The 144179-nt window shown below is 42.5% G+C and overlaps 1 protein-coding gene across 3 annotated transcripts; it reads right to left on the reverse strand.

Annotated features, from left to right (window-relative positions):
- Window positions 1-9413: 9413 nt before the first annotated feature.
- PRKCD (protein kinase C delta) lies at window positions 9414-97556 on the reverse strand. 3 transcript variants are annotated; one of them, XM_048491364.1, is made up of 19 exons: window positions 97263-97343; window positions 58007-58212; window positions 54958-55094; window positions 49105-49304; window positions 47647-47707; window positions 35171-35327; window positions 32961-32992; window positions 32439-32524; window positions 31356-31485; window positions 30883-30983; window positions 28144-28240; window positions 27307-27428; window positions 24243-24416; window positions 22422-22513; window positions 20104-20166; window positions 16507-16645; window positions 13933-14121; window positions 13229-13357; window positions 9414-11104 (listed from the first exon to the last, which is right to left on the reverse strand). In XM_048491364.1, the coding sequence occupies exons 3-19, from the start codon at window positions 55070-55072 to the stop codon at window positions 10946-10948; spliced, it is 2046 nt and encodes a 681-aa protein (XP_048347321.1). In that variant the 5' UTR covers window positions 55073-55094; window positions 58007-58212; window positions 97263-97343; the 3' UTR covers window positions 9414-10945. The 3 variants fall into 3 exon arrangements, with proteins under 3 accessions (XP_048347321.1, XP_048347322.1, XP_048347320.1); XM_048491365.1 differs by lacking the exons at window positions 58007-58212; window positions 97263-97343 and adding an exon at window positions 97452-97556; XM_048491363.1 differs by lacking the exon at window positions 58007-58212 and having other exon boundaries at window positions 97263-97407.
- Between the last annotated feature and the right edge of the window lie 46623 nt (window positions 97557-144179).

The following is a 144179-nucleotide window of genomic DNA, read 5'->3' on the forward strand; positions in this document are numbered from 1 at the left end:
CCCCCCCCCCCCCCCACCCCCCCCCCCCCCCACCCCCCCCCCCCCCCACCCCCCCCCCCCCCCACCCCCCCCCCCCCCCACCCCCCCCCCCCCCCACCCCCCCCCCCCCCCACCCCCCCCCCCCCCCACCCCCCCCCCCCCCCACCCCCCCCCCCCCCCACCCCCCCCCCCCCCCACCCCCCCCCCCCCCCACCCCCCCCCCCCCCCACCCCCCCCCCCCCCCACCCCCCCCCCCCCCCACCCCCCCCCCCCCCCACCCCCCCCCCCCCCCACCCCCCCCCCCCCCCACCCCCCCCCCCCCCCACCCCCCCCCCCCCCCACCCCCCCCCCCCCCCACCCCCCCCCCCCCCCACCCCCCCCCCCCCCCACCCCCCCCCCCCCCCACCCCCCCCCCCCCCCACCCCCCCCCCCCCCCACCCCCCCCCCCCCCCACCCCCCCCCCCCCCCACCCCCCCCCCCCCCCACCCCCCCCCCCCCCCACCCCCCCCCCCCCCCACCCCCCCCCCCCCCCACCCCCCCCCCCCCCCACCCCCCCCCCCCCCCACCCCCCCCCCCCCCCACCCCCCCCCCCCCCCACCCCCCCCCCCCCCCACCCCCCCCCCCCCCCACCCCCCCCCCCCCCCACCCCCCCCCCCCCCCACCCCCCCCCCCCCCCACCCCCCCCCCCCCCCACCCCCCCCCCCCCCCACCCCCCCCCCCCCCCACCCCCCCCCCCCCCCACCCCCCCCCCCCCCCACCCCCCCCCCCCCCCACCCCCCCCCCCCCCCACCCCCCCCCCCCCCCACCCCCCCCCCCCCCCACCCCCCCCCCCCCCCACCCCCCCCCCCCCCCACCCCCCCCCCCCCCCACCCCCCCCCCCCCCCACCCCCCCCCCCCCCCACCCCCCCCCCCCCCCACCCCCCCCCCCCCCCACCCCCCCCCCCCCCCACCCCCCCCCCCCCCCACCCCCCCCCCCCCCCACCCCCCCCCCCCCCCACCCCCCCCCCCCCCCACCCCCCCCCCCCCCCACCCCCCCCCCCCCCCACCCCCCCCCCCCCCCACCCCCCCCCCCCCCCACCCCCCCCCCCCCCCACCCCCCCCCCCCCCCACCCCCCCCCCCCCCCACCCCCCCCCCCCCCCACCCCCCCCCCCCCCCACCCCCCCCCCCCCCCACCCCCCCCCCCCCCCACCCCCCCCCCCCCCCACCCCCCCCCCCCCCCACCCCCCCCCCCCCCCACCCCCCCCCCCCCCCACCCCCCCCCCCCCCCACCCCCCCCCCCCCCCACCCCCCCCCCCCCCCACCCCCCCCCCCCCCCACCCCCCCCCCCCCCCACCCCCCCCCCCCCCCACCCCCCCCCCCCCCCACCCCCCCCCCCCCCCACCCCCCCCCCCCCCCACCCCCCCCCCCCCCCACCCCCCCCCCCCCCCACCCCCCCCCCCCCCCACCCCCCCCCCCCCCCACCCCCCCCCCCCCCCACCCCCCCCCCCCCCCACCCCCCCCCCCCCCCACCCCCCCCCCCCCCCACCCCCCCCCCCCCCCACCCCCCCCCCCCCCCACCCCCCCCCCCCCCCACCCCCCCCCCCCCCCACCCCCCCCCCCCCCCACCCCCCCCCCCCCCCACCCCCCCCCCCCCCCACCCCCCCCCCCCCCCACCCCCCCCCCCCCCCACCCCCCCCCCCCCCCACCCCCCCCCCCCCCCACCCCCCCCCCCCCCCACCCCCCCCCCCCCCCACCCCCCCCCCCCCCCACCCCCCCCCCCCCCCACCCCCCCCCCCCCCCACCCCCCCCCCCCCCCACCCCCCCCCCCCCCCACCCCCCCCCCCCCCCACCCCCCCCCCCCCCCACCCCCCCCCCCCCCCACCCCCCCCCCCCCCCACCCCCCCCCCCCCCCACCCCCCCCCCCCCCCACCCCCCCCCCCCCCCACCCCCCCCCCCCCCCACCCCCCCCCCCCCCCACCCCCCCCCCCCCCCACCCCCCCCCCCCCCCACCCCCCCCCCCCCCCACCCCCCCCCCCCCCCACCCCCCCCCCCCCCCACCCCCCCCCCCCCCCACCCCCCCCCCCCCCCACCCCCCCCCCCCCCCACCCCCCCCCCCCCCCACCCCCCCCCCCCCCCACCCCCCCCCCCCCCCACCCCCCCCCCCCCCCACCCCCCCCCCCCCCCACCCCCCCCCCCCCCCACCCCCCCCCCCCCCCACCCCCCCCCCCCCCCACCCCCCCCCCCCCCCACCCCCCCCCCCCCCCACCCCCCCCCCCCCCCACCCCCCCCCCCCCCCACCCCCCCCCCCCCCCACCCCCCCCCCCCCCCACCCCCCCCCCCCCCCACCCCCCCCCCCCCCCACCCCCCCCCCCCCCCACCCCCCCCCCCCCCCACCCCCCCCCCCCCCCACCCCCCCCCCCCCCCACCCCCCCCCCCCCCCACCCCCCCCCCCCCCCACCCCCCCCCCCCCCCACCCCCCCCCCCCCCCACCCCCCCCCCCCCCCACCCCCCCCCCCCCCCACCCCCCCCCCCCCCCACCCCCCCCCCCCCCCACCCCCCCCCCCCCCCACCCCCCCCCCCCCCCACCCCCCCCCCCCCCCACCCCCCCCCCCCCCCACCCCCCCCCCCCCCCACCCCCCCCCCCCCCCACCCCCCCCCCCCCCCACCCCCCCCCCCCCCCACCCCCCCCCCCCCCCACCCCCCCCCCCCCCCACCCCCCCCCCCCCCCACCCCCCCCCCCCCCCACCCCCCCCCCCCCCCACCCCCCCCCCCCCCCACCCCCCCCCCCCCCCACCCCCCCCCCCCCCCACCCCCCCCCCCCCCCACCCCCCCCCCCCCCCACCCCCCCCCCCCCCCACCCCCCCCCCCCCCCACCCCCCCCCCCCCCCACCCCCCCCCCCCCCCACCCCCCCCCCCCCCCACCCCCCCCCCCCCCCACCCCCCCCCCCCCCCACCCCCCCCCCCCCCCACCCCCCCCCCCCCCCACCCCCCCCCCCCCCCACCCCCCCCCCCCCCCACCCCCCCCCCCCCCCACCCCCCCCCCCCCCCACCCCCCCCCCCCCCCACCCCCCCCCCCCCCCACCCCCCCCCCCCCCCACCCCCCCCCCCCCCCACCCCCCCCCCCCCCCACCCCCCCCCCCCCCCACCCCCCCCCCCCCCCACCCCCCCCCCCCCCCACCCCCCCCCCCCCCCACCCCCCCCCCCCCCCACCCCCCCCCCCCCCCACCCCCCCCCCCCCCCACCCCCCCCCCCCCCCACCCCCCCCCCCCCCCACCCCCCCCCCCCCCCACCCCCCCCCCCCCCCACCCCCCCCCCCCCCCACCCCCCCCCCCCCCCACCCCCCCCCCCCCCCACCCCCCCCCCCCCCCACCCCCCCCCCCCCCCACCCCCCCCCCCCCCCACCCCCCCCCCCCCCCACCCCCCCCCCCCCCCACCCCCCCCCCCCCCCACCCCCCCCCCCCCCCACCCCCCCCCCCCCCCACCCCCCCCCCCCCCCACCCCCCCCCCCCCCCACCCCCCCCCCCCCCCACCCCCCCCCCCCCCCACCCCCCCCCCCCCCCACCCCCCCCCCCCCCCACCCCCCCCGAATGCCCCCCCCCGCCCCCCCCCCCCCCCCCCCCCCCCCCCCCCCCCCCCCCCCCCCAAAGCCCCCCCCCCCCCCCCCCCCCGCCCGCCCCCACCCCCCCCCCCCCACACCCCCCCCCCCCCCCACCAAGGCCAGGCGGCTGACCCGTTCATCAACACCATTGAATCCTTTACACAGGGAACTGATAGAGATGCTGTGTTTGTATACAGGCTGAATCCTGGCAAGGTTGCCAAGGTAAGGGAACAGAGGTAGACAGTGCCTTGCAGACAGTGAGGGTGGGGAAAAACAGAGGCAGAGAAGTATGTGCAGTGCACACTCCAAGCCAGGCAAGATGTGAAAGCAACGAGGAAGAAGTAATAAATGCCTCAGTTTGCCACACCCTTTCTCTATAAACCTGTGAGACTCTAAAGACAAGCAACCTCTCCTGTTCAAATGCAGACAAGAGGAGCAATTAAAGTGGAAGCACTTGCTCCAGAACTGCTAAACCCTATTCAAACCCCCGTGACTTTTAAAATAGTATTTGCTATAGGCTAGACTCTTAGTAAAGAAGGTTTATTGGTCTGAGGGGAAATACTTAAAGAAATAATGCTCACAAAATTGGGTACAATAGTTTCACACCCCTTGCTGATACGTTCTACTTACAGTGGGGGAGAAGCTGAGAGGAAGAACAGACATGGAATGTTTATGCTGAGTGGAGTTTCAGCATGGCCATGTGCATAGTTTAGTATTTCCTCTCCTGACGCTTCGCTTCGCCATCTGTGGCTGGCATCTTCAGGCGAAATGTCAGGAGAGAATGCTGCTAGAACACGGCCATACAGCCCGGAAACCACACAGCGCCCAAGTGATTCCGGCCGTGAAAGCCTTCGACAATACATTAGACATGGAATGGTTGAAAAAAAGCAAAAATCACTGAAAAGCCTCTGTTGGCTACAGTTTCCCTCTCACACACAGCACTCTTGTGCACTATTAAAATGAGATGCAAAAAAGCGGCCTCAAAGTTAAGTCTTGTCAGTACGGGAAGTATCTTAGCAATAAGTTAACACTGAAATGGCTTGCCACAGCACAATTCTCTGCTTTCAAGGTTAATAAGGCATAATAATTAGCTTGGTAAGATATTTAATTGGAGACTACTTGAATTTACTGAACATGCACATACTCATAATTACAATGGATAATTTTGAAATCTCACTTAAAAATGCTACAATGGATTTTCACGAAACCAATGAGTGAAAGTTTTTATCGGGCAGTGTAGGTCAGGCTAAATAAATAAAGACCTGGAGATGGAAAGGGGTGGGGGAGAAGACAGAAGGAAGAGGGAGAAAGGCGTCTTTTCTTGCTGGGAAATTCCCTTAGGCTTAAGAATGCCATGGAAAGAACATGGTAACAGCAGCCGCCACTTAGGTGAGCACCTGAGAACAGCTAGACTGACCTGCTCAGATAGATTCATTCTAGTATAGTACTAGACCAGTACAGAAATAACAGGACATAAACCCTGGAGAATACCTTATGGAAAACTTTGTAGCATCTATGCAGTCTAGCACATGATGAGGTTGAGATAAATATCCTGGTACTGAAATAAAGAAGAAAAGGTCTTATAAAACGAATTTCATAACCTTCCCCTTTTCTTTTCTTCAACAATAAATTTTAAAAGTGCTGGGACAAGCAAAATACAGGGGAAAGGAACACAAACTCACAACATCCAGAATAACAAACAAAGGCTATAAAGTCAGTCTAACGCTGCCAGTTATGACCAAACTTTCAGAAAGGAAAGAATTAGTAGTCATGGGAGATTTGTTGGGAGTCTTCCATGACAATCAGGCCCAACACATTTCTCACCAGCCTTGCAGACAGTGTCATGGTCCAGAAGGCGGAAGAAGCAACAAGGGGAACGACTGTTTTAGATCTGCTCCTAATCAATAATGATGACCTGATTAGTGGAGTGGAAGTGGTAGGATCCTTAGGTGGGAGTGATCGTGTTCTCCTAGCTTTTGTTATACAGTGGAAAGGGGATGCTGAGCATAGTCATACACGTATTCCAGATTTTAAGAAAGCAGATTTCAGTAAGCTTAGGAATCTACTGGGCACGATTCTGTGGTCAAAAATATGAAAAGAGAAGGGAGTTCATGATGGCTGGGAATTGCTTAAAAGTGAGATCTTAAGGGCACAATTTTAAACAGTTCCAATGAGGAGGAAAAATGGGAGGTGTCTAAGGAAACCAGGATAGCTGTCTAAAGAACTTTCAACTGAGCTGAGATTTAAAAAGGACATGTACAAGAAATGAAAAAAAAGGGGGGGGGAGTCACCAAAGAGGAATTCAAACAAATAACTAGGATGTGTAGGGAGAAAGTCAAAAAAGCTAAACTCATAATGAGCTGAGGCTTGCCAGAGAGGTTAAAAACAACAAAAAATGGGTTTTTGGTTATGTCCATAGCAAAAGGACGAAAAAAGTTAGGATAGAGTCACTGCATGGAGAAGATGGCAAAATGCTAACAGGGGATGAAGAAAAGGCAGAACTACTCAACATCTTCTTTGCCTCACCCTTTCCCCTCCAAAAAAGAAAATGCTGCTCATCCAGGGGAAAATGAAACAGAAGATACAGTAGGAGAAATTCAGCACAGAATAAAGAGTTAGTGTAAGAACAGTTGGCTACTTGAAACAAATTCAAATCTCCAGGCTCTGATGAGCTACATCCCAGAGTATTAAAAGAACTGGCAGAAGTAATCTCACAGCCACTTGCTATAATCTTTGAGAACAGGAGAAGTCCCAGTGGACTGGAGGAGGGCTAATGTTATCCCCATCTACAAAAAGGGGAAAAAGGAGGACCCTAATAATTACCTTCCAGTCAGCCTGACATCAATACCAGGGAAGATTCTGGAGCAGATCATTTTTCAGAAACCCATGCTGACTTTTTGTGATCACAGTATTCCCTTCTAAGTGCTGGCAGACCCTCAGTTTAATGATCTGCTCCAGTCAGAGTCATGCCAGACTAATCTCATCTCTTTTTTGAAAGAGTGACAAGTTTGGAAGATGAAGGGAATGCTGTGGACGTAGCATACCTTGATTTTAGTAAAGCTTTTGACAAGGTGCCCCATAATATTCTCGCAAGTAAGCTAGTGAAATGTGGTCTAGACAATGCTGCTATTAGATGGATTTGTAATTGGTTGACTGACCAAACTCAAATGATGCTCATCAATGGCTCATCGTCATCCTGAGAAGTGACTAGTGGGATTCCATAGGGTTCTGTCCTGGACCCAGTGCTATTCAATATTTTTATCAATGACTTCAATGATGGAATAAAAGGCATGCTAATCAAATTTGCAGAAGACACCAACATAGGAAGGGTAGCTAATACCCCAGAGGACAGAGTCAAAATTCAAAATGACCTGGACAGATTAGAAAGCTGGGCCAAAACAAACAACATGAATTTCAACAGAGATAAATGTAAAATTCTACATGTAGGCAGAAAAAATGAAATGCACAGATATAGGATGGGTGACACCTGGCTTGATAACACTACATGCGAAAGGGATTTGGGAGTTGTAGTAGACCACAAATTGAACAGGAATCCGTGTGATGCAAAGAAAGGCTGCCAAGAAAGGCACTGCGATTATAGTATAGTGTCTAGATCGAGAGATGTAATTGTACCTCTCTATTCTGCATTGATTAGACCTCATCTGGAATACTGTGTACAGTTCTGGGCACTGCAATTCAAGAAGGATAATGACAAGCTGGAACAGGTCCAGAGGAAGGCAACCAAAATGGTAAAAGGTTTGGAATCCATGCTCTATGACAGGGGTAGGGAACCTGCGGCTCGAGAGCCGTATGCGGCTCTTCTGCCCTTGCACTGCAGCTCCATGAGCCAAGCCACTGGCCCCATCCTTGCCCGCCCTGCAGGCAGCAGGGCGGGCGCACCAACTGCCCGCGGCCGGCTGGGCTGCGCTGCGGGCTTCCCCTCTCGCCTGCCCCGTTGGAGCGGGGCGGGTGCTTTCCCGGCAGCCAGCGAGGGCGAGCTGCTGGCCCCATCCTTGCCCGCCCTGCAGGCAGCAGGGCGGACACATCCATGCGCTTCTCAGAATGAGCAGAGTAAAAGGTTAAAAAAACCAATATATACAGTGTTATCTTTATTTTAAATGTCAAAAATTATTTGCGGCTCCAAGTGTTCTCTTTTCCCATGGAAAACGGGTCCAAATGGCTCTTTGAGTGTTAAAGATTCCCTACCCCTGCTCTATGAGGAGAGACTTAGGGAGCTGGATATGTTTAGTTTGGTGAAGAGAAAGTTAAGAGGTGACATGATAGCCATATTTAGATATTAGAAGGGATGTCATGTTGGTGAGGGAGCAAACTTGTTTTCTGCTGCTCCAGAGACTAGGACCAGGAGTAATGGGTTCAAGGTGAAGAAAAAGAGATTCTACCTAAACATCAGGAAAAACTTCCTGATAGTAACGGCTGTTCGACAGTGGAATGCACTACCTCAGAGTGTAACGCAGTCTCTTTCTTTGGAGCTTTTTAAAGAGAGGCTAGATGGCCATCTGTCAGGAGTGCTTTGCAGGGGGTTGGACTTGATGGCCCTTGGGGTCTTTTCCAACTCTTCTTATTCTATGATTCTACTTTATCTATACGATGGTAAATTTCTCACAGTAACAAAATGTTACATGAACCTTTAATCCTAGCCAACCTCCTGTGAACTAAAGTCTACAAAAATGACAAATGTCCAGATATTTATGGTCAAAGGAATCCAATCTTAGCCAGCCATTTCTGTAAGAATGAGTTGTTGGTTGTGCCAATCCAATGCAAAGCTCCATCTCTTTTATGTCAGAGATAAACCTTAGATTACTAAAACGATAGTCCCATCCATGAAGTTAATTGTTCATTATTCTTAATTCTTTAGCAAACATTGGGTCTCAATCCCAGCGGTTCTCCTATTGTCTAAAAAGGAATAGGTTTTTCAGGATGGCCCACTGTGGAATAGAAATGAGTTATTCTAAAGGGTTTACCCCAGGGATCTAAGATCCCCAATACTATAGATGGCACTCTTCAGCCCTGATAAGATGTTTGGGTGGGGGGCGGGGTACACAACATTAAATGCATCAAAGAAGGTCAATTCTTAAGCTTGTCCAATGTGATCATTTTGTGTCAGGCACTTTTTAAACTGGGCCAGAATATATTCTTTTTAAGTGCCAAATTTCAGATCAAGAAGACAAATTGTCTTGATTTTGAGTAGAATTTCAGACACAGTAATGCTAGAACAATGAAAACCTAATATTCCCTATTCAGCCATCCCTGTAGCTGTATAATATGCCGACTAAATAATTCCATTCCCCTATTTGCCTGACACACACAAGATGCATTCACTACCATGTTCAGATTCCTATTAAACTTCCTAATTGTATGGAATAGTTACATAGCCATTCGTTATTAATACACCTAATAATGGGTAAAATATTAAACCCTGTGTTCCACTGTTTTCCTAATAATAAAATGTAATTTGTAAACATGTATAGTAGCACTGGAAACTGTACTGTTGCCTCAAAACATAATCTGTAGTAAGTGTAAAATTTCCTCATTCCCCAGCCAAAGTGTATGATATTGATGTCGAGAGAATAAATATTTTGAGTAACCTATGAAACTTGGCACATGAAACAGATGTCTTGCAGTGAGTTGGAAGTATGGCCAGCACCGTGTGACTACTCTTTAGTTACTATAAACATAGGAAATAATTTTTTTTTGCAACAAAAGCCAGTGCTCAGATATTTTAAACAAGGCTTAAAAACGGAAATTCCCAAGTTAAACATTTTGTACATCTTCAGATTCATGACTGTTAGCAGGAAAACTTCAGACTCACCTTTGCTTTTTATAATAAATGATTACTTTTCTTTAATATGCCAGTTTATTTTTGTTTTATTTGTACCCATAACAAAATGCTCTGTTTTAAACATGTTTCAATCTAAACTCCTTTTGCAGGTCCAGGTGCATTCATCAACTTCAGTTACGCTTAGCAATGAGTTGTAAAATCAATACAAAAGCATTTCCCATTTGGGAGTGTCTAGGACCCTTGTAGTGAGAGGAAGTACCAGGCTGTACTTTAGTAAAGTGGACATAAGCCAATGCAGGCCCTTCAGAGTACCCCACCAGCCTGTGGTGAACATGATGGTTGATAAAACATTTGTCCTGAAGTCCAGCATGTCCAAAACTGCTTTTTTGTCATATTACTTTAAAAATACAGTTGGGTCCAGAATCTTGCACTATCCAGGCTGGATTTTATATGGCATCCCAAACTGGAGGAGAGAAATCAGGAAGCAAAGAAAGGCTAGGACTGCAGTAGGAAGAGAACCGGTGCATTGTTATTTTTTATGGTCTGTTCAGTTTCTACACCAAGCAGCAAATCAAATCAACACACTGCTATCACAGTGCTTTTTTCTGATTTTCCTCTCCTGAAAAGGGTTTTCTGTAAAGTATATTTAAATATCTATTCTCAAGCTACAGCATTGAAGTAAATATTCTATGAATATTTCACATTTTTCTATACAAACAAGTTCCCACCTCCCAAGTGTGTTAAAGCTGAACTTATGTTTGGCCTGAGCTGAAACAAAAATTGTAGTCAGCCCAGAATATATAAATTCCTGTTAAAAAGTGTAATGAGTGAGATGAAACTGTCCAACATTCCAGATAGATTTTCCTCAGATAAAGAAATACCTACTTTCACTTAAGACACTCAAGTAGTTCTACAGAGGTTTATTCAGAACTAAGACCTAATGAATTTGAGGGACCTTGTATTTAATATTCAGTTTAAGTTTTAGCAATGTGATAGTGGTCTACCAAGGTAAGGGCACACTACTTTTTAAGAACTGCAAGACTCATAATCTTTAATAGGTTACCCAAGAATAAGAAACACATATACTATTTAAAAAGGTTGTAAACCCTGCAAAGCACCTCATCCATCACTGGCACCTATTAAAAATAGCAATATTTGAAGCCCAGAATAAGTTGAATAAAAAAAATTCAAGTTACTTCTTTTGAAGACATAAAAGAACTGGCTAACTTTTCCACTTTATTTAAAAGACACTCTTCAATAATCTACCTTTTACCCCTTAAGCAAAATATACAGCATATACATACATTTCTTTTCCCAATAGGTAACTACAGTCAAGTAACCAAAAACATAACTTACATTCTTCCTGTTGGAAAGAAAAATCACGTATGCATGATTGATAAGGATACATAAATGCACCCATGCAAGTTGAAGCTACTGCCTACTGCCAAATGATCAGCAGTATAACAATGTCATTATTGAGCATTACTGAAAATGAAGATGTAGAGATGATGGTATATCCTTTGATCACAGTTGACATGGAGTGCTTTGATTTATAGTTGTACCGAAACGTTCTGCTATGTTTTAAGGACTATTTTTCCAGAATTTGTTCAAATTTAGGATTGATGAAAGAGAACCCAGCAAATGCAGACTGATCCATGGAGTCTATTAAGTTTTTGTCACTGTGCGATAGCCGAGGCTTCTCACTCAGAAACTCTCTGTCAAAGTTGCTGTAATCACTTGGAGATTTCTGTATGAAAAGTAACAGCAAAAACAACAGAAAATTAAGTGGCGTCAATCTAATTTATTGCCCAGAGGAGTCCCAGATACAACCAATTTCTTTTATACAAACTATCTAATTTGGGCTTGGCCATCTGTATTATCCTACCATGTGGCAAGGAAAATTTATTGCATATAAACTGTAGGTAAGCAGCACAAAATCTCATAATTTTGACTTCCTCATGAATTATATCCTTTTAAAACTATAAATCAGCACTATGAAATGAGCTGAATGAAGCTCAGTGACAGAAAATTGCTTTCTTCATTCAACTTTTGGTATCTTCCAGGCCTACACACAAAAACTTTGTTGTCAAGGGATCCATTATGAATGGCAGAAGCCTAAATACAAGAAGTCTAATGTATCAGAAAGCAGTACGATGGTGAAGCTAGAGAGTTGGTTGAGGACTGACTAGATGGGCTTCAAATCCATACTGAGCCATGAATCTTATAGTAACACCCTGTGCAAGTGGTCACTTTTGCAGTGACGAAACTAGGCAAACTGGAGCCCTGGGCAAAATCAGAGTTTGATGCCCCCCAGGCGCGTGCCCGGTGCAACGCACACACCCTGGCCCCCTTGTAGCTATGCGCAGTGGAGTATCTAGGCAAACTGGAGTTTGGCACCCCCCCCCCATGGTGCAGCTGCCCTCCCTCACTGTGACCAAGCAATGATTTTTTACACCAGGTCCTTTCAAAGTCATCATCACATAGAACATGCCCCAACTCACAAATCTGAACACAGCAATAGGCCATGCCACACAGCAGAAATATTTTTTGAAAACATTTTATTTATTTATTTTATTTATTAAATTTATAGGCTGCCTCATCCCCGAAGGGCTCGAGCATTTTCAAAATGCTTTCAAAATGTTTTATTACTGCTATGAAAACATTTTATGGTGTTGTATCCAGTCCTCCCAATTGGGGGAAACAGCATCACTTTCAATGTTATTTAAACTGGGAACCCCAGATTCTCCCTTTAAGGTGGATTTAAAAGGAGAATCTGGGCTCCCTAAGATTTAAACAAAGTGATACTAGGTCCACCCAAACAGCATCATTTTTCAATGAATTGTTTGAAACTAGAGGAGCCCAGATTCTCCTTTTAAATCCACCTTAAAGGGAGAATCTGGGGTTCTAATTTAAACTAACATTGAAAAGTGATCTTATTGAATTGATTCTCCCCCACCCTGAAACAGCATCATTTTCAATGTTTAAACTGGGGACCTCAGGTTCTCCCTTTAAATCCATGCCAAAGCGGGGGAGGGGGGGTTAAAAGGAAAATCTGGGGAAATTTGGGGGGTGCCTGCTGTCAGGGGTGCAATTGTTAAGCTAACAGCACCAAACTTTCAGGGTATCTTTAGGAGACTCTCCTAATGATACCACCCAGGTTTGGTGAAGTTTGGTTCTGGGGGTCCAAAGTTATGGACCCTCAAAGGACCCACATCTTCTGTTAGCTCCCATTGGAAACAATGGGGGATGGGGCACCCCTTTTGGGAGTCCATAGCTTTGGACCCCCTGGACCAAACTTCACCAAACCTGGGTAGTATCAGTAAGAGACTCTCCTGATGATACCTCAGGTTTGGTGAAGTTTGGTTCAGGGGGTTCAAAGTTATCGACCCTCAAAGGTGTAGCCCCATCTCCTATTAGCTCCCATTGGAAACAATGGGGGATGGGGCACCCCCTTTGGGAGTCCATAACTTTGGACTCCCTGAACCAAACCTCACCAAACCTGGGTGATAGCATCAGGAGAGTCTCTCAAAACATCCCTGAAATTTTGGTGCTGCTAGCCTAAAAACTGCGCCCTCTGCAGGCCAAAAACAGAAAAACACTAAAAATACAAAAAATCCCACAAATGAACCTGCAGTTTTTGTGCCCCCCACAAGGGGACACCCTGGGCAACTGCCCACTTTGCCCAATGGGAGGAACGTCTCTGCCCATTTGCCAAGGTGGCTGTGAAGATTAAATTGGGAGGAGATCCTCCATATGTTTGCCTAAAGAGAGTGCAATGCAACAGCTACAATGTTCTACAAATGCACGAAAAACACAATGTTTTATAGTTCTGCATTCTGCTGAGAATAAGAGGGATTCAGAAATTACTTACCACTTTTGGCTTGAAAGGTGGATCCACTTCCCTCCTTTCTAGCAAAGGCCAATTAATCGTTTTGAAGAAAGAGTGATCTCTGATGTTTCCAGTTACTCCCAATCGCTTTGTTGGGTCCCTTTCGAATAACTACAAAACATCATATATGCATCCTAATTTAGTTACTACAGCTGAAGATCACAACATTTAAGGTAGATAGTATGGCTTCAGTAGCCACTGAAAAAACAGAATGTGAGACCTTGGTGTGTTCTATAAGGTCTACAGGTCCAAGACAATTAGCATGGTTGATTGTAATAATCCCTGCTGCTTAGGTACAGTTTTGGAATTCTGTGGCAGGAAACAGCCTCCCATGCTATTTCCATACTGTCTACTTCCAGGACATCAGAAAGCTAGACTCCAAGCCTGGCAACAGCAGACACCTTTGGGAGGAAAGTGTGTATACAACATGGCTCACTCACCAAGGAGGCATTACTATCACAAATCTACATACAGACATACAACACAGATTGGTAGCAGAACCAATCCTGTAGTTAGTTTGTATTGGTTTCATTTCATAAAACTCACTGTGCCTGGGAGGTAATATTTGTATAAATGCAACAGTGGTCTTGATAGCACTTTCAGATGAATACATTCAGGCATTCTCCTTAGTATATCTTCCCATTCTGCTATACAAAAAAGATGCATTTGCTTAAGCCAGTAAATACCTTCTCTAGTATATCCTTAGATTCCTTGGTAATCCAACGTGGGTAATGAGGTGTGTCAACTCGGATTGACTCAAATAACTCGTCTTCATCATCACCATGGTAAGGAGATTGTCCAATAAGCATTTCATACAGCAAGACTCCAAAAGACCACCAGTCAACAGAAAATGTATACTTCAGCCCTTGCAGGATCTATTGCCAGTAGGAGAAAAGAGAAGACTTGTAAACTGCAATTGGAAGCTTCCATCCTCCTTAAAAGATTTACAAATCAGGAGTGTGACTCTTTCATCATTTTAAAATAATTACATAAGTTATTTAGCTGTATGTTTAATTGCTATATAAACATGATGGAGGCTTGAGTGTACTCTAATTTATAATTTCAACGCACCTGCCAAACATTTCATATTTGATATTTATAATGAATTATAATGGTGTTTTATGTGATAACATAATAAAGAGAACTAAATATTCCCAACATAATAAAACATTAAATTATTTAACGGATTAATACTATATACTTTGTTATTAGATACAGCTTCAATTCTAGATTGGTCAATTCATTCTATATTACCAATGGGGACAACCTTTGCTTCCAAAATAAGGGGTTTTCCACAGGTCACATAGCAGTGGGAAAATATTAAAAATACAAATACAAATCAGGGTACCCAGACGATAAGGTGCATTTCAGTTTTCCCTCTTCCACTCTTCCCTCTTTCCCTTCCCTGAAAGCCACCACAGTCTCTCCCTTTTTTCCTACTTTCTTCTCTCCTTCCCACTTCTCAGCAAACCTACCTTTATCTGCCCCCTTTTTAAGCTTTACCTCTTTCACTGTCCTACAATCCTCTCCCTAGGAAAACTATGGCCCAGTTGTGTAGTGTTGGCTGCAGGGCTGGGCCTAGTTATTTTGTGGGGAACTTGCAATGATTTGCAGGGAGCACTTTACTTGCCCATTGTTTCGTTCTCCACACTACTTTCTCCTTCCCTCTTCCTGGTAACCCCCATACCGTAACCATTCCCTATTCCAACCCCCCAAGAAACCGACTTTTTATCTTTTCCCACAACTTCAGCTTTATTTATTTATTTACTTTTAAAATACTGTGCCTTTTTTCACAGTGTGAACCTAAACCATCTTGTATCATTCTCATTTCCTCCATTTTATCCTCATAATAATCCTGTGAGGTAGTTTTGGGTTAGAAATGTGTAACTGGCCCAAGGTCGCCCAGTGAGCTTCAATGGCAAAGTAGTGCTTCAAACCTGGGTCTCCAAGATCCTAGCGTGAAACTCTAACCACTCACACTGTTTTTTGTGTGCTGGTTCATGTTGAACAGTCGTAAGCTGCCAGTTCAGAGTGAGTCAAGTCATGTGGTAGCAAGCCACCCAGTGGTTGCTTCCAGTCCTAGCCCTGATGTGTCCGCTCTCAAAAATCAAAACTAGCAGTGTGTATTTGGCAAAGCCAAAACAAACCTTCTCTAAAAAATACTTCTCTGTATTGGGGAAGGGATTTATCCTGAGAAAATGGTGGCAATTTAAGCTGAATTTTTGGGCATTATTTGGGCTACTTTGGTCCCATTGCTGTTTTCCCTCCTTCCCTCCTGCTCCCCTCACCTGCTGGCTGGCTTTTGGAGGTGGCAGGTGGTGCAGAACTGAACCCTGTGCTTGGCTCCAGTGGGCTCAGCAATTACCTCCAAGCTCCTCTGTGATTTGGAAGCAGCTGGAATTTTGGGGGGTTGAGTTTAACAGAACAGAAAAAAATTGAATTCCTGAAAAAAGCCAGTATGGGGCTTTGACTTTTTCAAAAATTTCTAGGACTATTAACTTGGACTCAAACAATTTAAAAAAATGGTGACACTGCGAATCAAAACAGCCCTCGGAAGGGCCCTGTCCATGAACTTTAAGAACATAAGAACTTTAAGAATATAAGAAAGAGCCTGCTGGATCAGACCAGAGTCCATCTAGTCCAGATATAGATCAGGGGTGTCCAACTTATGGCCTTCCATATGTTCATGGACTACGATTCTCATAAGCTCCACCAATTGGCCATGCTGGCAGGAGTTAGTGGGAATCATGGTACATGAACACCTGGAAGGCCACAGGTTGGATACCCATGATATAGATGCTGCTTCTATTATTTTTCGGTTTTTACCCCCCCCCCCCCCCACAATTCTACTTAAGCTGTTTTCACCAATGTAGTAGCTTTAAAGAAAAGTAAAAACAAACAAAGGAACCTTAAAGACTAACATCAACTTATGAAAAAAGCTTGTGCAGTTATATAAAAAAGTGGCCTGTAATCCACAAAATCTTATGCTGGAATACAATGTATTTAGTCTTCAAGTTATCACAACACTCCCATTTACTTTTTCTGCAACAGACTAACATGGTTACTCCTGGAATTATTTAAGGAAAGGTTCTTGACTAAAAGAAGCATACAGGATAAGGGGCAGACATGCTGTTCACTGAACAATCCCAGAGCAGCTGTTGCTAATGAACAGCTTTTACTTTTAGTTATTACATTTTTAAATTGTTGTAAATGAATTATGTACTTCCCATCCTTGTATACTACATGTGTGCATTCCTTACTTCAGGAGCTATGTAGTCAGGGGTACCACAGAAAGTTGTCGCCTTATTCTCTCCAAACACGTTCTCTTTGCACATCCCAAAATCAGCTATCTTGATGTGACCATCTTTATCAAGCATTACATTGTCTAATTTGAGGTCTCTGTAAAAAAGTTAAAAAATGTTACTGCATCATTTGATCAGAAATTAACATCAAAATAGTTCACATTTCTGAGACAACTGCATCAACGTTAAAGATGTCTTTTGGGATGGGACGCTTTCAGTAAAGAATAGGCTGACATTGGCAGAAAAACAAACCTGGTGGAATGCTCTGTCCAATGAAACCAGGGTCCTGCGGGGTCTGACGTAGTTCTGAAGGACCTGAAAGGCAGGCCTGTTCTACTAGGCATACGGTAAAGACAGCAATGGTTACCATCTCTGGCCTTCTCCCCCCGCCCTCCCTTGTCCTTTTCCCCTTCATTTTTTAGTTTACTTTAGTGGAATCCGGATGCTTTATCACCATCAAGAAACTGTAGATGTAATGTATTTTAGTCTCTGGATTTTATTGTATTTATTTGTATGGAATAATACTATGTATATGATTTGTTGGAAACCATCCCAAGCCTGACAGGCAGTATAGGAATTCAATCAATCAATCAATCAATCAATCAATCAATCAATCAATCAATCAATCAATCAATCAATCAATCAAAATGGATACTTTTCATTAATTTTCAATAAATATGAAACTGTGCAGAGTCAATCATTACAGCAGTAGATGTGAATAAACCAGGAACTCCATGGAGAAAAGAGAATAATTCAGTTGAAGCTGAACCAAAATACAGAAACCTTATAATATTCACTTTGAGCGAAGAGGGTATATTTGCAGTGTGTAAGGAATTCCATAGAAGCAGAAATAAAAGGCTCTTTGGTGAAACCCCCCCCCCAAGGTTAGGCGGCTGCCCTTCCCATCAACACCATTGAAACCTTTACACAGTGCAAGCAAGGTCTTTTAACTGCAAAGCTATGCTATACACCATGGGTTACATTCAGAGATTGGCTCATGCAAGGAGCACAGAACCTCTCCCCCTCCCCCCTGTTCTTTATGACCCCAGGAAAGTTGATTGTTTGGGTAGTGGGAAACATGGGGAGCAGTGCCCTCACAGCTAAGTATGATACCTTTTCCGAAGGAAGGCTATATGACAGAAGAGAGAGAAGGGAGAGATTTTCCATTCTTCCACTTTCTCACTGTATCTCACTGACCTGCAAGGCTTTGATTTCAGGTGGTTCTTGCAACATGAATCAACTTTCTAGGGTTGGAAAGTACTGCTGGGGAGGGGGAGTGGGGAAGAACAACAGTCATCAGGTATCTGATGAATCATGGTATGAATCATGGTATCTAGTCCTGTGCCTATATTTAATACAGAGATATTCATATATTCTGTGCCCTCCTCCAGATGTCTCAAACCTCAAGATTCCAGCCCAAACAAAACTGAATGGGCAGTTTTTGGCTCCATTTCATATCCGAAACAACTAAATTCCCACCACTATTTCAAACTCTAGTAATGATAGTTGATTGCCTTGTACAATTAACTACTGATGTAAACTGCAACAGTTCCTGCTGATGTCTGTCAAAAAAGGAAGAAAAGCTCCAGCTGTATGTAAGACTGTCACCAACATGTACATTCTGTGGATTCTAGTCTTCGGCGATTGCCATGAAAAGGGCAGTGCAATCTTGGAAAGGGCAGTGCCATCCTGAGGGTGGGGGCCGGAAACAGCACAGTCTGCACCACAAACTGCACCACGGCTGGAAACAGCACAGTCAAAGCAAAGCCAGCACTTCCAAAGTGGCTTGCTGCCCTCCCCCACAATGAAAATGGTTGATGCAACTCAATGGGTTGTACCACTGATTTTGCCAGTGAAAGTTTGAGCCAGTAAATGGGGATGTTCCTGAGCTGAAAGGGCTCAAGAAGCCCACTAAAGCTGCCCCTGCCCCTGGGAAAGGCCCCTTCAGTTCTGGTGTCCAGGCTGCATGGCTCCCCAAAACAGGTATAAGTGCCTCTGCTCTGGCATTAATGCCCCTTATAGCAGTGCAAGTGGCATTGAGACTGGCACTAGGATCATGTTGCTCCCTGAGCAATTTTGCTCCCCCACGCAACATGGTACTGCTAGTCAGTTGCCAACAAAGGTGTAGTACACTTTAAAAACTAACTGCCAAGGAAAGAAGCGAAGCAGAAAATCTGTGTGATCAAATCAACTTATGTTTATGTCATTTTTCTAAGAGGTTTCATATATTTATGAATTTGATACTGTGTAGGGGAGCATGTATAGGAAAATGATATTTCCATATCTGATTTTTTCTTCATTTTCTGTGGATCTGGTATGTTTATTAATCAGTTAAATTAAACTGATCATCTGACCAAATAAACAAGGAATGCTTTAAAAGGTTACCTGCTGTAAGAAACACATTTAAAAGCAAAGTTCATAGGTTTTCTTAAACTACTTTTATTTATATGCAAAATGGTTGTCAGTTAAATTGATTAAAACTTAGAAGATGCTTTAATGAAGTGACAGTCCTAATTTTAATCATTTACACTCAGAAGTACACCGTAACCTCAAAGGCCAACAGGTTTGCTAGCAGTGATACATTTGAAATAGTGTTTCAGAGGACATCAAGAAATTTTATTTTCTGGAAGCTGACTTCTGACAGTAGCTACCATGGCTAGGAGATGAAATTGTGGGAAATGCTATTTTTTATCCAGTGACAAGGTATCAGCTTTCCTGCTCCCTCCCCTACTGGATTAATACTTAGAGATTAAAGAAAAAGCCAGAATTCCTCCTAAATAATTGAAATGGAATTACTGAATCAAAGACTGACATTTTCAAAAAACTTTTTATTTGCAGTTTCAGATGCTAGCTTAATAGAAAATAATAAAAATGTTTAATAAAAGGTTAGGTGGTTGCATAGCAGCAAATCAACAATTGACACAAACTAACCTGCAGAAAACACTGAAAATTGATATATTAATAAGTTTGTATCGACATAAAAGGAATAGGAATGCTAACTGTATAGCTATTGAGATTCCAAACTAAAAACCAAAAGTTTCATTCTATGTATCTCAAACTCTAGATGATCAAACTCTGGCCTAATATCCAAAGACACAATATGCTGGATTCTTTTTAACTTGCATAATTTTAACTTTGCATAATTTGCTATTGGTCCCAAAGAAGTTTAGTCAGAGTACTTTCAAGAACAGGTGAGTCCTGGCCCAATACTATTAATTTTCTCTGCAACTGGAATGAAGAGAAAGCATCTCAGTCTTGGTGCTGAACACCCAGCCTTTACTAGTGTGAAACAATGATTCTTCTGTGTAATGTAAATAACATTCAATTCTTCTGTTGCCAAGGAGAAAAACATGAGAAAACAATTATAGATGGAGTCCCAAGTGCTTGCTTGAACTGCCAGTTTTCAGCACCTTTGGAATAAACTCAGAATTTTAATAGGGAACAGTCCCTTGTAAAACACTCCACTTGTAGGTTAATCGTAGAATACAGTAATTCACTTAAACTTAATTGCTGCAATGTTTTACAAGACTCTTACCATGATCAATCAGCACTCACCTGTAAATAATGCCTTTGCTGTGGAGAAACTGTAAACCACACAGTATTTCAGCTGCATAAAACCTGGAAGAGGGCAAAAGCACTTTAAAATAATAATTAAGCCCTAATTTGTACTCAAGCCTATGAATGGCAAGGATTTTGTTCTTTTCTTTAGTTCAGGGGACTGCAACCTGCGGCTCTCCAGATGTTCATAGACTAAAAATTCCATCAGCCCCTGCCAGCATGGCAAATTGGCAGGGGCTGATGGGAATTGCAGTCCATTAACATCTGGAGAGCCACAGGTTGCAGACCCCTGCTTTAGTTACATCCACAATGCTCATTTCTCCCATAACCATTAAATGCAAACAAGCCTGATTGCCATCCTGGTCTCCTTGCAATGGTCTCCCAACCCAACCTGGCTCACAATTCTTCCGATCTGCTACAAAGCCCCGAGAATCTCATGACCTTCCAGAAGAAACAGTTCTGCTCATTTCCTGATATCCACCCCAGCCACTGGGCAAGAGAAGGAAGACAGAACAGAAGGTCAAGATGATGTAAGAATTTTCCCTACCCTTGACTGCTTCCCACTCATTCAACCTCACCAAGGACAGTTAACTGGGCTGGTGTGGAAAACAAGTGAAGGAATTCTTCTCTGGTTCAGATTTACTATACCAGTCAGAAATGTGGCAGTAGAGAAAGTCACCTCACTTTGAAGACAGGACTTTTAAACTAGGCAAGCTTGTACTCGGAACCACAGGATCCAATTTAGTGTCTGTACAAGCTCTTATTCACATATAGGCTGTATTCTGTTCAAATCAAGCTTTTCTACATATACATAATAAAAGCTACATGCTGGTGTGCTTACTTAATAAATGGCTGTAATTTAAAAAATATGAACGTAATAATTCCTTTATGAACTTGCCAGAAAAATGAAATCTTAAGCAGAAATGCTTCCTTTATTTAACTTACATTCTTAAGCCTAATTTATCCTTTTGTGTATTGGTTTACTGAATGTACTGCTGATAGCTGGACCTTATCTATGAATAGGTTCTCCATTGCCTGATAAAGTACTTCAGATACTACTTTTGGGGGGAGCGATATTTGTCAAAAATACTCCTACGTTCATGCTGTATTACATTTATAGAGAATTTATATTGGCAAAAGAAGAGTTCTGAATGATACACTAAGCATGGTGCTCAAATTCTGCTTTAGGACAGCAAATCCAATCTAATTGTAAATTAAGCACTCTGTTCTTCTCCTGGCTCATTGCATGTAAATCAAACTGTGTTTTATGATTATGAAAGCTCTCGTTTATGATGTGAAAGCCCTGTTTCAGGTTCCATACTTCAAGAAATGTGTATTCTACCTATAAAACCTGAAACAGGATAAAATCCCTTTGAAATAATGATGAAAGCTTGGTTTAGACATGAAACTCACGAATGATCTAACAGCTCTTCTTTTTTCAGAAACATTTAAAAATCTTTATTTTCCCTTAATTATTACATGTGGCAGACAGCCAGTCCAACCTCATGGGAAGCAGGAGCCATCCACTGCCATACTAATTTCGCTTTAGTTTCACCCAATCTTCATTTCCCATCATATATTCTCCCTACAGATTAATTGCTTCCTCCATCTCGTCTCATTTGAAATTTACCACAAAGACCAGATAGCCCAACTTTCGGAGTAGTCTTTTTGCAGTAATGTGATACTTCAAAAGCGGTTTTCCCATTTCATTTCTTCAATCTCTCTCTTCTACTTTTACTTCTTCAAAAACAAACAGGCAAGTATACTATTTTGACTTTTTTTGCTTCAGGATTCTCAATATAGAGAATGTGAGCTGGATATATTTTATAGGAACATGTTGGGTATATAAAGAATAATTTATGTGTGAGTCAACACAATTTTATCTGATCAGTGAATTTTCTCTTTCCAATATGTAAGAATGTATTTTATATTTGTGTTTATAAGAGTGCTATCTCTTTGCATAGATAAATTAGAATGGTTACTCAGGGAAGTCTAAATGTCTTCACATTACTGTGAAAAGCTTTTTAAAAAATGAAAAAAAATTATCTGCCTTTCACCTTTATTACTTGCAATGTTTCTAAGATACTTCAATCTTTTAATTTAAGCCCCGAGCAAAATTAAACAAGATAACAGTATCCCACACCCATTCAGCTGTAGGACTCCTGCAATCTATGATTTGCAGCAGGGATCCCCACTGTAAACACCATGGCACCCCCAAATCACCTTTTCAATTTGGGCTTTTGCTTTTTGCTAACACAACAAAACAAGCTTATGATTCAGGCAACTGTCTCCCATTAAACCAAATAAACTCTTACGTAGCTCTGAAGAGATCAAAACGACCTTTGTCTTGTATATGGAACATTAGATCTCCACCATTAAGGAATTCCATAACAAAGAACAGATGTTCCTATTTACAAACAGAAGAAAATAGTATATTAACCCACAAATGTAATTATATCTACATGACACATACTTTCTGTTTCATTTGAGCCCAGTGACATATATTAGTGGCAGTTTTTGACTAGAAAATTTTACAAGCAGTATGAGAAGGTCTTCATGTATTTACTTACTACATTTATAGTCTACCTTTCTCACTGGGACTCAAAGCAGATTTAAACAACATAAATTCATAGTCAATATGAGGGGACATCTAATAAGCAAGAATTAGGATTACATAAATCTGAATTAGGATAGCATATTAGGCATGATACTGAGTGCAAATATAATGCATAAAATTGTATTAAATCAGCAGAAAACAATACATTGTTAACAGGGTAATAAATGAGGCACACAGATATCTTCTAAACACAGATATAGTTCCCAGATCCTTTCCCTTTATACAGCTTAGGTTTTCCCTTATAAAATGCCTTCTTGATTAGAGAAGCCTTTTGAACTCCAATTTACAGTTATAGCAGAGCTCTAGAAATGTCATTCCTGAGCTCCTCAGGTAGGCCATTCCACAAGGTGGGGGCATAATTATGAAAGCATGTGTTCAAGTAGTTGCTGATCTTGCCCATTTGCATAGAGGCACCCGCAGACAGCTCTGGATAGAAGTGAAACTGTCATGAATATAAAAGAAGAGGTGGTTGAGCAGATATGAGGGTCCAAGGCCATCCTGGGCTTTGTATGTAACAGTCAGTACCTTGAACTGAACAGTATACTGTGCATGTGCTATCTAGCTCCTGATAATAATGCTGCAGAATTCTGTTCCAAGTGGAGTCTCCGAGAACTTCAAGCATATGTAGAGTGTATTAGTGAAATCTAATGTCAATGTTACGGCATAGATCCAGCTAGCTACATGAACTGGATCAAGGTAGGGGGCCCTCTTCCCGACTTGATAAGGTTTAAAGGGGTGGGGGTTGCAGCTGCATTAAAAAAGGCAGTAAGGGACAGCAATGTCCTCGAAGGTCACAGCATTCCCAACTAATGTGACTTTAATCTTGTGCAGATTCAAGTTCTATGTGTCCACACTTTGTCATTTCACACAGCACCCAGACAGTGATTCAAGACTTGTACCACTACTCTAGGGGATTTGGATAAAGAGATACAGATAGACATTAGCAATGAGAGAAGTGCTGGGCTTATTTTCTTCAGCAATATTTTCATATTGTAGCTTTACATTGGGATGCTGATGTGCAGCTCAGAAGATGCATCACCTCAGAACACAAACAGCGCAATCATTCTGAATTACAATCTCCTCAAACTATTTGCTTATCTTTATATGTGGGTGCTGAATGAAGTTCCTATTCAAATCAACAGCCAACCACAGTATGACTCTACTTTTTAAATATAAAATGTTTCTTAATTTCTCAGAAGAACAGATGTACATCATTCCTCAAGTATGCTAAGGTCCTAAAAATATACTTGGCCTCCACGTTCCCACTTGTAATCATACAAGTGCTATCAGGATACTGGCTTTCGCAGCTGGAGATCTGAGGTTCTTTTACTATGCACAATACTTGTCCGTAGTTAGATGGATTATTTCTGCTGCCCACTGCTGACTGTGTTGCCAAAATAAGGCAGAACTGCAAATGAATACCTCAGGAGCACTGAAGCAATCTTGCCTGTCCTAAAATAAGTTACCAATCTGTTTCACCCTGCCAGTAACAGCAAAAATAAAAGTGACTACATTATACCTTAGCCTGAAAAGTACAGTAAAGGTGAGTAAGAAATGGATTTTCCCATGCAAGTGCTAAGACCCGCTTTTCTACCATGGTGCATTCCACGTCATCATCAATAAGTACTACGTCTTTCTTCAAAGCTTTTAAAGCAAAAAATTCATTCTTTCCTTTCAATTCGGCAAGCAGCACCTGTAAAATACAACAAAAGTTGAATTAGGGATTTTCTAGGGTGATTAATACTTCTTCTCTGGGCCTTCTGTAAAGTTAATAATTTTGACTGTAAGGAAAAACGTTTATGACGTATGTGAATAGTAGTTACTGGTTTGCTTCCCTTGAACACACTGGTGTGGTTATTCCCGGGGTTGAGCAATACTGAAAATATTCGGTAAAATTCGGATTTGGACTTATTTGGGCATAACATTATCCATATGCCCGAATAAGATGAATATCATATTCAGTATACTCAAATAGATTCGGGTATCCCAAGTAATTTGGGTCCGTCTCATTTTTGGGGTTCTTTTGGGTTGTGGCCTGCAGGGGATACATTTTTAAAGCTAGTGGCATCAAAATTTCAGGGTACCTTCCAGAGACTCTCCTGACGATACCACCTGAGTTTGGTAATGTTTGGTTCTGGGGGTCCAAAGTTATGGACCCCCAAAAGGAGTACCCCCATCCTCCATTGTTTCCAATGGGAGCTAATAGTAGATGGGGTCCATAACTTTGGTCCCCTGAACCAAACTTCACCAAACTTGAGTGGTATAATCAGGACAGTTTCCGGAAGATACGCTGAAATTTTGGTGCTGCATTTAAAAATGTCCACCCCACAGACTGTCAGGCCTGTGCCTATCAGTTGATGGGTGGCGGGCATTGCAAAGGAGAACTATATTGTTCTGTATTACTTTGTACTCTGCAGGTGTCCAGCGCTCTCTCTCCCCTTCGGCAGGTGGCCTTGGCAGTCCTGGAAGAACTGATCTTATGTGGGAAGTGTGAACTTTTCCCAGGTTTGTAGTGCTTTATAGTGGGAATCATAAGAGCCGTTTGGCTATGAGGAGCGGGGAGCTTTGGGGAATATAGGCAATAGATTTGAGTGGGAACCTCAGATTCGTCTTTGCTTCATGTTGTCCTTTCGTATCAAAATAAAGACTTCAGAACAAATCTACAGTTTCTATTATTTCCGGACTCGAGGTCTGACATACTCCCCCCCCCACCCAGAAATTCCCCATTGACTGCAATGGAGCCACTTCAGAGCACAGAATCTCTTAGCTCTTCAGCAGGTTCTATGATGGGAAAAATTAATTGGTTTTTCCCACCATAGACTTCAATGGGGCTTGCTGTTATGCCCCGCTGACTTTGTGCTGGAGATTTTATTGGGGGCTCTGGGGGAGTGTCTTGCTCTGGGTAGGGGAACCTATTTCCCTCAGGGCGGCTGATGTGTCTTCCAAAAGGAACCAGCCAACTTTTCTGAAGTTTGCATGGCTGCACATTAGTTCTGTGGGCATCAGGTTCAATTGGATGCCCACAGCATTTGCCCCTCCCATGCAAACTTTCGGCAAAGTAGGCTGGTTCCTTTAAGGAGACTCACCAGCAGCCCTGCAGAAATAAGTGCCCCTACCCAGAGCAAGACCCCACCAGAGAGGCCCCCATTGAAATCTCTACCACAGAGCCAGCTGGGCATAACACCAAGTTTCACCCCATCCCACACTTCCCACTGCTTTTTTGCGCAACTGCGGCACCACAGAGCATGGGATGAATGATTGTTGTGTTCAGACATGTGGCAAAAGGATCGGGCTGTAATGTGATGGTGATTTGGGGGTGACTTAGTGCAAAAATCATGAGGGTCCATGAGGATCTATGTTTTTAAAGCAAGTTTTTGCACCACTATGGCACCATGGAAAGTGGAATGTGTTACTGTTGTGTTGAGACATGTGGCCAGGGGCATGAGCTGTGATATGATATGATGGTGATTTTGGGGTGACCAAGTGGAAAAATCAGGAGGATCCATGAGAATCTGCACTTTTTTACCACATTTTTGTGCCACTTTGGTGCCATGGAGCATGGGATGCGTGATTGTTGTAGAGGGTGGCAAGCAGGGGCAGTGGGAGAGGAAGGTGGGGTAGCAAGGATGGCAGTGGGAGAGAAAGGTGGGAGAGTAGCAAGCAGGGGCAGTGGGAGAGAAAGGTGGGAGAGTAGCAAGCAGGGGCAGTGGGAGTGGAAGGTGGGGGGGGGACAAGCAGAGGCAGTGGGAGAGAAAGGTGGAGGGGTGGCAAACTGGGGAAGGGGAGGGAAAGCAGCAATGAAAGCAGAATTGTTTGCCTAAATTCGGCGTGGATTGGGGGAGATTTAAAGGAAGAGCTCCTTTAAATCTCCCTCACCCCAATCCATGCCGAATTTAGCCAAATAAAACAACGCTGCTTTCAGCACTGTTTAAAGGGAGCCCATGAACCCCCTGCCCAATCCATTTGAATGCCTGAATCACAGTTTGGATTTGGGCATTCAAATAGATTTGGATTTGGCTCGGATTCAGGCCGCTTGAATTCTACCCGAATCTGAGCTGGACTGCCCAAATCGGGCCCATTATTACTTTAAGTAGTTCAAGTATTACTTTAAGTCATGGAAGGAATGCATACACATCAGCATGCTCTGTGTAAGCAACAGATGATAAAGTAATTGTGTATTTTTATCCATACCTCAACATGATTTTCTCCACAGAGATAATGGCATCTGTATAAATCCACAACTCCAGGGGAAGAAGGTTACTTCCTCTCTCTGTATAGACCTATTTTATACTCCTGCTCCATGGAGGCAAACTGGCTATGAACTATCAGGATGACTCACGCTAGGTAGAGGAGGAGATACCTTCATTCCCTTGTGCAGAGGGACTTCTACTGACACTGCCATAGAGGGTATCTTTCCCCTATGAAGTCCCTAGCTGTTGTTACCATCACTCTCAGCCCTGCCCTCAATGAAACTTTTCCTTAGCTTGAAGTGTCTTGAAGAATTACATGGCTGTTTTCCTGTTCTCCTATTGCAGCAATTTGATTATCAAACATAAAAAAACTAAGCCCTGGGAGTTACCAACCTTTCCAAAGCTTCCTTTCCCAAGAACTTTGTGGAAAATGAAGCTGTCTATGTTGAATTTCCTCCGACTGGTTGGTCGTGACAATGACTTCCCCTCCCAGAGCTTATCATATTCATTATAATCTGCAGAGACAAAATTATAGTTCTTAAGTAGGAATAGAAGGTCCCCCCACTCCCCACTATTCTGGTACTTAACATAGTAATTTAAATACCAAGTTACAACTCAAAACCCAGTGAATCAGTATGTGAATGCATGGGTTTGAATGTATGTAATAAATGTAACAATTTCAATTACATGAAATTGCAATAAATCATGGAGAAAGGGTTAAGCTGTCATAAAAAGTGACTTTAGACTAACAATGGTCATCACTGGGTTTTGAAACAACTGTTTGTTGTTAGATTTATGTGTGTGTGTGATTTGTGAGTTTCACACCGTGGGGCAAGCTTCCCCAAGATAACAGTGTGGAAATGCAAAGCACAAGGGAGGAAAAAGATTCTAAGGCATGAACCTTTCTTCCATGAATTGAGCCATATTTGGACTGAATGCATCCTGGCAGTGAAGCACACTGAATCCTGGATATAACTGCATATAACCATTTGATTAGTGTAAAGACACCAAATTATATGCTAGGAACGTAGAAATGGAAGTGTGTGTGTATGTGGGAGTAACACTCAGCTGGTTTCTTATTGCAGACAGTCTTATGTATAATTAGAACTGGCTTGTTTTGTGTCACAAACATGACAAAATATTGTTTAAACTGTAATGGCAAACTAGCATGCACATGTTAATAGATTTATCTATTCACAACAAAAAATGTAACAAGATTTTCTCTCCCACCTGTTGCATCTCCACTTAGTACTTTAGGTTTCTTATCAAAATCCTGGTAAATGCCCACACTGTCTACTGACCCAGATTCAGATCTTCTGGTAGATTTCTGAACAGAAATGGCATAAACATAATATAATAATGATGATGATAATAATAAGAAGCCTTTATTGGCATAAATTTTTAACAATATTACAGGACAACGATAGTATGAACAATGTATGAACAGATGAATAAAGTAAAATTAAGCTTTCATAATTTCAAGAAAGAAATTTTCAACTGTTTCAGAAAATGTCAAATCAGTACTATTCAGCAAGTAAGGTATCCTATAATAGTCCAGCAGCTGGAAGCAATGTGCCAAAATTGAGTCCTTAAATTTGGACCTCATCTTTTCATGCATAGGGCATACACTACCATTATTACAAGGGACAAAATCTTTTGGTTCAATCAATGTTCCTGTATCTTCCAGTCAGAAGAGCCAAAGGTAATATATTAAACCTTGCAATTGCCAGGACTCCTGGGATCAACATGCTAATTGGAGAACATGTTCCTTTAGCCGCTAGCATTAAACTTTGAAATGTTAAGTCCAACAATTTTTGTTTAACCATTTTAAAGGCTTCATAGATAATATAATTATATATTTCAGTTGAAAAGTAATGAAATTTAAATTACTATTGGTTTTACACACACACACGCACGCACGCACGCACGCCAGTTCCCATGAACTTTTGATGCAAAATGCATTTGTGGCTCAGATAAATATATATTAAATTTGTTTTTTTCTTTATTAACATTATCTCTATGTGTACAAATGACAAGTGTAGTGACTCTAAACACTGCATTTGAGGTTTATAAATATTCTTGTCACATTATGAACTCTTGGTTTACAAACTACTGTGTATGAATTCTGGTTTGCGAAGGGTTTGAAGCCATCACCTCTGACTGAAAGCTTCTTTCGTACCACTTGTACTTTTTCAGCTTTTCTCAACAACCAACATGACTAGAAATGAGTTGCTGCTTCTTTCATTTTAATAAAACTGCAGTTTCTAAAAATGATTGTGCTGGATCCAAGTCACTTTCTATAAGCACAAGGAATGGTGAATTTTTCATCCTAGACAAAACTATGATTAGATGTATTTCTAATTGGTCTAGTTGGACTAGACAATGCTACTATTAGATGGATTTGTAATTGGTTGACTGACCGAACTCAAAGGGTGCTCATCAATGGCTCATCTTCATCCTGGAGAGAAGTGACTACTAGTGGGGTGCCACAGGGTTCTGTCCTGGGCCAAGTGCTATTTAATATTTTTATCAATGACTTGGATGATGGAATAGAGGCCATGCTAATCAAATCTGAAGATGACTCCAACATGGAAGAGGTAGCTAGAGGATAGAGTCAGAATTCAAAATGACCTGGACAGATTAGAGAGCTGGGCCAAAACAAGCAACATGAATTTCAACAGAGATAAATATAAGATTCCACACTTAGGTAGAAAAAATGAAATGCACAGATATAGGATGGGTGGCACCTGGCTTGAGAACACTACATGCGAAAGGGATCTGGGAGTCATAGTAGACCACAAACTGAATGTGATGCAACGCCCAAGAAAGCCAACACGATTCTGGGCTGTATCAATAGAAGCATAGTGTCAAGATCGAGGGATGTAATTGCACCTCTCTATTCTGCATTGGTTAAACCTCACCTGAAATATTGTGTACAGTTCTGGGCAATGCATTTCAAGAAGGATATGCTTTGATTATGTGTTCCTGCATTGCAGGGGATTGGACTTGATGTCTTTGGGGTCTCTTCCAACTCTATGATGCTATGATCTCTGGAATATTATAGAGGCAAACTGTGGTCTATATAGGAGGAGTAGTCAGTGAACACTGTCCTTCTTACAGGAACAAAAAAACCCTGCGATTGACCCTTTTATTATTATTGCTGTTTATGCCCTGTGGTTGTGAAAATCTGGGCTAATTACATTGCAAATGATCAAATAATAACCTAGTTCAGAATTACTCTTAGGTTTTAGGTGTCAATAAATCTATATAAATTAAACAATGAAAAAGATCTTGTTTTTTCTTCCCAGTTAAATGCCACTGTACCTTCGGGGATGGGGCGGTATAAAAGTTTAATAAAATAAAATAAATTTATTATAAAGGCCATTTTCACTTAATGTAAATAAGCAAATCATTTAGTAGAATAGTAAGAATATTATTAATGAATGCAGTGAACTCTCAGGCTAGCAGATGACATATCTGTGTACAAGATGAACACATATAAAGAAGAAATCTGAATAAAGTGCTATTCCAGGCACTCTAATGATTTGTATTGAAGCAGCTGCATGTCACATAGAAGGGAGAACCGGCATACTCATTCTTGTTCCCTCTCTAGCCGTGTACACAGATATATCAAGTGAACAGATACATCTGTGAATAGGGTGAACACAAATGATAGGTTACAAAGTCATGACTTACTACAGCATGCATATGTCCAATTATAAGTTGGTTGTGTACATTACCTTGCCAAATGTTAAAGAAAATCCTCCCACAATTCTCTGCTTCACCCAAAATCCAAGGAAGTGGGGGAAAGGTAAGGCTCTACCTACCTGCACAACAGTTTAGTAGGTCAGTATAGGTGATGAGTTTATCATTCCTTAACGGTTTAGGTAACCACACAGTAATAGTCATCTGTATTCACTGATAGATGCTATTCTAAAATACTTATGAAAGACTGCTAATAAAGCATACCTGACTGACTTGATTTAAAGCTTCTGCCATCATTTTCTGATTGATACCACACAGGTTTGCCACTTTCTTTTCACATTTGTGATGCACATTCATTCCACATTCTAAAGAAATACAATTATTATCATAATCAATCTATTATAACCAGATAAACTGCTCAAATGCACATGATTTTCTCTGTGAGTTAACTTATCAAACACAAAGTTTATCTCTTAACTCTCAACACTAAAAAGGAGAGGGGAAAACCCACACAGCTTCAGTAAAAAGTTAGAACAGCCCCAGGCCTGGAAGCTAAATTTCTCTTAACACAGCTGAAGGTATAAGGTACAATTCTTAAACCAGAAAGTGTGTGTGAAAGGGTTAAGCATAACTCCCTCCCTCTGACATACAAATACACAATACTATCACTTGGAAAAAAAAAGCTGTGGCACTGATTTTGACCCAAGGGTTATATTGGTAAAAAAGAGAGACCCTACCTTCACATTTTAATCCTTGTTTAACCAGTCCCCAGAGAAGACTACCACAGTGATCACAAAATGTTGGACTCATGTAGTTATAGACTTTGAATCTGTGAGGCATATCGATGTGGAAGCGCTCCTTCTGAAACTGAAGGCATATTTACATTACAAAAAAGTAACAAGAGTATCTGGAATCTTCTCTCTCGCATGTTTGCCTGTGCAAAATTACAGCTACTTTACATGAAGAAAAGCCATAGACACAAAAGAACTAAAATTCATTTATAAAAGGGTGATCTGAAACCTATCCTTTCTTTGGTTAAATATCAATAGGCTTGTGGCAAGCAACAGTTACTTTAAGAAAAACAAACAGCTGTGAATCACAACCCGCCCCCCCCAAACCATTCCTATATAAGAAAGGTATTTTAAAACTCCAAGAAACGCAAAGTTCAGAGAGCAACTACAAGAACAAAGTTTCCATAGTTAAACTTAAGTGTATTTTTTTGTTTCTTTGTTGAAGTAATCATGCAAACCTTAGTTTTTTGGTGGCATTTTAGCCAGTCCTTCTCTTTGAAAAGTGGGTTACAATTTTATTTTAAAACTACAACTCAGAATAAACCAGATATCTATTAAAATCTGCAAATTCAATATTTTAAAGCAATTAAAACAACTAGAGATAAATAATTTTATAATCTACTATGGCTGTTATCCAACTAGAGCATCTAGGTTCAGAGGCAACATATGAAGTGTTAAGGATCAAGTGGGAAGGAATGTTGCTCACTACATACAGCCTTTTAAAAAAACCGCCCACTATTTGATTTTGTTTATTAAGTACATTTTTATCCTGCCTTTCCTCCTAAGAACACAGAGTGTATATTGTTCCTCATCCACTTTGTTCTTAGAACAAATTTATAAATTAGATTAGGCTGAAAGAATGTGACTGGCCTAAAGTCACCCAGCAGGCTTCATGGCAGAATGGGAATTTGAACAGGGGCTTCCCAGATCCTAGTTCAACCCACTGGCTCTCAACTGCAGAGGATTTTTAAACTTAAACTGAATTTAGATTTTTTGCCATACAAACATATAAAGTGTTGTGCCACTCACCATTGTATCTCTGCTGTTTGCTGCAGTACCAGTACACCTCCCAATAATTTTATCAATGCATTTTTTGTGAATAGCAGCATTGCATTCTGCAAAGGAACAGAAAGGAGCAACAATACAGCAATTAAAGGGATTTTTTTTTGGAAGGGTGGAAGAAGTCGAACACATTTTGTTATCAGAAAATTGAAAAACACCCCTACTTATTAAGTGAATATTGCAATTTCAAATACTACTTTTTCTCATTTTCATTAAATGCTTGCGCTGTTTTTGCTTATTTTAAATATCTGAGTGCCTTAAAATCATTTTACTATGATTAGTTTAACCTTAGTCAAGATACATATCACAATATATGTTAATTTTAAGTGCTGTAAGTCTGCTGGTTTGGTGCAACAGATCAATACATTCTTAAGTAGAAAATAACTTATCCTGTAAACTCTTATTAGCTGCTGCTCTAAGGGAAAACAGTGATTTACATCAGCTAAACTTGTTTATAGCCAGGAATAAAAGGTAATAGAATCAACTTACGTCTACATTTGTATCCCTGCTTGTTGAGCCCCCTGTAAGATATGTAAATGGCAAAGGTCACAAACAAAACATAAAACAAGATCTTCAAAATTCCAATAGAAACCAATTAATCAGCCAGGAACCTTATTTACAAAGCATTAATAATCCCAATATAATATTTGTATCCTTCCACCACAAAACACCTCTGACCATTTTGGCTGACATCACATTATGCACCTATAGAACATTGGTTTTTCCAGTGTTTCCACTCTGGCAGTCCTTCTGACATAGAAAAGCCATTCCTGGGGTTATGGGATCCGCATGCAGGAAAAGATTGGGAGGGGATTGCACAACGCAGAAGGAAAGAGAGAAATTGTAATTTATTGGTCTGTTTGGCATCCTTTAGTTAATGGGCTGAGTACAGCTATTAATTTAAGTGGGTTATGTGCCTTGCTGGGTGTCTTTTTGCTCTCCTTGGGGTTTGCTGTTATTAGCAGCTGCAGCTGTTTGCAGGATGCTGCAAATTGGGAACATCAATAAACTGCATGTTTTAACTCCCTAGCAGTCATCGTTCTGAGAACTTAAAAGGAATCACCATCTTTTCTTTCTTTGCGTCAGCTGTACTGTACCAATCACCATTCTTTATTTTCTTTCTATCAGCTGTACTGCACCAATGCACACCCTTTCCCCCTTTCCCACTATACTACCCCAACCCACATAGCTATTCTTCCACATGGGTCTCATGACCCCATTAATGATCTAGGACCTGGAATGGGTACAGGAGTAGAATGGAATACATGAAATTTCTGCATACTTTTCTTGATGCATCATTAGATATAAGCGAAACAGGAGCAGTAATCTTAAAGTTTGGAGACTGTGGCCAGTAGATGGTAGACCACAAATTGCCACTGATTCCAGGTAAGAAATGAAGCTGATGATGCATCTTGGATCTAGAGAATGAATTAATGACAGCTGCTTCAGAGTGCTCCTGAATCTGGAGCTGTGGGCTGTAGCACTTCTTTAAAAACTTATATTCAGTTCATCAGCTACACCAGGGGTAGGGAACCTGCGGCTCTCCAGATGTTCAGGAACTACAATTCCCATCAGCCCCTACCAGCATGGCCAATTGGCCATGCTGACAGAGGCTGATGGGAATTGCAGTTCCTGAACATCTGGAGAGCCGCAGGTTCCCTACCCCTGAGCTACACTCTTACTACAGTTATTTATGCCTTTATAGCCTAGTCTATATAGTCCAGGGGTAGGGAACCTGCGGCTCGAGAGCCGCATGCGGCTCTTCTGCCCTTGCACTGCGGCTTCCCGAGCCAAGCCGCTGGCCCCATCCTTGCCCGCCCTGCAGGCAGCAGGGTGGGCGCACCAACTGCCCGCGGCCAGTTGGGTTGCGCCACGGGCTTCCCCTCTCGCCTGCCTCGTTGGAGAGGGCGAGGCGGCTTTCCTGGCATGACGTGCGGATCAGGCCGCTGGCCCTATCCTTGCCCGCCCTGCAGGCAGCAGGGCGGATGCATCCATGCACTTCTCAGAATGAGCTGAGTAAAAGGTAAAAAACCCCAATATATACAGTGTTATCTTTATTTTAAATGTCAAAAATTATTTGTGGCTCCAAGTGATTTCTTTTCCCATGGATAACGGGTCCAAATGGTTCTTTGAGTGTTAAAGGTTCCCTACCCCTGATCTAGTCTATCAAGTTCTTTCCTGAAAACTGCTCAAAAGCTTTTCTCATTTCAAAATGTTATAAGCTTGAATGTAGCTGGAATCTGAAAACAAATAAAACCAATTGTGCAGTATCAGCATCAACTAAAAGCTCATGGGGCCTAATGAAAGATCTGATCTTGCACTTCACCCAAATTGCCATTATCTAATTTCTCTGAGAACATAACACCCCCTTCACCGGGTTCTATTAAAGATCTGCAACCAGATTCAACCTGGGGGATCCGTGAATAGGAACTGCAGCTGCAATTTGTTTATGCTGTGATTGGTATCAAAACCACACATTGGGGAGGATGTATTATTGAATGCCTGCTCCAGAGCATCAAATACAACAGAATATGCTGTACCCTGATCCCATCCAAACTGCTACATAAAAGGGCATAATTACTGTAACTTTTCATAACCCCCTTCCCTGACAAATAGACTGGTAAAAAGTGGTCATGAACATTCACAGAGTCAGAAATATCTTACAGGTATAAAGACTCGACATTAGTAGTTGTTCTCACCAGACAAATTCTCTACAGACAGAGCAAAATGTAGGCTGTCCAAAGAAGGTAGCAATAAATTCATGGTTTTTGATGTAGTGGATTTTGGCCTGTTTGAATGCTCCTCTTCTATTTATTGTCACAGTTCCCGCATCTTCCCTCATTGACTGCTTGCAATCTAGCAGATTAAAAAAATACAGCAGAAGTGAAATCGTCAAAATAACAGTCCGTTATTATAGCATTTGTCATCCATATTACCAATCAAATGGAAGATTATTCAACAATAAAGTATCATGTGTGCATGAAAAATCATGTGCCTGGTTCTCTTTTTCATCTTTCTTGGGACTGTTTTACATCAGTGCAGTTCTCCAGGACTTGGATAGTAAAAAAATCACAATTTCAATTTGACCTTCATCTGGTTGTTCCATGTTTGGCATCCACAACAGCCTGATCCTTTCAATACTGGTTCCCACCTTGTCAAATGGGCACCCTGAGAAGGTGAGGAGGGCATGTTACTCTTGGATTCCTCTTAAGACACCACAGAACATAGGGAAAGTGCCATGAAAAGATACTTTCACACAACACACCTCAGTCACAGAGTACAGATGTCAAAAGGGCAGGGGAGAAGCAGACTTGAACAGATTCAGTCTGACAAGCAACTAGATTGTCATCTAATACTGGTTGATATGCAAAGCCAGGTTTTCAGATACCCTTTGTAAGAGGGTTCATCCTGAACCCAACATCCTGATGAGCTAATATTTAAGATTCTGGTTGCAAAAATATGGTCCTTGCAACAATAAAATATAAATATTACAGAATACTTAAAGGGATTTTTTAATGACTCACATATCAAAGGGAGAAATCTAGGTTCATTTCTGATGTAATTATATGGGCAAAATGAATCTTCTGTACCTTAACCGCTGGGTTTGGATTATCTCCTGCCAGTTAGCTTTTGCCCCCTAACAAATACTAGAAAGGATAATATTTTTTGAAGCTCAAGTCTAGGAGAGAAGGTTTTTTGCAATCTGATTTCAAAAACACTGGACTCCCTGCAAACAAGAACTGGAATTGGAGCAATGCAGCAGTTTTTCTTCCAGACTGACCTCTGTTCTCCACTCCAGCACAGGAACAATAGAAACAGGCAAACCATGGTTAAATCTCTCTTTCTCTGTCTTTGCCCTGTCGCTTTTCTACCATCACATATAGCCCAAGAGACTTCTACTTGTTTTGTTTGTTTTTGCTGTCCAGTAACGCCTGACTTATGGCAGCCCCTGATGGTGTTTTCAAGGCAAGATACATTCATAGGTGGTTTTCCATGGCTTGCCTCCATGTTACAGCCCTGCTATTCTGTGGAGGTCTCCCATCCAAATACTTGCCAGAGTCAATCTATTTAGCTTCTGAGATCTGATAACGATAGGCCTCTGCAAATAACATCCCATATCATCACCCTACTCCAGTTCTCCTCTCTTTCCTTCTATATCACCACCAGAACTCCACATCTCTCACCCCTCTCCAGGCATTTGTGCGACTCAGCAAGTTTCCTTCACTCTCACATCCATAAACCCCCTGGATTCAGTCTCAGGCATTTTCTAGCCCCCGTCAACTTCCAGGTATGTCTGTTTCATATTCCAGGAGCTCTTTTCTCTGGTCCCTACCAGGGCCTAGGCACACACCCCTCTTCCTTGGCTGGGTCCCCTCCAAAAGAAATGAGAGGAAGGTGAAACAGTGCTGTAAAATTAGGGAATAATCACATCAAGATTGGGATTTTCATTACTATAGTTATGAACTGACATTGGTTAACAGGGCTTTATTTTTCCTCTTTGACCTATCCACTTTCTTTCCAACTCCCTTGGGGAAGAAGAGGCAGATCAAGTCAGTATACACATAACTCTAAAACAATCCCTACAACTGTTGGTGCATCCTTGTGGGGATGCCTGGATGGCTTTTCCATGTTTTGAGTGACAGGCTCTATTGCTAGATATCTTTAGGCTGAAGACTGCTTTCTTTGCTGGGATTTTTTATGAGAATTAAGCTGCAGGCATTTTCTTGGGAAGAAGGATTATTGCATAGTGTAAGGATTTATTTTATAATAGTTATTGCATGGAGTAAGGTTTTATCTTGTAATTGTAAACTGCCTTAAACTGCAAGGGGGAAAGATAAGGAATAATAAACATTTTGATAGAATTCACTGATAGCATGAAAATCTGGGACACAAACTGCTGTGAACTCAGCATGAGAGGAAAAGTTTTTATACACTGTATTATTTACTTGACACACACACAACAGTAGAGGACCTTCAAGGAGTTGTGGGAGGCATCTCATATTCCCCCTCCGCCAGTATTTCACCTTTTCCTTGCCTGAAAGCCTCTCCCGTTTTCCTGCTTTTCCCCGCTCCTTCCCATTCACCAGCCAACCTAGCTTTATCTATTCCCCGCATCTTCAGTATTCCTTCCTTCTCCACCTCTGAGAACCTGGGCCTGTGAAAAGTCTGGTCAAGATGTGCGAGCTGCCAAGCTGGGCCCAGTTCTGTAGCAGGGAACCTACAAGAACATGTGAGGGGCACTTCACTGTCACCAATATCCCTTTTCCCACACTATTTAGGGTTGTCAACTCCAGGATAGGAAATGCCTGAAGATTTGGGGGTTGAGCCTGGTTAAGATAGGGTTTGATGAGGGTGGGATCTTAGCATAGTATAATGCAGGGGTCTGCAACCTGCGGCTCCGGAGCCGCATGCGGCTCTTTCAGCCTTATACTGCGGCTCTGTGTGGCCTGGAGGTCGGAGGGTAGCATGGGCGTGTCCCTCCAGCCCTCCAGAGCAGCGCTGGAAGAAAAGGTGAGTGGAGGGGCTGAAACGGAGGTGGCTCCGTGCGTGAGGGCGCCGCTTTTCGCATCCCCTCCACTCACCTCTCCTTCCAGCACTGTTCTGGAGGGCTGGAGGGACACACCCATGCTGCCCTCCGACGCCTGCAGGTCAGAGGATAGGATGAACGTGTCCCTCCAGAGCAGCCACCATCCTGCCTCTGCCCCACAGAGCAGGTGGTTGCCTGCTCCATTGGGAACAGGGAGTTTTCCTGCCCAGCGCCGCTGCCTCCCGCAGTGTGAGAGGCAGCAGCAGCAGGCAGGCCACAGCCGCCATCCCCCCTCTGCCCCATGGAGCAGGCGGCTGCCTGGTCCATTGGGCAGAGGGAATTTCCCTGCCTGGCGGCGCTGCCTCGCAGCGCTGGAAGGAAAGGTGAGTGGAGCGGCCGAACTGGAGGCAGCTCCATGCAGAACTGCCTCTCCAGCTCGGTAGATCTTCGGGGCTGTGGAAAATGGGTCCAAATGGCTCTTTGGACGGTAAAGGTTGCCGACCCCTGGTATAATGTCATAAAAACAGTCATTTTTCTCCAGGGAAACTGATCTCCGTAGTGTGGAGATGTTGTAATTCTGAAAGATCTCCAGATCTCACACAAGAGTTTGGCAACCCAAATATTATTTCAGCTTCCTGGCAATCTCATATTTCCATTTTCCGCTTTCTGTCCTACTCATCACCAATCACATACTTTGTACCAAACATACTCTCATTCATTACTGAAACTTAGTGAAAAGATAAAAGGGTTCTCTCTTTTAAATACATTGCTGAGGCTGCTGTTGTCTCCAGCGAACAGGATAGGACTGGGTGAGAATGCCCGATCCTTCACTGTCTATGGCAGTGGTTCTCAACCTGGGGGTCGGGACCGCTTTGGGGATCAAATGACCCATTCACAGGGGTCACCTAAGACTCTCTGCATCAGTGTCCTCCATCTGTAAAATGGATAAATGTTAGGGTTGGGGGTCACCACAACACGAGGAACTGTATTAAAGGGTCACGGCATTAGGAAGGTTGAGAACCACTGATCTATGGTCTATTTTAGAGATGCCCAAAAGCAAGCAAAAGAGCACACTCTTTTGGAACTGATAGAGGAAGGGCAACATAAAAGTTTCCACATTTGTGCTTCACAGCACTAAACAATTATGAAGTTATACTAAAAGTTGAATTGGGCTCGCTTTCCATACCCGGGCAAAATATGGACGCTTCGTCGCGAATGAAAAAAAAGCGTCAGGGCGATGGCGTTCGCACTTGGCGCAGCAATGGCGATCGTAGTCGCGAATGATCGGCGCCATTGTCAGCAGAAAACGCTAAACGGCGCCGGTAGACGGTGGGCATATTCCAGGAAAAGCGGCAAAACCACTCTTTTGTCCCTTCTTTATGTGGCCTTGTCGAAGCGCTTCGGCGACTTTTCGATGCGTAACAACTGCATCGCCAACGCGGGCTAATGCGTCAAAAGTAATGGCGTCCGGGCCTGCACGGCCGCAAGTCTTCGCGCTTGAGAGCACGCAACGTCGCTGAGCGCCAGCTTCCATGGCGGCTTCCGTCACGAACCGATCACACATTTTCTCTTGCCCGGGGCTCGCGGGCGCGCCGCAGCTCCGCCCTGTCTCATTGTGAGCGCTTTTTTTTTTGGGATGCGTCGCAATTTGCGACGTCATCGCGTCGCTGCTTTTGGCCGTGCGGAAACGGCCTTGGATTATAAGAACAGCATTTCTGGCATACTTAGAAAAAGTGCCTGTTGGTAGGAAGTGGTGAAAAGTTCTGATGTCTGTTGGAGTGATGGGATAAAGCTAGAAAAGTGAATTCATTTTTAAGGTCTTTGGCTTGCTGGGTAACTTCTCCATCCCCCTGGTATAACATAAATACTTATGTATACCATTTTATCGCAACGTGCATATAGAAGACAGAACCACAAATTCAGTCATAAGACAAAGTCTTTATTGTGAGTGTGCAGGCAAGCCAAGTTTTATTTTGAAATGCAGTTTGTCTCTTCATGTGGCTGTGTGAGAACTCCACTTTTATGAAGGACTGTAGTAGGGAATCTCATTTTTGAAACACTGCTTTAGGCTGATGCCTCATTTCAGCTACATTTCAATTCTTGTGGTTAGATTAAAGGATCTGAGATTTTTGTAAAAAAATCTTATTCTTCATCCAGGAGAAATGCCCTCATTGTATTTAGTACAACAAAGAGGATGTACTACAGTGTATGCTGCTTCCAATTCAAATGGAAGTTATACTAGGTGGATGGGGAAGATTTGTAAATACTCTGTAAACTGAGAATAATAAGCTTAATATTAAGCAAATACATGTATTGGAAGACTTATGACAAGATGAGGGAGCCAAACAGAACTAAACAGTCAAACAAGACATAGTTTGTATTAGTTTCTCTCTTTTCCTGTACTGTTCCCTAACACTTTCCCTTTTCTCCACTTGCTACCTATTCCCATAAACTATACATTACTTCTATTGAGTTCCACATTACAAATAGCAGCACACATTGTCAGGGTGATGATGAAAGAAATAACATTACAGAGGTCAATATGCAGCACTGATTAAACAGGGCACTGATAAAAAGGTACCCTGAGGTGTCTACGACAAAGAAAGGAACCGTTCCTGCCTCTGTGAGAAAGAGGGACTTTGAATGAACTGAGTATATGAAAAATTTTCACATGGTTCACAGCATTTGGAACTAGAAGTTCTGGCCAATTATACAATGCAAATGAATTATACTTGCTCTTTAAAATAATTTTAAAAGTAAAAAAGATACAGTATTCTAGAATACATTGTCAGAATTATAAAGGAAGTAATGATTTAAGTTACGAAGAAAACATTGAAATAAGTGCCAGAAAATGGCTGCAGCATTGCAAAAGTTACTGCATACAGACTAGTGAAATTCAGAGGACAGTAAAAATGGATTTCAACTATATTTCCCATCCAATAATTAACAAGAGTACCTTTTAAATCTGCAGGTAACTAGATACTGTACCTTAAGAAAAAGATGCGTGTCACTGATAGAGCATATGCTTGGCATGCAGAAGAACCTCCAGATAAAGGACCTTCAATCTGCAGAACCTCCATATAAAGGATTTCAAGCGGCTGCTGTGATGAAAGTCCTTTCTCTGCCTGAGGCTCCGGAGCAGTGGTTCTCAACCTGGGGGTCGGGACCCCTTTGGGGGTCAAACGACCCTTTCACAGGGGTCGCCTATGACTCTCTGCATCAGTGTTCTCCATCTGTAAAATGGATAAATGTTAGGGTTGGGGGTCACCACAACATGAGGAACTGTATTAAAGGGTCGTGGCATTAGGAAGGTTGAGAACCACTGCTCTGGAGAGTCACTTCCAGTCAGAGAAGGTAGGATTGAGGTAGATAGACCAATGGTCTGACTCAATAGAAGACTAGTAAAAGTTTCAACAGCAACTATTTCTTAACAACATGAATGATCAACATGAAGGGTAAGCAGGTATGCCTCTAACTGGGGACAAAATAATGCAGGTATGGGTTCCTAAATACAAAGGGGACCTTCAAGGCATGTGGAAAGTTTTTTTTTCAGAAAAAGATCCTTGAAACATGAAACAGTAGAGAGAAACATTTATATGCTGCCTTGAAACATCCTTGAAACATCAGCTTAGTCAGCTGTGGCTGGGAGTTACTGATAAGAAGCTTGGTGCTTGCTTTCCTTGGGCTTGGTATTTAAGAGGGAAGTGGTATTCAATTTTCTCCCAAGAATGCCTATCTTTGCAGTTTAAAGGAAAAAACTGATCTTAGACAACATGTGCCCAATTTCTCAACTAGGAAAACTACCTGTTGCCCACATACACCCCCCACCTCCATTTAACAGATGGCTTGCAAAGCTGTGATCACAGCCAGCTCCATGGAAACAGTACTGGAAAGCACATTAGTCTAGTGGATCTGTGGGCTTTTGGACAGGAATTCAATTTATGTCCAGGACAAGTGATATATGCAGCATGCTTCAATGAGCACACCTTCCTTGTTGGATCAATGTGAAAAAGTCTGGTTGAGGGGTAGGAGAGTCAAAGGAAAATTGCCCCCCTCATCTTTTTTTAGCCTGCCCCTCCCCCTGCAATTTTTGCAAGTCCTACAAATGAGTGCAACAATAATGTGCAACAATAAAGACAACTTTATACCAACAGGGCAGTTTTCTTTGCAAGCTTGTCACACATTTTGTGACTCATGTTTTTCATAGCATTGATATATTTGCAGATGTTTGAAGCCCATGAAAAGTCCACCAAGTTTCACACAAACTTCTTGCAAAGGTCCTGTTGCAGTGAATGGGAGTCGCAAAAGGCTCATGGGTGGGAGGGGGGAATCAGATTACAGCAATTCAAATTATTAGTTAATATTATATAAAGCAATTCTTTTCTGTCAGTTCCATTTGACTGTGTTGTGTGTAATAATTCAGCATGCATATCTATAAATCAGTGAGAGAAAATGAGGCACCAAGTTTTTCAGATATCCCACTAAACATTTTCCATAAAATCCCAGTCAGTTAACAGTTTTTCTCCCATCCCCATAAAAAAATTAATGTCTCGATTCCACAATAATTTGTACCTTACTGAAACTACTAATTTTTCAAATAAGAGTTACAAACCCCTTCTTCTTGAAGCTGAAATCAGCAGCATGATAATTCAATGTGAAGAAAGAGAAAACTATTCCAGCTGCCTCCCAAAATGCTCGATGCAGAAATGGAGACACTGGGTGCTAACATAAACCTTCTACCGTGTGCTACGTTCTGTGACTGGATAAGGTCAATAATTTCATTTAAATAAACAAAGGCATCTGCAACAAGGTCTGCTTTCCATGAGTATAATTTTAAATAATAAAAAGACCTGTTTTGGGCGCCACCAATTCTAGCATGCTCTAAAAGTGACAGCACCGTATTTCTTCTCTTCACTGTCAAAAATATCAAGAGGTTAAGAAATTTTAGGTCAGGTTGCTTTAGAACCTTGGCACTAGTAAAAGCATGCTGAGAGAAAAGCAATATTACCTTTGTAAGAAATGGCAACTTATTTGGATGAATATTTTTTCTTTGATCTCATAAGGATACTTGTAATAAAGATAGGGTTGAAAAAGTTCTCTTTGGCAAGAAAAGATCTAGTCAACTATGGATCTGTTTCTCTTCTCAACCTTTGTGAGTAAATGACTGAGCGAGTATGACAAATTTCCACATACCTGGATGACATATCTTCCCTTGACCCATTTCAGGCATGGCTTTGGTACATTGTGCATTGATCAGTCTGGAGCATGAACTCCTTTTTACATTTGGATAAGGGTGATGTGCCTTTTGATCTTACTGAATCTTTAAGCAGACTAGAATACTGTAGACCACTCCATATCATTAGAATTTTTGGAAAATAGGGCAGAGATTCAAGGAGCAGCTCTCTGAGGCTTCTGATAATTTGGGGGCAAACAAAAATTCCATAAGACACTTTTTAGATCTGACCTGAGGACAGGGTTCAGTATTGCTATAGATGCTTTTTAACGTATACCATAAAGTGATATTGTCCAGAAAGTTGATGTTAGATGTCATTAATATACTGATGATGCTGTCTGGAAAATACAGTCAAGAGAATGAAAAGGAACAAGCTTAAAATTAATGCTGACAACAAGGCTGATGAAAACAAGACCTTAAAGGAATGCGAACTGCTGATCTTCACTGGTGCAAGGCTATCTTATTGAAAATCATATTAAGACCCTTAGGGTACTTTTGGACCATATCTTCTTGTTAGAGAAACTGACTGGTCTTGTTGCTAAGAGTGGCCTTTTACAAATTCCACCTATCGTATATACTCGTGTATAAGTCGAGTTTTTCAGCACATTTTTTGTGCTGAAAAAGCCCCCCTCGACTTATACACAAGTCAGCTGTATTTTAATTTTTTTAGGGTTTTTACTTTGTCGGCCTCCAGGGGTGCAGTTTTTAGGCTAGCAGCACCAAAATTTCAGTGTCACATTTCAGGTGACACTCCTGATGATACCAGCCAAGTTTGATAAAGTTTGGTTCAGAGGGTCCAAAGTTATGGACTCCCAAAGGGGGTGCCCCCATCCCCCACTGTTCCAATGGGAGCTAATAGTAGATGGGGCTACATTTTGAGGGTCCATAACTTTGGACCCCTTGAACCAAACTTCACTAAACCTGGGTGGTATCATCAGGATAAACTCTTGCTGATACCAGCCAGGTTTGGTGATGTTTGGTTTAGGGGGTCCAAAGTTATGGCTCCCCAAAGTGGGTGCTCCCATCCCCCATTGTTTCCAATGGGAGCTAATAGTAGATGGGGCTACCCTTTTGAGGGTCCATAACTTCAGACCCCTGAACCACACTTCACCAAACCTGGGTGGTATCATCAGGAGGGTCTCCTAAAGATACTCTGAAATGTTGGTACTGCTAACATAAACATTCCTCCCCTGACGAGTTGTGTGAATGTCCCTTCTAAAATGACACCTGCCATGTGCAATTTTAAAAATATGTACACTAAAAATAATGAACTATTCTTTTAAAAAGCAGGGTAGTTTTGAGTCACAGTGAACAGGCATGTTCATTCCAGTTTTTATTGTAAGATCCATTGTTTAAAACCCTTCCTTTCAAAAAAGCTAAGGTTTTTGTACTTTTAAAGTTATTGTTGATACCATATTGTTCTTGTTGACCCTGTTTTCCACTTACAGAGCCAGTTTACAGTTTTTCTTTGAAAAAAATATTCAAAAACATTTAACCTAGTGATGCCTCACTTAATGTAATTTTATTGGTATCTATTTTTATTTTTGAAATTTACCAGTAGCTGCTGCATTTCCCACCCTCGACTTATACGCGAGTTAATAAGTTTTCCCAGTTTTTTGTGGTAAAATTAGGTGCCTCGACTTATATGCAGGTCGACTTATACACAAGTATATACGGTAGCTTGGAAATTGAACTCTGGGGCTCAGTCATGTTGATCCATAGTACCATAGCGAGAAGGTTGGATTATCATAATGCATTCAACTTTGGACATTCAGCCATGTTGATCCATAATACCACAGTTAGAAGGTTGGATTATTATAATGCATTCAACTTGGGACTACCTTTATAGGCAATCTGGAAAATATGATTAGTGTAAAATACAGTGGCCCAAATGTTCAGTGGGGCAAGCCAATACAAACAAGTACATCCTATTTTTTACCAAGTGCCTATTTGTTTCCAGGCTCAAGTTAGGATGCCTTACAGATATTTGTCTCTCCCTGTATAAACCCATGCACTTACATACTACTGCACTCGCAGATCAACTTCTTCTTTAATGTACCACCTTCTATGGGTGCTCAGTCTACTGCCACGTGGGCATTTCAGGTTTTTTCCACTACCCAATAGTCTACCCAAATAGTCTACCCAAAAGGGTAAGAAGGGGACCAACTTTTTCGACACAAATGTAAATTTGATGGTAGGAAAGGAGAATGACATACTCCACTTTAGGTCCACATTGGGAAGAAAGGCAAGGTATAAATTAATTAAATAGATAAATAAAACATTTCAAAGGACTTTTAGAACTCACTCAGACAGTCTTTTAAAGAAAATTACCATGCCACTCCCAAGTACTATTTGTGAAACTATCAACAATATTTTTTTATTCCAATGTATTCCAACTTCTGATGCTTCATTAAAATCACTGAAGTTGATTTTCATCAAACAATAAGCAGTAAATAATAATTACTATATAAACAAATAAATCTTATGGAGCAACAAAGGCTCTTTAAATTTCTACTTTTTCAAACATCAACATTCTGCTAGCATCCGTGCATCAATCATTAAAGTACCTTGTAAGGCAGTAAAAACATTGCATTGTTGGCATTTGTTAATTTTGATACAAAGCAAGGTCACAGTGGTTCAGTTTTAATTATTTATACTCTACCCTACTGCAAGTGAGGATGTCTAGTAACAGATGGTAAATTGTTGAGACATGAGAAAATATCACTGGTTTAGCAAGGATTTTGTTGTCCAATTCTATTCTATCAACCCTGCAATTTTTATAATGAAATACACGTGCCAAGCTGCTGCCAAATTAAACACACACACGATAATTCATCATAAAGAACTGTTCTGCTTCCTGCAGTTCATTATAAAGATTTTATCATTTTCACTTTTTGCCTAATGCAAATCATGCCACAATACTAAGATAGCACAGAAAATAAAGGAGGAGGAGAAGGGCCACAGCTTAATAGCAGAGGCGCATATTTGGTTACAGACAATCCCAGGTTCATTTTCTGGCAACTCCAACAGTAGAGTTTGAAGTGGTTTTGCCTGGGAGCAGAACCACCAGAGGAGACAGTTATACTGTACTGAGATTGGCCCAACAGCTTGACTTATTACAGCTTTAGATGTTCATATTGCTTAGCAATCTTTGTTATGAACCAGTGCTACGTAATGATAAGCATTCAAATGCTGGCTCTGATCCAAATGATGCGATTGGATCACCATGCATGAAGACTTCATCATTCACTTCAATGGCAAGTCCACAATCATATGTGTCCAAAAAAGCTGCCACAACTGCTGAAGAAAAGGAAAAACTCTTTTGTATCTAGGAGCGTAGAAGAATCCCTACAGCAGATATAATATGGACTGAAATCATCATATTGTAGAAAACTGAGATACAAATAATAGTGTATTATCAAAGGTACCTTATGTTGTCAGGACGTTCATCTATTAAAAGCAATGCTATGTACCCTGATAGACAACAGTTCTCTGGTGTCCTAGGAAAAGGTTTTTCACACCACCTACTAACTGATGCCTTTAGCTGGAGTTGCTAGGAATTGGACCTGGGACCTGCAGGGAAAGCAGATGCTCTACCACTGTGCCATGGCCCTACACTCATATTTGGTTTATTCCATTTTTTATCACTTGTCTGAAAAAACTGAGGAGACATGGGTAGAAGTGGCATCATACTGGAACTGTTATTCTTCAAAATTTAGAGGAGTATGAGAACACACAATGTATGCAAATCACAAGGGAATAAGTGTAAACAACACGATGAGCACATTTTTAAAGATATGAACTGATGAGTTTGCCAGTTACATAGTATATAGCTCAAATAATTTTTAGTAACTCATTTCCCCCCATTTAAATTGATTACATTTACATTGCCTCACATTTTCTGTTGTGGATTTAGGTTATAGTAAACATCAGACAGCAGGTTTTTCCCCAGCTGCTGTGCAATCATTTCAGACAACAGTCTTCTTGATGGTACCGATAGTGTAGTAACCGATATTAATAAAATATTGCTAACACTGTCTATGGTTCATTTCTATATTAGCTGAACAAATCTTGGAATGTATAGAACCCATTCCATTACATCTGGTTTCACTCAAGGTTATAGTTGTCACATATCCAAAGATTGGATATGACTGCTAATATTTCACCTGAATAAAAACTGCCCTGTTCTACATAATATTCCAGCTGCTACGTTCAGGCAGTATTAATGCACATGTAGTTAATCCTAGGCACATACATTGCTCAGAGCATGGGAGCAGCTATTCTTTCTTCTTTAAATGAAGGAGTTGCTCTGTTGCATATGCAAAGAATTTCCTGACTCAAGAGTTGAACTAGGTTTACCCATGTTTAACCATCATTATAAACAGATTTTCAAAAAACCCAATGAATCTTCTTACCTCCATCTTCTAGAAAGTATTGCACAGCCATCAATACCTTCCCTTGTGGCTGTAAATCAAGCTAGGAAAAAAAAGAAACCAAATAATTACATCCTTGTTACATTAAAACCTTCCCATTATCTAGACAGAATGCAAATGTCTCACATTTCAGAGCAGCAAGTTGTAGAAAGCAGCAACCTTATTTCTCTGTTCTGTTTATCAGTGGCTACTGTATTGACATTTGTTTTTCTTACTCAATAGTGACCGCATTTTATGGCTGCTTGTGATTGGACAGTTCAGCCACATGGCATTTTATAGCTTTTCTGAATTACCCAAATTTTAGTGGTTTATTAATTTGCCAGAATCAGAATCTTCAAACTCACAAAATATATTATATCTACAATGACAAATTATAAATACTTACTTTGCAAAATCTTTTTTTATTTTTGGGTCAAAAACAAAGGACTGTCAACAGTGCAGACCTATGTTAAGTGGCCATACAAAACATACAATTTAGCTTACCTAATGTCATGGCATGTTACTGAAAGGCAATGGTTGGGGTGGCAAAATGCCCATCAGTAACTATGTTAAGATTTGTTGAGCCATGTATCATAGACATCAGAAGGCAGACCTAGCCATGGAGCTGCTAATTTCAGAAGCCTTGTTTCTGTAAATATATATAACTGTCCCAAGGATGGGAACTAAGGCCTACTTACTTGGTCTGTAATAGATGCAAGGGTGACATACACTCTTCACCTCCCTTCTGTGTATTCCGAACAAGCATGCTCACAGACCTTGCCTGTCTTTTCTCATCACAAGGGCAGAATTATCATTAAAACAAGATGCTGATGCTAAAAGAAAATCCTGAGAAACTCACCTTAAACCCAGGTAAAATTCACGCAGACTTATTTAAAAAGAAGAGGATGTTTAACTGACTTCTTCCTCCATACACCATTTCCCTAATCAACAGTGGCTGATAATGGTATTTTATAACTGGTAGGGGTAAAGAACAGGCACAGGATGAGTACCTGTACTGTTTCCCAACTGAGGTTAAAAGAAGGTGGGGTGGGGGAATTTTGCAAATGGGGAATTCCCCCTTCCCCACACCATGGTCCCATACTAGATCAGGAGAATGGTCAATTGATGGAAATACTAGGCATGGGACTCCAGGGTTTTATGTAGTTTGGCCCTCAAACGTGATTGTACAACTGATTACCAGGTCACTGAAAAATAATTATGGACCATACTGTGTTAACATCTGGATCACTGTTATCCAAGATTGTGGATTGGCTTTGCCAATAAATAAGGACAGACACTTCACAAGTTGTATAAGTTTCTTTTTTTCTTTTCCATAAGAACTGTTCAGAGGCACAACAACATCTGTTAAAGCAGTTTACTCGTTCCTTTTTCCATGTGCGTAAAATGGAAGAAATAGTAGTTCAGAACAATCAACAAACTAAGGTTCATCATTACACTTACCCAAAATTCTGCCTTCCCGTTGCCTTTCTTACATCTTTCAGCCAAAACAGACACACCTACAGTCACCTCAGATAATTGCTCTTCAGCAGCTCTCATAAGAACAATCTGAATAACACGCCCTTCGTAGATATGGGCATCAAAAGAAGATTTCCATTCTGGGTACATAGTAGGTTTCTTCTGAATTAAGGTTTTCCCCCTCTCTGCAAAATGTCACAAAAATATACTAGTTAAAAATTAGCATGATAATACTATAGGCATTGGAAAAACTGTGTTGAATCAAAGGCAGAAGATAATCTCAATAATTATGAGATAATGGTGAGGCACAAAGGGAATTTTGAAATATTTGTATCATTTACAGCAGTGGTAATTTTCACTGCTGCCATGGGGAAAGACACGGTATATTTTTTATAAATAAATAAAAAAGAAAGTGGATGCAACACTACATCATTCCGAAGTCAGCTGTACCATTCAGGGATTTTGGGAATTAGTACCTTCTCCAGAAGGCCAAGACTGCTGTCTCTGTAACTACTGAAGATTATCTACTGTTGCTCTTATATGAAGAGTAAGTATATGTATTTTATGCATATTCTGTTTAGTAAAGTCAATAATTCATTTTGTTTCTTGCACTATTTTCCTTTTTGTCTTTTCTACTTCCTTTAAACACTGCATCATAATATTAACAGGACACATACCAAGGCGTCAGCCTCTTCGCAATTTTCAACATTTGTATCTCTGTCTAGGAGCTGAGCATCCCAGCTTTATATACTGGACTATCTACTGAATGCAATGTATAGGGGGAAAATGAACAACTCACAGTTCTTATTAAGATTCTAACCAATAAAGAAGACTGCTATAGGAGTGGTAATCAGGAAAGTCCCACTACACAGTGTGTGGCTGGATAGCATATACCTATAATTTTATGATAACCATAATTTTCAGAGGTACCACAGTACTTTGAATATTAGAACAATGCACAAGCTTAATTTAGATTAGTCTTATATTATTACCACCCAAGTGAATAGCAATACTACCAAAATGTCCACAGTGGGAATAACTGGGCTCTTAATATCCAAACAACTTTCTGAGGTGGGAGTTTACAGTCAAGCTCATTTTGATCCAGCAGTTGTTTGCTTGATGCATGCTTCTTACTATGATGAACTGTCTAAACAGTAGTAAAAAATGGTACCTGAGTATTCCTTTATTAGGCAAGACCTGCCAAAGAGAACTTTATAAATGATATATTTGGCATGCTGGCTTAATTTAGCTTGCCAAATAACTTCAGATGTTCACAAACAGCCACCTGAGGATGTTTTGCAGGCTCCTGCTATATCTCCTCTACTTTAGTCAAAAAGTTTTCCACTTTATTTTGAAAAAAGCTGTTCAGCTCAGATGCTTCCACTCACAAAAAATTATCATTACCAGATCTATGCCCTGCATGTGTGTATGATAAGTTGCTTCCAACTTATGGCAACCATATGGATTAATTACCTCCAAAATATCCTGTCATTAATTACGTAGCTCAGGTCTTGCAAACTTAGGGCCATGGCTTCCTTTATTGATGGGTCTTCCTCTTTTCCTGCTGCCTTCAACTTTTTCTAGCAGTACCATCTTTTCCAGTGAGTCTTTTCTTCTCATAATGTTACCAAAGTATAATAGTTCAGTTTGGTCAATTTAGTTTTTCTGTCTCCCTCACAGCTGCCCTTGCCAGTCTCAGGCCGATTATGCAGCAGCCAATTACTGCGCCTTGGCAATTGAGCCCCAGCACAGTAAACTTTCTTGTACTGATTTACAAGAAAATTGCTGCACATAGGGTGCAGAAGTGACACATGGCAAACTTTCTTGTTCTGACGTACAAGGAAGCTGCTGCATGCCTCCTGCTTTTGCTCTCTGCTTTCCCTGTGGAAAGCAAGAGCACTTCAGGTGTGTGCCTGATGCTGCAGCAGGGCAGAGAAAAGTTCTACAGTTCATAATCGGCCTCAATTTCCTTCTGATTTCTTGGTTGCAGTCTCCTTTTTGGTTGATGATGGAGCCGAAGAACAGAAAATCTTTAACAATTCTGATTTTTAAAATCATTGTTATGCACATATATTGAACAGATAAATACATCTTGTCTTACACCTTTGTTAAACCCATTCTGTTTTTCCATATTCTGTGCTAAAACTAGCCCTTTGTCCAGAATAAAGATTTTATATCAAAACAATCTGATGTTATGGCACAGCCATTTCTTTTAAAATTACAGCTTTTTCATAATCTACACAGTCAAAAGCTTTGCTATAATCTATGAAACACACACTTATTTTCTTCTGAAATTCTTTTGCATGTTCTAGTAACCAATGTCAATTTTCCATATTTGTTCTTCACAACATCTTTAAACTCTTTAGGTATGTTGTTTAGATTGCATTTTGTGTTTTACTGCATTTTTTCAGTTTTATTCTAAATTTCAGTGTAACAATTCACAATCAGCTCCTGGTCTTATTTTAAAAGAGAGGATAGAGCTTCTCCATTTTCTGCCTCCAGTTATGTAATCTTTTTGATTTCTGTATTGACCATCCAATGATGCCCACCTTACAGTTGTCTGTTCGGTTGCTAAACATGTTCGCAATCAACAATGTTGTCTTCACAAAGCTCTATGAATTGTTCTCTTGCTTTATTTACTACTCTTATCCCAAATTTTTCGGCAGTATTTGATTCTACTTTGTTTCCCGCTTCTGTGTTCTAGTCACCTATGATTATCAACACATCCTGTTCAGGTATGAGACCAATTTCTTCCTGAATACTTAATTTTCTGATTGAAAATGTCCTAATGCAGCCCAGTTTAGTTCATTCTTTCCCAAATTTGCAAAGTTTATATGTTAATTTCTTATTTTAGGATATTGAACTTACTTTCATTCATACTTCACATGTTCCATGTACCTATTATATGTGTTGAAAATCTTTGGAATTTTTTGGCATTCATTCACATTAACATTTGAACATTCTGTAGCTGCAATCAAGAATAGCTGAAAACTGAAAAGAAAGGAGCTGCGGCAAAGCAAGGCTCCAGAAATGGCATGCTGTGAGGTAACCTCTCTCCAGAGCAGTAAGTTGTGTACTTTGTTGAAGCAATAAATAGACAAAGAAAGTCACCAGCTCTCCGGTAAGAGATGCAGAGTTGAACTGGTTAATTCCAGAGAAAAGAACCCAGAAGCTAAACAAAACAACTGAATTGGAAAAGTAAGTGGGGAATACTTCTGGACTATACACAATGGGAGGGGTGAAACTGAAGAGAAAATATGGAGGGGTCCATGAATTAACAAGGATGGCTTCACCAGAGATTATTCAGAGAGAGAGAAGGAGAGAGGTGGACTGAGAAGTAAATGAAAATGATGGTAACAAGAGCAAAAATGTCTGGTAGAAATAGTAGAGACAACATAAGAACTGTGTTAGATCTAATAGAATATTTGGAAAACAATCCAGGGAAGAAATCAACATTAATTTTTCTTGACATGGAAAAGGCATTTGACAATGTTAGCTGGCAGTTTATGAATAAGGTACTAAAAAATAAGTATTAAGGATCAATTTAAAAACTCAGTAAGAGCCACATATGGAAACCAATATGCTTTGTTATTAATCAATGGCAACTCAACACAAAGGTTCAAAATCAATAAAGGTACTAGGCAGGGGTGCCCATTTTCTCCCTTGTTATTTATTATGCAACTAGAAGTGTTAGGGGAAAATAAATCAAAACAAATCATGGAAAGGAATAAAGGTCAAAAATTATAATTTAAAATATAAAGCATTTCTGATGATGTAGTCCTCTTTATAGAAGATCCATTAGACATTACAAAGGAAGTACAACATAAATTGAGAGAATTTAGAAAAGTTTCCGGCTTTAAAATAAATGAAGTGAAAATATTAACAAAATATTAACAAAAAAATTAACAAAACATTTAACACAGAAAGAGAGGGTTAAACTACAAGAAATGTCAGGTTATAAGGTAGAGAAACAAGTTAAATATCTAGGTATCATATTGGAAAATAAAAATAATACTTCATTTGAAAATAATTACAAAAAAAATTGGAAAGACATTGGAAAAGAGATAGACAGATGGATGATACAGCTATCCTTTTTTTGGTAGAATAGCTATTATAAAAAGGAATATCATACCAAAGCTAATGTATTTATTTCAAAATGTGCCAGTCATGATTTCTGTAAGCGCAAAAAACAAGTGTATGTGGACAACATTGAGAGTGTAGGAAGATAGAAAAAATCTACATTCTCTTAAGATTTTAAAAATGAATTATTTTGTATTGTTAATTTTGTTGTTCTATTTTTTCAATCGTTTATTTTGCTGTAATTCAATAAACTTTAATATTTTTTAAAAAATATATGGATTGAAAGAATGTGACTTGTGGAGGTATTTGTGAACTCCTATTACTACTCTGTGATTTCACTTCATTTCTCCTTCCAGAGACATTTTTGCCTTACTATTCTCTTGTCACAAAAAAGTCCTGCCTCACAGTGAGCCACTTCCTGCCCCATTATGCGTTTCACACCTTCTGCTATTTTGTTTGAGGTCAGGCTACCTCCACTGAGGCCTCAGAATATGAAGGAAAGGGGGTTGGTTATGCAGGTATGTTCTCTTCCTTCTTCTCAGGCTTTTTCTCTCTATGCTACTACTGTAACTCAGTCCTTCATTTCCTCCCTGGCTGGGTGTGGTGTCTTTCATTTGAAGTGGGAGTTCCGCAGGATCGGTATTGGAACTGGAGCTATTTAGATTGTTTGTGAGTGATCTGGGAATAGGGATGAACAGTGTAGCGCCCAGGTTTGCAGATTACACAAAATTATTTAGGATGGTGAAAACAAGGATGACTATGAACAGCCCCATGAAGGTTTCCACAAATTGGGTGAGTGAGCAACAATGTGGCAAATGAAGTTCAGTGTTGATAAGTCTTAGGTGATATCCATAGGAACAAAAAAATCCCAATTTTATGTACATGCTAATAGGGTCTAAACTTGCTGAGTCTGAAAAGGAAAAAGATCTTAGGGTCATAGTATACAGCTCAGTGGAAGTGTCAACCTGATCTGCCACAGCAGTGAAAAAGGCAAACTCTATTTTGGGGATCATTAGGAAAGGAATTGAAACCAAGAAGTAATGCAAGTGATACTGTAGAGTGAAAGGGAAACTAAATTACCCCAATGACTTCTATAGAAATAGGTGAGTGGACAGTCACATTCATTGTACAACTTGCACAATTATTTAAGTATGCTAAAAAGAATGTGTCAGAAATTTTCAGCACCTTTTTTACTTAAAGGTTAAAAAAGTGCATGTTATCTATGAATTAACCAAGATGAAATATTCCCAGAAGCCCTAGATACAATGTACAGTAGCTTTACTTCTCTAAATGGTATGATGTCATCTGATAGTGAGAGCCTGAAAATCCCCTCGTCCTGTGGCAAATAAGCCCCGCAGTATAGAAAAAATCCTCCTACTGCCAACCGGCTATAACAGTTTCTGTAATAAGCACAAGCATCAAGCCTGTTGATTATCAAAATGTTTAGTTAACTTTAAAAATACCTTACAGTATTTAACTGCTCAATTTACCAAAACTTTCTTGCTTAATGAAGGAGTCAATCCTAACTACTACTCTGTGTCACACTGAGTTTAAAATAAACTGGCACATAGTGCAAAATTAAACAGGAAACTTAATACTGCAAAACTTTAATGCACACTTATTAGGGAATATAACTCATTCAGTTCTATAAGACTTACTTCACATTAAATGAGCACAATTCAGGAGATTCATTCCACAGTTTTCCAAAACATCTGTGAACCACCCCAGTCTATAAATGGAGCCAATAATTCTTCTTACCTGTAGTTAAGGCCTCTTTCATTTTTATTGCACAGAATGGCTGTAGTTGTTCCCCATGGTTCTGCACAGGCCCTAATTCAAACGAGTTGAACGATATGCGTAAGAAGGGAGCCATAGTTCACAGCACTGCTGAGGACCTATATAGGGAAAAAATATGAAATAATAAGAACATAAGAACATAAGAACTAGCCTGCTGGATCAGACCAGAGTCCATCTAGTCCAGCATTCTGCTACTCAAGATGGCCCACCAGGTGCCTATGGGAGCTCACATGCAGGATATGAAAGCAATGGCCTTCTGCTGCTGCTGCTCCTGAGCACCTGGTCTGCTAAGGCATTAGCAATCTGAGACTCATGAGGATCAAGATTGGTAGCCATAGATTGACTTCTCCTCCATAAATCTGTCCAAGCCCTTTTTAAAGCTATCCAGGTTAGTGGCCATCACCACCTCCTGTGGCAGCATATTCCAAACACCAATCACACGTTGCAAGTGAAGAAGTGTTTTCCTTTTATTAGTCCTCTAATTCTTCCCCAGCATTTCTTTCAATGAATGCCCCTGGTTCCTAGTGTATTGCCAGGAGAAAGAGAGAAAAATTTTCTCTCTGTCAAGCAGCTTTTCTTACCCCATGCATAATTTTATAGGAACTTCAATCCATATCCCCCCTCAGACGTCTCCTCTCCAAACTAAAGAGTCCCAAACGCTGCAGCCTCTCACCTCATAAGGAAGGTGCTCCAACTCCTTCCAATCATCCTCATGGGCTATTGCCCTTCTCTGCACTTTTTTTCCTATCTCTCTCGGATATCCTTTTTGAGATGTGAAGCTTAACTTCAGAACTGAACACAGTAACTCATACAAGTGCTTGAAATTCACACCACTGGCTTTATATATAAGGGCATGACAATCTTTGCAGTTTTATTCTCAATTCCTCTTTCCTAATTATCCCCAGCATAGAGTTTGCCTTTCAATCAGCTGCCAAGTTATGCATTGAGTTGGACATTCCCATGGAACTATTTCAACTAAGACAGCCCAAATCCCTCTCTTCCTGGTCTGTGACTGATAGGCACTTCGACCCCTGTAGCCGTAGGCTTATGTGGAAGTTTGGATTTTTTTGCCCCTACGCATGCATCACTTTTACATTTCGCTACATTGGAACTGCATTTAAGCCATTTCTTAGCCTCCACTCACCCTAATTTATCAAGGTCGGCTTGGAGCTCTTAGCAATCCTTTGTGGTTCTTACCACCTCCTAAGCATAATTTGGGTATCATCTGCAAATCTTGGCCACCACACTAACCCACCCCTACTTCCAGGTCATTTTATGAATAAGTTAAAGAGCACTGGTCCCAAAAGCGGATCCTTGGGGGACAATTCACTCCCTACATCTCTCCATTGTGAGAACTTTCCCATTTGAGTACCCACCCTTTGTTTCCCTGTTCCTCAACCAGTTTTTTAATCCATAGGAGGACTTCCCTCTTATTCCTTTTCATTGCTGAGTTTTTTCTCTCCAACAGTCTCTGGTGAGGGAACTTTGTCAAAAGCCTTTTGGAAATCCAAGTAGAACCAATGTCCACTGGTTCCCCCTTATCCACATGTCTGTTTACACCCTCAAAGAACTCTAGTAAGTTTGGTAAGACAGGGACTTGTTCTACAAAAAGCCATGCTGACTCTTCCTCAGCAGGTCTTGTACTTTTCTACATGTTTAATAATTTTATCTTTAATGATAGATTCTACTAATTTCTACTCAGGAACAGATGTCAAACCTGACTGGCCTGTAATTTCCCGGGTCCCAACCCTAGACCCTTTCTTAAAGATTGGTGTGACATTGGCCATCTTCCAGTCTTCAGGGATGGAGCCTGGATTTCAGGGATAAGTTGCATATTAATGTGAGAACATCCAGCAATTTCATGCTTGAGAGCTCTTTAAGAACTCTTGGATGAATGCAATCTGGAGCCAGAGGATTTGGTAGCATTTAGTTTATCAATGGCTGCCAGAACTTCTTCCCCTTGTCTACCACTAACTTTTGCTAGTTCCTCGGATTCTCAATTCACCTCCTAAGAAGCTTGGTTCAGGTGCAGGGAATTTTCTCACTCACCTCCTCTTGGTGTGAAGACAGATGTGCAAAGAATTCATTCAGCTTCTCTGCAATCTCCTGTCACCTTTTTAGCACACACTTTTGTTCCTTCATCATCTAAATCGGACTCTACCGGCCCCTAGCTGGCTTCCTGCTTTTGATGTACTTTGAAGAACTGTTTGTTGCTAATGAATCTTGATGTTCCCGCGAGCCATGCGTTCCCTCATAATCCTTTTTGCTTCCCCTCTTTACAGCTAACTTGCTTCTTCTTTTTGCCACCTTATTTGTGTTCTCTCTGGTATTCCTTCATCAGTTAAGAAGTTGGACTTCCACTTCTAAAAGACATCTTTTTTTTTTTTTTTTTTTACTAATACCATTACCTCTAAACCTCCCTTGTTAAACCATGGTGGCTTTCTTTTGGATCATGGGCTGCTCTTTCCTAACCTGTAACGGAACACATTCCAGCTGAGCTTTTAAGACTGTGTTTTTAAATAACCTCCAAGCACCTTGGACATTTTTGACTCTCTTGATTTTCCCTTTCAGCTTCCTGCGCACTATCCCCCTCATCTTTGAGAAATTTCCCTTTCTGAAGGCAAATGTAACTACATTAGTAGTTGTCACTTGTTCGCATGCAGAGATACTGAATCTAAAGTTAAAGTTAAACTAAAAAGTAGCCTGGCTCAAAAGATAAAAGCCAAAGAATTCAATAAGTACTGCTTAAAAGTACACATATCATAAGCTGAGGAACCTCTACAGCAGGGGTATTGAATCTTGTTGAGACTTGTAGGCATTTTCAGAATTTTGAGGAAGGGGTGCGGGTTCATCAGAAATGACTACTGGGTGGGTGGGTGGTTCTTTGCTTTAAGGAAGATACATTGTCTAATTTAAGTTTCCAAGAATGGGGAAGGCAGAAGTTGCAAAGCCAGAGAAATAAGAACAGCTATGTCCATAGTTAAGACATAGGTATCCAGCAGCTATGTACCTAGCTGGATGAGCTCAGCATTTAAGTCTGACAGGTGGTAGATAGTGTTCTGAAGTTCCCATTGTTTTCTGTTCCATTCAATGTTCTGTGGATTTCATCTCCAAGATTCATTAAGCAAGCAGAGCCAAAAAATTCACTGGTGGACATCATGGCACTCTTAAGTGCCATATTGGAAATCACCAACCAACTGTGTGGGCACATCACATCTGTAAAAGAAAAGTTAGGTATGGTTTTCTCCTTGCAGTGTAATTATTAAAAGCTCGACTTGAGACTGAAAGTAGTATAGTTCACACAGGTGAATCTTTTTTAAAAAATAAGCACACCTATTTGCAAAAAGCTATCTATATCATCAAATATTCACCTTTGATACATTTTTAGATTTACAGCCCATCTTCTAGAATGCAGCTCTATGTAACACAACAGAAACAGTTTTGGTCAACCTGATTAAACACTACAAAAATACTCATGACATCTCCCAAACCCTGCTCTCTGTGCTCTCACCATCAGAGGTGAGCTAGGTAGCAACAGAGATATTTTCAGCTACAACACCTCGTCTTTGGAATGCCATCACCACTTGAGGTTTCTTTGGAATTTACCATAATGCTTTTTAGGAGCCTGCCAAAACAAACCCAAGATATTTATCTGAATAGTTTTTAACTTTTTAGTTGTTCTATGGTCTACTTCTAGATTGAGGTCTGTTTTATGGTTTTCTTTATGTTGTTTTTACTGTGCTTGATTTGTTTTTAGTGGCTTATAAAAAGGCACTAAGTATTAAGGATGATTGTGCTTTTTTACTTGTAAGCCAGTAACTAGCAATATGAATTAATGTATAGGTCTTTCTGCAAACTCTACATTATGGTGTCATTTTTTCAATTTCTCCATTTCAAATAAATGATTGCACATATCATTGTACATTCAAAGAAATGATTGTACATACATATACAGATTCTTTACAGTACAGCCTCCTGGAAGGCAAGCAGTTTTTCATCAAAAACTAAATTCATAGATATTAGATTGTAGTGAAAGAATCAAGATTAGATACACTCATTTGCACTGTTTGATACAATAGTCTACTTTCTACATGTTCATCGTGTGAGCCATCATCAATATGATATCTATATGACATTTCTCAGTCTATTTTACCTCACAGCCCAGTTTGTAGTTCTCAGTAAATTATTTATTTATTTTATTTTATTTTATTGGAAAGGGCTCAGGGCGGTGTACAATCAGAACCTATTGAAGTTACAATAAAAACATTCACTCAGTATATAAATATTACTTAAAACCAATAAAAAACACAATACTTCAGTAAAACTTAAAAACCAGGATGGCGACTTCCCTATCTAGACCCACCGGAGGCCTTAGAAGAAACCTGAGAGTTTAGCTCGACTGGCAAGATGGAAACACCTGGCGGAACTACTCCATTCTACAGGCCCTACGGAACTTGCTTAGATCTTGCAGGGCCCTGATCTCTGGGGGGAGCTTGTTCCACCAGGTCGGGGCCAGGACTGAAAAAGCCCTGACCCTCGTTGAGGCCAGCTGGGCATCTTTCGGGTTGGGGACTCTCAGAAGGCGAACCTCTGATGAGCGGAGGGACCTAGTTGGGCAATATGGGGAGAGGTGGTCCCTCAGGTACATGGGTCCAAGACCGCTCAGGGCCTTAAAGGTTAAAACCAAAACCTTGAAGATGGCCCAGTATTCGATTGGCAGCCAATGCAGTTTATAAAGGACAGGTGTTACGTGGTCCCTGCTCGAAACCCCTGCGAGGAGACGAGCAGCTGCATGCTGCATGAGCTTCAATTTCTGAACCAAATTCAAGGGAAGGTAGAGCAAGTTACAATAATCCAGTCTAGAGGTGATCGTTGCATGGATTACTGTGGCAAGGTCAGAACTGGAGAGATACGGGGCCAACTGGCGTGCCTGTCAGAGATGGTAAAAGACAGTCTGGTGGTCCTAGAAATCTGGGCCTCTAGGGACAACCTGGAGTCCACAATCACACCCAGACTGTGCACCAATGAGGATAGATGTACTTCCTCACTGGCCAGAACTGGCAACCCAAAATCCTTGACCCACCCACAGAACCTCTGTCTTTGCTGGATTCAATTTCAGCCTGCTCGCTCTCAACCAACCAGCCACAGTCTCAAAACAATGCCAGAGAGCCTCAGGGGCCAAGTGCGGATGACCCGCCATCGTCAAGACTAGCTGGGTGTCATCTGCATACTGATGACACTGCAGCCCAGACACCCAGACCAGCTAAGCCAGGGGGTGCATATAGATATTAAAGAGCATTGGGGAAGGGATTGCCCCCTGTGATACCCCAGTCAATGGGATGCCAACAGGAGCTCTCCTCTCCCGACACTACCTGTAGCCCCTGACTCCATAAGAATGAGTTAAACCAGCATAATGCTGTTCCCCATATCCTGGCATCTGCAAGGTGGTGAACCAGCAGGTCATGGTCATATGCTATAGTGAGGTCAAGGAGCACTAGCAGTGCTGACCTGCCCCAGTCAAGCTGGAACTGAAGCTTATCATCAATGGCAAGCACAACTGTCTCAGTCCCATGACTGGTGCGGAAACAAGACTGGAAGGGATCCAACACCTTGGCATCATTCAGGAATTCCTGCAACTGTTCAGTCACCACTCTCTCAATTACCTTATCCAGGAATGAGGGATCTAAATTCGGCCTCTTCAAGAGAGGATGGACTACTGCCTCTTTCAGCCACCCTGGAAAAAATCCTTGCTCATGGGAGCTAATAATGATATTCAACAGGTGACCCCATAGCTCCTCTCAGCTATCTATTACAAGCCAGGAGGGGCACGATCAAAAAGGACAAGTGGTAGATCTCACAGCACCCAGGAACCTGTCTACCTCGAAGGGGTCAAGCAGAGTGAAATGGTTTCTCGTAGGATCTCGTAAGCGTCCTATGCAAGCATCTTGTCCCCTCGTCACACACCCACCACCAAAAGAACTTTAGTGATCTCAGTTCCTGTTTCATCCTCCTCAGCTCCTCTGAGAACCAGGGAGCTGATTTGGAATGGGGGTGGAGAGGATGTCTTGGGGCAAGCTCCTTGATTGCCCCAGAGAGCCTGGAATACCAGCCCCCTACTAGCTCATCAAGAGAGCTTCCAGGAGAGGGGACTTCCCACAGGAGATTCTGGAATCTCATTGGATCCATAAGCCTTTTTGGGCAGGCCAAAATTTGCCCAACATCTAGATGGGGGGGGGGCAGCTGCATCCACTCTGGCCTTTTGGAATTAGTGACCATGGCACTCAACTAACTGTGGATAAGACCACTTACACACCAGTCACAAAGATGAGGTCAAGAGTGTGGTCTTTCTCATGAGTGGGAGTCCCGCTGTTAATGAGGGAGAGGCCCAGCATCACCATGGATGACACCAGATTCTCAGCTACCATCAAGGAGGCCCAATCAGCATGGACGTTGAAGTCCCCCAGCACAATAAGATGTGGGAACTCCAACGCCCACTCCACAACCACATCTAGGAACTGCGACAGGCCACCTGCTGGTGTGCTAGGCAACTGGTACACTAGCAGGACAGTCAACCTCTCCGGGGAGTTCCAACTCAGGCCTACATACACCATTCCTTCAATCACCGGAACAGGGGACATCTTGAAAGGGATGCAATCCCAGATCAACATTGCCACCCCACCCCCCACCCTGGGTCCGAGGCTGATGGATGACCATGGAGCCTGTAGGGGTGACCGTCTCGCCCTCCCTCACCCAGGTCTTCATGACACACGTAAGGTCCACATCCTGTTATACGAGAAAATCTTGAAGAACCAAGGTCTTATTATTTATGGACCTTGCATTTATCAACATCAGACTCAGAGCAGAGTATAACGCATCCCCCTCACAACTCACATGCCGCAGAATAGGTCTCGGGTCAGACAAAGAACGAGCATTTCCATATCTCGGAATATGGCCTGGACCTACCACCATACTTTCCCTGCCTGATTATTACTGGGATCCCCGACCGTCCCATGACCTCCTTGTGGATCCAACCAATAACCAATCCAACCAAATGTATAACTAGCTAACAAGAGTTTAGGATAAAACATATACTTAGTAATTATAGAACCCCCCCCCCCCACCTTACTACATTAATCTAGTAATTACCAAAAAACTCCACCCTGCTGCACTAATCTATCCTCACCTAACAATTTACAAAAAGAGAGGGGGAGGACCCCCAACAGCCTACTCCAGTACCCTTACACTAGTAGGCCCTGATAGAGCTGTCCTCCATGAATCTGTAATCCCCTTTAAAAAGCTTTCTATGTTTGTGGTCATTGCTACACCCTCTGTCCACAAATTTGTGCTCTGTTGGTTTTGTGCTCTGTTGTTGAATAGGTTGAACAAAAACATTCTTTTAAAAATGTATGTGGCATTGCTCATATTTAGTTTAACACCTGCCATTTATTAGGTCTACAGTTGTTTAAACAGGCACAGGAGAAGCATTTGTACAGCTTTTGTGGTGTTTCACAATCCTCACTGAGTGCTATTCCATCTGCTTTCAATTTACTAGTGATGGTTGATTCCTGGCTAACTTGTTTGCTCAGAAATAAGACTTTCTGTGTTCAGTAATGCTTACTACCAGTTAAGTGCACATCGGATGGCCCTGTAAATCTGCTAAGTTATGAGGATATTTCTGTTCTCTTGTTCCAAAGGAACTGTAATAAAAAATTTGGAATCAAATCTACATCAGTAAAAGTGATGCAATAACATATATCTTGTGAATTCTGAAGGAAGGTTCTGATATTATGAAATTCAGGATCAGGATTTTTCATTTCTGAATTATGTTTTTATTAATATCGTATTCTTTTCAGACTGCTGGTCTATCAAGACCTTTCCTGTCTTCCCAGAGTCTCAGGTAGTACTTGATCCTTTCTGTGATTGAACCTAGGATCTTCTGCATGTAAAGCAGATATTTTATCACTGAGGTACAGCTCCATCCGCCAGTATGATAAAAACCATAAATTCCTGAACAGAATGAACAAGTGCTTCAGTGACTCTTAATAATTAAGATATTCTTTATCCGTCACTCAAACCATGATTTCTGTTTCCCTGTGATCACCAACTGTCTGGAACCTCTAAGACAGGGGTAGGGAACCTGCGGCTCTCCAGATGTTCAGGAACTACAATTCCCATCAGCCCCTACCAGCATGGTTCCCTACCCCTGCTCTAAGAGAAAGATTTCAACAGGTGAAGATTATGTAACGAGTATCTTACTCTGCATTTCCAAGAGGTGTTTGCTTTGGCAAAATGTTTACTTTAAGGCCTGACTAAAACCTCAAACAACTCTGGCTCTGAATATGTTTAAATATCTGTTTCTTCTTTACACTCTGGGTATCTTCTGACACTTTAAAAACTAACATTTTATTCTGGTGTAATCCTGCAACGACTAAAGCCCACGTATAAACATATTTGAAAACCTCTGCTGGAATAAAATCCTGAAAGTCCCAGCTTATTTTCCTGCAATAGACTAGACACTTCTTTATTCGCAGATGCTTCAAAATTGTTTGGTCATTATTTTTTCCAGAAGGCCTATATAACACAAAAACTGAAACTGATCTGCAATCTGATCTAAAGATCTGTTTTGAAGACCACAGACTCTAGCTCAATTTCAACATGATGAAAGAACCTTCAATGTGCGATTTTGTACAGGCTCAGGTACCACCAAGCTGCTTCTAACTTATGGCGACTCTGAACTAATGACCTCTGAAACATCCTTGCTCAGATCTTACACACTGTAATCATTAATATCCTTGCTCAGATCTTGCATACATGGCTTCCTTAATTCAGTCAATCCATCACATGTATGTGGTCTTCTTTTCCTTGCATTATTGCCTTTTCCAGTGGATCTCATCTTCTCACTAAATTGAGGCTGGTTATGAGTTTTGATTTAATTTGTACAAGGCAGCAACATTAGCCCACCAGTACTGTATCTCTGGTTATCGTTGACTGCATACTAAGCTTCGTTGAACCACTTACAGTACAGTGTATATAAGACCATGCTTAGCTGTAGAAGACAGTTCTTTTACATCACCAGCCTCATAATTAAATAGAAAATTTAAATGTTAATATGTGAACAACAAATTGAACATCAGAAGTGAAGCGCCTCCGTTGGGTATTTACCGTACAGAATGAAATAGACTGTGCCAAAGATGCTACAAAATACTCTTTAATATCAATTTCAGTGGGGTTTACATGTTACAGAAACACCAAAGAAGAGTTTAATAGCATCTTAACAAATGTTTCTAACATACATTTTTTATGTGCTACATTTCTTTTTCTTAGATACATGAAGTAAATTCTCAGCCAATAGCATGAGAAACTGACCTATAGAGTAGCCCAGTGCTGTCTATTCTGACTTTGTCCCTTTCTGCACAAGAAACTTACAACGTTTTCAGGATGAAAATAAAACATTTCTGTGGAGTTCTTCTGTGCATTATTTTTCCCACATAGTTCTGAAAACATTTCCTAGCAGGTTGTTGTGGGTTTTCTGGGCTGTGCGGCCATGGTGTAGTAGATCTTGTTCCTAACGTTTTACCTGCATCTGTGGCTGGCATCTTCAGAGATGTATCATAGATACATACATCCTATCATTAATATCCTTGCTCAGATCTTACACACTGAATGCCAGTCAATCCATCACGTTATGTGGTCTTCTTTTCCTTGCATTGTTGCCTTTTCCAGTGGTCCATCTTCTCACTAAACTGAGGCTAATTTGAGTTTTACTTTAATTTGTGCAAGGCAGCAACATTAGCCCACCAGCGTGTCCAGTGTGTAATTGCTTCCTAGCAGCTTTTTCTCCATTTTTAAAAAGACCCTTTCACAATGATTCTTTTGGCTGAAACAGTTCCAACCCCTGATTCTTGAAAACAGATATCCAAAAATTGAAAGTCCCCTTCTTTTCCCGCTCTCTGTGCTTAAAAATCTTTCTGAGTATTCATTTCATGTATCTGATGAACCCCATAAAATCTTACACTACAGTACATTTGTAAATTGTTAATGGGCTTTTTCCTGCTGTGTAATAGGGATAGCCCTTGTTAAATTCGTGTTGATATCAGATTAAAATTGTGATTAAAGTCCACAGGTGGAGGTCAGGAGAAAGTTGTACAAGCACTGGCAGGAGGTGATTAATGGAAGAGGTGATTAATGGAATACACAATGGCTGTCCAATTTAACCACACATATTGAATATCCATACAAATCTGGAGCTCATGTACATGCCTGGCTCTTTTTTAATCCCCTTCTCATGCACAGCATGACTACAGAATCATGGTTCGAAGTTACTTTCATTATCTAATACAAATGAAGACGTATGGCTTAAATGGAGTTCGTTTTCCCCCACCCACTAACTGGGACCCTAAGCTAAGGTTAAAACTTTAGTCGTGTCAACATCACACTCTGTACTGAATTGTGCAATTTGATCAAGTCATAACTGTGAAAATACACAAGCAACTGTGCTTGTGTATTTCATATTCTGCTAGAATATGAACACATATTCAATTCTGCTAGAATAAAAGAAAAAAGGACAAGGTGGTATTAAGAAACTAAAGCTTCACCTGACTGAAACTCTGTTCTACATGTCTGTGCTATTGTTTCAGGAATTCTAGAATGAGCATGACCATGCTCTATTTAAAAAGATAAAAAATACAGATATTCGCTTCACTTAGAGTTGGGAATGGCTCAGTCCAAGTGCTTTGATCCCATGTTGCCATGATGAAGTCCAAGATGGGTTCCAGAAGCACTCCCTCAGCAATCAGCTCTGGAAACATGGAGTGGCACAGGTGGGCAGGACACTATCCCAACTGCTGTCCCAGCAGATTAGAGAGTGGGCTCAAGTGGTATCACATGTCCTGGGCCCACAATGAAGTATCAAAAATAGAGAGAATCTCTTCCCATGTTGACACTACAGAATCCAGAAAAATCCCTAGAGCCATCACCTCTCAGGTTGCCCTGGAGTTGGGTTACAATTTGTTTGGGCAGTGAACTAGCTTTGCTCAGTGCCTACCATCAATCTTTGTATTTATGTGAAGCAGTTGCACCTGGTAGTGTGTCAATATTTCTGAGAGGTGTATTGGCAATTTAGAAACTTAAGATATGGGGTGGTTGTTAAATATATTCACTTACTCTGCTTTGCATGTAAGTATTTATGGTTATATAGTTTTCATAATGCATTGTTTCACATGAAAAAATCAAATTCATGCAGGTTACATTTAACATAACTTTTCTCACCAATGACTTATTAATTATTTTTCAGATTGAAATGTTCCATTGCCTGAAAAGTGACAATCCACTTACATCAGGAAGTTCAGTATGTTTTCAGTATAAGTCTAAGCTCCTATCATTTCCCTATCCTACTGCTGAAATCTTATTGCTTTGGGTCAGTGTCCATTTTGATAAGACACTTCAGCCCTATCAGTGTTAAGCTGACAACATTGTCCGAACAGAAAGCAAACATGATCCAGGTTCCTGCATTTCTTTTATTTGCACTTCTTTCAGCAGGCTAAATAAATAGGCATTAGCACAATTGTTTCATTCTTCTCTGTAGAGTACTGTTTATTTAATATAGTCACCTTTTTCACTAACCCACTTTTTATTTCTCAAATAATGCATCCAGAAACTGAACACAAAATAAAGCTACATGAAAATGATTTTCTTATATCATATGAATGCATTACTTACTAATGAAGAAAATATTTAATATTCTGGTTGTGGTGGGTTTTCCAGGCTGTGTGGCCATGGTCTGGTTGCAGGTGTGCCTTCTCGGTCCAGAGTGTCTCCATTTTCTGGGTCTGTTGGAACATTTCCTCCCCGTAGAGATGTTCAATGTATTGTCGAAGGCTTTCACGGCTGGATTCAACTGGTTGTGGTGGGTTTACCGGGCTGTGTGGCCGTGGTCTGGACCATGGCCACACAGCCCAGAAAACCCACCACAACCAGTTGAATCCAGCCGTGAAAGCCTTCGACAATATTTAATATTCTGTTTCATTAAAGATTATGGTCCAGTATCACAAGAAACGGGGGAAAGTAATGAAAGCTAAACTGTGAAAAGAAGATTTTCACAGAAGTTGCAAATGAATGTTAAATCTTGCTTGTATTTTCTAAAGTATCACAAAAAAATCTAAATGACATTTTGGATAAAAGCAACGATGGTCAGTGCTATGATCTAAACCTCAAAAAGTAATAGAATGCTTAAGCCTGAATGAATCATGACTGACACATGAGGGAAATCTTTCACAAAAATAAACCTGTCCAATCATCTTGCTTGCAGTTAAATAAGTTACGAAGAAGCAAACTTTACTTGAGAAACATGTATTGTGTCTTATTAATTTATTTAAATAATAGCTACTAAAACTGCTCAAGGCAATTTACTGTCAACTAAATATAACATTAAAAAATTACTTAAAGCCTGGGCAAATAAGTATGACTTCAGTTAGTGTTATAAACTCCTCGCAGTGGCGTAGGAGGTTAAGAGCTCGTGTATCTAATCTGGAGGAACTGGGTCTGATTCCCAGCTCTGCTGCCTGAGCTGTGGAAGCTTATCTGGGGAATTCAGATTAGCCTGTACACCTCCACACACGCCAGCTGGGTGACCTTGGGCTAGTCACAGCTTCTCGGAGCTCTCTCAGCTCCACCTAATTCCTAAGGGTGTTTGTTGTGAGGGGGGAAGGGCAAGGAGATTGTAAGCCCCTTTGAGTCTCCTGCAGGAGAGAAAGGGGGGATATAAATCCAAACTCCTCCTCCTCCTCCTTCTTCTCTAGATTGAAAGATCCCTCTCTGCTCTCAATAGTTTCATTCTATTTTTTAAAAATGGAAATGGCAGAAAGTCTATTTTTTGTTTCTTTCTACTTTTCCTTCCTTTGCAATGGCTGTCTGTCTTGCTTGTTGAATAGTTTTAAAGTATCTGAAACTCATTCATATAGGGCTTATGAAGTGTGCTATCAATCCTGGCTTGTGGATTTGAGGTATATACATATTGTGATTTCATCTAGGATACAAAAAATTGTGAGGGATAAGCATTTTTAAGAAGCAAGTCTCTGCAGAGGCAGCACTGAAGCAGAATTGCTGAAGTTGACTGTTAATGGGCATGAGGAACAACTGAGCTTCCAACAAACCACTCTCAGCAGCAACAACAGGAAAAGAATGGAAGTAAGGACCCTCTTTATATTCTTGCAAAAGGAGGGAAACAGCATGCGCTAGGGGGATGAAATACCCTCAGGCATTTTTTGAGCTTAAAAACCTCTCAGCACATGGCCAGTATCTATGTGTGGCTGAACAGGTATCACGACGATGAATCTTATCAACTGAGTACCTATTCATGCAATTTTGAACAAAGATGAGGTATGCATCTTGATGACGAAATTCTATGAATACTGACAGCAGAGCATATATATGATGCTGCCAAAATTCAATTTGTATGTTATCTTTACCCCATGTAAATAATAAATAACCATCAGTTGCTATCTTCAATGTCTTGTTCCTGTGTATTTAATAGGCTTCTGCCACAGCTATATTTCTTCTATAATTCTAATTCTATTTCAGCAGCCCTATATGTCTCCATCATACTTTTTTTGGCTGTATTGCCTTTCACCTCCTCTTTGGGAGTATTAAAGATGTCCTTTTACTTGATTGTATCAATCTCCCTCCCCTCCTTTTTCTGTTCCTTTTTTACTTCTCTGCTGGAGTCCCACCCAATCCAAATAATAAATGTTACAATGGAAATAGAGACTTATGCATGAATTGACTGATGGTCTGAAGTAAACTCATGTCATATTTTTGATTTTAAATGGTATTTTTAAAGTGTACATTTTAGATTATTTACAAAATTTTATACATTGTTTTACTGGATATTGGAAACCACCCTGAGCCTGATAGGGAAGAATTGTGTAAAAATCAAATAAATAAGTAAAAAATGATGGTTTTTTCCCAGAAAACATACAGAAATCTAGAAGGTATTTATCAAATTTAATATGATTAAAGTTTGCATTAGTTCCTGTATGATTTCTTGTATGTAGAGCAAGATTAAAAATTGTTTCTTATATGTAACTAAGAGTGATTTGGTAAAACTGAATTACCTTAATAACCCGAAAAAGCCATATCAACTTTTTTCCAGGTTTTAAATTTACTGATAAAATGTCAAGCAAGATTTTGCCTTTTTGGCTGAGGGGGCAGATGTTTCAACTGGATGCTAAGGTCCAGTAATTCAGTTGAAGTTCTCCTCATTGATGTTTCCTAGGTCGACATAGACCTGAGAAGCAGCAGCAGGGAGACCAGAACTTCATCTGCATACTGGACTAGAGTCCAGCATTCAGTTGGAGCTGTTTTCTGCCCCTGCCCAGGCCACTGTTTTCCAGGCCCATGTAGACTTAGGAAATGATGGTGGTGGGGAGGGGAAAAGCATAATCTCTTTAATTTGGTAGTATTCGAGTTCGTGTTTTAGAATTGTGAAAATTGGCTGAATAAAGCCAATGGTTATCAGCTTTATTCGGCTTTACTGAAAAATTCTGGGTTTCCAAAACCTGTACCCAAAATCTACTGAATAAAAAAAGGTTGTAACTCCTTATGACAGAAAAAGAAAAACAAGCTGTCTCATTTACAGGATGCAAGTGATTCTTGCATTAAGATGTTACAGTGAATAAAGGGGGAAGTGTAGCATGAGAATTGAGTATCACACTATGAATGGGTAAATCTGGTTTCAAATCTCCACACAGTAGCGAAGTTCATGAAGTGACCATAGACCAGTCATTCTCTCTTCACCCACAAGAATAAAATGGAAGGAAAACATATCATTTAACTTAGACCTAAAATTAACTGAAAATACAGCTTTGGGTATTATGGTCAAGTACACTGAACTATGATTGCTGCCTCTTCTAAATATGTGACAATTAAAGTGACAGATATTGTATGAAGTGAAATAAGTGCCTTGAGCTTGCACAAAGATGGTGAACAGCGCTGGGATACAAAAGGCCATACTAATAATCATTAGTTACTCCTCTTGGAACATGCATAGCAGCAATGAAGAACAGATATTGATATATGAAACACTGCAACAAAATAGACATGGTAGGTAGCCCCCTCAAATACATTTCTGTAAACATTTGCTATGTGTCAAATACAACATGTAATACAAGCTCCATACAAAGTATTGTTGAAGGCTGTCAGAAATCAGCAGAGCAGACAGTGAGAAATCCTAATCAGTTTTACTCAGATGTTAATTCCATTTTAATAAGTGGGGCTTACTCCCAGGAAAACATTCTTAGGACTATACTTGTCAATTACTATTTGATGCATCAGTGATATTAGTATGCATTTTGGTTCTGGTGGGTTTTCTAGGCTGTGCGGCCGTGGTCTGGTGGATCTTGTTCCTAACGTTTCGCCTGCATCTGTGGCTGCCATCTTCAGAGGTGTATCACAGAGAAACAGACTTTTCTCTGTGATACACCTCTGAAGATGCCAGCCACAGATGCAGGTGAAATGTTAGGAGCAAGATCCACCAGACCATGGCCGCACAGCCTGGAAAACCCATCAGAACCAGTTGAATCCGGCCGTGAAAGCCTTCGACAGTATGAATTTTGTTTGTTATTCCAGCATCTGATTGCTACCAATAAGCACACACACATTGGTCATAGGTGAAGGGAAAAGGTGAAATGTGATTGAGCCATAGTGTAGTCATGTCAGGGAAGGCCAAATAAGGAAATGAGGGGAACGTCTGACCTAGTGTTGATGCAGCACTGTTATCTGTGCTTTCAGTTGAATCCTCCAAAAGTCTGCATTGCTTGCATCATAGGGCAAACTAACCTTTAACACATATTTGTTTTCCTTAAAACACAGCAGTCAGCTATTCTTCTTATGCTTGTAGAGCGAGACAGATAAAGTAGTAGTATTCTTAAAAGTACATTAAGAAGGAAGTATAGGTTGCTTTTCTATTGGTTACAATTTGATGCAGTATTGAGTAGTCATTGTGTAGTTGGTGTAAACATTATGCAAGATCCTGATATCAATTTTCCTATATATGTTTATGCCTCAGCCTGTAAAAGTTGGCAGCATCTTGAACTTTCTTAGGAATAGATGTTCACCTTGAACATGTTCAATCAATAAATAATTTCTGCTCTATTTGTTAGTAGTGGTTTGGACCCCTTTGAACTCAGCTAAATGTTGTAATTTCCTCATCTCAGAGCTGGAACTTTCTTTGTTTCTCCATATTTCAGGATGCAAATCTCTGTAATAAAGTTTCAGAAACATCATTTCATTCAATTATATTTGTACCCCGCCCTATCCCCGAAGGGCTCAGAGCAGCTAACAACATGATAAACAATAAATTTCAACAATATAGCAATAATAAACAGAAAATCCAGCTCTTATTTTTCCAGGCCCCTGACAGTTTTTTTAAAAATGTAGATTAGTTTCAGACCTGATACAATGACAGGATAGTGCTTGAGAAAGTATTAAGTGAAATATTCCAAACTATGTAGAATGGGAATGCTTCTGAATTCCTAAAGAGAATTCCCATCTGGCAAAATACACCATTCTGATCTGAATTTTCCAACTTGCAAAATGGAACTGCATTCATATTTTTCCCCATGTTCTACTGATGTATCCTGAATGGAGAGTGAGAGGACTGTAACTATATTTGGATGTGCCTTAGATATGTCTGATTATAAAACTATGGAAGATGGAAATGGACAACTGAAATATTAACAGATTAGTGCTATACCTGATAGAGGATGTTGATGGCTCTCACAGCTGACAGAAAGCTGTAACTTGAAGAATAAGATGCCTAACCTAGAATAATAGCAGTCAGAGGATGTTTAGTGAACATTTACTCAGGTAGTAGAAGGTTCTACCATGTGGCCATCACTGATTTGGTTGTTTAGATCACTAGGCCTGGTGTAGGACCTCTATTCAGTTAATGATTATAAGTATATCAGTACCTCTTTGTCTTCTATGCTTACTGTACAAATTCCTGTCAGTCCAAACATTGTATATGCTCCAGTTGCCTGTTTCCATTTATTACTACTGTCAGTCATTCATCTGTATTAAGGCATTGAGTAAGTATCGATTAACTAACCTTTACTTTTTTTGTAAGTGCTCATCTAACCAATAGTATATCTAGGGGAGCCAAAGGGGGCAGAGACCCAGGCGCCATTCACCTGGATCATGTGAGGGGGCGCATTTTAGTCACCACCCCAGCTTTGGCCTTGCCCCAAGTGGGTTGCCATTTGTGGTGCCACTCAGAGGTATATAGGAAAGCTAGCTGCATTTTAAAATGCACACCAGCTTTCCTCCATCCCTCTGAGCTTTTTTTAAAAAATGCAGCTAGCTTTCCTCCATCCCTCCAAGCAATGCTGCAGCCAGTGGCCGGGGGAGGGGAAATGGGGGGAGTTTGGTGGGGCGTGTAGAGTGGGGAGTTTGGCTGAAGGCTGGTGTGGCACCCATTTTCTAACCATACACCACTACATCTAAATGAGCTGTGTTTTTTACTGTTTCTTTTATTGACTTAATTTGTCAGATATCAAATTTTATTTTCCTTTTAAAAAAACAGAACTTAAAAAACCTTCTAATTCTTGTGTTTCTCTGGGTCAACAGTTAAAGTATGGCCCTTTTTGCTGACAATAGTTACTCTGCTTCCCTGGCAGTGTTGGAATTGGAATCCAAGTCTTCCATATCCTTGCCCAGTACTTTAACCACTCCATCACACCAGCTGCCAGAGGAAATGATTTGTTGATTTTGCTGGCCTGCTCTCAATTTTAAGTCACTTTGAGTGCCTTTTGGAAGAAAAGCAGGGTAAAATAGTTTTAAATAAAGCTTTTTTAAAAAGTTAATAACCAAAATAACTGAATAATAACCCTTCTTCACCAGAGTCAAGCCTGTTCTAACTCATAAGTCATTTCTATCATGCTGTAAAAATGATCTCATACAAAGTTAAATGTTCCAAAGCCAATGAAATTAATGAGTTTAGTTACATATAACTGCTTTAGGATTGCAGCCTTCATCTTGAAAATATCACATTTAATATAGGAAAACTGTATCCCTGAAAAGGAGAAGAGGTATAAGTTTGCACAGCAAAACAAAAATTCTTTCAAATGTAGAAAATGTAACAAAGACAGCACACTTCTGTTCTACTAGTAGTCACAATTTCTCTCAAATGGCTGGACTCTAAAAGAATGTACTTCATACATGGCTGAATGATTCTTTCCTTCCATTCATGTACTCCAAAAAATTTGGAAACAAAATTTGCAAATGCAAATTCTAATTTCAGATCTTGGACTGGGTTGGGGGACTCTACTGTAATTGCTGGTTTGCATGTAGGACATTACAAGTTCTGGTTTCAAGTAAAATGTTGAAATTTTTAGCAGGGTTTTAGATTTCAGGACCATCAATTTCTACAATCAACCAATTCAAGGATGTGGGGGAGCAAACGCGCACAGAACATAGTCCTCCCTCTAATATAAAGATTTCCTAAGTTTTAAGCAGAATGGAAAAAGGGATGTGATTTTAGAAAGCCTGAAGCAGGTACCTTTCACTGTAGGCCCATTTCTCCCCACTAATTCCTATTGGGGGTGGGGGGACAGTGCTGGCAACCAGCATTTTTTAAAAAAATCTGGCCTATATTCATTTTTTTAAAAAATGTAGACTGACAATAAAAATTACCCTTCCTCTCGTCATTGGCATTCTTGCTGATTGCAGCCAATGTTTTTCTCCTTTCTCCTTTCACAAAGTAAAGAAGGTTTCCTTTGCAGAAATTCTCCCCCTACTTTGCAGTCTTTGAAAACAGTCCACATTTTTTTAAACAAACAGAGTATGTTGTGTGATTTTATGTCATGAATCATTCGTCCAATTGCTATGAGACATATCTTCATGCTGTGTGTCTACAGTAGGGGCATTGTAGTTAGTAGTAGTATTTATGGAGTTCCTGAAAAAGATGGTACGAAGGGGCTGAGGGAGTCTGAGAGCTAAGCTACTTAATATGTTTCTTTACAAGTTGTCTCCAGAATCACTGCTGTGAACAGTCGCATGTCAGTTCCAAGAATGTTATTTAAAAACCACTGAAGCTGATGAGGGGCCGTACAGGTAGAGGAAAGATGGCCCTTGCTTCCCCCCAGCCTCTCTCCCGATGCCAAAGAACAGCCAGTTGGAAATGTGCATAAATTTGGAGCAGTACATGGAGTGATCTGCAAACTCACAGCTCACACAGACTCTTGCATGGAAATTTTCTTCTCTAGGGCTTTACTCCAAAGATGATTTGATAGTGGAAAGTGCAGTCACAGCTGATGATGACAACTAGGGCTATGTGTTTGGAATAGCCAAACGAAAGAAAGAGCCCCCACCACCACCAAAGGAAGTGATTTAAGGGAGCCAAAAAGCAAATCCCAGATAATGCCAAAATTCTTCAGGCCACATTGACCCTGCCACCATTAAAAAAACAAACTAGGGACAGGGAAAATCCCTTTCCCTTCCCCCCCCCCCCCGCACTTGTCCCCCTCACTTACTTGCTGGCTGGGTCTTGGAGACAGCAGGAGGCACAGAGCTGAATGCTAGACTCAGCTCACCCAAGCTAAGCATTCAGCTCTGCTCCACTGCCGCCTCTGAAGTCCACTTGGGTTCAGAGGTAGCAGAAAGTGCAGAGCTGAATGTTGGGCTTACTGCACCGCCCACAGCCTCTGAAGTTCACATGGGCTCAGAGGTCGCAGGCAGCACAGAGCTGAATGTAGGGCTCAATGTTGAACTCTGTGACACCTGCTGCCACTGAGACCCACATGGAGTTCAGACAAAGCTGGAATTTGGGGGTTTGGGTTCAATAGACATGAAAAAGTGCCAATCTCCCATATTTGGATTTTTTCCAGATTTTTCTAAAGTTTCCAGGTCTATTTAACCTGTACCCAATAAATAAATAAATGGTACACAGCCCCAATGATAGCCCTTCATTGAGTTTTTAGGGCAAGAGACTTCAGAGGTCGTTTGCCATTCCCTGCTTTTGTGTGACAACCCTGAACTTCCTTGGTGGTCACGAAGTCAAATATAACCACATACTGACCCTGCTTAGCTTCTGAGATTGGGCGAGCCTGGACCACCAGGCCAGGGCACAAAGATGATTTAGCTGGGAGCAACGACTTCCTGGTTACAAGAGGGAAATGCCACTGCCTGGAAAATTTGGAGAATCAAAGAAAAACAAGATGCCTCATGGTAAGCACACAAACACAAAAAAACCCCAACACTGATTCTTCATTGTGCCTAAGATTTCTGGATTTGTGTTACCACTCCCAAAAATTTGGGCATATTTTCAGTTTGAGAATTTTGGAATGCACACCCTATTGACTACATTTGGAGAATTTTATAGGCTGTGACTTAAACACACAATTACAACATTTTATGTCTTTCTGCACTTCCCAAGTGCCAAGCTTTTTCGCTAAACCAAATTTAATGACCAACTTAACTGAATGAACAAGTTAACAGTGTAAAATTTTAATGAAGTAATGGTCTACAGTTAAGAAAGAAAGGCTATGTGGGCATTAATTTATTTTCTGATTCTCAGCCTCATCCAGAGTACCTGATGGAAATAGGAGCTGGAGGCAGTTCTTTCTAGCTAAACTGTTTTGAACAATGTTTCAACAGTCAATTTCCACTAAAACATGGTTTTCAAATAAAAATATAACCTTTACAATGCAAACGTGACTGGTTTTCAGTGGGCTGTGCTGGACAGAAATAAATGTAAAAGTGGAAAAATAATCCCATCTGGACATCATAATGGTTACAGGAAAAATAGGTAAAAACTGACTTAGTCCCAGAATGACCACCAATATCCAGTAGAAAAATGGACAATTTAATAAAAAAATTAAAATTGGTGCAAGCTCCATGTCCGGACCTTTGTCATGAAGAGTTACTTAAAAAGCAGACCCTACTTGGTGGGCTAGATTTCTTGCTCCTCTCTTCTCACAAACAAACACACAAACAAAGGTATAATGCCTAAAATCTGGAAAAAGGCCATAATAGTTCCAATCCAGTGGTGGGATTCAGCAGGTTCGCACCACTTCGGCAGAACTGTTTGTTAAAATGGTGCTTGTAAACAACCAGTTGTTAAATTTTTCGAATCCTACCACCGGAACTGGTTGTTAAATTATTTGAATCCCACCACTGTTCCAATCTATATATACACCGCCCAGTCAGCCTATTGTCTATCATAGAAATACCTCCTTTATATATGATAATTAGTCTTCAGCTCTGATCCACTGATTATGTTGGACTGGAACAAGCTAAAACAGCTGTTGATCACTGTTCAACTCCTCAGTTTCTTACAGAGGAGTTCTGTTATCAGCTATCATTGATCTCAAGCACAAAGATCCAAGATAAAGACAGTACATTAAGGTAGAAAACTCCTCAATTGAGAAACGCATGTGTAGCTAATTAAGCTACTGAATTCTAAATCCTCTGCCCAGATACATGCTGGTATTGAGGGACAATTAACTGACAAAAATACTCTTGCGTAAGGAGGTGACACAGTGTTATTTATTGTCTCCACTCCTATTTAATATCCATCTAAATGATCTGGACCCTCATCTGCCCAATTACATAACAAATGTGCCAGCACTGACAGAGCAGAAATTTCCACTTTTGCTGAATGTGGATGATTCACTTCTATTATCACACATTCTGCTTGGTTTATGTAAACTATTAAAAGCATGTCTGGAATACTGTGTAAAAGAAGGACTGGTCATAAATATGCAAAAATCATAGTATTGTCGAAGGCTTTTATCCAGAATCCAGACCAGACACAGTGTGAAATAGACTTTTCTCTGTGTTACACCTCTGAAGATGCCAGCCACAGATGCAGGCGAAACGTCAGGAACAAGATCTACCAGACCACGGCCACACAGCCTGGAAAACCCACCACAACCAGAAAAATCATAAGTGTTTGCTAAATCCTATGCCCTCTCCAGTATATCATTCATAAATGGACAATCAATTGAACATATAAATAGGGGCAAAAAATCCATAGGGGCAAAAAATCCAAAACTTCACATACACGCTACAGGGGTCAGTGCTATCAGTCACAGACCAGGAAAGGGATTTAGGCGTCTTAGTTGATAGTTCCATGGGAATGTCAACTCAATGCATGGCAGCTGTGAAAAAGGCAAACTCTATGCTGGGGATCATTAGAAAAGGAATTGATAATAAAACTGCAAAGATTGTCATGCCCTTATATAAAGCAGTGGTGCGACCGCACTTGGAGTACTGTGTCCAGTTCTGGCCGCCGCATCTCAAAAAGGATATTGAGGAGATAGAAAAAGTGCAGAGAAGGGCAACAAGGATGATTGAGGGACTGGAGCACCTTCCCTATGAGGAGAGGCTGCAACGTTTGGGACTCTTTAGTTTGGAGAGGAGGCGGCTGAGGGGGGATATGATTGAAGTCTACAAAATTATGCATGGGGTAGAAAATGTTGACAGAGAGACATTTTTCTCTCTTTCTCACAATACTAGAACCAGGGGACATTCATTGAAAATGCTGGGGGGAAGAATTAGGACTAATAAAAGGAAACACTTCTTCACGCAACGTGTGATTGGTGTTTGGAATATGCTGCCACAGGAGGTGGTGATGGCCACTAACCTGGATAGCTTTAAAAGGGGCTTGGACAGATTTATGGAGGAGAAGTTGATTTATGGCTACCAATCTTGATCCTCTTTGATCTGAGATTGCAAATGCCTTAACAGACCAGGTGATAGGGAGCAACAGCCGCAGAAGGCCATTGCGTTCACATCCTACATGTGAGCTCCCAAAGGCACCTGGTGGGCCACTGCGAGTAGCAGAGAGCTGGACTAGATGGACTTTGGTCTGATCCAGCTGGCTTGTTCTTATGTTCTTATAAAGCAATTTAGGGTATTGTGGGGGGGGTGTCATCTTTCAAACAAATTTGATCTAGAAGGTCAATCTGACTAGTGCTATGTTGATTCCTAAAAAACTGAATTAGGACAGCAAAGTACTCTAATAACAAGTATTTTCTTTTAAAGTCACATTACGTACTTCTTTTAAAGTCACATTATGTACTTCTTTTAAAATACATTATGTACATTATGTCCATCCTAAACATTAGTTGAAGCTTCAGGATTAACGTTGTATTTTAAAGTTAAGCATAAACAGATTTCAATAATTTCTTCTTTTCAAATGGGATGCTTATTCAGCTTAAGTTTTGGTGACATGGCACAAAGATTTCAGATCTATACATCTTCAGAAAGAGTGACTGCCCTCACTGGACAAGGTCTACATACTGTGCTGCCACATAACCTAGTAAAAAGGAAGGGGAACATATACAAGCAAAGGTTCTTGATAAGTCTGACCAACAAATGGTTTTTCAGCAGGCCATTTGGACAACAGTCGGAGGTGTGGGTTGAATCAAACACAGTGAAGAGGCCTGCTGGCAAGCTGATCTGACTGACTCCACCATTACAATGGTTGCTCTCTGTCACTATTTCACAGGCTCCTACATTTCCCCCCCTAACCCAGTGCTTCTGAGAAAGCACTACAGACCTGAGGCCACTGATCAACAACAGCCACATACTTTCCCAATGCTTGTGGAAAGTTTTGAAGTAGCAAGAAGCTATTGCTTAACAGCAGCTGTTTGCCTGTAAGTCCCAGTCATCTATCTCCACTTTCAAGAAACAATTATTTCAGGAAGTAATAAATGAGACACAGAGATGGAGAAAGATGATTCCCCCTCTATCTTAACACATGCACGCAAGTTTCTTTCTTACTCATGTGCAAGACTCCCTCTTCAAGTACAATAAAACAAAAGGCAAACGGTGACAAAGGAGGAAAAAACCCAGGAAGCTTCTCTCTTGCCTATGTGCACTAATACTCTGCTTCCTTCAACTGATCAAGTTAACCATTTCTCGTAAACAGAGAAGGAAAAGGGAATTAGCAGCCGAGGACCAGACAGCACTCTTCAAAGGGTCACATTCTGTGCACCGTCTGTTAGTTGCCAACTTTTGACATACAATTTTATTACAGTATCATAACAAGGAAATAATGGTTCAGAAACCATTCCCGCAAGCCACATCAGGTATCTGATAAATGTTAATAAAGTATCTATGAGTTCCTCTCACAGTGGCCAGTGAAAGTTATACTTGTTCTTTCAAAACAGAGTCAAACAGAGCTCTAATTACTAACTGACAAGAGAATGGGATGGTGGTATTTGCAAGCAATCACCAGGAAAAAAATGACTATGCCAAAGGTAAGTTTTGGAACTCTTCATGGGCCAGATTTACCATCTTTTTACTAACTTTTGCAGCTGCTTTTAAAATAACCAAACTTACAGGTTGTTGTATGTACAATTAACAATATGAAACCATCACTAACATTTGCTATTATCTTAAAACAAAAATAATATAAAAATATAATCTTGATTACTTCAAAAACTATACAACGTACTGTAACTCATTTTTATTTAGAGTTACATAAACACAGCCTAATACTAAACACACTCATTTCAGTGTTCTGTGATTTTTCATGAGTTGTTTTTTTTCATTCCTTGGAAACACAAATTAGAGGCCTGAAGCAAACAGGCAGAGGTAGGCTCTAAAACCCTTTCTCCTTATTGGGAAATGTTCAGCATGAAAATAGCTTAGGGAAAAGGAACAAAAAGCCTTTCTTCCCCTAGGCACTGAAGTCCTTGGTTCTATATTTCATTTTTTAGAAGTTCTTTTAAATGGAATCGTAGGAATCCTATAGCTTGTAGTTTGAATCTTAAGCAACTTAAGCCCACGGGCAACTGGATGAAGATAATAATTTAAAAATGACTGAAAATGGATCTTTATCTTTATACTGCCACATTTATCACATACCCTTAATATAGGGTATGTGTCACATAACATTTGTCACATAAACAATAATATTCAAGGCTATTGGTTACACAGCTACTTTAACCTAATGCCCACAATTAACGAAACATATGGTGGGTGGGGGAATGTGAATGATGTACATGTAAGAATACTGGGCCATGTCCTTTGTCCCTATGTTTTTCTAAAGTTCCACTGACACACCAACAAAATTTGTGGGTGTTCAGTGGTATGCAACGCAAGGAGGAAGCAAGAACCAAGATTTTCCTGTTTCCTCCTTCAATTAAGCACCCATACATTTTGTTTCAGTGTCTCAGTGGACTCTTAGAAATAGCATAAAGAAGGGTGATTCAGTTCAAGTTCTCTCTTCCATGAACATGTTCCATTCTACTGAAAAAGATGCAAGGCATTTATTTGACCAGTTAATAAAAATATTTAACATCTATATTACACTAGCTGTTCAGACACTGTAATATCCATTTTAACATTAGCTTCCTAACAACAAACATCAACGTGAAATGTACCATTTCATTCCTCAAACTCATGATAAACAATTAACAAAAGCCTATGAGGCAGTATACAGTGCAGATCCCATAAATGCAGGATTTGAAAACAAAGCATCCACACAGAGGTTTTCTGTACACCTCTCCTCCAATCAGCTGACATTTCCCCTTGCTCATTTTAAAGCTTTTAGAGAGATTTAAAAATCAGTAATTGCTATTGCATGACAGAAATTACAAGGATTTTTTAAAAGATCCCTCAAAAATACTCTGCTGGCCTGGGGGGAAAAATTGCACCCAAAGGGAATGAATAGATGGAAAACTGTGATATGGGCAGGACCTCTGAAAATGTGTACCTTCCCTTCCAAACAGTGTGTTAGTGCATGAACAGCATTCTTTCCTAAAAGATGCAAAATTCCTGGCATTAATGCCAGAGATCTACCCTCAACTGAAAGTAATTGATAGACATGCCCTCTGTGGAGGACAGGTCTACCCAATGCTTCTTAATGGGAAGTAGACCAGTTATCTGAGTGGCTGCTATTCTAATATACAATATGTGTAGCTTCGAATACTGCTAATTTAAAACAAAAAAAAGAACAGATCACATGTGCGCATGATTGCCAGGATAAACAAACATTTATCTATCTTTTTAACCTAGAAATTCCCATTGGATGACACACAAGCCGAGTAAACTGCTGGGAAGGTACTTAAAATAGCTGCAGAAGCACAGAAGTTCCTGAACAAGGAAGAAAATGGCGGGCGCTACTATAAAAAAAAGAAGTCTTGCTGATAGTCATCTGATGCAAAAATGCTCTCTTATTGTAAGGATCTCAGTCGTTCTTGTTTCCCTTACAGCCTAACCTGACCTTGAAGGAGATTCTTTTGGCCGGGCGTCCGGCCAGGACCTGCACCAACCTTGTGAGAATGCTTATCTCGCTGTTGCATAGTAGAATTCCGTTCTCATGAGAACGGGGCAGGGGGGATGGGTTAGTCAGCATTATAACCTGTTGTTTGAGCGGGGATGCTCATTCCTGCCATGTCGTGTGTGTGTGCTTTCCAGGATGTCTGAATAAACGGACTTATAATCAAAAGCCTTTTTATTTCTGCTCTTTGGAATTCCTTACATTATGGCAGGAATCTAACTCATTTTTTCTCTTGACTGTGTTTGGATCTCTGGTGTTCTAACATGCAGAGATTGAGTACTCTTGACCATGTGGAAGGCACGATAGCCCCCATAGAGGGTTTCGAGCCTTCCCTTCCAGACTCCGAGGATCCGGGAGATGATCCGGTTTCGCTGGTGCCTCTCTCCCGACCTCGGTCCAGTTCGAGTCTGCCTCTCTTCCCTTGGGACGATCGACATGGTTCAGATCGTGTGGAGATGCATGAAGACTTTTGGGGCGCTATCTATGGATCGAGCGCCTGTTGATCGGTTCATTTCCACCCGGCAACGTGTGGATTACAAACCCCAGATGCAGCCAGTCCCTCAGGAGTTTGGATTATCTACCATTCATGCTGACATCCAAGAATCCATTGAAAGGTTCCTGGACAAATACTTCGAGGACATTCCCAGAGATCAGTAGTGGCATAGCACCGGAGCTCGTCCCAAAGTTACAGCGGAAGCAGGGACGATGACGAGGGTTGGATCGATGATCGGAAGAGGGTTCCACACCACCTCGGCAGCACCAAACCCGGGAGCGAACGAGCGAATGGGTGAAATCCTTGGAGCAGTTGGAGGCGTGGAGGAAAAACCATCAGAGGAGGAACTGGATCCCGATCCCGAATCGTTACCTATGCCCTCGAAAGAAAATTGGGACAGTGCGGTGGCCATCCTGCGGGACCCCCAACTTGCCTGGGAGCCCGAGCGCGAACTGTGGGAGGAGCAGCGCGAAAACCTGCACCCGCACCGTGAAAGTCTGCAACCGGACCGTGAAAAGCAACGCAAGGAAATCCAAATGGAGTTGGACCGTGAAAGAGAAGTGTTGCGTCAACAGTATCAACAGAATCTAACGATTCATGACAAAGTGCTGGATCAGTCCAAACTGGATTTACAGCGCCAGCGCGACAACATCAAAGCCATCCAAACCCAGAATGAACTGACTTTAGCCATTCAACGAGACGAAAGAGCTAAATTGGATCGAGAGAGGGCAGCTTTGCACGCGCACCAAGATGCCTTAACACGCAAGGAAAGGGAATTGGCTGAACGGGGAGCAAACTCTACGACGGCAACGTGAGACGTTGGTTAGAGCCCCAGTTGGTGCCTACACCTTCACCCCGCACCGGGCGGCCCTCCCTCCTGCTGGAGGCGCGGCGCTTCATGGCCAGGTTCCAGCTTTTCAACCTGGGGCACCTCCTCAACCCCCTGCTCCTCCAGCGCCCCTACCCTATCCAGTACAACAACCAGGGTACATGCGGCAGCAACCCCAACACGCACCTAGAAGCGATTGAAAGAGGGTTCTACAGACCCCCCATTCCAGCTCGCTTTTGATGGTACCGCGTCCAAACTTCCTTACTTTATTCTGCAACTCGATGCTCATATGCAAGAATTTCATGATCTATATCGTTCTGAACGCGAAAAAATACGGTGACATTGGGTCGGTGTTGGATGGGGTAGCCGCTGAGTGGTTTGTTCCTCATTATGAATTGCCGGGGGACGATACCCGCACGGTAGCGGGCTTCCTCCAAGCGTTAGCGATTCGATTCCAAGATCCCAATGCTGAAAACGATGCCATCCGTACAGTAAAAACCATCCAACAGGGCCGCCGCTCCTTTGCTGATTTTGCCCGTGACTTCCGGCGCAGCGACAGTGTAAACTTCCACCGGACTGGCCCGAGCGCATGAAATGCGAGTATTTTTTCGAAGCAATGGATATTAAACTTCGTGAAACAGTGATCCTTATTCGGATCCCGCAAACGCTTGCGGATTGGATCGAGCTCGGCTCGCAGGTTGCTGCCCGTCTTGCCTATGCCCGCGCTGGAGGTCGCATGCGCCGAAACCAGCCAACATGCCGGCGCCGGCCGCTAGAAAACCAAGCCCGGCCGTGGCGGCCGAGACCCACGTCGAACGCCGTACGCCCGTTTGGGATTGTGCCTCTATTCTGTGGAGGTCCTGGCCACCTGGCTGACAACTGCCCGAAGAAGCAGAAGCCTCCCCTCCCGGGGGCCCGCACTCCGTCTGCCAAGCCTCCACGCAAATCCAGCCTGCCAACTCAAGGCGATGCGTTCAAAGCTACTTTTGATGAGGATGTCGAAGAGGAAGAAACTGCGCTTAGTCTTTCAGCGGCACCCGTGGATCTTAATCCTTCTCCTGATCCGGTGAGTGAAGGCAGCGCGCCCATTACTATTTTGACTTCCTTAGCCAACCCCAGTAAACATATCGCGCATTTTGGCCTCTGCACTTGTGGACTCAGGTTGCTCCCACTGTCTTATGAAACCGCTAGTGGCGAGGAACTTCGGTTTAGACCGAAGTTCCCTTGGTGAAGCTCCATTCCTTTCACCCAAATGGACGGTAGCCCACTGGGTGGTGAGGGTCCGCCCGGTTCAAAACCCAACCGTACTTCTCCGTTGCAGCGATCATTGGGAAAAGATTAGTTTCATTCTTGCTCCAGTTGCAAAGCACTCCATTGTTTTAGGTATGCCATGGCTACTTTTACACGGAACCAACCTTCGCTTTGGAAGGAGCGAATCCTTCAATTCTCAGATCCCCCCTGCGGAGATCACATGGATGGGGAAGATCCATCGGTAGGGGAGGGGAAGCAACCATCGCTACAGCTTTCAATGCACTGTCGGCTCCCCTTGCTGTAGAAATCCCCAAGGGGTATCAAGACCTATCTAGAGTTTTCCAGGAACAGGAGTGCGATCAGCTTCCCCCCCATAGAGATACCGATTGCAAGATCCTGCTACAACCGGAGCCCAATTACCTAAGGGTAGGATCTATCGTATGAGTCCCACCGAGGAAAAGGAGCTCAGCCTTCTTAGATAAAAATTTAGCCCGCGGTTTCATAATGGGCGAGCCACAAAACACACCCATGCCGCCCTGTTTTATTTGTTAAGAAAAGGACGGTTCGTTAAAGACTTTGTACTGATTATCGTGGACTAAATGCTGTTTCCATCTCCAACAAATATCCTTTGCCCTTAATAAAGGACCTCTTGGATGCCCTAGGCAAAGGCCGGATTTTTTACCAAATTGGATTTGCGGGAAGCTTATTATCGTGTCCGCATCGCGGAGGGGTACGAACATTTAACAGCATTTAATACAAAATTCGGGCAATATGAATATTTAATAATGCCCTTGGCTGGATTAGCTGGGGCCCCAGGGGCTTTCATGGCCCTCATAAACGAAGTATTACATGATTTATTGTAAAAGGGAGTAGTAGTATATTTGGATGATGTTTTGATTTACTCACAGACCACTGGAAGAGCATGAGGGCTTTAGTCCGGAAGTTTTACAAGCGTTTACTTGATAACTCCCTCTTTGCCAAGTTGTCAAAATGCTGTTTTCACCAACCCTCCATAGACTACCTGGGCTATCGAATATCCTCTGGACGGTCTAGAAATGGACCCGGCTAAAGTGGCATGAGGGTTGACTGGCCTGCCCCCACCAATAGAAGGGAATTGCAATCTTTCTTAGGCTTTGCTAACTTCTATCGTGACTTCATTCCCCATTTTGCCAAACTTGCCTTACCGCTCACTGATCTTTTACGCACTAAAGGAAAGGGCCCAAGCGGCCAAGCCCGGGCCCCTCCCCTGGTCGCAGGAATGCCAATTAAGCGTTCCAGCAGCTGAAAACAGCTTTCACAACTGAGCCAATTCTGACACATCCCGACCCTGAGCTTCGCTTTCATCGTTCCGCGTGGATGCTTCGGACAAGGCTGGGCGCTGCCCTCTTGCAGAAAAATAAAGACAATAAATTGGTACCGTGTGCTTATTTATCCAAAAAATTTTCTGGTTCGAACTAAACTGGACTGTCGGAGATAAGGAAACGCTGCCATCAAACTTGCGTTGAGCACTTGGCGCCATTGGTTAGAAGGAGCCAAGCACCCCTTTCAAGTCTGGTGGGATCATAAAAAATTTGGCTGCGCTTTCCACACCCCTCAAATGTCCGCTAAACAATTACGTTGGGCTGATTTTTTTCTCTCGCTTTTCCTTTACGGTCCATTTTCCCGGTAAAAGCAATAAGCTGGCTGATGCATTGTCCCGCCTCCCCGAGGGGAGACGCATCCCTACGGGATATTCCACGCACCATTCTCTCTCCCTCCCAGCTAGGATTGGCTGTCACCCGCTCACAATCCTCTACGTCACCCCCCCTACGCCCATCCCAGCCATCGTCTCCCCCTTCCTTCAAGAACTCAAGGAGGCGGGATTTCACGCTTGAAGCTGCCAACAGAGGGAAAAAAGATGCACAGCTACGCTTGGAGGATGGTGTCTGGAAAAGGGGGGGTGTTGGTCGTTCCTCCTCCCCTCCGAAAGCAGGTTCTTCAAGCATGCCATGATGCTGCGTCAGGCTGGAGCGCCGGGTTTGTGAAAACCCTTCATCTAGCCCGCCGCCAGTTTTGGTGGCGCTCTATGCTAAGGACGTTGAGTCTTACATTAAAGGGTGTTCCATATGTGCGGAGGCCAAGTCAATACCGGGAAAGCCTCATGGGTTACTGAAACCTATCCCGTTGCCTCCCGACCCTGGCAGGTTATTTCAATGGATTTTATCACTGACTTGCCGAACAGTCAGGGAACACTGTGTTGTGGGTGAGGTGGTGGATCTCTTCTCCAAACAGGTGCATTTCATTCCTTGCACCACCATACCTTCAGCTCCCAAACTAGCCCGGTTGTTCATTCAACACATCTACCGCCTGCATTCCTCTCCTGAGAAGGTGGTATCGGATCGTGGCCCTCAATTCATTTCTCGATTTTGGAAGGCTTTCCTGGAGTTGTTGGGAACCACACCAGCAATTGCCGCCCTACCACGATAAAAGTAACGGGCCAAGTGAGCGGACGAACAGAACACTAGAGCAATATTTACGTTGTTATACAAACTACCATCAGGACAACTGGTGTGAATTGCTTCCCTTCGCAGAGTATGCTTACAATAATGCAATTCATAGCAGTACGCAGAAAACCCCATTTGAAGTAGTCTCTGGCCGATCCTTCCCGCCGTTGCCCCAGCTGCCGGCGGAGGTATTGCAGCCACCAGAATTCAATCAATGGATTTTGTCACTAGCTGAAGGCTGGAAGTCAGTTCAGTCTACCTTAAAACAGGCTCAAGAAGCCCAAAAGTTTCAGGCAGATAAACACCGCTCAGAATTCCCCTTACGTGTTGGAGCTTGGGTTTATTTGTCCACTAAAACCAGCCAGACGTGCATAAATACTCAAAACTTGGCAAGAAATTTGTGGGTCCCTTTCAGATTACAAAAGTGATCAATGATGTTACTGCTCGCTTAGATCTGCCTAATTCACTAAGTAACATTCATCCCGTCTTCCATTCCAGCTTGCTCAAGGAGGCTCCCGCTTCAGATGCCTGGCACGACCCTCCGGAGACACCCCCGCCAGTTATAATTGATGGACATAAGCATTATGAAATAGACGCTATCCTGGACTCTCGCTTCTTTCGCAAACGTCTACAATATCTGGTGTCATGGGTTGGCTATTCTTCTGGCCATAATCAATGGGTGTATAAGGAGAATATCGATGCCCCCTCTTTAATTGCTGCATTTCACCAAGCTTTTCCGGACAAACCGGGTGAGGGGGAAAAAAGGGGAGATTTCTTTTAGGGGAGGCAGAGTGTAAGGATCTCAGTCGTTCTTGTTTCCCTTACAGCCTAACCTGACCTTGAAGGAGATTCTTTTGGCCGGGCGTCCGGCCAGGACCTGCACCAACCTTGTGAGAATGCTTATCTCGCTGTTGCATAGTAGAATTCCGTTCTCATGAGAACGGGGCAGGGGGGATGGGTTAGTCAGCATTATAACCTGTTGTTTGAGCGGGGATGCTCATTCCTGCCATGTTGTGTGTGTGTGCTTTCCAGGATGTCTGAATAAACGGACTTATAATCAAAAGCCTTTTTATTTCTGCTCTTTGGAATTCCTTACACTTATCAAATTTCAATGTTTCACAGTGAGCAGAATAATGGTTTTGACAATTGTGGTGCTTACAAAAGATTCAATATTTTAGAGGATCAGAAGGGCAGAGGAAGAACTAGGTAGGCACTAGGATCACAGAAGAGTATTCCACTTCAAAAAAGGTCCAGGAAGAAGTGGCAGATTAATTCAGAAATCTCCTGAGATCTTTTGATGAGACAAGGTATAGCTGTGTTTGAGATGAAAGATGGTAAGTGTTCAGAATCACTTACAATGCAAAGTTACTCCAGCTTACATTCATTAGACTTCATAGTTAGTGAGGTTTTTACCTAAGCAGGAATTTGATCCAATTTTCTGTAGTTCCAGATATGACAGTCAGTATAGTGGATAATTTAATCTCTATTTTAAATTTCATTCATAAGACATGCTTTTCGGGCTCAGTTATGTTTTTGCAGAAGCAAAATACATCAGATTTACTGATGGATCTCTAAAGGAACTATGACTGACACCTGGCCCCCAGAATGCAACATCTATCCAGATTTATTCAAGATTTTATCATTTCTGAATAACTGATAATTGAATAAGTTAGGCAGTTATTACCTAAGCGTTATTTTTATTTTATGGAAATCAAGCCCAAGACAAATAATCAAGGTAAGTAGGTAGACGGTAATTTTTAATTTGCAGAGGCAGCTAGTTAACATTGCATCAAAATGTAGCATATATTTAGATATAATAAAAGGCATCATAGTAACTAGCAATTAAAAAGGACTCCCTGGGAGAAGTGGCACAGGAAATCAACCCACCCTTCTCTCTGGCATTCCCAGTGTCAAATATTTCATTACAAGGTCCTAACAAGATTAATTATTATACTACATCAGCTCTTAAATGCAAAACTATTTCAAAACATTCCCCAAATGTTAGCATTTAATTCCAGTGCCTTCTTCAGTACCCTCAAGCAGGTATTTTCAAAAAACAAACTAGGTCATATTAAAATACATTGGTAGCAATGAAGAACAACATACAGTTATGTACTGCACAGTCCATCACCACTTTCTAGAAACCTTAAATGTTTTTTAAACACTGTTTTCATGATAAAAGGTTCTTGCCTCTAGTGGCAAACCACATCACTTCAGGTGAGGATATGGCATAGGGTCTCCACAGAAGATCTTAAGCAATGGGGTAGCTTATGCAAGAGAAAGTAAGACTCAGGCACAAAGTGAAGTAGGCAAAATTACCTCAGGCACTGATCTGAGGTCACAACCTTGAGTAGTAAATTAGAGTGTTAGAGACAGAAGATTTGTCACAGCTTGAGTGCTAGCTTTGGTCACTCCTCCAGCCCAGTCATATGCAAAAGTACTAAATGAGTTGCCTAAGCATAAGATCAGGCCCGCTAAGAGAATGTTCTTACATAAAAGAAAATGTAATCTGCCTTGATCAGAATAACTGCATTATAGTTTTAGGGTCAACAACAAACAGTCAATACTGAAATTTTATTTCAACAATATATGGACCGCCAGTATGGGATACAAACATGGATGCTTTACAGAGACCAGATCAGTACTGTGGAGTTTTGCCTTAGAAACCAGAATATCTTGGGGTCAGCCTAGAAGGTTTGGAGAAGGCTTTACAACTCACTTAAATGCACTTTACCTTTTCATTCATCATTCATCATCATTTCATTTCATTCATCTGCATTTTCCCGTCTGTGTTATACGTATATCAGCATTTTTTTTACTACAGTTAGCACAAACAAATGTGCAAACTCACTTCTAACAAGGCTGCAAAAGTGACCCTGTCTATGGTTCTCCAAAATGCTGGTGTGGATGTAACTCTGATCATGGCAAATTACTGTTAATGCTAATGGTTAGCTGTAAAAATAAGGATGGGCCTATTGCTGCTATACCAAAACACTGGGGTCAGTGGACAATAGTTGATGGGCCAACTGTATAGGGCACCTAGCCCATAGATGTCTGTTAGTAATTTGTAGCTTACAAAGGAAGAGGGAATGACCCAACCTTTCTAAAACTTTCCTCAATAATTGTATTCGTTATCAACGAGAGAAGACTGCTGGCTACCTACAAGATTTCCATTGATGTGACCATACAACGGTTTCTCTTACTCTTTAAGGAAACATGAGAAAACATTTTGCTACATAAATTTTTAATGTAAGGTTTATTGTTGTTTTTTAAACATGTGGCATACAATGCTTACTATCAAATATTTCTCTCCCACAAACTTCTTTCTATCCTAGTCCTAGAACAGAAGGGAGAGAAAAGAAAAAATGAACAACAAAAACAAAAAAACTAGAAAGAAAGTGGGGGGGGGAATGGGGAGAATCTTATTCAAACAGAAACCTTTATATCAAGTTTCATGGAGCTCTGAAACAATTTTCTGCCATCAATTCAATCTCAGTTTAAATCAGAGGGAGAGGAAAACATGAGCACCACGACTACTCATTCAAATGTCTTCCACAAAATATAGAGCCACGGGATGATTCAATGAGTCAAGGTCCCATCTTTGTAACTGTGTTAAGAGAGGCACTCGTTCCTCTGTGCATCAATCAAATTTTCCTTTTATTGTCAATGGGTATCTATGAGTTACCTCATAGGTCTGATTTGCTCTTTTGATGTTAAAGCTCTTAAAGCTAATATACTCTTTTCTACCAAAAGATCTGAGCAGAATTGTAACTTCATCCACCTACTCACTATGACCCAAGCGGAGCATTCTGAAACAAAGACAGTCCAGCATGTGGCAGATGAAATTACAATTCTACTTAGATATTTTGGTGGAAAATTAATCACATCTTTAATCACAGCATGAAAACAAGCTAAACAAGCCTGAGAAAGTGCCCTTGCATAAACTATTCCAAAATACTGAGCTTTGTGGTAAACAAATTGCCCTGTAATTCAAACTCAACAGAACTAAAATACCATAAACCAAATTTCTATAAATGCTAACCTGCCCTCAGATTCTATTTGAGAAAACTAGTGTTACTTTTATAGTGGCTGGTCAGTAACAACTACATTGAAAGGAGTATATGAGGGCATGTTGACACTCATGTTATTGCTTTACATGATTATCATGTTTGTAACTCAATATATGTATCCTCATCTAACACTCCAAAGAAGTCAGATTCTCAGCACTGTTGTTCATGTTAAGCATTTCTCTAACAGCTGTGAAAAAAGGAACATATACATTTCATTCCTTGAACTAAACACAAAGCTCCTTTCTCCCCACTCAGATGGGATCAAATGGGGGATTCATCTTTATCTTTCCAAGCTTTCATGACATAGTGTACTTGGTATTACATTAGAAAAAATTAATCAATGAAACACAGTCCCAGACTGAACAAAGTTTCAGTTCTGCATGGATTATGAAATGGATCCTTCAAGAGTTTCAGGCCTGAAAAAAAGTTCTGCTTCTAAGTGGTCTAGGCTAGGGATAGGCTGGCATGCCTAGCTCAGTGGTCCCTGCTGCACAAGTAGCCACCTCTGAAGTTCATACCTGGCCAGTAGCACCAGCTATGGGTGTCAGTTTACCTCTTGCCTCCAATAAGCCACCGCAGAATGGCAGCACCATTGGAGGAGGTAAGCACTGACCTTGGTGTCTGCTGAACAGTCAAAGATAAGCAGCCCTTGCAGAACTGGTAGACTAGATGATGATTGGCCCAGTTTGCTCCTGTTCAAGAGTGCCCCTCCAGGGCAACAGCCTACTGGGAAATTTCCTGCTATGTCCTTGGTCTTAGCAATTGGTAGTTTTTCAGCTATGTATTTTTCTGTGCACAATTTGTGTCCTGATCAATTGCAGGAACAGCAATGTAATATACTTCATTCCAAAATGCAAAGTCATCAAGTCTGCTCCTTCATACAACTTCTGCTCTTTTTACAACTGCTGTTTTTATTATATTTATGGAAGTCTGATTATGATGATTTTATACACGGTTTTTATGTTGTACACCGCCCGGAGCCCTCCGGGGATGGGGCAGTATATTAAATTAAATAAATAATAATAACAACAACTTCATAGATTTCCATAAATATGTATCCAGATTTACAAATCATTTGGATATTTACCCACTCGCACATCAAAAGGGTCTGAATGACATGCTCAAAAGATAGAGGAACAGTGGGAAGATTTAATTTGTGTTACAACAGCATCTTAATAGAAGATACCACAGGCAAATCTTCTAATCCATCAAACCCCACACAATCCTTGACAGATGCCTTACTAACTTCCTCTTTAAAAAAAACTTTCAACAATAAACATTAAAAAACACCCTCTGAAGAGCCTGTGCTAGACTCTGAACTTTTAAAAAATAATTTAGTATTTCAACTCTGCATCTAGAACTTGTTCAAGCTTTGAGACTAGGTAGAATATTTAAACATTTTTCCTCTATCGTTTTTGTTAATAACAACCCTCCAAGGCAGCTGCTATAGTGGTGTTGCCAGTGTGCCACAGTGAACTAGGATCCAGGAAACCCAGGTTCATTCAGCCTCAAAACTCGAAACAGGGTGGCCCTGAAGAAAAGTATTTTCTCAGCCTGACTTACCTCACAAGTTATTGTAGAGGCACAAATAGGATTGACTTTTGAGTCAGAATTCTAGTTTCTAAAGGAAACACAAGCTCCAATTTGTTTCAGGCAGGAAACTAGTTTGTTTCAATGTGCTCTGTGAAAAGTGGTGGGGGGCACACAAGCAAGGGGGAACATAGACATATGGTGAACAATTCCTCCTCATCCACACTGCAGAAAGCCAGAGTTTAATAGTAGCTTGGCATGGCATTCAAAAAAAGCCCCAGTATTGTGGCAAAAGCAGCAGAAAATATTAGGTTTTAAAAAGTAGCACAGGTAGGATTTGAAAAAGACAGGCTAGAAATTCAAAAAATAAGCAAGCAGATTGTGCACGGACACTGCCACCCCCCCTCCAATAATTATTTGAAAATCTTTTATGAATCAAATGGTTACTTTAAAAAATAATGAATTTGAATGTTTAAATATCAATAACAGATCTTTAAGAATTAGATGGTGTCAGAAATTTGGTATTTGTTACATAAAGGTTGCCCCAAGTAACATGTTCAAGCTTATATCATTAGAAATGTTCATTTAAAACGAATCAAGCTTTGTTTATACACCAATTTTATTTTATGCAACAGGACTTCACTCATGAAAAACCTTGCTTATATATTAATAGATTTTTACGTATTGTTCGTAGATGCAATTCCATGTTTATCTAAAGTGCCGTTATTAATACCAACAGCTTCTTCAATGCAACTCAATGCATGAACTGTAGACTGTTTAAGTATCATAAGCATCACACGCTAATATTTTAGGTCAGCGGTTCTCAACTTGTGGGTCGCGACCCCTTTGGGGTCGAATGACCCTTTCACAGGGGTTGCTTATGACTCTCTGCATCAGTACTCTCCATCTGTAAAATGGATAAATGTTAGGGTTGGGGGTCACCACAACATGAGGAGCTGTATTAAAGGGTCACTGCATTAGGAAGGTTGAGAACCATTGTTTTAGGTGAACAATTTAATGGAATTATACACTTTCAGCATAGTGTTTCAGACTTAACATACATTTTATACGTTTGCAACATACATCATCCGTCCTCAAACCTACAAACTGAAATATTGACTTTAAAAAAAAAATGACAGCTAAGTATCAAACTTTGAAAATAAAAATACTTTTACGACGAGCATGGAAACAGATTTTTTCCAAGTTTTTGTGCCTTATTTACAAGATGTTGCAAACATACTCACTGTTCCATCCAAAATCCTCAAGTTTACCATCACCATTTTACATAGCTGACAGTTATCATTTTGGCATGTTGATAAGGTACATTTGTAAGAAATGAACAGGAAGTGCTATACACACATATAAAAGAACACCAGTTCTTGAATAGATAAGAGATATCCCACAGCCCACTGCTTTTCAGGGAGATTATACTGTGTTTTATCAAGTGTGAACTTTGATATGGAAACCAATAGCATAACTTTGATACCTCTTTAGAAAATGCTATATGGATGTAAACTATGTAAACTACAATTGTACTATGTGGGTGTAAACTACAACTAACTTTTTGTTGTTATTCATGTAGTTTACACCCACATATTTTCCCAACCAGGACCCAAAGAGGCTTGCACTGTTCTCCTCTCTTCTATTTTATCCTCACAACAACCCTGTGAAGCAGGCTAGGTTGAAAACATATGAATGGTTCAAAGTCACCACCAAGCTTCCACGGATATCAGGTGATTTGAACTTGGGCCTCTCATAGTCTAATGTGCACTGGCTATCTTTTAGGCTACCTGCTCTGTAACAATTGGCAACTTACTAGAAGATTGCATAATTTACATAAAAGGGTGCTGACCAGTTAAAGAAACTGTAAGCATCTGAGCTTAGTCTAATGTGCATAAATGTGCTTGTAAGACATTATTTCTCAATAAAAACCATATTCTATTCTCAAGTAATATGCACACTGCTACAAGAAACACAAACTTTAAAGTGGCCTTCCCTCCTGTGTGAGAAATAAATGTCTAGTCTAAAGTAGCACCTGCCATTCTTGTACGTACCTGTATTTTTAAAAATTAAGTTATTTTTACAGAACTGCTGTGAAGCTAGTTATGGTTACTTTTCAAGTGATTTTAATCAATTAACTAATTAATTGGTGAGACAAAACACAGCAGCCTATGCACTCAAGAAAAAGATTATCACTGGGCATACTGGCGTCCTTACCAGGAAAAAAATAAACTTACACTGCAATCTTTTTTAGAGTTACTCATGTGTGACTCCTTTATTTCAAAGGACACAGGCTGGAATAAGTCCACATATGACTGCACCTCAGTCATGTCCATCACAGTGACTGCTGGAATTTCTGGATTAGAACGTCTCTCTTTGCTCACCCAAACAGATCCCATCTCTCTTACACACATCTCATTCTATCTCCTCCATGTCTCTGCTCATCTGAGTCTTCCATAACAAATGGCACAAACATACTGGTAGATTATAGAATTTCTTCTTACTTTGTCAGTCTCTGATATAGACATACTGAAAACTAGCACATTTTATTTATTTACTTCATTTATATTCTGCCATTTGCCCCAACAGAGACCCAAACTGGCTTATGTGACATGGTGTTCCTCTCCTCCATTTTATTTTTTCAACAACCTTGCAAGGTAGATTAGGCTCTGAGAGAGTGACTGGTTCAGGGTCACCCATTAAACTTCCATGACAGAGATGGGATTTGAGTTTGAATCTCCCAATCCTAGACCAAAACTCTAACCACTACACCACACTGGCTTAGTTTTCATAGGACATATTTATTTGGATTTTTTCACCATGCTTCCCTGGGAGGCTCAAGGCGATTTCCAACCTCATAAAACAATACAAAATCATAATAAACCCTTTAAAACACATCCTATGACAGGGCTTACTCCAAAACAAGCATATCCAAGAGTCTAGCCAAAAGCCTCATTTAGACATTCCCTTACTGGCTTGCTGATAACAACACAGCATGATCTCAGTCATATCGGTGGAAATCATGGAAGCAGCTATAGAGCAGCAGACTCCTTCTAAAAAGAGGAGTTAAGGTACTATCTATCAAAGACATAATGAGAGGTCATGAACTTGAAGATTTTTCTTAACACCTGTGTGCTTTCTGTGCAGTAAATTTGTAGCATTTGCTATTAATAGACTTCACAGCCACTATGTATCCCCTAATCCAAATCCCTCCAGTGGCATTTAGTTAAAAAAATGTGATGACATCTCAGTTAGTATTTCCCATCCCTTGCAAGAGTCATCAATGCCCTTAACTAGAGAGGATTTTTTTCAATAATTTAATAACAATTTCAAGGCAAATATGTCTGGGTGCAAAGAAATGCATCCCATTATAGATTATACAAGCCAATTTGTATATCGACATCTTGCTGTTCAAATGTTTAATTCTCAGATAAACATGATTCAACCTGGATGATGGTGAAGGGAGGTGGGTTTAATGTTGGAGTCTCCTCTCCCCATTCATCATGGTCCTAATGTGAATTGGTCTGCACTCCTTAATAGATCCAAGCACAGAACTCCCTGCATACATCTGTGGGTAGGACAGAAAAACTCAGTGATCAGCTCTCTAATCAGAAATGTGTTCTTATCAATTAAGCCACATCAATCAGGCGCCACAGACACCCTTTGGTCCTTGCTTATTGCTGCAGATAAACCAAAGCAGTATAATGGCAATATATGAAATTCACTTCTGGAAAATGAAACTTGGCAGCCACTGATGTGTGTGTATGTATGCAACAGCAGCAAAAATGTCCCCAGCAATGCTGGTATAGTACCATGATAATTGCAAGATTCAGATAATAGAACAGGAAGAGGTCAAACAGAAACCCAGCTCTTTGCCTAAAGGCAGTACTATCTTCCTAGTGATCAACAAAGACCGTACAGATCATGAGTGTCCCAAGTACAGAACTGGGTGTACAACCTGCCTGGCACAAACACAGCAACCCAACCCAACAATCCACTTAATGGGAAAGTAAACAACCTCTCCTGGTAAAACAACAGAACAAGGAGAAAGCCCGTGGCCACTAACCAAACTAGCCTACAGGAAACAACCCTTCTTAATTACAGACCACTCAAAATGCTATCTTCTGTTATTTCAGTCTATGATATCCTGAGACACAGAAACTGGGATGGGAGTTACCATTAACACAATATCACCGGAGTAAGGCATCCAAAGAGAGACCAAAAGAAATTATTAAAATGAATGTAACTCTTGTTTTCAATCTTGAGAATATTGTGTTGATGCAGTTGTCCATCACCCCATTCTAAATAATAAATATGTGACAAGCATAAAGCTTGGATAAGCAGCAATTGAATATTTCCTCCTAATGGCAAGGCCATTGGGGATATTGCCTTTGCATTTTAATACCTGCAAATTCAAATATGCTGCCATTATGTTTGTTTTTGTACTGCTGACCTGCACAAATTTTTAAGTTATCCCAATTTCCCGCACAGATTTAGGAGGCTACAAACGCCAGATTCGGATTTTATTTCACTCAACAAGCGAGAGGACTAGCTTTTAGAAAGTAGTTTCTGGGGGAAGCCTCCCTGAAGTTTTTCTTTTCACTCTTTACAATATTAGGTCACTCATAAGAGAAGCTTGTACGAGAAACCGGAAACGTAAACAAGACTCAGCGTTATTCAAGCGCGCAGCGTAAAACTGCAAAGCAAACAAACTACCGCCAACATATCACTCCCTCTTTGAAGGCAATTCGATTTGCATGAATTTGGCAGAGTGCTTGAAGGAAAGATGGAGGCTCGTAAACGAGGAAGTCCCAAAGGAGCCAATCGTCGGGCAGATGTTAGCTTCAGCAACCCGGGTTGAGATCACGCTTGGGAAACTCCGAAGAAGGGCGCTACCTGCTTAACTCTCCGTCCGCCCTGCCTCGTTCCGGACTCGCCAACATTGCAAAGGAGAAGCAGGAAGGAGAGAAAGAGCAACGCTAGTTTCGCAAAGTGCGTGTCGCCCGGCCAAAAACCAGAGGAGGCATTGCAGCGAGTCCTTCCGCCACAGCAGCGACGTCGCGGCCAAGGGGTTTCGGGCACCCGAACGAAGAGATGCTCCGCCAGTGGCGTGGCGGAGGGGGGGAAGGGAGAGGAACCACCCGCGAGCCTCTCAAAACCACCCCAGAAGGCTACACCGGCGCCTCTTCCTCATTCACCAAGGGGCTAGGGGAGGCAGGAACTACCACGCCCAACAGCGCCTTACTCTCCCCACCTCTTCTCTTCCTCCAACCGTGCCGTCGGAAAAAGAAGCCCTCTGCACGTAGCCCTAGGAGCCACTCACCCACTTGAGCGCAGGGTCCTCCTGCGCAAGTCGCGCCAAACTTGCCCGACGCTCCGAGACCGAAAGCGCTGCCCAGCAAAGTGAGCGCCCGTCGGATTTCAGCTGCCTCCGCCTCGGAACAGCCCGCCTTTCACACGCCGGCCCCTCCCCGCCCCTCCTCCAGTCTCAGCCCGGGCCGGGCGCGCTCACCTGCTGCCACCGCCGCTGGGTAATGGCAGGGGACGAGCGCAGGCTTGAGCCCCGTCGGTCTGCGGTCCAGATGGGTGGACATAGCGTGATTGGCAGCCTCGTCCATGCCTCAGCTGTAGGATCCAAGGAACAATCCCTTTTGGCTTGACTTCGCTCCCCCTTTCCCCTTTCCCCTCTTCACTCTCCTGCTCCTTTGCTCTCAGCGACGGACTCTCCAAGGCTCAGAGCCCAAAAGGAGTTAGTTTGCTCGAGGCCCCCCCCCCCCCCCCCCGCCCCGGCTCTGGCCACCTCTTGCGAGGTTGCGGACGTTAGAAAAGCCATTTTCTCCCCCTTCTCCTTCCCTGCAGGCCCTGGACAGCCAATTATCTCGAGAGGCTGCTGCGGTGTGTGCCCCTTTGCACAGGCAACTTAAGGGCGGGCATCGCCGCTGTCGGGTCGGCCTCTTGGGGGACCTCGCTTTGAATTGGGTCAGTGTTTAAATGAGGTTATAAAAGTGTTTCCCTCGTTTGACGCTTGGCAGGAAGCGTTGGCCCGTGGGAAAGATTATCTCAACTTTCTTAACTGCTTCTCCAGAACTTTCATTAACATTTCATCTTTAGATTTTTTTTTTTTTTTAGATTGCCTATTGGCCTGTCATTAAGTAAAACCAGAAAGCAATCTTCTGGCACCTGAAGACTGACTGCAGCCAGGGCTTCTCATCTCATTAGGTGTGTGAAGAATATTCTGACTGAAAACAAGCCTTTCCTTGAGTGTTTCCTGATTAGTTATAGGTCTTTGAAGTTTAATAACATGTTTCCTTTTATGTAGAGAATACGCAACAGTCTCATCTCAAACTGCCCTTGCCCATCCTTTATTTTTACCTGCCCCACCCAACTTGCCCTATCTCTAATCTGGCTTTTAGACATGTTATATTGCCAGGTGGGGCTCAGCATGTGAATCAAAAATCCATACCATGGGGCTAGAAATAAATTTCTTCAAAGCAGGGGATATCTCAGGGATATGAAAAGTCCAATCTATTAAAAAATGGAGGGATAAAAACTGCCCCAAATGTTATGAGTAATGCCTGCGCATCACCAAAGACAAAACAACCGCCTCCCCCCCCCACCACCACCTACTTAGAGTTTGGGCAGCATTACCAATGTGCCCCATGAAAACATGGTGGCACAGGTTATTTAGGCAGATGGAAAGGGAAAGTTACAGCTGACTTTAGCATGCTTTCCCTGCCCTCTTCCCACTCCCTTATCCTACCAGGCTAGACTGGAGTAGTGGAATTCAAAATATTTAGTTATTAAAACATTTATATCCCATGATTTCTCAAACCTCATAATCAAAATAACAATAAATCCTCAAATGCCCCCCATATAACAAAGCCTTGATGACATATTGAAGTTAATACTCAGATTTTTCCAGATGTGTGAGATCAACTTCTCTTTGAACTGGAGTTGTAAGTTTCTTTGGGGCAAAAGCCTTATTTTATGAAATAAAAGATCCAACTAGATATGGGAGGACTCTGCATATCCACATCTATTTAGAGGAACAGGTGAGTAACTACTTTTAAACAGAGACTGAATTAACAACCTCTTCCCCTTCACACACTTACTGCATTCTGTTACTTTCAGTATTTTTTCCATATATCCCAGCACATTAGAGGTATAGGAGCAGGACTTGGGCAAAAAGTAATGAAGCGATTTTTTTTGCTGTCGAGTTACACCTGACTTGTGGCAACTTCTAGTAGAGTTTTCAAGGTAAAAGACATTGGGGAATTTTTTTTGCTGTTGCCTGCCTCCATGTCATGACCCTGGTATTCTTTGTATGTCTCCCATCCAAATATTAGCCAGTGTCACGGCTGAAAGTGTTTGGCCCAAGGTGACCTAACAAGCTTCTATGGCACAGGTGGGGTTTTGAATCTGATTTGACACATTAACCACCAGACTACAGTGGCTCTCTATTTAAGATACAGGCGGAAACAGATTTACCAGCCCTTAAAAACATAAGAGGAATCCTGTGGGATCCAGTGCTGCATTCTGTCTCACGTCATGTCCAACCAACTTCATTGGAAGGCTAGCAAATAGCATATCCAAGGTCTCTGCATGACTGGCTGTTGTGGGTTTTCCAAGCTGTGTGACTGGCTGCAGTCTGGTAGTTGTTGCTCCTAACATTTTGCTCACCTCTATGGCTGACGTGATGTTTTTCTGCATGATGTTTTCTTTTAGTACTGGTATACAGAGGTTTTCTGTCTCTGGATGTTGAAAGTCCCTTTTGAGTTACAGCTGCTTAGTAGCCACATATCTACATTACACAAGTCTGTCCAATCTTCATTTAAAGACATCTGGGTTAATTAGGGTTAATTAGCGTGCGAGCGGCCCCCGCAGAGGCCAGCACAGAAGAGGGGACTCCGCACGGAGTCGCCTCTTCTGCGTCCCCCCACTCACCTCATCCTCCAGCGTCGGTCTGGAGGACTGCAGGGGCCCGCCCATGCTGCCCTCCGACTTCCAGGGATCAGAGGGCAGCGTGGGCGGGTCTCAGCAGCCCTCCAGACCGACGCTGGAGGACGAGGTGAGTGGGGGGGGGGACGGGAAAGCGGTGCCTTCGATGGGAAGGTGGCACTTTCCAAAAACCTCCCTCGGGAAGGGAGGTGGAAAGCGGCGCCTTCATGCCGCTCGGGGCCGCACAGGACGGTGCTGCTGCATTGCAGCAGCGCTGCCTGTTCAAACAGTTGCCCAGGGATGGTGTTTTTGCCGTCCCTGGGCCACTGTAAATGGAAAGGGCCTTTGTTTGAAGCAACCTAAGTCATTCTTATTTCAACTGTTTTGAGACATTATGCTGAAGTCTCTATTATTCAAGAGATTGTTTTTGTAATAATATTTTAATAGTATTGTCAAAGTTTTCATGGCCGGAATCACTGGGATGTTGTGGGGTTTCTGGGCTATATGGCCATGTTCAAGTAGCATTTTCTCCTGGCATTTTGCCTGCATCTGTGGCTGGCATCTTAGAAAATCTGATCCTCTGAAGATGCCAGCCACAGATGCAGGCGAAACGTCAGGAGAAAATGCTACTGGAACATGGGCCATGCAGCCCGGGAACCCCACAGCATATTTTAATAGTGTTAGGATGGTAATGGAGAATTACAGCATAGTAAGGGTGTTGGATTTGGAGCAGTCAAACCATGACTTGTATTCCTATTTTGACATAAAACTCATTTGGTGACTTTGGACCAGTCACACTCTTTCAGCATAATCCACCTCAAAGAGCACTGTCAGGATAAATCAGGAAAACATATTCTAGTATCTCCTCTGAAGATCTTACCATATTATTTGGAAAGAGCTCTTATTTACAAGTTCTGGCAATAATACATATAATTGTGACTTTTAAAGTTTTGTGTGTGTTAAGTATCATAAAGTCTTTCAACTCATGACAACCTTTTGAATTAATCACCTCTAGAATGTCCTATCGCTGTGGTGGCGAACCTCTGGCACTCCAGATGTTCATGAACTACAATTCCCATCAGTCCGTACCAGCATGGCCAATTGTCTGCTCTCCGCACACCATGACACAAAATATATGCTGGCAGGGGCTGATGGGAATTGTAGTCCATGAACATCTGGAGTGCCATAGGTTCGCCACCACTGTCCTATCATTAACAGTCTTGCCCAGGTCTTGCAAACTGAGGACCTTGGCTTCCTTAATTGAGTTAATCCATATTGTGTTTGGTTTTCCTCTTTTCCTGCTTCCTTCAGCTTTTTCTAGTGTTAATGTCTTTTCCAGTGAGTTTTGTCTTCTCATAATGTGACCCAAGTATGATGGTCTTCGTCAGATCATTTTAACTTCTATGGAAAGTTCTGGCTTGATTTGATCAAGAACCCACTTAATTTGTCTATGTGGTGGTCTTCTCCAACACCACATTTCAAATGAATAAACTTTCTTCCTCTCAGCTTTTTTCATTGTTCCACATACATAATTTAGGTTAATACTGTGGTATGGATTATCTTGATTTTGACCTCTAGTGTCACATCCTTACACTTAAGGTTCTTTTCTAGCTCTTTCAAACTGCTGACTCTTTTTAAAAAAATAATAAATGTTTTTATTGTATCATTTGAATTTTAGAGTTTATACTATTTTCCTTCTTCATACATTTTCAAATGATACTTTCCCCCCTTTTCTCCCTCCCCCATTACTTCTTCTTCATAGTTTTGTCACACAAACAGCAGTAAGTTCATTCCCTGTAGTCTCTTCTCCCATATTTCTTCATTGACTCGAGCTTCTTTCATCCAGTCCACGTATATTATCCATATCTTCAAAATTTCATTCTGTTTATCTTGCCACGTCTTATTTTTGGATAATATATCGAAAATATCAAGTGTCACTTGTTGCCAGATATATTCTAACCATTTCTGAAGTGTCCATTTTTTCTTTTCTTTCCAGCCCAAGGCTATTGTTGCATGTGCTGCTTTAATCATTATTTTATACATATAACTATATTGTTTATCCACTCTTCTGTCTTCCATTACACCCATGAACATTAAGTCATTATTTAAATCAATATTTGTCTTCACCAGTTTCTTGATATATAACAATACAATTGTCTAAAATTTTTTGTTTCAATGTTCTTATCATGAATTCCTTATCATCTACCATATATTTGTATAGATGCCCTAGAATTTTCCCTTTGCATTTTCCATATAGTTCCAGACATTTCGACATTATACATTCTCCTTTTACCCGTGAAACCTTTATCCTTTCTCAAATGCCTCTCAAAACCAACCAGTTCTCATTTCCTATCTCTATAAAATTTTGTAATGTCATAATTTCTCCTCCTTCCCTAATCAAATTTGCCACAGTTTGAATTCCTTTTCTTTTCAATATTTGTATCGCTTTTTTTCCTTCTTTGCCAACCACACTTCCCAAAGGTGCCACATCCAGGGTGCCAGGCATCCATTTACCTCTCCATTTTCCCCATATATCTAGCAAGACCTTTCTTGGTCCTATTGCTTTTTGATTTCCTTTCTTTAACTCTTTATTAAAAATGCCATGTGCACCTACTCCTTCATTTATTTCATTTTCAAACTAAACCCTTTTTTTTTTCATTATCCTCGTTTATACTCATCAGACTCTTAATCTGGAATGCTTCATAATATTCTTGCATTTTTGGAATCCCCCAACCTAATTTTTTGTCATATATATGATCTTATTCATGATTCTTGGTTTTTTATTATTAAAGACCCAAGTGGAAGAGTTCAAAATAAATAAAACATTTTCAACATTATACACATTTTTAATGCTTTGATTTTTCCTGTAATCGATAGGGTCTTCTAATCCCATCCTTTTATTTGTTTTAATATTTTTTCCCACCTTACTTCATAATTATATTTAAACATCTTCTCCTTTCTATGTGTTATTGTAATGCCCAAATATTTAATCTTCTTTTTTACTAATCCTCTCTCTAATTGTCTTTTTTCCACATTAACCCCCATTATTTCTGTTTTCTCCATTTTGACTTTTAATCCTGAATATTTTTGAAAGTCTTCTAGAATTATTTTTAATTCTTCCATTGTATCAGCCGGATTCACCATTATTACTAAAATATCGTCTGCAAATAAGTTTAACCTTATTTCTTCTTGATTCACTTTATAACCTTTTATCCTTCCATTATTATTTATCCTTTCTGCCAAAAATTCTATTGTCAATATAAACAGATGGGGTGATAATGGACATCCTTGCTTCACTCCCCTTTCAATAGTAACAATTCCTGTCCACCTGTCATTAATCTTATTTTTGCCCTTCCTCCTTTGTAAATCTCTTGTATAATGTTTATAAGTTGTTTTCCAAACCCAAAATTTTCTAGAGTTTGAAATAAATAATTATGACTAACTGTATCAAATGCTTTATATACATCTAACTTTAACATTGCATATTTTTCATTTTTGCCATGTTCTATTACATTTAATACATTCCTTAACGGGTGACAAATATCTCTACCTCTAATAAAGCCATATTGCTCTTGACCAATTAACTTTGGAAGGATGTTTTTTAATCTATTTGCAAATACTTTCGCAAAAATCTTGTCATCTTGGTTTAATAGACTTATTGGCCTATATGATTCTACTCAAACTGCTGACTCTTCACCCTCCTAACTATTTGTGTCAGGCGCAGGCAGCTTCCTAACTATGACTGAGCTGTTTTGATGGTAGAGTATGAGGTGTTTTATGCTTGTGTGCTCAGCCTTAGAAACTCCAGAAAGGTGAAGGGAACCTTTTTTTTCCTCTATGGCAAATCCCACTTTTTAAGGCACCAGTCAGAACTGAGGAAGGTACAACAAACAAAAGTAAATTTTATTGAAGAAACTAGATAGGATCGGGAGATATTTCAGTGGATGGAAATCAGGTAGGAATTATACACAAAAATCAGGTGTGGCACAGGCAAAGCTTTTTAACAAGCTTTATAGGTTTCTTCAGTTGCTTAAATGAGAGGTTTTTTAACTTTAGGATGGTTCAGTTAGATGTTATTGGCTAACAGGTTCACAGTGACTTTGGATTCTAACAGACTGGTACTCTTTCACACAGTATACGTACAGGCTTGACATTGTTAGCTACCCACTTCACATAAATCCCCCTCCTGAGGTAACACTAATTTGCCAAACTGAGAATCCACCTGTATGTACAATTCCCATTCTAACTGGCTTAGGAATTCTTCTTCTACGCCCAAAAGATATATTCCCTCTCCTTCTATTTATGGTCACCTGTGGAGAGTCTCACTATTATTCCACCTTCAACCTTGACCACTAAATAAAACTTCCAGTTTTCTTGTCTGTATATTGTCTGCTCTCCGCGCACAGTGACACGAAGTATATTTCAGGTCAGATCTTCTCCCTGACTAAAATCCCCTCGGAGTAGATGTTTAACACATGCAATTAAGGGGCTTATTGCTAACTCTCAGGAATCCAAAAGCTCACAGAACTGCCCCTGTCAGAGAGATATTTCCTTCCTCTGTGAGTAGGCTTCCACCAATCAGAGCATGATCAGCTTACCCAGTCAGGGCGCTTCCAGGTTTGTTAATTGTCAGTCACCCATAAAATTGTGTAATTCCTCAGTAGTAATTATTTTTGTCTTGATGTTCAGTTCTAATCCTTATTTTGCCCTTTAATCTTCATCAGTAGTGATTTCAAGTCTTGATTTCTGCCAGTAACATTGTACCTACATATCCAGAGGTGGGATCCAGCAGGTTCTCACAAGTTCCCAAGAGTAGGTTACTAATTATTTGTGTGTGCCGAGGGGGGGTTACTAATTGGTGATTTTTCCATGTGATTTTTGCCTTAGGTACGCCCCTCCCCTCAGCAGTAGCGCGCAGAACTTGAAGCAGTCTAGCAGGAGGTGCACCAGTGTGCGTGGCAGCCTGCGCCTGCGTGCATTCATTTCCCACCCAAGGACCGGCGCAGCGGCTGAGTCCTTGCCACAGCCCCACCCAGGAATGCCCCGCCCCCGGAATGCCTGGCCACACCCCTGTCGTGCCCCGCCTAGCCCCATTGGCGCTATGTCACAGTTTGAATCCCCCCACCATGGTAACCTGTTACTAAAATTTTTGGATCCCACCACTGCACATATCTCAAATTGTAATGTTCCTTTCACCAGTTTTCACTCCGCTTTCATCTAAATCTTATCCAGTTTTCCTTATGATATTTTCTGCATATATATTGAATAGATATGGAGATAAAATTTAGTTAAATGAATTAGGAAGCAGCAATTAGCAGTTTTTAATACTGCTGATATCCTGTATCACTCTTGCTGTTTTGCTGTACCTTATCGGGCATGAGTCAGGAAAATTAATGAGAAAAGCAAGTTCCAAAGATGGCAATGTCCAGGAACTCAAGAAGTGTATGTTAGGAAATCCCCTGTGTCCACTGTGGGGCAACTTTCAAAACTGATAGTGCAGTTTGTAACTAGGAATTCTACAAGTGTACTTTGGGGCATCCTTGTGCTCACCATAGATACTCATCCATGTCAATTTATGCAGATTGTGTACCAATCCTTAGCAGCCACAAGGACAAGCAAAAAAAAAAAAGCACAACCTTTAATCAGCTTGTCTACATCACGGAAGTCTTACCATTTCTTGCATGTTAAAATTTGGCAGTTGTGCACTTCAAATGCTTAGTTTTAGTTCCTCTTTCTTTACAGAGAATAGAAAAAGCGTGGAGGTGGTAAATATTTCTAGCAAGCAATAATGCTGGAGAAGTTCCTGCTTTGGGGGGCAGAGGGGAGGCTACTATGTTTTATGTTCCATTCTTTTTCACTTCTGAATTGTACAGCAAATAATCATATTTAATCCTGTTAAAATTTTTAAGCTGCACTGCTGAGCAGACTGGTATGCTTGAAATATAGTGTTTTTGATTTACATTATATCTGATTTTGTCAAAATTAATGTAGTCTCTCTCTCTCTCTCTCTCTCTCTCTCTCTCTCTCTCTCTCTCTCTCTCTCTCTCTGTGTGTGTGTATGTGTGTATGTGTATGTAATAAATAAGATCAATAGCTGTTTTGACTGAGATGGGAGATATATCTGCTCAAATGTATTCTGTAGCTAAAGTAATATCAATAAGTACTTCTTAGAGGTTTATTTATATTATTTGTAATGGTCAAAAGTTTTTGCTTTGGTGACTACATCACACTGTTTCTTTCATCTTTTATTCCTTCCTCCCATGAATAGGAATTTGAACTAATGGTCAAACCTTAAACAAAGAATTATTGTGTAAATATACATGACATTTCTTCACGATTTGTCAGTCACCACATTAAATATTGTCTTGTAGTGTGTTTGCATTTTTGCCTGACTCCTTCGAATGTGGGTGTGTGGTTGAATTCAAGTTCTGAACTTAAATTATGGAATGGTGTGCAAAATGTACATCTAATTTTTATTCTTGTATTTCAGCTTTCAAAGTATTTAATCTTCAGAACACTGCAATACATTTTTCACTTCCCCCTTCTCCTTGAATACAGGTGCAGAAGTGAAACGGGTATTTAAATCATGAGATGTAGAATTATACAGAGGATGCAGATCAAATTTCATTCTCATATCAACACAGTTGTCTCATTAACAACGTACTGATAGACATCATGTGAAACAAATGAAGCAAAAAGCTTCACTTCACTCAGCCAAATATAGCTACTTTTGTATTTTTAAATAGGTTATTTTATTTGAACCCGACTTCAGATTTCTAACATTTGCATTTCTAATTTTGTAGACTCTTAAATAGACAAAAGCTGGCCCATGACTGCCTTGTCCAATGAGATTTATCTTATGACTGCACATAAAAATGTTTGCTTTATTGCTTTCAGTTATGTCAAGTTGAAGTTAAAACAACTGTTTTTCATTTTAACTTTCTCAGTCAAGTAACCTGTGAAGGTTTATGGTCTTGTTCTGATGTCATATATAAGCACATAAGTTCCTGCATAGTTGTAAAAAATAATTGCCAACAGTTGTTTGTGCTGGCAAAGCAACATTAATTGCAGACAAAGTCATCTTGATTTAAGTTTGTTGGACTTGGATATACTGGCATTCTATCCTTGCTCAGAAACTGGGCCAATACATTCTTGTTGACACAAATGTATTCGTCGGTGTTTGAATATTGATTTACAGTGCTGTTCTAACAAGAGTCACAACCCGCTGGAACTATTAACTTCTTTTGTAACTATGCACTGTTAAGGATTATGCTATTAATCTTTTTTTAAACCCCTTTATTTTTTGAAAGAATCATTCTTCAGTACAAATTTTCTCGTACTTATAATGAGGGTCAATATGTAGTTATGTTATCAATTATTTATTCAAGTGCTGTAATTTCATGTGTCTGAATTGTCCAAATCTATTTCGATTTTGAAATTTTGCAAAGGAAATCTAGATTGCCAAATTTGGCAGCATAAGAAAGAAATAATATTTGTGATACCATTCTGTGAAAAACAATGTTTGCTTATTTATAGAGATTTTCTTAGCCCAGTGCTGTAACACAGTGTTTGAAAAAGCTTTCAAAAACCTGCAGCATTCTGCAGCAGAAAATTGGCACAGTGTAGATATAATACACAATTTGTACCTTTAAGTGTGTATCAATTATGAATTTTAAGATTATCACCTAGAAAGGCCAGGGAAAATATTGTTTCAACAGTTCTAGTAATGTTATGTGTCTAACTGTATTCTGTTTACCCTCCTCCCTCAGTGTGGGGTAAGTATAGCTGCAAAGCATGACTCAGAACAAATAAAAATATCCTTTGGATGAACCAAAAAACATCTGTACAGTTGAATTGCAGATCAACATTAGGGACCACAGGGGGTGGTGAATCTAATGTTGTTTTGGACATGTAATGGGGGGGGATTGAACCCGAGAACCCCCCCTTACCTATGTCCTTGACTGATTTATTTGTTTGATGGAAGTTATTTCAATTGTTATCAGTGCCTTGTTCAATCCCGCATTATGGGTGCCAGGTCTTTTTTTGGGCACCGTTTTCAATGCTGGTAGCCGTTTTCTTTCCTCATTTGATTGCACATACTTGATGATCTTTTCCCTTAGTTCTTTTTTATTTCAGTCAGTTCTTCAGTTGTTTCCATGATGACTTTCTCTGGTGATTGCACTATTATTTCCTCTCCTGTACTGGCATTTTCATCTGGCAGTTTTACTATTACATCTCCTGGTGTTTTTGGAGTATGTACTGTTCTTTTTTCTGGTGTTATACTTGATTTCTTTTCACAGTTTTTCTAGATTTCTTCCAATTTTATCTTGGTAAAGACTTTATTCATATGATGAATCACCTTTGATCTGCCAGTCTTTACTCAGTGATATTCGAATCTGGATATTGTTGTTTCCACAGTTCATACATTTGCTTTGAGTATCCTCTGTTTTGTGGCTCTGAGTTGTAGTAACAGAGATGATGGCACAATTTTCTTGTGCACTATACTTCTTTCTTTTTAATGGTTGGTCTGCTTGTAACCACTTGTCGACACATACCCAGGGGCCTCAGCATGTGACGGAGCCCTTGTTCTTCCATGCGATAACTGATGCAGTATGGAATTATTTTTTATTTGTTCCACCATATAGTATGGGTTGGTAGACACTCTTAGCTGGTTTCTCGGTTGAGACCTGTTTGGCTTGGGAGACCCTTCTGGTAGCATACCTCCAGCATAGCTCTCAACATCATTGAAGCATGGAACCCTATGACAAGGGGATGTCCATGAGAGGAGGAGGAGGAGGAGGAGGATTATTATTATTAAATTTTGTTTAGTATCACAACTGTCATTTCTTTAATTGGTTGTTGGCCTTTCATTACAATTCAAGCCGCACCCAGAAGCCTAGGACATTGTAAATGTACCAATATAGGATTTGTGCAGATCCCAGTGGGGCTGCCTTTTGAATCTGACACATCTTGATTTTGTCAATTTGAAGGTGTTTCAAGTCCAGCCCTTCTTTTTCATACTCGGCTGTCACCAGGTATTGCTGTGTTGATGACAGTTATTTTGTTGTCCTTGATCACTGTGATGTCTGGTGTGCTATGCACCAACACTTTGTCCATTTGGATTATTATTATTATTGTGCTTAAGGAAGGTTGCTGCACTCTGGACAGTTCCGTTGTGGAATGGAAAAGGTTAACTTATACTAAAAAAACAAGACACCACCATATAACGATGTGCATTGAAAAGGGAAAGAGGGATTCCACTTGACCACCCCAAAAGGCTATGCTGCGGATCATTGGACCTGCATGGACATCTGTGTACGGAGTTGCGCTGACTGCTGATAGAGAAGGGACGAGGTATTGTTGATTGCCTTGCTTACAGCAATGTCATTGTGGCCAAGGCGAAGCTAGTTTATTATAATATATAAAAGAAGCAGGCATATAAAATTGCCTTGAAATGCTAATCAGGAATTAAAACTATCTGTTGGCTGTCTCTTAATTGGGGTACAAATTTGCTTTCCATATTTTTTGAAGTACTCTAGCAAAAAGTTTGGAAAGTTTTGTATTGAAAAGTGTTGCACATGGGCAGTATATCCTGCAAGTACCCTAAAGAAGTTGTTAAACCACCTTGATAATTTTTGATAGAGTGTGATATAGTTATAAACTAATTAATGCCGACATAAGAGGTAGAGTAATTAAGAGGAAAGGAGAGGTAGTTATTAAATATCTGCACCTGTTGTTTTTGCATGTTTTACAATTATAGGGAAAATAGATTATAGCTAGTTAGTAATTAGAATGTAGAGTATATTAATAGTAACAAAATATGGAAGCTGAGAATATACTTTAATTGCCTCCATGTATTGGAGTGACACTTTTTACAGAGTGTATTTCCTTTGGAGAATAATTAGCAGTTTAATCTTCTAAAATAATTTTAGTTCTTTATATAGCTAATTGTGGAGGGACAGAAAGACAAGATGGTTTGAAATAACAGTAATGTAAAAATATTAAAATAGCACTCTTCAAGGATGAATGCATGTATAATCATGAACCTACATACCTGCGAGACCACCTCTTCCCTTATTGTCCTCAAAGACCCCTCCGGTCTGTGGGGGAAGGGGGGGAATTTGTTGGCGGTCCCGACTCCAGGGATGTTTGACTGGCTACAACATTGGTCCAGCCCTGACCCAGTGGAATGCTCTTCCTGACAACATTCGGGACCTGCAGTGTCTGTCTCAGTTCTGCAGGGCCTGCAAAACAGCTGTTGTGTTGGGCCTTTTCTGCCAGGCCAGCTGGGCACTCCTTTCCTTAGTGTCATTCACATCCCTGCCTGGATGCGATGTGCCTATCTGTATTTTTATGTCTCCATGTAGGTTCTGTGCTATTTATTGTACCTTGTTTTTGAAGTTTTTTAAATATATATATTTTAATATATTTATTGTATCATATTGTTTAATACATTTTATTTTAAGCTGCCCTGAGTCCTCTTTGAGATTTGGTGGGGTAAAAATGTAACAAAAAACCAAATAAATATGGAATTTTTATTTTTCATTCCAAATAATACTGTACCTGTTATCATGAAACATTCTTTTATTCATCAAGTGCCATACAGAATAATACTTGATTTTATAAAGAAATTCTTGTGTAATTGTGCATTATATTCCCTTGGAAACCCATAAAAGATTACCAGCATTTTCAAGAAATATTACCAGGAATTTCCAGGTAATATTGAATACAGTGGGGTGGTGGCAAATTGTGGCCCTAAGAATTTTGCACCTGAGGCAATGGCCCCTGTGGGCCCGCCCACGCTATGCCACTGGTCAGTGCCTGCCAAGAAGATATTAAAATGGAGGCAACATTGTATAAACTAGCCTTGAATCCCTGCTTAGAAATGCAGATAACATACTTAGACCCTAAGATCAATCATATTAGTGAGTTTCCTGAACTTCCAGCCTTTGCTTTTATTCAAAGCAAATACTATATTTCAAAACTGCATACCAGTGTGGTGTAGTGGTTAAGAGCAGGTCGACTCTAATCTGGAGAACCTGCTCCTCCATATGAGTCATGGACTCTTATCTGGTGAACCAGATTAGTTTCCCCACTCCTACATTTCTTCTGGGTGACCTTGGTCTCAAGGAGGTAAGTAAGGGGGGGTTTCTCGGGTTCAATCCCCGCATTGTATGTCTGAAGCTCTGCCCCCCGTTTGTGTGTTCTTTTGTATTTTTAAGTGTTTTTTTGGTTTTTGGCTTGATAGGGGCGCATTTTTTAGGCTAGCAGCACCGAAATTTCAGGGATGCTTTGGGAGACTCTCCTGATGATACTACCCATGTTTGGTGAGGTTTGGTTCTGGGGATCCAAAGTTATGGATTCCCAAAGTGGGTGCCCCATCTCCCATTATTTCCAATGGGAGCTAATAGAAGATGGGTCTACCCATTTGAGGGTCCATAACTTTGGACACCCTGAACCAAACTTCACTAAACCTGGGAGGTATCATCAGGATAGTCTCTTACTGATACCACCCAGGTTTTGTGAAGTTTGGTCCAGTGGGTCCAAAGCTATGGACTCCCAAAAGGGGTGCCTCATCCCCCATTGTTTCCAATGGAAGCTAATAGAAGATGGGGCTACACATTTGAGGGTCCATAACTTTGGACCCCCTGAACCAAACTTCACCAAACCTGGCTGGTATCATTAGGAGAGTCTCCTAAAGATACCCTGGAAGTTTGGTGCTGCTAGCTTAACAATTGCACCCCTGACAGCAGGCACCCCAAATTTCCCCAGATTCTCCTTTTAAATCCACCCCCTTCAGCATGGATTTAAAGGAAGAATCTGAGGTCTCCAGTTTAAACATTGAAAGTGATGCTGTTTCAGGGTGGGGGATAATCCACCCCAAAACAGCATCACTTTCAATGCTGTTTTAACTGGGAACCCCAGGTTCCATTTTCCCTAGCTATGCCTCTGCTCAGAGGGGAGGGCAGTACCCAGCTGGTAGGAGGGCGGGGGAGGGGGGTCTTCCATCCCTGGCCTCTGAGAGCTGTCTTTATAAGCACTGAGGCTGGGGGTGGGGCTTGGGGAGGCATGGCCATGCCCTCTGGGGTGGGTGGGGGCCTGGCCCCACCCCCTGAACCCCCCCATAAAAAATCTATACCTACGTCCCTGCTTGGGCTAGTCTCCGTTCATTCAGCTCCACCTATCTCACAAGGTGTCTGTTGTGGGGAGAGAAAAGGAAAGGAGTTTATAAGCCTCCTTGAGTCTCCTTACAGGAGAGAAAGATAGGGTATGAATTCAAATTCCTCCTCCTTCTCTTCTTCTTCTTAATATTTATTCAACAGCACTTTTTAATTGAGACACTGTGTTAACTATGGCCCTTTCTGCACAAACCTTTTAAAACATTTTGAGGCAGAAAAGAAAACATTTCCTCCATGGAGTTCTGCATTGTTTTTACCCAGTTTGGTTTCCGAAATGATTTATTTGCAGCCCTAAAATGTTTTAAATAAATGCATTTTTAAATTGATTCTTTTAGTTGAAATGTTTTCAAGACAGTTCAATTTGCCTGTGCGATCTTTTAAATCCATGCTTCTGTCTTCCCTAATCTTTTTTCTCAGCACCATTTTCTGAGCTCACTGCTTGCCCCTCACCTGTTTTTTTCTGCACCATTTCTGTGAGTCTCTTTAGTTTCGGGGGGGACTAATCTTTGAAGGAAGGAGTATAGAAGGTACAGAGAACCACAGCACGAAACTATGGCCCTTTCCGCATGGGCCAATAACAGCGCAATAAGGATGACAAAAACACTGTCCCGTGGGAGCAGTTCACATGGGGGGCGCAGCTGCATCGCAGCTGCGCCACCCTTGCTTCCCCCCAGCGGCGCAAAGCCGCTGTTTCCCAACCTCGCTCCCTGAGCGAAGTTTTTGGAAAACAGCAGCTTCCAAACGCTGCCATGCGAATGGCAACGGCTGGAAGGTGCCATTCCCCCCCTTTCCCAAATGCCTTACCGTGTCCTCTGGCCTCCGGCACATTGCACAGGCCCTGGCCGAGCTGTCGCGCAGGGCAGGGGGTGTGTGTCCCCTGGCCTGTGCAATGCACCGGAGGACATAGTAAGGCATTTGGGGAACCGCGCAGCCTCGTGTGAACGGTCCCGGGGGGTTGGGTCAGCATCATGTACACTGACCCAACCCCCAGCGTGGCCGTATGGAAGCGGCCTATGAAGCATAAAAGCACCGATTGGACAACATACTAAAAAAAGGAAACATCACAAAGTGGCAGCTAGGAATCATTTTGAGGGGGTGAGTGTTGACATATATCATGATAAAGGGAATAGAAAACATTTTAGAAACATTTTCAGAGATTTGTGCGGAAATGGCATATTAAATATTTATAAAAATTGGAAGTGGCTAAGTTTCCTTTTTGGTACAGCTTATGTTATTATATAATATGGTAGAGAAATAATATTATATAATATGGTAGAGAAATTATATTTTACAAATTATACTAATACTAGCGTGGCCCGGCCACGCGTTGCTGTGGCTTATTGTGGTGAAATGGGAAAGGAACAGTAGCAGCAAATCAATTGCAGAGGCCAGCAGTACATGCTCATGCAAACACACAGCCTGATACTGTGCGATGTCAGTGATGTGTGTGCCTGCATTCCTTGGGGGGGGGGGGAATGGAAAGGCACCGCTCCCACACATCTAGGCTGGCTGGTCATGATCCTTTACCTGGGAGTAAGTTTGGTTGGTGGCAATGGGTGTCGCTTCTGAGGAAACCCTCTGAGGGGCACGACGCAGCCATTCAAAGTATGTCATGGTTGCTGTACTGAGCTTACTCCTGAGTAATGCGTGCCTGGTTTTCTTAACTGTAACTGCAGTATTCAGGGACTCTAGGGTGCCTGGCCCCTCCCTCCCATCCCTTGCATGTCGCCCCTCACTCTCTTCCCTTGCATGCCACCCCTCCCTCCCTTCCCTTTCCCTCCGCTAGCGTGGGTGGGTCATATCAAGATGCTGGGCCCCCTGCCTCCCCTCCTTTGCATGCCACCCCTAACCGTCTTCCCTCCCTCACTTCTCTTCCCTTGCTTGCCATCCCCCCCCTTCCCTTTCCCTCTGCTAGGGTGGGTGGGTCATATCAAGATGTTGGGCCCCCTGCCTCCCCTCTCTTGCATGCCACCCCTCACTGTCTCCCCTCTCTCACTTCTCTTCCCTTGCATGCCTCCCCTACCGTCCCTTTCCTCTCCCTCCCTCTCTTCCCTTGCATGCCACCCAGTGGTGGGATCCAAAAATTTTAGTTACAGGTTCCCATGGTGGTGGGATTCAAACTGTGGCGTAGCGCCAATGGGGGTGGGTGGGGCATGATGGGGGCGTGGGCAGGTATTCCAGGGGCGGGGCATTCCTGGGCGGGGCTGTGGCAAGGACGCAGCCGCTGCACCGGTCCTTGGGTGGGAAACGAATGCACGCAGGCGCAGGCTGCCACACTGCACCGGTTACCTCCTGCTAGACTGCTTCCAAGTTCTCTTGGCTACTTCACAGGAGGAGGGGGGGGCCTAACTAAGGCAAAAATCACCATTTAGTAACCCCCTCTCGGCACACACAAATAATTAGCAACCTACTCTCGGGAACCTGTGAGAACCTGCTGGATCCCATCTCTGATGCCACCCCTCCCTCTCAGTGGCAGTGGAGGTTAAGAGCTCGTGTATCTAATCTGGAGGAACCGGGTTTGATTCTCCGTTCTGCCGCCTGAGCTGTGGAGGCTTATCTGGGGAATTCAGATTAGCCTGTACACTCCCACACACGCCAGCTGGGTGACCTTGGGCTAGTCACAGCTTCTCGGAGCTCTCTCAGCCCCACCTACCTCACAGGGTGTTTGTTGTGAGGGGGGAAGGGCAAGGAGATTGTAAGCCCCTTTGAGTCTCCTGCAGGAGAGAAAGGGGGGATATAAATCCAAACTCTCCTCCTCCTCCTCTTCCTCCTCCTCCTCCTCCTCCTCCTCCTCCTCGTGTGTATGTGTGTGCATGTGTTTCACTTCCACTCGAGTTACTGCCTATGTGCTGTTTTCACTGCTCATCTCTGGCCATCTGAGTGAACATTCTAAGCAGCACGAACATTCTAAAAGTGACAGTTACACACAGGCAGCTGTATGTCCTTCACCAGGGAGCGCCAGGAAAAAGGCATTTTACCTGGGCCAGGTATGAAATTTCAGGTATGTGAACATCTAAAAACACTCTCGCCTGACTGACTATAGTGGCTGAGAATTTTCAGAGGAATTGGCCCAGCAGTTACTGAGGTACCCTGTCATCAACACATACACGGTTAGCTTTTTATATATATAGATAATAATTATGTTGAGACATTCTGATTTGAACTGCTGATTTTATGAATTTTGTTATTAATGTGTTTTAAGCCACCATGAGCCCATTTGGGGAATGACACCTATAAATCAAATTATAAATAAATAATAAACAAATATTTCCAAACTAAACTTTAATACCATATACAAAATAGCATAATAAACATTATTGTTTTGATAGATAGTGGTGCCTTTCCTGCAGCATCTCCGGAAAGGCTAGCTTTCAGTAGCATGACCAGGGTCTAAGTTCTCATTAATTGGAATAACCAAGAACCTCTTTCATTTATCTCTCATGCTTAGGAGTTGCTGCTGAACTGTTCTGAGGCAGCTAGGGCTGGTCCCATGGCAACTCTAGGGATGGGAAAGAGTCAGCATAAAGCAGACACACCTAATTTGCTAAGGAACTTCCAAAATCTGTATCCCTCATTTCACTGGAAAAGGTTCCCTGGGGTATCAGGCACACACCACCCTATGAACGCCACTTCAGTACTGCAATCACTTGCAGAATTAGTATGGGTCTTTTTTGAGCGGTACATTCATGCAAGTTACAGTGGTAGACTCTGCGCACAGCTCTAATCTAGCAAATTAAGTAGTGCTCCTATCCATCCCCAAGGCATTTGGCATGTAAACGAGTATTTTTATGATACCTTGACCCTTTGGAAATTTTCTCAGATTGATTTTCTAAAAGAAAAGAACCATGTATTGATTCTGACTGCAGAAATCAGTGGAATGTTGAGGATCAAAGGAGTGATCTAATTAGATGATGTACTGGGCATGATTTTCTTGCTAGGTTAGACAACCTTTTTTAAAAATGTGAAAGCCTTTCCACCATAATGGCCAATCCAAAGCCTTGCTGGGCAAAAGCTGCATCTGGTACCACCAACTTTCTAAAAACACTTTTGGGCAATAGGAAAGGAGTCGTCAGGCACTATGGGCGCTATGTTGAGAACCCCCTTCTTTAATATATAATAGATTTTAAAAACGCTGAACTATAGTTACTTACTACAACTCAATAAATATTATAACATTACAACAGTCATAGAATGCTTTCGGAAGTCTAACCAAGTTTAACTGTGTAATTCTAATTAGAGACCCTTGAATCTAAACACGCTGTTATAAAGAACTGTATGTGGGTTATGTAAGACCTAGAAGTAAAATCTAGATCAGTGATCCCCAACTGGGGTTCTGTGGTGCACTGGGGTGTTGTGAGCACCTCCCAGGGGCACTCTGAGAATGCTACCTTTTGCCCTGCACCTACCCCTCCACTGACCCTTGGCCTGGCCCATCAGAAGGTCCCAGCTTCAATGTCTAGTTAAAAGCATCAGGTAGCGAATGATAGGAAGGACTTATGCTTGAGACCAGACAAAATAAACAGTATTGTTTTTGATAGAAAGATGGTCTGATTCACAATTAGGAAGCTTCAAGGAAAATGGTGAAGATTCAGAGTACCGTAACGGCAGAACTACTTCACTGAAGATAAGAAGGTGAAACAGGAAGCCACATGCTCATACATGCTTTGTTGTCCTGAATATAGGCAACCTGTACAAGCAACATCTATTACGACAACCATGACTTTTTAAAAGCTTTGATTCTTGAAGCTGAAAGGCAATCCTGTTTTATATAGATGTCTTTGAGGCAGAAGTAAAGGGGGAAATGTATGAATTCACAGGAGGTGTTCACTGAGAATCTTGCATTAACATTAAACTGTGGAATTAGGGCTGTACCAGCATTTAGAGTCTGTATCATTTTACAGACTGAAATAGATTTTAATCTCTTGACTTTGTGGATGATCTCAGATCAGAAGGCGCATTCACAGCATTGTGTCGACACAAATTGTTTGTACATGTAGAAGAAGGTTAAATCTTGCTTGTAAAGTTGGTGTCAGATGATGGCACTTCTCATAGAAATAATCTGTGACACTATTATTGAAATGCCATTTATTCTAATCAGTGAAATATAATTAGAAAAAAATCAGGCAATGAGACTAATACAGTTTTGCTCTCCCGGGCCCATCTCATTTTGTACAAAGGGGCCCCTTGTTTTCCATTTGCTCCCAGCATTTGAATCTGATGCTATTCATAACCTCAGTAATTTAAAACAGCCTAGGACTACTGTTCTTTTTTCCAAAACAAGTACAGACAGGACAGCTGAGATGCTGGTATGAAAGAGCTTCCAGACTTTCAAGTCCAAAAGCTTGAAACCTGAAAGCATACTTTTAAGTAGTAGATTTTAATGTTTCATTAGTGTATAAATGTTTCATTGTGAAAACCTTGCAGCCACAATATGAAGTACTCAGGTGGAACATATGATAAGATTCTGGAGCAGGTTTATCTTTCAATGTCTTTTGTTTTCATATTTAAAATAACTGAAGGATCAAAAAAAGCTGAATAGTATATCAAATTCTTACAATTCCTGTGAAAGGTATCGTTCAAAGCAGCACTATCGGCAATGCAATGTGAAGGCTGTTAGTTTAGCCTGTTGATAGACTAAATAAATTTGTAACTTGTTTTGTTCTGCCAATAAAACAACACTGATAAGAGCCAGGTTTAATAGTGACCATATTTGGGGGGAATGATTTTAATAGGAGGTTATCCTCAAAATAGTTAACCAAAGACAACAGAAGAAAGTAAAAGAAAAATGTGAGGTGTCCTCTATTTTACTTACCTATTGACAGAGAAACAGCATGGCCATGTTCATAAAAACATTGTAACATTGCCATCAAATGTTGCCTCCAGTATTTCCAATCAACCATTCAAAGATTTCAATGGAGAAACCTAGTCAATATAGGTAAGTACTTCAGTGCTCAAATTCACTACAGATCAGCATATAGATGAATAATCTCAGCTCCTGCCCTTGTGATAATTTTCACCTGATGTTATCCATTTCCAGTAATAGTTTCCTTCCCCCGAGCCCTGAAACCCAGAGAAAGAAACCCAAAGAAAACTCTGGAACAGGGACAAGAAAACATACACAACTAAATGAAATCTCTCTCTCTCTCTCTCTCTCTCTCTCTCTTCCCACACAAGTGCAAACAAAACAAAATAAATAATCTCTGCAGCCAATCAACTAAACTGCACCATAAAACCTTCAAGAACCACACAACCAGTCCCTCATGACTTCACAAGGCACAGTTGAAGCACCAAAAATGCAAAGGGAGAAACAGTAGCTAAAGCCAAGCTTTGCACTGCACTCTCTCAAGCTTGCGTCTGGAATGAGGTCTACTGGAACCAGGTCTCCTATTTATGCTCTTTGGCCATGCACAGAAAAAATGGAAAGAAATCCAGGTCAAAAATGGTTTTTTTGTGATTGACCAAAGAGCAGTGTTGTCTCTAACCTGGAATACTATTGGCCATTCTAACTTTCTGCCCCTGCTTCGACCCTCCCTCTCTAGAAGTTCTTGTAGTCCACATAAAGACTGCAGCAACCTAGCAAAACTACAGTGCAAAGTCCACTGTAGCCACTGCCAAATAAGAAAACTCCAGTGAATTTTCCTGTTTGTCCCTTCAAGATCCCTCCCCCCTTTCCTGTTGCCCTGAAAACCAGCCACAGGGCAGGAAATGGACAATGGAATTTTTTAAAAGCCCATTTGCAAAGCTTTAAATTTTAATTCCCCTCCTCTAAAGAACTTACCTTGGCTGGTGCTCTGAGGAGCTTTCAGGTGGGTTCTCCTGGGCTGGTCCCCTTGCTGATCTCCAGATTATAGATATCAGTTTCCATTGAGAAAATGGCATATTTAGAGTACGTAGCATAATTAGATCTCTCCTAAATTTCCTTTCCCCAACTTCTCCCTCCCCAGACTGTACCCACCAAATCACTAGGAATTTTCCATCCTGGTGTTGGCAGTCCTAGAGAGCCAATAGTTGCTGCCCCCCTCTTTAACTATTCTTGACAGGAACCATATCCAAACCCAACCCATCTTCAAAATTACTAAAGTCCTAATGGACTACTTACCCAACCAGTATACTTCTTAACCCGTCTCCCACTGAAATCTAACAGCCATCAACTTTGTCAGTTGGCCAAACTCCTCCTTTGCTTTCCTTTTCCATATTCCAGTCCAGTGTTTGAAAATGATTCCTGAGGCTGCTGATGAGCGGTCCGTCAACACTCTATGAGAGACATTTCGAGTAACTATTATGATAGAACAATTCAAGAACTATCACAAGCTATAAAGAAATTGAAAAAAGGCAAAGCTCTAGGCTCAGATGGTCTAACAGTAATGTATGTATAAATGCTTTGAAGAAAATTTAGGTTACCACTGTAAAAACGATGAATTAAATGAGCAAAGAGAAAAAAAATTGTCTCCATCATGGCAGGAAGTTTATATGACAATTGATAGGACAATTTAAAGGTAATGCACAGTAACCACATATTGTATGAGGTCAGTGGGCAGAATAGACACAGAAGATGTCTGCAGCACTTACACTTTGAGGCTAGGAAATTCTCCCCTTCTTACTAAGCTGTCCCAGCGGAAGGAGTGAAGTAGACATTCTTGTTGAGTGTTTATGTCTTGAGATGGAATACTTATAAATATTCTTGGGAAGGCAAGTGTTATCAGCATGCAGGCACATTCTGGAGAGTGTGGGGTATTAAATAAATAAATATGCTTCTCTTATAGTTTTCATACTGTGGAATTATCATCGCTTTTCACACACAGTTGTGATTTGCAGTTCTCCCAGTCGTACCCTGTCATGGTCCCTTGTTTCCTAGGACCTATTCTGTTGTACTTATTTTGCTTCTTTTTCTAGACCAGAAGCATATGTTTTACATATGCCATACTTCTCTGTGTTCTCAAGATGAGAATCTCTGGACTGCTTCCTGCAGCTGCCTTAATTTTTTTAAAAAATATTACCGTTATCTCACCACTACAACAGTTTGATTTGGTGCCACGTCTACTATTAGGTGATATTCTTGTGCAATATCTGGCAAGGAGAAAGATCCTGTGAGTTGTGTCCTAGAAACACGGAAAGGCTTTGGATCTCCTTGGCATTTTCCCCACAGCCAATATATCCTGAGATAGACCTGGGATTATATATACCAGGGTGTTTTTATCCCGGTTTCTCCCTTCGCAGGGCTGCCCGTCAGCACATCCAGGCTGGGAGGAAGAACTCCAGTAAATTATGCACGAGCCCCTGGTTATTTTCATTTTCCACATGAACATTTACGTTTACATAGTTTGCATATGTTTACGTAGATTCCATTTTTCCGATGTTCTGATTGGCTGCAGCTAAGGGGCAGGGAGAGAAGGCGGCAAAGCCGGAAAAATAAACCAGCCTGTCTCTTGTGGTATTTGCATGGGAGTGGATTAGTGTGGGCTTTTTCAAAAGAACCGCCAATGTTATCTATTTTTTAAAGCTGCGGGATAAGGCAAATCTTGTTTGGCAGGCCTGAATGAGACCCAGAAGCCATGTGGAAGTCCAAACCAGGATGGTTCACTTCCTTATCCCAGGATATATTGGCAAGGGCAAAAGGTGCCCTTAACATTTGGGGAAGGTGAGAAGATTCAGAAGATGAATATGTCTACTCCTTGAAGGTCTTAATTGGGTGGAAAGGAAGGATAAGTCTATCATCATTTGTATCCTCTGTTCTAATATCATATACATTTAATCAGGGAGTAGCAACAATTTGATTGTGGAGGATAGTATCAGTGTGGAACCAGTTACTAATGTCAATCATACATTCAGAGACTAATTTATCTCCTCATTCTACATGCCATTACCAGCACACAATGTTTTTTAGTCAGGACAACCTAGTCAGTATCTTCATAAAATATCAAAAATTTGAAAAACAAGGAAGCATTTGAAAGCATTTCAATCTTCTAGGGTCACTTTGTGCTCGGAGAAACTACTTTGACAAAGACTTCAACCAAGGCTACCTAATGTTTGAGTTAAGAATGTGTGAACTAAAATTGGTCTACAAATTAAATTATGCCCAACAAAGACCTGTGAATTTATTTCCTCCCAAAATTGGAATAATTAGAAAGATAGTTTTGCTAGTGTTGTGAATTGGTCACTGTGTCAGACAGACAGAAACCTTTATTGGCATAGTTAGAATTAATACATACAACATAGGTCAGTGATGGCGAACCTTTGGCACTCCAGATGTTATGGACTACAATTCCCATCAGCCCCTCCAGCATGGTCAATTGGCCCCCCCCCCCCCCCCCCCCCCCCCCCCCCCCCCCCCCCACCCCCCCCCCCCCCCACACCCACCACCCCCCACCCCCAACACCCCCCACCCCCCCCCCACCCCCCACCCCCCCCCCCCCCCCCCCCCCCCCCCCCCCACCCCCCCCCCCCCCCCCCCCCCCCCCCCCCCACCCCACCCCCCCCCCACCCCCCCCCCCCCCCACCACCCCCCCCCCACCCCCCCACCCCCCCCCACCCCACCCCCCCCCCACCACCCCCCCCCCCCCCCCCCCCCCACCCCCCCCCCCCCACACCCCCACCACCACACCCCCCCCACCCCCACCACCACACCACCCCAACCCCCCCCCCCACCCCACACCCCCCACCCCCCCCCCCCCCCCCCACCCCCCCACCCCCCCCAGCCAATTGACCATGCTGGAGGGGCTGATGGGAATTGTAGTCCATAACATCTGGAGTGCCAAAGGTTCGCCACCACGGACATAGGTGGTACCTAGACCCATTCAAAAGCTATAGCATAAAATAATATATAAAAACGTTAATAAAATTCCCTATTGAGAATGTATTTGACAATTTACTTTGAGCTGTTAGCAAATCTAGACAGCTGGAGATTGGGAGTAGCTAATAAAATGTTTGTTACTTCTGAGGTAACAGCTGGGTTCTGGTTGGCTAGTAAGTAAAAGAAGCTTGTGTTTCTACTGCAAAGACTGTGCTACAGTTCTGAGTAATTTCTTCCTTAGGTGACTATGCAGCTGATATTTCAATAGAATATGAGGCAGTGAATCTGGTTTGCTGTCTGAGGATGGAACTCACTGGGTGAAGTCCCTATCCAATCATCACACCACACCTTGGCTGGGGTAAATCAATTGGCCATAGCCATTCTTTATTAATCACATAGAAGCGTGAGGCGCAGCATGGTTCTTGATCTGATCATATAAATATCACAGTGAAGTTCCTGCAGGTGGATGCCCCATACTGGAGCTCCGCTCTGCTGTGGGGCTCTGCCGGGCGGACGCTCCTGGCAAGAGGTGCTCCCCAGATGCCCTGTTCGGCAGGGCAGTTGCCCCTTGCCCCTGTCTGCCATTCCGGAAGGGAAGGGGTAGCTCCCTAGCTCCCCTCCCCTGGCCCTTCCAGATCAATACTCATGCACCAAAACCAAATTGCTAGCCGGCCCAAGCACATGGCCGGCACAAAGGAGGGCTTGGCCCTTTAAAGGCTTGGCCTAACCCTCCCCTTCCCTGACTGGCCAGCAGGCAGCCAGCGCACTCTCGCTTGCCCTGGCCCAGCAAGGCCACTTGTCTGCTTCTGCCCTTCTTGAGGTCGGAGAAACCCCGCCTTGCCCACCCCGAGTGGCAACTGCGGCCTGTGGTGATTCACAGTCGTCTTTTCCACATTCACATTCACAGACTTTTTCTGAGTATGGGATTCATTTTGATCTACCACTACTGTTGCACTCTGGCTATAACTAATATTTCAAACACGTATATCTATATACATGAGTTTATATCCTTGTTCATATTTTTTATATTTCATTAGTTATAAATACAATCATTTCTTATTTATAACTAATCTATATATATAAAAATCTAACAGTGTGTTTGTCCCTGATGGTCTCCCTCAGAAGCTGCTGGACGGATCACCCCCAAATTTTCACAGGACGTCCCTCCCTGTTGCTGGCAGGTACTCGGACCTTCAAACTGCTGAAAGTCCATACCTGAGCCAGGTAAAACGTCTTTTTCCTGGCGCACCAGGCCACGAAGCTGCCTCTGTTTAACTGTCACCCTTAGAATGTTCGTGCAGCCTGTCTGTCTGTGGCCTGAGGGCTTAGAATGTTCGTGCAGATGGGCAGAGATGAGCAATGGAAACAGTAAATAGGTAATACTGTTAGGTAATATGAGTGGAAGTGAAACACATACACACTTTGCCGTGTGAGACTTCAGGTGGGGTTCCTCCCTCCCACGCAGGTAACTTTCACTCTCTGTGCCTCACCCACTGCTACCACACAACACACACCCAGCTCATCCTCACACACCTCACTCTGCCCTCCCTCACATCCAACTACCACTTACCCACTTCCTCACCCATATTCGCCACAGCTCTCTTTTACTAAAAGCGAGCTGGAGTTTGCCTTTTTCTTCTAAGACAATCCGTGGGGTGTGGGCAAACCAACACTACTGGCTCCACTTCTTTTGCACATGGCCCTTTACGAACCCAGAGAGTTGGCCTCGATCTGAGCGCCTCACCACCCTGCCTCTGCTGCCTGACTGGGATAGCCTCCTTGCCCCAGTTCTGCCTTACCCAAGCCAGGACTGTGCGTGTCAACCAGCCTCATGGACAGCGGGATTTACACTCTGGACAGTTCCGTTGTGGAATGGGAAGGGTTACCTTATACTAAAAAAACAAGACAGCACCATATAACAATGTGCATTGAAAAGAAAAAGAGGGATTCCATTTGAACACCCCAAAAGGCTATGCTGGGGATCATTGGACCTGCATGGACATCTGTGTGGGTTGCGGACTGTGATGAGAAGGATAATTGCCACAGCAACGAGTGGCTGGGCCCGCTAGTGAAATATAAAAAATATGAACAAGGATATAAACTCATGTATATAGAGATATACGTATTTGAAATATTAGTTATAGCCAGAGTGCAACAGTAGTGGTAGTTCTATTGTTATTAATATTTACTATTGCACCCCTTTTCTTATGTGATTCATTTTGATCTGCCATATAGGACTGCTGAGGCTAGTGTATTTGTTCTACCTTGCATAAAAACTCTTCAGTGGCTAGGATCATCCAGAGAAGAAAAATAGTTTGAACAAGAGGTATGTTTTGATTTTATTCCAACATACTGAGGGGAACAAATTTTTGGGTCTGGGGGTAATTTCATGATTGTACAGTCTTCATTTGATTATTCTCAGAATAGAACATTTATCAAGGTGGAGTAGAGAATTGAGGTCAATTTCTATGTGGACAATCTTTTGATAGATCTTTATGGACCATTTGGACTGACAGCAATTCTCTAGCAGATAAGATATTACACTTGTGGTTGATGTTTGGAAATGTATCCTTAGCCAATATTTAATTTCTGTAATCCAAGCTCTAATTTCTAGTAAACTTTGATTGGTTTCTTAGCAGATAGTAAGGTAAGTGATACAATTCGGTAGATGTACTAATTGATGAAAGAACCAAGATTGAATTTGCTCAACTTCTGCAGAGTAAGCATGCATCCAAATGGATATTGAATGTAAGTGTTGGGATATTATTTTTGAGTTGAAGATTCGGAGTGAAGCCAGAATTAACTGATTCCCTTGAGCATTTTGCCAGATTTATCACTCGGACTCTGTTTGGCTCAGTTCAGGTTGCAATAAAAGTTGAGGCCTAAGTATTTAAACCACTTTACTGGTTCTATTATTTTATTGCCAATAAAATTGATTAATGCCACCTTTTTGCAAAGAAAATAATTTTTGATTTTTTAGAACTGATGGCAAAATTGTTTTGTTGGCAAAAACCAATAAAGATACCATTTTAAGCCAATTGGCATCTGGGCAAAATTTGTAGTCTCATAAATGTACATGAGTAGAGGTATTGGGTGGCAGCCAAATTTAGGTGGGCAGCTATCAATATCTTCAAAATAGAAAGCAAGATTGTTAATATACAAGTTATATATGTGGGGCAGGGGCAAGGACACAATCTTGTCTCATGTCTTTTTTGACTGGAATCTTTGATGTTTGGTCACCACTGATGGTCATTGTATTTATATGTACTATATATTTGGGCTCTATAGAACTATATAGTGCTGTTGTCCCATATTTATGGCCCTTTGCTCTTACTGTTTTCTCATGACGTATCTGCATATTTGCCAGTTGAAGACAACACTTCATGCATCTGATAAAGTAGGTTTCAATCCTGAAAAGCTTATTGTCATGCCCCCATAGGCTTTTGTTATTTTCCCATTAAGCTTCAGTTTCCCCATAGTGAGCATGGGTTTAGTTCATTGTAAAGTCTTCTAAGGGAGGGAATTTTAGTTAGCCCCATCCCAAGAGACAGTCTTCCTCCTTTACCCAGCAATCCCCTGTTTTAGTACTAGCCAGTCAGTCAGTCAGAGCAAGGTGCCAAGGGTAGCTGGAGACTGTAATATTCGTGATGTTTATGGTGGTCCATAGCAGTTTATGGTGATCCATAGTAGTCTATAGTGATATATAACGCACAAGTTAAGGTTAACAGCAATTAGAATTAGACAAACACTGAAGGAACTAAAAGGAAGCAAGGCACAGTGGACTTTCTTGAAAGCAACCAAGAGAAGACACAGTCTACAGCTTTAAATCTGCTCAAGACAAGCAAGTACTTTGATTTAGACAGACCCAAAGGAAGAGTTAGGGTCTTAATTTTCCTAATAAACCTATTGTTTGAACTGTTGAACCTGGCTTGTGTCTCCTCCACTCTGTCCTAGCCAAGTACAGGGCCCCAAAAACAGATTCATGTGGGGGGCAGAACAATTATGCCACCAATTTTTTTAACATACAGCAAGACTTTTTTTTTTTTGCTACAAGAGGTTGACACAGCTATACTGCTGCAGGTAGCCTGATTCATATTAATAAACAAGAGTACATTCCCATCTGATTACTTATGCAATAAAGTTTCTGCTATGACTTCCTTGTTTGTTTAGACACAGGCTGAACTCCCTTAGCTTTAATTTGGAATGCTTTTGTTTCATTGGTTAACTTTTATTTTCCTTGTGTTTGATGCTTTGCTTTTTTAATTTTGTGTGAGGGTTTGATCAGTTCTGCTGATTAGCATGCAACTATTGCAGCCGCATGGTAACAGCTGGAAACCTGGAACATGACAATGCTTCCAGAAGCAGTGAATAATTTGCTGCTAGCAATTTGCTTCACTTCACCTGAAGATCTCAAATCACTTCATGAGGTAGGAGCTGAACAAACATTAATTTCCCAAGTCTTCAAATAGGCCCCAGGGTTTTACTATGGCTGAAAAAAAATTAAATAGAAGCCACAGCAGGCTCCTTCCCTCTCCCAGGTTGTTGTTTTTGGACTGATACCAATTCCTACAGTGAGAGAAATATATATGCCATTGTCAACAAAGCAGCTTGTACATTTTCAATGGACAACCTGCACTAGGGACATTGTTTGGTATAGACGAGGGGCCATATTTGACTTGCCAAGATACTCCCTAGTCTGCAAAATATTGTGTTCACTGTTTACGGCAATTCATAACAGACCACACATTTCAGAAGAAAAGGCATCAGGATTCAAATGCAGTAGGACCGGATAGGCTGTGAAACTTGCGCATCTGCTTAACTCCACTGGACAAATTGTTTTGAATATGCATTCAGCCATAGCTAGCCTGCCTCTGTGGCACCATGTTGGGGGGTGGGGTGAACTTTCCCAGAGTGGAGCTAACATTAGTCGGCTCCCTCCTGGGATAGAAAGCCTGGAGTGCAGTGCCAGGGCCCCAGCCCTCAGATTTTTTCCACCCTTTTCGTGGTGTAAAGAAGACTGTTCACCTGTTCTCTTCTGTACTTCAAAATCATTGCCACAGACGGCCAGAGGTTGCTACTGGAATAATAAACTCATCAGGGTCAGATGACACCCACACCAAATACATTGCCTCTTGATGCTACTGTAGTTTTGTAGCAACTGTCTCTGGCTTAGCTCCTCAGTCTCCTGACTTTGATGCCAAGATACAATCCATGTCAACTGCATGCCTGTGTATTGAAACATGTGTTTGTATATGTTTGACAATATACCTACACTTGTGTTTCCCATATCCTATGGTTCCCACATCAGAAATGCTATCATTGGGGTCATTACCAGTTCTAACTTTTCCTTGGTTTGGTGACTGTACAATCCTTTTGTACAGGAAACACCAGCCTACCATCTGTTTGCTGGAACTGTCAAAGAAACCACTTGTAGCTTATAATTTAAGTGCTAAAACTGGGATCTGCCCAAGTGTTCTATCTGGAACCATATGCAGATTTTGGCAACATCAGGAAGTTTTGTAAGCCTGCCACAAACAGAAAGCTATTTAAGATCAGAATGGCCTATTCTTGGTCCAGCAAGCTTGTAGTTAAAAGATTACTTTTTGTGTGGGTATTTTTGGTCAAATCTTTGTGGCAATAATAAACAGTTTTCATGATTGCATAGTAAATCTATCTATCTATATAAAAATCTATCAGTGCGTTTTTCTGCTGACAGGTAGTCTCCCAAACGACTGGACCGATTGCTTTGAAAATTTCACACAACATCGCATTTGCATGTGGCCAGGTTTCCATACTGTTTCCACACCTCCTGTTGTGTACATGTCACAATTGTGACAGTTATTGTGTACATGCCACACTGTGACAGTTGGAACCACAGTTCTGTTCCGCAACAGCGCCATCTGCTGGCGTCAAAGCAACACCCTCTGATACAAGGGAAACAACCATGCCTTCCTTGAAAACCGCTGCCTTATGGAGTGAAGGGGATGGGGCGGGCCATCTTCACATGGCCCACCCACCCTAGCGGAGGAAGGGGAAGGTGAGGGAGGGTCCAGGGGTTTGCTGGACCAAACGCTGTGAAATTTGAACACAACGTAGCTAATGCCTCCCAGCGTGTTTTACGCTAGATAATTCGCCTGCAAGGAAAGGGAGTGAAAGGAACAGGACCAGCCACCTGCACATGGCCCACCCACCCTAGCAGAGGAAGGGGAACGTTAGGGAGGGACTGGCCAGGTTGCCATGCAAGGGAACGGGAGAGAGGGAGGGGAGTGAGGGGACCTCTCTCCCTTGCAATCATTGTGCAATGACACATGTTCGAACTGTTCACTTCCCCTTTTCTTTCTTTTCCACTTCACCAGACTCAGCCACGGCAACGCGTGGCTGGGGCCTCTAGTTAATAATAAGAAAATGTGATCCCCCCCCCCCCCACCCGTTCTGAATCTCATGGGTGGCCATTTCCCCTTCAGGCTGTTCTGATCTGTGGACTGTTAGCTTCTACAGTGCATTTGACAAACCACAACCTTGGAATGGACATACCTTGTGATAAAAGGTTTCACATTCTGTATACTTTTATCAAAAGTTCCTGAAGAATGAACAACCAGACAGACAAGCCAAAACAAGGAATACCATTTTCTAGTGAAAATGTTTCCTGCTTTTTGGAGTTGAGGATTGGCTTTCCTTCTCAGATGGGTTGAACAGCTGCTAAAGAAGGTTCCACTGGTTTAATTTAATTTTTTTTTACAAACTGTGAAAAGATTAATGAGAGGAAAGAATTTTTAAAAACTTATCTGGAGAAATAAGTAGTCACATAGATTATGTAAAGAGTACAGCTGAGTGACTTGCCAGATTAAGAGTTCATGTTTCCAATATGTGATATGGAATGGCCTCATCCTCTCTACCCACAGGGACTGTTAGAAGCTTTAGAACAATTTGGGCAAACTGCCTTATGGACTATTTGGCAAACTCAAAAGTGAAGGATGAGGCAAAATTGGACATAGTTCAAGCAAACCAATGAGGCACATATTAGCTAAATCTGAGCCAGCAGCAAAAAAAGTACTGGTCACACTGGCAGATTGCTAAATATGCAGAAGCCGGGGAAACTCCGATTTAGCGCAATTTCTTTCACTTGACAAACATGAGTAGCTCTACATCACTCAGCAAATCTGGATTCAACACACTTGACAGCTACTATTTTTAGCTCTGAGAGGAGGGGTGTGCCTGCAGTCACACAAAGATGATTAAATTTTAGTAAGCTTTCAATGGAGCTATAAATACAGAACATACTATTTCAGCAGAGGGAGTAGTACCTGAGGGGAGAGATCAAGAGGCAGAATGCTAATGTCCTTTAGTCAGATGTGTCTAGACAACTTCTGAAGCACACTGTGTTTAAGTTCTTAAGAATTCTTCTTTAAAAATTACATCAAAGTTAGGTACTGATTTTCTAACAGAGATCAGCTCCACTTGGAAATGAATACTTATGCTTCCACAGTGTCTGTAGCTTTATTAAATGAATAAAGGCAATTCAGTTAGACCTGTCCAGTACTGGTTTGCTTGATAACTTTTTTTCCCCATGCCTACCCCACATTTATGCTATTTAATGGACTCCTTGAATATGTCCTTTAATGGACATCAATGAATGAACAAAGAACTACTTTGACTCACACTGACTTACTTTATGGTTCATCAAGACCTTATCAGCCTACCTTAGGAGCTACATATATGCGTGTATGATGCCATGAGTCTCATCCTCATTTAGTCTATGCTAGACACATTTACTGAAAATGGAGCCTGCATATGGAATGAGCTAAATCCTCCCCCCTCTTCTATCTTACTTTGCTCTGTGCTTAGAAATATTTTCCAGTATGATATTGAAGCAGAACTGGGGAAAATGTTTAAAGAAGTTGAGAACATCAAGGTTTACAAAGTCTTAGTGCCCCCTTCCCCCTTATCCCTGTATGCTATTTTGAGAAGAAAAATAGACTCTATTCCCTTCTCCAATTATCTGTCATGTCCCCACAGAAAATACTATTTTTTAAATATCGGGGGTGGGGGGTGGGGACAATGGAAGACAATTGCCTCTATTGTGGCTGTAGCTCTGACTGGCATGCCTACATATACATCTTTAGTCTTTTAGAAAACAAATGAAAACGAGTAATAAATGCTGAATTCTTGTGTAAAATCGTATATCTGTATATGTACTTTTATCCACCATCCTGGGGAAAAATCATTTGGATTATTTATCACAGAATGATTTTTCCTAATTGAAAACAAGCACAAAAAAGAGAGAAGGTGTTGGTGATATAAAATGGATTTGGCTGTTGTATGATTTGGGAGTATGTGCTAAGAGTATCAAAGGAATGGGGAAAGATGTAGGCAGATGATTAAGTCATCTTGAATCCAGGCTGCAAAGTCCAGATAACAACAAAATACAATTGTGAGTCATGTGATTGTCAAGCGACATCAGCCTCCAGATCCCACAGCCACAATTGCACATATAGTACTTCCCATTTACACCCTATCTTTTTTTCATGACTGCTTCAAGACAAGAACTGCGATAGTATACAGTTATATGATAGCAACTCCTGCAATGTGCTTTCAAGCGTTCAGGGGCTGAATGAATAATCCTAGGGAAAATTCCTCAGGACTTTCATTTAGTGAGCTTGATGGCATTTTTATATTAGTGTGTAAAATACTAATTTTGCAACTCTCTAAAAAAACCCTTTTTTAACAGATCTATCCAGAGAGACAAAATGTGAGAACTAACACTGAAATTTGCAGAGCTCCACTGCAACAAATCATTCTGGCCTAGTACACTGTGTTATATTTACTGTTTTTCATTTGGACAATGTGTCTTCTGCAAGTGCTTAACCCATCATGGGGAACAGTGTTGCCAAGAATATGCATGTACAAAAACAAGCAAATGATCACAATCCAAAGGAAGACCTTCTGCATTCCTATTAAAATTAATTGGATCAGGAGTGAGCAGTGCCCATAATGTGTTCTGGACTGTAACCATTCTCTCTCTTAATATTCACTTATGGATCATCTTGGTCAAATCACATGAGTGTTGAATTTGCATGCTTTCTCCTTACCTTCCTTCTCTCATGTTTTTATCATAAATTCCAATGTCCCATGTAGTATGGGAAATTGTGCTGAGACTCAGGACATCCATGGCTTAAATCTTACTTTATGATGAACTCTCTCCATAACCTCAGGCAAGTTGCTCTCTCAATCCCAGTCCTAATTGGCAGATGGAGGATAATTATACTTACTCATTTTACAGTGTTCTTATAATGATTATAACAAAACAAAGAGGGACCCACAAGGAACTTGCATGGTAGGAGGGTTCTCGGTTGCAGTGGCACTATGATACTGCCCTACTTGCTCTGCCACCTGATCCCCACTAGTGCTGTCTCTTCTCTACTTGGCCTTTCCCTTTGTTCCTCATCCCTCGCTTGCCTGCCATCACAACTGCTGCCTTGGTAGTGGAGGGGGGCAGTAGTGGCTTCTGCTCCTCCCCCACCTGCCTGTAACTTTGCTTCCCTGGTGGCACCAGAGTCTATGCCCACCTCTTTGTCCTCCTTTCCCATCCACCTGCAGCACTGCAGCTTTGGCGGGGTGTGTCTCAGCTCTAACTATTGTTTGTCCCTGCCTTTGCACTAGACTGCAGCTTTGCCACTGAAGTGTTGATGGGAGGTGATGTAGTTCCCACTCCTCCCCTCTCCTCACCTGTAACTTTTATACTACGCCTTCTGAACTGTGACTGGTCCAGTGTCACTCAGCAGGGAAGTAGGGAGGAGCAGTAGGGAATCAAACCCAGTTCTCCAGGCCTGGCCTCAACAAGTTACCCTCAAAGGCCAAATAGTCCTGGAAAAGGCCCTAATGCCTCCTCCTGACCTTTCTTGATGAAGAGAAGAGAGCAGAATAGGGTTATCAGTTCCAGGAGTGTGAGGAAGGTGGGGTTTCAGTAGGGGAGGGACTTCAATAGAACATAATTCTATAAAGTCTAGCTTTCAAAACTGCCATTTTTTTCCAAATTAACTGATCTCTGTCATTTGGAGGTCAAGTTGTAGTAGCAGGTGATCTTCAGTCACTACCTGGAGGTTGAAAACCTAGAACAGAGGGCTGTACCAATTGGAACAAGAGACAAAGAAAAAACTATGGTGCAGTGGGAAGACAATTTTATTCCAATATGCTAATAACCTGTACGTGTTACACATTAAACTTCTTCATATCAGAGGCTTATTGCCTATAGGGACATGGGGTCACTCATGTCCCTGGGCGCACACCTTTCAGTCACGTGGGGGGCACTGGGTGACGAAATGGTGTGCGCCCCAGCTGCACGCCACTGAGCTCTGTCCCGTGCAGGGAGGCGGGGGGTGGGACTCGGCAGTGGGCGGCCATGTACATTATTCTGCATGTGCGGAAGGGGCCTAAGTGTGTGTGTGTGTGTCATATTCAGAGGTGGAATCCAGCAGATTCTCACAGGTTCCCAAGAGTAGGTTACTAATTATTTGTGTGTGCCGAGAGGGGGTTACTAATTGGTGATTTTGCCACGTGATTTTTGCCTTAGTTACGCCCCTCCTCTCAGCAGTAGTGCACAGAACTTGAAGCAGTCTAGCAGGAGGTGCACCGGTGTGCGTGGCAGCCTGCGCCTGTGTGCATTCGTTTCCCGCCCAAGGACTGGTGCAGTGGCTGCATCCTTGCCACAGCCCCGCCCAGGAATGCCCCACCCAGCAATGCCTGGCCACGCCCCCATTGTGCCTCGCCCAGCCCCATTGGCGCTATGCCACAGTTTGAATCCCACCACCATGGGAATCTGTTACTAAAATTTTTGGATCCCACCACTGGTCATATCATATCATATCTAGTAGGAGGGCTACCGAGAGCCCCAAAGGTTGCAGCCCCCTTCCTGGAATTTTATCCATATAAAGTCTCTCCTCCCCCAGCAGCCTTGTGTGGCATAACAGTGCCACTGAATGATTAACTTGTCACTGAAAAAAGAACTGACCTTCCCATATGGTTTACAGGCTCATTTGACCTTCTTTTGTTTGCTGAAGGTCTTCTCCATTACTGCCCAAATATGAGCAATTACAACAGGAGCTCAATGAGAGCATAATGCCTGACCCATTCTTACAATTCAAGTGTTTTGTCTCTGGTAATACAGAATGTTATGCTTCCAAGATGTGGCCTCGTATTACATTTTGACAACTCCCACTCTGCTGAGATTCAGAAACAAAGCAAAACCATACTAGAAATGCTGATCCTGTATTTATTTGGATAGGAACAGTGACAGTCTACTGTTATTTGATTTGTTTTGCAGCCTGTCTGTCACTGAAAATATTTCATACAGTGGACTTCACTGAACTTCACTAGAACGTCTCTAAAGTTCGTTACAACTTCTCTAAAGCAGAATGTGCAGTCACTGTAAACTTCTACAGGATGTAAATAAAAGTTTCTTTCAACTGCAAAAATCCTGAGAAACATTATTTCTTCAAAAGTGCTTCAGTGGTCCATGCTTGTAGCTACAGTTTTGTATTTGTTTAGTTGACACAAGTTATCAAGGTTCTGTTGCTGATTTCTCATACAAGTTTATTTATTTATGTTTCTCATACAAATTTGTTTGTTTATATTTATTTATTTATTTTATTTATATCTCGTCCTGTCCCCGCAGGATAGATTCTTTCCAATGTAGACAAAATTTGGAAGTTCAGATTTTTTTTTTAAAAAAAAAATCATTATTTTTACTATGGCAGAATTGTCTGCAAAGGGAGAATCTTGATTTAGTGTTATAATGGACTTGGCTAGGTCACTTGTATGGGATTTGTAAATTGGCTTCCTTTGCTGTCTAAATCTAAGAATATGACTATATTCATAGGCAGTTTAAGGAACAAAAGATGTCACCTCTTTGGCTATTGGTAGTTGTCCAGATCACATGGTCTTTCTTGTCTGCTGTGTGCTTTGTGCAGAAAGTAGGTCATCAGAAAAGCGGAAATTCACCAAGTGTGTCTGGTTTTTTTCCCCCAACTTCAGAGAAAACACATTTGAAAAAACTCTGGTATATTTGTATCCCTTCTCTTTGTTTCTTTAATTTCTCATACCACATGACCCTCCCTTTGGTTAAAACAAATAATTTTAATCAACACCATGAACAAATATGTCTGTGCATAGATATAATTAATGTACTAGTTTAAATACTTAGAAGTATATAAATGATAAAGATTTTAAAACTTTATAAAGTCTCTCTAACAATTAGAAAATTTAAATTGGAAGTCATTATATAATATGTACTTAATATAATGAGGGGAAGATCTTGATGTAAATGTCTGTTTTCTATTATTTACTTTTCTTCTTTTTTCCTTCTCTTGTATGTTTAATAAGTGTTAAAAATAATAATAAATATTTAAAAAACAAATATGCATTTGTTTGTTTTATCTTTTTATTATGTTTTATTGTATTATTTAATTGTACCCTTTCTTGCATTAATTTTCCAAATCCACTCATTTCAAAACAAATGAGTTTATTTAACCATTCTTCTCTGTAAAATGTGTTCATCCTTTGCTCCTAAGGAACCTTTTCCTTCCTTTTAGCTGTTCTGCTTCTTTTCAGCAGTCCCAAATACGTCCCATAGAAAAATGGCTGTAAAAGGAATTGCAGTGGATGAAAGATGTGTTTTCTACTAGGAACAAGAATGACCTTTGGGTTCATTCACAAAATGTTCTGGCTTTCACAGTTCTTGTAAACATTATGTCCAGGAGCTTTCCCACTTTGCATTTTTTAATTGTTCTATACCTGCATTCAATTCAGTGTTTTGTATATAAAAGAGGCCACGACATATGTACCACACTTATTGTCTGGTGCCCTGGCCTCTGGACTTCCCCAACCACCCCGGCACCCCTGCCCCAAGCTACTTACCTGCAGGACTTGGCAAGCTACAGAAGGACTCACTAGCAGAACTTTAAAGGCGGAGGCCCAGGAAGGGCCCAATCAAAGAAGTGGAGTTGTAGGGGAGAAGGAAGCTTATAAAAGACTCAGGGAGCCAGAGGGTCAGGAAGGAGAAGGCTAGTTGATGGCTGTCTGCTGTAAGGCCAGTCATCCACTAGCAGTGGCTCTCTGGGGTGCTTCCCAGGTTGAGAATGCTTGAGACCAGAGGAAGGTGCCTGAGGTGACAGGGAGCCCTGGTCACAACACTTATTTCCCTTTTGACCAAAAAGTGGCCCTACTTTTTATAATGCCTGGAAAGCCAGTGGATTACAGTGCCCCCCTGAACAGAGTTACACCCTTCTAAGCCAATTGGCCCCAATAAACTAAGGTATAATTCTGTTTGGGGTGGGACTGATAGATTCTTCCCTTTCAAGCTTCAGGCACTTTGGCAGATAGGTATAATTTTGAGGTACGTCTGTCTTGGATGGGTGGAAATGGGAGAGTGCTTAGCTTGGTATTTTATTGCTTGAGGCTCCAGTGATTGCTATATGAACTGCTGTAACTGACCTTCCAGACCCCAAGTCATTGTTCAGTGAGAAAGTAAACTCCTGAGTTTTTCAGTCATAGTAGTACAAGATGCAGCTGGGAAGCACTGCGCATAAACATGTAATTACTGCTCCTTAAATATCCTGAAAGGTCCACAGCCTCCTGACGCTGAAAACATAACCCTCCTTGTCTGATAATCTTGTTCTCAAGTCATATTTTAGTGATAGGTTCATGTTAAATTCAAAGAGTAATTCAGTTTTTACAGAAATTTTAGAACCCCCTTTTTCTTCTCATTGATACTCCTTTGCTCAGAGAAAGTATACATTTTAGTGCACTCTCTTGCTCCATCTACTAGATTTGTGGAGTTAAACTTATTTATTTATTTATGGAATTTATACCCTACCCTGTATGGAAGTCTCAGGGCGACTTACAAAATTAAAAGCAACAATAAAAGCATCATTGTATAATGCAATCCTAAAAACCATGGAACTACACACCCACATACCTTTCCCCACCCCAGGCCAACATTTGCAATCAAATGTCTCAGTAAGGACCCAAAAGGTCACATTCTGAACCAGTTGAAGTTTCTTGGTCAGGTTCCAGGGCAGTCCTCCATAGGGTGAGTTACAGTAGTCTATCTGGAGGTGACTTGCATAGATCTGGATCATGGACTTTCACTAACCGTGGGGGGAGGGCACTGATCCAGGAGGCATGTAAGGATGTGGGCTACATGTGCACCAAATGCTTGCATATGCAGCACCCAAATCCTCCCAGGTCATTAAACACATAGGGAAAGGCAGGATCCCCTCCCCTCTCTGCCATGAGCTTGATCCATGAGGCTCTTTTACGTGGAGTTGCCACTAGGAACTCACATTTGCTATGTAGTAAAAGTGCCCCTTGAGAATCTATGTAAAATCTAACACATAATTTTGCTCTTAGTGGAATGAATCAACTTTCTTGGCCTAACGTATCTTACAGGGCTGATGAAGGGTTCAATCATGTACATTGTTATGAGCTCTATAGAAGATGAATGGGCCAAAAATGTATGTTAATCAATGGTTTGCCAGAGCTCCTCAATTTTATAGTACCCCAAATGGACTTATTCTAATACAGGGGTAGGGAACCTGCGGCTCTCCAGATGTTCAGGAACTACAATTCCCATCAGCCCCTACCAGCATGGAGAGCCGCAGGTTCCCTACCCCTGTTCTAATACATTATTTAGCTTGAAAATGTTGTACATTTTAAAGATTCTAATCAAGAAATACTCAGGCTAAATTTGGTCTTGTGCTTATCCTACACTTCTAAGACCTTCTGATGTATCATGCACTATCTCATGTTTCCCCCAGTGACCATAATTGTTAATTCAGTAAAATAAGTAACAATTATGAGGTCTGCTTTTTAAAGACTTAGGAAACTTTTTTCTTAATAGACAACATTATTTGAAATCTTAGGGGCCTGCTCTCTCACACACAGTATTGAACAGATGTTTGAATACTGAATGAGCAGTTCTGTCTCCTGCTAAAATAATTGCAGTAGAGGAAACAAAAGCAAGAGGGATTACCCTTTCTTGGAAAACTGTTACAAAATTATATTTATAATATATGTCATATAAATGTCATGTCTGACTGGCCCAAGGTCCCTCCAAAACTTTCAATGGCAGATCTGGAAACTCAACTGCACCACACTGACTGATAGCTCAGGAAAATGTTCCCCCCTCCCCACGTTTTGTGAAGCAGAGAATGTTTTCCACCCTGCCTGTTTGTGTTGCCTTTCATACATTATTCTCCTGCTCTCCAATTTATCATCACAATCCTCTGACACAGGTCTGGCTTAGAGTGTTTGCATGGCCTACGGTCACCCAGCAAATTTCCATGGCAGAAGTGGAATTCAAACCTGGGTCTCCTAAATCCCAATCAGACACTAACTGCTACACAACACTGACTCTAATTGTCAAGTCACCAGGCAACCCATGCTTCCTACTCTCTTCCTGGCAGTTCAAAACAGTAGAAAGAGAAAACAAATTTAAAAACTGCCTTTGGGCCAACAGTAGCACTTTGGGGAACCTGCATTCCTCTCTAGGAAAACCATAGAGTTTCTTGTGATTCCTAGAGAGCTGTGACATAATTTCAGGATTTTCCCTGGTAGTGACATCATATAAGAAGAAGAAGAAGAAGAGTTTGGATTTATATCCCCCCTTTCTCTCCTGTAGGAGACTCAAAGGGGCTGGCAATCTCCTTGCCCTTCCCCCCTCACAACAAACACCCTGTGAGGTGGGTGGGTCTGAGAGAGCTCCGAAAAGCTGTGACTAGCCCAAGGTCACCCAGCTGGCGTGTGTGGGAGTGTACAGGCTAATCTGAATTCCCCAGATAAGCCTCCGCAACTCAAGCGGCAGAGCTGGGAATCAAACCCGGTTCCTCCAGATCAGAGTGCACCTGCTCTTAGCCACTGCTCTTAGCCACTACGCCACTGCTGCTCCCTAATATACTCATTAATGGCATCCCTGTGTCCAGCCTCCCAGACTCCAGCTGGATCTGATACCGGTAGTTATTTACTCAAATTTGTTTTGGCACAGAGAGGATATTTTCCACCCACCCTGCCCATGCTGTCTCTATCTTCCCAGCTTTTCATGAACCTCGGGATGTTCTAATGTCATTATGTTCTAATGTTCATTTTTACACTCTCACAGTCTTCTTCAAGGTGGTTGCCAAAATTGGTGGTTTCCAATTTTGAGGTGCCTAGAATTATTTTCTGCCGAATTATGCTGCCAAAGAAGGACAGACAGAATGTTTTTATTATTATAGATTTGTATCTCACTTTATCACCTTAGACTCAAAGGGCGATTCCGCACACGAGTAAAATAGGTTCGACCCAGTTCCCTGAGAAGGGTACTAACCTAGGTCGAAGCCATTGTTGTTCCCCACTGCAACCAGGGCAGGATCATCCTGTGCCTCTCCGCCGCTCCGTTCTGATTGGCTACTGTTCTACGGCCATGTTCAGTCTATCCCCACACACGTTATAAAAAAAACTGCCACAGGAATGGAGGGACGAAGGTGGCGTTTTTTGATTGGCCACTTACATTGGTACACGGAAATTGTGCGCTGTTTGTGCGACCAGCCATCGCTTCAAACGCAAGAAAGAAGAGGGGGAAAAAAATTAGGCGCGATTTTCGCCGCAGCGGTTCTCCAGCTATATGCATGCCCGAAACACTCAGCTGTGATTGGCTGAATGGGGGACTCCTGGCACCAGAGATTCCGCACTTTACTGGAATCGAGCTGAGTTTGAGCGTGGTTCCCTGAAAAAGTAGTAGTTCCCAACTGGAGTTGGAAATTTGACTGTTACATGGGGCTAAGCTGGTACAAAACCACGTCGATCCCAGTGGTTGTGCGGAGCACTTAGGTCGAACACAGGTCAGACTTAGGTCGATAATGCAAGTGCGGAATCGACCAAAAAGTTCATTTTCTCTCATGTTCACCTTTTGCTTTGTGTCATGCTATTTTTATACTTTTTAATAGTTTTCTTGTTTCTGCTTCTTATAGAAGTTGAGTTGTAGCTGCAGAGAATATTAATCCCAGAAAATCATTCTTATGACAGGAAACATTGCCTGCATTTAAATAAATGTTAATTTGTTTCCAAAGCAATAAATGTTAGTTTGTTCTCATCAAGTAATAGACAAAATGAGTAAATTTTCCCAAGAGAGCTTAAAAAAATTATTAGATAAGACAACTGTCATTTTGGTAAGTATACACGATATTACTGTTATGACAAGTGCTGAAAAGTGCATCTGTAATAACATGCGAAGCCAGAAGCTTCAGTTTGAATCCCCAGATGTGTCACACTTTACATTGGAAAGCACAGATGAAAACAAGGTCCTGTTAAAACATGAAACAAAACCAATCAGTGCAGTCACTATCATGTTTGTGAAGTGCTTGGATACTGAAAAGATGCACATACTCAAAAGTATTATCATTGCAATCACTACAAATTGGGACCCAAGACAGATTATTGGGGGGGAACCCTTTGCAAATCACCCCCATTTCTGTTTCCAGGATTTTGTAAGTTCTTAGGTGCATGAGCAGTCCCTTTCCCATCCGTACCTGTGTTTTCTCCCTGTATTTGATTTTCAGGTACTCTCAATAGTCTCCAACTCTTGGGCATGTTCAGTCCTCATCAGGATTTTTTGTTGACTGTGGGTGGCCTAGTTTTACTGCTTGGAGGATTGGCACAGAGACAGTCATTCTACTGTTAGATAACACGATTGCATGCACAGACATTAAAGACTATTCTGTTTTCAGAACCGTTTTTTTTTCAAATAAAGTTGTGACATAAAGCTGTTTCATTGTAAGGTCAGCCTTTGGAATTGATCCAGAAACTAATGGCCTCTGAAACTGAAAGGAGTCCTCTGAAATCCCAGTTTCACCAATAGCTAAAACGCATGGGTTTATAATGCTGTAAGAACTTCCAGGCAAATACATTTTTTGAGGTACTAAATCTTCTGAGTCAAGAAAAAATCATTGTAAATCTCTGGTTATCAGCACTGCAGTTTGGCTGGACAATTAGTCCCATCTGCTTACAACAATATTAAACTTCATTCTGAAAAGGCACTAACATTTGCTTAAACAAGCCCTTCCATTTCCCAACACTGCAGTCACTTCGTTGCCTAGGAGTTTGTTTCAGAATGCAGCATCATTCAAACAGAGAGCTGGTTAGCTTAATAGAGCTACAACAAATAAAAAAGGGAAGCTCTGTCGATATCAGCCTAAGCCTGGAAAACTAGACCAACTTGAATGGCCAGAATTCTCAGGTTGCACACCTTGCCTCCTGAAGATAAAGAGACCTTGCCTTCTGACGGGTGCTCAGATTCCTGGAGTCAGCATTCTGAATAGCAAGACATTTTGACTCTAATAGCCTAGCAGGCCCAGTGCAACATTTAGCTTCTTTTTGTATATAGGATGAATAGAAGGGCAGGCATGCCATCACAAGCATATCCAGCAGGTTTTATTTACAACAGACATTATACTGGTGTTTAACCCCTGTAAAACTGAAGAGAAGCACCTGTTGTTTATTTAGCAGTGGTAAACATGAGGCATTGCAAGGACAGCTTTCAATATGGTCTTAACATCAAGGGAATAGTAAACCTACTCTATATAAGTGAGCTTATTTCTCAGGTCACATAATATTTGAACTCCTTCTGTGGGAATTTCCCATCTGACATCTTGTTCCCCTGTGAAAGACACATTTTGCATTTCTTTCCATCATTTTAACAGAGCTTTAGCAAAACTGGTTTAGAATTGTGTAGTTTAATGGAGGCCTAGTACATTTATTGAAGTTTACTCTGATCTTTTCTTCAGAGTCTGAATTGGTCCCAGGCAGCCGCCGGCTTCATTTTTAGCAGGGTTGACTTGAATCTGATTCACAAGGAACAGCTTCATTTTCCTTTATAAATGTTTAGCTTTGATTTGTTTAGCAACAGTGTTGTTCTTGTTGTTGTTGTTTTAAACATATAACAGGAACATTAAAATATGACATGTGCAACAAAGTCTGTACAGAGGAGAAAGGATTTTCCTCAATTGTTCCCCACAGCCTCAGTGAGGAGTGGACACTCCAGCTTTCTTCCTTTTCCTACCTAGAGATATCTTCAGAGATGAACACTCATTAATGTATCCTCTGTGATTATCTTGCCACCATTTGAATGACAGTATATTCCAGGAATATCCCTGAGGGTTGGAGACCACAGCATCATCATGATCACAGTTGCTGCCAGTATGGGAAAAATCCCTAGGTGGGATGCCCTGAACACCTCAGAGGAAGGATGTGATAAAATGTGGCATCATAGCATGGCTTCTATGTAATGAGAGATCTACCTGTGGATATGCTGGTACTGACAACCAAAAGGGGTAGGGAGAGAAGAGTTGTACTTTGAAGAGTATGCTTGAAACACTTGAGGAGCTCTAGAGATTCTGCCACCATCTCAGATTCCCCTTGGTTTCAGCTGGTGGTTATGCAAGAGTTTTAGTGCCTCTGAATGTGGAAGTTCTGCACAGTTTCATCACTCAAGACAGATTTTTCAACAGCAAGTCAAGAAAGTAGATTCTGAGTTTGTGCCTATAGCAGCCCACAGCAGCTTCCGGCCTTGGCTACCCAGGCTGATGAATGATCACCATATAAATTCAAAAGACTACATCATCTCTCTCTCTCTGAGAAGAACCTTTGGGTCATCCAGGGGTTACTTTGGGCTGCACCCTTAGCAATTAGAGGACAAATCTGCAGTGCTTGGAGTTCTTGAAGATACAAGTGTGAAATAGGCATTCAGAGGAAGAGATGGAAATTCAGGCTTGCTGGTGCTGTGTCTTACTTAGGTAGGTTTGATATTTATCCAAATTGGCTATTATTTCTGGCAATGCTTGGGAGAAATACAAATGAATGAGTGGAGGGTAGTAAAACATTATTCACAGCAGTAATGAAACACTTTGAATGCATTTTAAGTCATATGTCACTTAAAACACTTTTAATTGTTATAACAGTTGTTAAACATTTTGAAAGCATTTTGAAAAAGTTTTCAAAAAAATTATTTCTGATGTGTGGCATGGCCCATTGCTGTGTTCAGATTTGTGAGTTGGGACATGTTCTATAATGTGACGGTGACTTTGAGATGACTTGGTGCAAAAAACCTATTTTTTGGTTGTAGTGGGGGAGGGTGGCCTTTGGTCATGGTGGGGGAGGGTGGCTGCCCATATGGGTGTGTGTGTGTGTGTGTGTGTGTGTGTGTGTGTGTGTGTGTGTGTAACTGAGATTTTGCCCTGAGCTACATAAGATACGGCACCTTTTTATTGCAGATTCTCCCTCTCCACCGCAGTGTGCGTCGATTGAGGGGCTTGAAGTTAATCCCGGTATCAAACAATGCAACATTTCCCTCAAACCCGCAATCTGCTCTGCACTTCTTTTGTTCTTCGTTTTGATTGACTGGTGTGTTGTGTTGGGGCTAGAACAACACTTCTCCCTGCTTGTTTTTTTTTAATTGTGCAGCTTCATAGAAGCGCAGGTAGTCTTTTTTACCTCATGCCAGCCATGGCAACCCCCCGTTGTTGCTATGCATTATGCACACTTGCTCCCCTCTCTTTGCAGGAGTGCATCTTCGTAGCCACGACCAGCACACACATGCACACAAAAAGGCTTTGTGTGCTCTGTGCCCAGTCCGTTGTGCTCTGATTGGCTGGAACATTTCACATCACTCCCTAGGGCAGGAAAAATAAACCTATTGTTTTCCCTGTGTCTCTCCACCAATCCAGCCTCGGCCTGTGTTTTTCAAAAAGTTGCACCTTCCTGCTGGTTTTTGAAAAATGCGGGATGAGGGGCAGAGCGTGTGCCAGGACCGGGATGGAGCTGAGTTGGGCACTGAAGCTGGGGGATTCCTTGCCCAAGCCAGGATTTTTATTGTGAGTGTCACGGGATTTGGGTGCTGTGTGGTTTCCGGGCTGTATGGCCGTGTTCTAGCAGCATTCTCTCCTGACGTTTCCGCTACCATCTGGGTGCTGTGTGGTTTCGGGCGCAGCATGGCGCGTGTTCTAGTGCTGGCATCTTCAGAGGATTCCAGCCACAGATGCGGAGCGGCGTCAGGAGAGGATCTGTCTAGAGTACTCCATAAGCAGGCAGCCACTACTTTACCCGCTTCTTTAAGTGATTCCGGCCGTGAAAGCCTTCGACAATACATTGTCACGGGATTTTTTGACCATGGGAAAGCAGGAGCCAGCAGGAGCCCAGGTATAAGAGCTCCTTCATCTTAGATGGAATAAGTCAAAGAGACCCTCCACTGCCAAGAATTTTTTTCTCCATTTCCCATCCCTATAGGTCAAAGAAGTCTTTCCTTAAGTTTCCAGAAAGATACTTCCTATCTCAGACCTCCCAAACCTGTTTTCCCTGCTAGGTATCAGCTTCTAGATAAATCTGGCCTGAAGGAATCCACTTCTAGTCAAATCACAATGACAAATAAACATGTTCAGGTTTGGGATCTTAGCAAGAAATTGATTAAAAATCAAAGAGCTAGTATAAAACCTAGAGCAGTCACTATTTTCTAGGAATCAGAATCAACTGAACAATTGAAACTGCTGGTATTATATAAGCTTTTCATTGGTATTCTATGTTCTTTAAACTGCTGGTATTCTATAAGCTTTAACCACAGGCAGTGTTAAAGAGCACATTTTCAGGCAGGAAAAATAATCCAGCGAACCCTTACTATCAGACTTTCTATTGTTGAGCAGAAGAGTGCAAGCTGTACTCCCGTTTAATGACATTTTCCAGTCTGGAAAAGTAATAATATAATAATTCTTAGTAGACATAAAGCTTCAAAGTGTTTTACATGCATCATAATCTTTACATTGGAATTGTTAGGTAAGTTGGTATTATTAAAGTGTTTTTAAAATATTTTAACCCACAAGATTATTGTTTCTTTTCCTTGTAGCTGAAAGGAATCAGTGTGCTTTTAGTTTAAGATGAGGAGACCCCATTTCAATCACTGAGTTTTAACTCTTCCCTATAATTCTGTTTAGGATTGCGCGATTACATAGGTAGTCGCCTTACCATCTAAGAAATAGACCCAATTTAAAGATAATGCAGGCTATAGCTGCAATTAAAGATACCACCAGACCCTGCTATGTTTGATAGCTGAACAGTGCAGATGTCCAGTGGCACCTGGATAACCAGCAGTAGACAACCCAGCATGGGCACCCCTGGGTCAGAGACCAACCTCTGGAACATATGGGAGGTCACAGATGGGGGGAGCTGGGGCAGTAGAAGGCATGAAGCTGGTCTTATCCTCTCATGAACAAAAAGGCACCGACACAGTTGTAGAACCAGCCAGACTAATAAACGG

Source organism: Sphaerodactylus townsendi, linkage group LG03 (genome assembly GCF_021028975.2).
Source record: "Sphaerodactylus townsendi isolate TG3544 linkage group LG03, MPM_Stown_v2.3, whole genome shotgun sequence".
Lineage (NCBI taxonomy): Eukaryota > Metazoa > Chordata > Lepidosauria > Squamata > Sphaerodactylidae > Sphaerodactylus > Sphaerodactylus townsendi.

What these genes read in the sequence shown, in the direction of transcription:
- PRKCD (XM_048491365.1), bottom strand. Translation starts at nt 55,072, where the DNA reads ATGGCTCCCTTCTTACGCATATCGTTCAACTCGTTTGAATTAGGGCCT. An exon ending in CTTTAAATCAAGTCAGTCAG is followed by an intron (nt 28,241 to 30,882) that starts GTATGCTTTATT and finishes ATTTCTGTTCAG; the next exon opens with AAATCTACCAGAAGATCTGA. An exon ending in CACCTTTCAAGCCAAAAGTG is followed by an intron (nt 11,105 to 13,228) that starts GTAAGTAATTTC and finishes CTTTTCATACAG; the next exon opens with AAATCTCCAAGTGATTACAG.